Genomic DNA, 144,179 nt, shown 5'->3' on the forward strand with positions numbered 1-144,179 from the left:
GCGGGCAGATCACTTGAGGCCAGCAGTTAAAGACCAGCCTGGGCAACATGGTGAAACCCTGTCTCTACTAAAAATACAAAAATTAGCCAGGCGTGGTGGCACGTGCCTGTAATCCCAGCTACTCGGGAGGCTGAAGCAGAAGAATCTCTTGAACACGGGAGGCAGAGGTGGTAGTGAGCGGAGATCATGCCACTGCACTCCAGCCTGGGGGACAGAGTGAGACTCTGTCTCAAAATAAAAAACAAAATACAGCTTTCCAGAAAAAAAAAGCCTTAAAAACAAAACACCCCTGCCCTCCAAATCTCTTGCCTGAGTCACTACATTCCTTCAAAGATAAATGACCTGTTCTTTGCCTTCTCCTAAACATACGATCATGTCTGACAGGGTTAATGATTATACTTCTGCAATCTATAACCAGATATACTTATCCCTAAACTTTGATATGATTTTACACATACTAAATCTTCAACTACATATAACCTAAACTAAAATACCCTGTTACAGCAGCCTCACAAGATTACTCCTGGGCTACAGGCCTCAGTCTATAGTCCTCAGTAAGGCTTCTAAATAAAACTAATTTTAATTATTTAAAAACTTAATATTTTTTCTTTAGTCAACATACCAGTCCTTACATTAATCCTACAGGGTAGGTATTATCTTAGTTTCACAGGTGAGGAGACTAAGCTTCAGGAAAAAGGATCTGCCTTAATAATAGACCAGGCCGGGCGCGATGGCTCACGCCTGTAATCCTAGCACTTTGGGAAGCCGAGGCGGGCGGATTGCCTGAGCTCAGGAGTTCGAGACCAGCCTGGGCAACGCGGTGAAACCCCGACCCTACTAAAAATAAATACAAAAAATGAGCTGGGCGTGGCAGCCTACGCCTGTAGTCCTGTAGTCCCAGCTACTCGGGAGGCTAAGACAGAATTGCTTGAACCCGGGAGGTGGAGGTTGCAGTGAGCCGAGACTGCACCACGCACTCCAGCCTGGGCGACAGATCGAGACTCCGTCTCCCCACCTCCCCAAAAAAGAGAAAAAAAAAAAACACTGAGTGTTGAGCTCCGGCGTTGCTTGGTTTCAAAACCCATTCCTGTAACCTCGTTTATTTATTCACAGCCTCGTTTTCTTAAACTTAACAGCATGCTACTTCCCCAGGTTTAACCACCATTTGTTTTATTCATTTATTTACCCAATAGGTAGATATTGAGTCCTTACTATGTCAGCTAATAAAACCCACCACGTGCTATGCAGTAGATTAAAAAACGAGGATGTACTGGCAAATAAGGGCAGACAGGATCTATTCTAGATCCAGGAGCCCTCTAGGCCACGCTATTCCGAAACACACACGAAAACTGCTCTGAACGCATACCACCAGTAAAACGATTCCATGGCCATCGGTAACAAGGAGTCGAGATCAGGAGGTCGCTGGCCGCCCAGATGCGTCGCTCACCACCGGCCGGCCGCCAGACCCTCGGCTTCCGATCCAGAAACCGTATTTTGTTCCTACACCCAGACCGCAAGAAGCCTCAGCCCTCGGGGACAGACCAAAGGCCAGGGTTGTACCTGGCTCAGAACCAGGCTCCAAGCGGCACGGGACGCTCCTTCTGCACTCTGACCGCGTGAGTGCAATTGGAGATCCTGGACTCAAGATGTTTTCAGTAGGAACGATTCCAGCCAGCGCTAACACCGGCCGGTCTGCAGCGTGGACGCCAAAACAGGCACCACGTGGTTCTGGCGCCGGGGCGGGGCCAGAGACGCCGGAAGTGGCCGCGCGCTCCACGGGCCCACCGGGCGGCGCGCTTTCAGACCATGGCGACCCAGACGAAGCGCCCACGGGTGAGTGGCGGGTGCGGGGTCCAGCCTTCTCCTTCGCGCCTCACCCCTCCTCCGCCCGCAGGGCCATGCGCCTGCGCCCCCTCCGCTCCCTCCCGCGGGTCCCGCGCCCCTCTCCGCTCGTCCCCACCTCCACCCAAAGCCCGTTCTGCGCGCGCGCGTCGCGGTCTCCTGCCGTTCCCAGCGGGCTCTCTGGGGCCGGGCTTGGTCACTGCGCGCACTTATCTCAGGTGGCGGGGCCTGTGGACGGCGGCGACCCGGATGCTGTGGTCGGTTTCCTGAACTGGTGCCGGCGGGTGGGGCTGGAGCTGAGTCCCAAGGTGAGCGAGCGAGCCGGCGGGCGGAGGACCCGCGGCGGGGCGCGGGCTGCCCTGACCAGCCCTCCTCCGGCTCAGGTGGCGGTCAGCCGGCAGGGCACGGTGGCCGGCTACGGCATGGTGGCCCGGGAGAGCGTGCAGGCCGGAGAGCTGCTGTTCGTGGTACCGCGGGCCGCGCTCCTGTCGCAGTACACCTGCTCCATTGGCGGCCTGCTGGAGCGAGGTGGGCACGGCGGCGGGCTAGGGCTCTGGGGCTGGGCGGGGCGGGCCGGCGAGGCCGCGCCGGGGCGCTCACACCTGTGTCTCCCTCAGAGCGAGGCGCGCTGCAGAGCCAGTCGGGCTGGGTGCCACTGCTGCTGGCGCTCCTCCACGAGCTGCAGGCCCCGGCCTCACGCTGGAGGCCGTACTTTGCGCTCTGGCCCGAGCTGGGCCGCTTGGAGCACCCGATGTTCTGGTGAGAACTTTGGGAGGGGTTGGGGAACGCCTGCACCGTAGCCTGCTGCAGGAAGTTTCCCCGCCACCCGCCCCTGCACCAGTCCTGCCCAGTAAAGTGTGTGAAGGGATGAAGGGAACCTGGGTGTGGGTGTCCCTGCAGGCCAGAGGAGCAGCGCCGGTGCCTGCTGCAGGGCACAGGCGTACCTGAGGCCGTGGAGAAGGATTTGGCCAACATCCGCAGCGAGTACCACTCCATCGTGCTGCCCTTCATGGAAGCCCACCCCGATCTCTTCAGCCTCAGGGTTCGCTCCCTAGAACTCTACCATCAGCTCGTGGCCCTTGTGATGGCCTATAGGTCAGTGGGTGGGGCCTCTGAGGACGGAACCCTTTTCTTTAGAACTGTAGAGAGGGACAAAAGGGGAAAAACAATGAAATCCACCCCCAATCCCTTACCCAAGACAGGACCTTAGCCAGGTTCTGTCAATGGCAGCTTTCAGGAACCACTGGAAGAGGAGGAGGATGAAAAGGAGCCCAACTCCCCAGTGATGGTGCCTGCTGCAGACATACTAAACCACTTAGCCAATCACAATGCCAATTTAGAATATTCTGCGGTGAGTGGAGTTCTTATTGGTGCACTAAGCATGATTCAAGCCATTGTGTCTTAGGCTCCATTCTCTTACTAATGCTACAAAATGAGTAGGTGAAATCAGCTCCTCCTGTATGTACTTTTAGTGTGCTTATTACTGTAGAATCATTTGAATGCAAAACATTTTAAAGTCCTCAAAGTAAGTTGGGGTTAACTCTCTGATAAACTATACTACCATCATTTATTTAGTGCTAGAGATTGGGTGGTCTGCATAGCCATGCTTCATTCCCTGCTGGCTGATCACATCAGTGAGCCCAGACTGTGTGTGGCTCTGTGGATAGCAGCCTGCAACAGTGATAGTCTCCGTGTTTTGTAGGGATGAGGACATTCACAGGCCAGAGGTCTAAGATGATCCTAGAACTGGTATAAAGCTGTGTTTTTACCAGCTCTGTTCTATACGGAAAGTTGCCTGAAAAGATGACACATTTATAGGATCGAAAATTAGTTAAGTATGGTTATTTCTTAATCCTTGCCTCCATTTTCCTTTCCCACTTTGATATGCGAAAGTTTCATTCCCCCGCCCCACCCCGCGCCCAGAAGGAGTCTCGCTGTGTCACCCAGGCTGGAGTGCAGTGGCGTGATCTCAGCTCACTACAACTTCCGCCTCCCGGGTTCAAGCAATTCTCCCTGCTTCAACCTCCCAAGTAGCTGGGATTACAGGCTCCCGCCACCATGCCCGGCTAATTTTTGTATTTTTTAGTAGTGACAGTGTTTCGCCATGTTGGCCAGGCTGGTCTTGGAACTCCTGACCTCAGGTGATCCACCCACCTTGGCCTCCCAAAGTGCTGGGATTACAGGTGTGAGCCACCGCACCCGGCCAAAAATTTCATTTTTAAAGCTAGCAACTTTTTAAGTGCTGAAGAGGACTGTGCAGAAATCCACCCACTTAAACATGAAGCTGGCCTTTGAAAGTTAGCCTAACCCTTTTTTGTTTCACAGTTCAGGGTCTAACAGGAACTAAAGGTAGAACTTTGGTAGCTAACAGCATCAGTTCCATGGCTGAACTACACCTGCTAAAGGCTCTTAAGTGGAAGTAATCTTCATGGGGCTGGCCCGTGAAAGGCATGGCCCCAGCTTCTCCCTTTCACCTCAGAATTGTCTTCGGATGGTAGCCACTCAGCCCATTCCTAAAGGCCATGAGATTTTCAACACTTATGGGCAAATGGCTAACTGGCAACTGATTCATATGTACGGTTTTGTTGAACCATATCCTGACAACACAGATGACACAGCTGACATTCAGATGGTGACAGTTCGTGAGGCAGCATTACAGGGTGAGTGTATTGTTAACTCAATATTTGACACTGATGGTGTGTCTATACCCACACCTCAGGTTAAACAGCTTTGCTAAATAGCAGTTGACTTTGTAGACTGGGTGGCAGACTAAAGAAAAAATGAGCCATTGGGTGTACTGAGCCTTTCACATTGCTATTTCATCTACAGGAACAAAAACTGAAGCTGAAAGGCTCCTAGCGTATGAGCGCTGGGATTTCCTATGCAAACTGGAGATGGTAGGGGAAGAAGGTGCCTTTGTGATAGGGAGGGAGGAGGTGCTAACTGAAGAGGAGCTGATCACCACACTAAAGGTAAAGGGCTGAAAATGGCCATTTAATGCTGATAATCTAAGTATTTAAAGCAAAACAGCTAGAAGATGAAATGTGGGGTTTTTAATAAATGCTAAGATGGGTTTAATCTCCTGAATCATTTTGGAAGTACAAAAGTAGTACATCCTAATTAAAGGGCTCTGTGGTTGTTTCTAGGTACTGTGCATGCCTGCTGAGGAGTTCAGAGAGCTTAAAGACCAGGATGGAGGGGGAGATAATAAAAGGGAAGAGGGCAGCCTGACGATCACAAATATTCCCAAGCTCAAAGCATCGTGGAGACAGCTGCTACGAAACAGTGTTCTATTGACCTTACAGACCTATGCCACAGACTTAAAAACTGACCAAGATTTACTCAGTAATAAGGAAGTCTATGCCCAACTCAGCTGGAGGGAACAGCAAGCCTTACAGGTTCGCTATGGTCAGAAGATGATCTTACATCAGTTGTTGGAACTGACACAAGTTGGCAGTTTCCCTGTTCCCTGAAGGAACAGCAATAAGAACTTTTATTCTAAGCTAGTACTCATTGATGTTTGAAAAAGGGAAAATTTGGATCTTTTTCTTATTAAACACCAAGAGGAAAAGTAGCAAACGTGGTGTGCTAGGATAAACTGAGGTAAGGGTGATGTGTTTTAGGATTGAGAACAGCAGACTTGGGAATCACTGCTAATTGTTAAAGCATGTTACAGCTATTTTGTTCTGTTTTAACCAAAGCCAGTGGAAATACGGTAGTAATAGGTCGTCCAGTTGTGTTTCAGCATTTCATAATAGACTTTGGAGGTAGACCCTGGTTTAAATCTAAGTCTAGTTTGAGGAAATCACTTAACCTTTATTTAAAAGACTGGATTTAATAAGCTGTGTAACTGGCACTCAATGATCAGTTACCCGAAGTTCACTCTAGATGGCACAAACCACCCCTCAGGGAATAAATCCTAAGACATCACTCATGGAGGACTTCAATTATTTAATTTTGAACTATTTTGTCCTCTCTGGCTGTAAAACTTGACAGTCATGAAAGGTAAGGCAAATTTTAAGTGGGTTAAGTTTTAAAATACACATTACTCATTTTCTTTAAAAAGAAAAAATACCGAAATACCTGGGGGGTATTAAAACTGGGCATTTTAAATTCTGTTTAACCAGAGAAACCTGCTCCAGCAATTTTCCAGTGTTGAAATAGGAAGAAAAATAGTTTCCTTAAACATGCCAGCTTAGTTAGTGGGAATGACCTATCATTCAGCAAGTAGTTGATGGTCCCCCATGGCCCCAAGGTCTGCAAGGCTGGACTGTCCACTTTTCCTCCTCACCACCAGCACTGGCTGCTGCTACTGAGAAAGGCACAGTGGACTCGTGTGTGTCATGACTTTAATGGTTAGCTACAGTATGCATACACATACAAGAAGTAGGGGAGCTGAAGCCCGGGAAAAGGCTACAAAATACAGCACAGGGACCAATACATTTGCTAAACGTTCAAAACCCTTATAAAAGGGGCTGTATTGGTCCTTTCGACTTTGTCATTATTCAGCTTAGCCTGTATGGCCATTCATTGGGGTAATGGGGAGAACAATTAATGAGATTTGGTTCCCTTTCCTATATTCCCACTGTTTTTAAGTTTCAGAAGAGGGATGTAGGGGGTGGGCTTTAGGCCTGGTCTAGTTTCCCTTTATTATAAAGAGCTGACCCCCATCTCACGCGGCTGAGGTGTGTAATCCCCAAAATAAGTAAGATGGTACAAATGCAGTCAGCTTTGGAATGAGTTTGGGTAGAGAAAAACAGAAACTCATGGGATTCCAATTGTGAGCCCTTCCCATGTTCCCAGACATATCAAATTCTAGCACATCCACATTTTTAATAACTTAGTGATTTTTAAGGTCCCCTGTCCACATTAAAAAAATAAGTTACATAATATTCAAACTGGCATTTGCTATTCTTTGGGACACCAGGAATGTCAGAGGACATGGAGCTATGCCCTCAGACAAGTGCATGGCATCAGCTGCCTCTTTATTACAAGGTACCAGTTTATGTACTTGCCTTGGACACAGCTTGCACAAAGCCAAGAAGTTCCAGACAAAGGTTTTCTCTTTCATGTATTTACACAAGTTCAAAATGATATTCACAGCATCTTCTAAATTTTGGCCAAGAGTCAAAAAAATGCATTTAAACTTTGGAACGTGCCCACATAAGACAGGAGGCTGATCCCAACAGTAGTTGGGGCAGATACCCGCAAACCAAAGGGCTGGGAAAGTCAGGAAGAGCTGAAAGGATTCTTCAGTTTGTGAACTCGGTGCAGTGAGACCTCTAGGCTGACACACGTACAACGGAGATGCAGTTTCATCTAACTGGCACCTGTCCCTTCCATTACTTGCTGGGCCTGCTTCTGTCCCATGCAGCACTGTGCGACCGACTGGAATAACCTGAAGGATGAAGACAGTTACAAATCTGTGATTAAAGAGTAGGCCTAACAATACCCTGCATCTCATTCAACTACTAATCACTGACCCAACCTAGAGACAAATAAGGTTTTCAGTCTCCAGTCTCATTCCTAGACAATTAAAAATTACTTTGAACTCACTTTTCGATTTCTGGGGCACAGTGTACAAATTCATGGTTCCAGAACTTAAACGCTGGGTTTTTAATCAGCTCAATGAAGGTAATAAGAAGACCCCAAGGATGTGGCCTATTTACAATCAACCGTTCCAAGAGAACTCTGGGAAAGGGGAGAAAAGAGCTAGTTAATGCAGAGAAGAATACAAATTCATGATGATTCTTCCATTACCCTTTTTTCTAACTTCTCCCTGATTATTAAACCACAGGCAAAAGTTTTCACCTTTAGTAGTAAAGACAGGTGGATTAATCAATATACTCCAAATGGCATGGGATGGAATACCTGGGTTTGAACCTTGCTCTTAGCCCTAGAAGACTAAGTATTAATGTCAAGTGCAGATAATGGTATCTACCTCAGAACTGTTCAGAATAAGGGGTGATGGGGGAGAGGAAGCCACATAAAGCCCAGAGTACATGGCACACGAAGTTAGTACAAAAAGTAATTTCCAGAATAAGCTCCCAGGCCAGGCATAGTGGCTCATGCCTGTAATCCCAGCACTTTGGGAGGCTGAGGCAGGTGGATCATCTGAGGTCAGGAGTTCAAGACCAACCTGGCCAACATAGTGAAACCACGTCTCTGCTACAAATACAAAAATTAGGCATGGTGGCACATGCCTGTAATCCCAGCAGTCGGAGGCTGAGGCAGGAGAATCACTTGAACCTGGTAGGTGGGAAGTTGTGGTGGGCCGAGATCATGCCACTATACTCCAGCCTAGGCGACAGAGACTCTGTCTCAAATAAATAAGCAAGCAAGCAAGCTCTCAATGAAAAGTAAGGAAATAGAAAATAATAATTCTAACACTGCAGGCTGGACGCGGTGGCTCACGCCTGTAATCCCAGCACTCTGGGAGGCTGAGACGGGTGGATCACAAGGTCAGGAATTCAAGACCAGCCTGGCCAAGATGGTGAAACCCCGTCTCTACTAAAAATGCAACAAATTAACCAGGCGTGGTGGCAGGTGCCTATAATCCCAGCTACTCAGGAGGCTGAGGCAGAGAATTGCTTGAACCCAGGAGGAAGAGGTTGTAGAGAGCCGACATTGAGGCACTGCACTCCAGCCTGGGCGACAAAGCGAGACTGTCTCAAAAGAATTCTAACATTGCTAGTGCATGTGTAAATTGGTAAAATTTTTCTGAATGCCAGTATTGGCTTTTATATCCTTTCACATACCAACTGTACATGAAGCATAACAAAGATTACAAGCCCAAGGAGACTTACTGCAGCTTTATATAAACAAAATGGATCATCATCATCTAAGCATCCAATAAGATATTAAATTTTAGTACACAAAGGAATACCATATTTAGCATCATAGGTATTAGGCAAATGAGCAAGTTTTAAGAGTCTAGTCCAATTTTTAAAGTGTGTGTGTGTGTGTGTGTATATATATATCACAATCTCTCTAATGCTATATATAGTCTAGGCAATCCGGCAACAGATTCCTAACTATTGTTATTTCCTGTTATTGCTACTGCTTTCAACCCAGAGGTAATGAGGAAAAGTCCAAGGTCCTTAACACAGTCTTCCATAGGCATGCATGATTTAGGACTGGTTATCACCACCAACTCAGAGAAACTCCTGACCTTTAATCAAAATGTGCCTTGTGGTGTAAACTACTTTTCATTTAAGCCATGATTACGATTTATAATTCTCTACTTGTGATACATGTTCATCAGAATGAGTATTAGGAGGGCAGCAACCATCCCCATTTTGCTCACAATTGTATCCCACACTTAACACATTATTGGACATGTAAAAGATTTTCACTGAAGGCCAGGTGCAGTGGCTCACACCTGTAATGCCAGCATTTTGGGAGGCTGAGGTGGGCGGATCACTTGAGGTCAGAAGTTCAAGACCAGCCTGGCCAACATGGTGAAACCCCGTCTCTACTAAAATACAAAAATTAGCTGGGCATGGTGGCGGGTGCCTGGAATCCCAGCTACTTGAGAGGCTAAGGCACGAGAAAGGTTGAACCTGGGAGGTGGAGGTTGCATTGAGCCAAGATCGCACCATTGCATTCCAGACTCAGTGACAGAGCAACACTCCATCTCCCAAAAAAACAAAAACACCCAAACCAACCAAACAATAGATTTTCACTGAACACTGAAAGCATAGAGAATTTAAAAAAAAAAAAAAGAATTTAAGATGAAAGGAAGAAAACCCTTTTGAAGCATTTAAAAAATAAGCTGCTTTCTTACCTTGTGATCTGTTCTTGGATGGCTTCCGTATTGGCCTCTGCAAAAAGGTACAGCATGGTGCAACTGAAGTAGTGAGTGTGGCTATTTGGGTACCGGAGCTGATTTGCAATTGCATTCAAAAAGAGATAGCGACCTAGAAATTAAGAAACCTTGACTTAGGACTTAGTCTGAAAGGCCAACATGGGAAAACAGTTCTAACTGGCTAGGGTTTGGGTTTCTGACAGAGGCTTTCAAATTAATCTTTGGTTTAAAGCAGTGGTTCTCGGGACCCCGAAGAGTTCTCATTTCTGTGAGTTTTATTTCAGTATTTTCCACATTAGAAATTAGGTTTTTTTAAATATTCATTTTTAAAAACAGACCCACTATATGCTAATATAAGTAACATGAACTATTTTCTGGTGACACTCATCACTACGTTTTTCTACATTTTGCAGATCTCTAAGTCTTGCTTAATAAAAGACAACTGGATTTTCATTTCTGCTTCTGTGTTCAACTTGTTACAGTATATTTCATGTAACCTCTGAGAAATTCAACTGTACACATGACAGAATAGACCCAAAAATGTAAATGTTGTTTTATGATGAAAACAGTTTTGGGCCGGGCGGGGTGGCTCACGCCTGTAATCCCAGCACTTTGGGAGGCTGAGCCAAGTGGATCACTTGAGATGAGGGGCTCAAGAACAGCCTGACCAACATGGTGAAACCCCATCTCTACTAAAAATACAGAAAATAAGCTGGGCGTGATGGCACGTGCCTGTAATCCCAGCTCCTCGGGGCTGAGGCAGGAGAATCGCTTGAACCCAGGAGGCGGAAGTTGTGGTGAGCCGATATTTAGCCACTGCCTTCCAGCCTGGGTAACACAGCAAGACTCTATTGCTTTAAAAAACGGTTTTTGACCTCACAGCCCTCCTAAAAAGGTCTTGACACCCTAAGGGTACCCAGCACATTTTGAGAACCATTAATCTAAACTACATCGGAGTAAGTATTATCTTAATTTGGTTTGGTTGTCTGCCTCTGCTTGACATTACTCGTGTTTGTGAGTCTATCACAGTGACACGTTTCTCTAAAGGCTTCCGTCCTTTCATTGCCGAGCTCTGGACGTGATGGTATTCAATTTTGTTATATCTTGAGTGAAGCTGTCTTAAATCCATCCCACATACAGGCATGCAGCATATATGCAACAATAATGTATCTCTCAAGAATCAATAAGCAAAGTTAAAGAGTAGTGTCCCCCTAAAATATATGTATGCAAAAACTGGACAGGACTGCACAACTAGTTAGCACCTAACTGGGGTCTCTATTATATAAGATACACATAGAGGACCAAAAGAAATGTAGCCTCAAGCGGAAAAGCTGCAACCTGCAACAGGAGTTATACTGTGAGCTTTTTGCAGAACAGGAGAGTCCTATTTATTAATCTTTATACATGAACATTTAACAAGATACCTGCCAAACAGGCACCAATAAAAATGCTATTATATAAGGCAGCCTAACAAAACAATGTAACAAGAGCCTATGTTTAAAGGGACTTTAAGTTTATTTTCACACTGAAAAACTTCAGTCACATACACCAAAACTGATACTGCATGATTCTGGATAATTCTTTCCTTTATGCTTTTTTGTATTTTCTGCACTGAGCAGATAATGTCCAATTAAAGATAAAATAATCAGCCAGACCTGTAAATAAATATACTGACAGAACATTCCTTCAACTATTGTGGCTTGAAGGATTTTTACATTTTTGTGATCAGACTGTAGCAAAAAGCACAGAGAACTCTACTCTGAAAACTGGCAGGCTTCACTCACCCTCAGTGTCCAAGTCCACAGCCAAATTCTGGAAGATATCCATGTGTGCTGAGTGAGTGATGGTGCTCATTGAAGGCGTGCTGCCCTTGTTGTGGATGTGTGCAATGGCCTGAGTCCCGACATAGAGCACCAGTGCATTGATAAGCTGGAGGTTGTAGCGATTCCCAGGTTCATTGGATACCTTAAAATGAGCAAAACAGAACTCTTTATGCTTACTCCTGCAGAGGACCAATTCTAGCACCAGTATTTCTAAACCCTTCTTACACCTTCATGGAAAGGCTGAACATTCACGGTGATTCACTTGCTCGAATTTTTGAGATTATTTAACAAATACACAGATGCTCCAAAGGTGGTTGTATCAGTAAGAGAAATGTGATTTCCCTCAGAAAGCCAAAGCTTCTATCACTGTACTCAAGGCACAACTCTAAAGTTTATAAAATCAAAATATGCACTGTGTCAATTAAAGATTTGGAGAGAAAGTTGTAGTTGCATGGCATATACAGATTGTAAATATATATCTTTCCAAATACCCTACAGAGAAATGTAAATCAGCATCCACATATTCAGAAAAACCCTGGAAGTACCAACAGCTAATGACTGTCAGTGGTCTACTCTTATAGGGCTGTCTCGTCCAAAGCTGTAGCAAAATATCACTGATGAAATGAACTAGTAAAATACATAAATCCAGTTAACCTCACCCAACTGATGGAAATGACAATAAAAGACTAACTCCCAAATGGACCACACACAGAACCATACGTAGAAAGTGCTTTCTATGGAAGACATAGCTGAGTTTTAAGCCAAACCAATTAACCTGTAGGTTGCTGCGCAGATCAGACAGAAAAGTGACTGGTGATCGAGTTTTAAGATAGGAATCCAAATCCTTTTTGAACTGAGGTGGCATTACTCCAGTGAAATTGGTGAGAATCCGGGGAGCAATGTTAATTTCACTCAACATGTCCACCTGCCACAGATAAAATGCAAGAATCACAAGCAGAGTCATTTTTATTAGTAAATTACATCTATGCTAAAAAGTGATGGGACTGTTTTTCTAAAACTAGATACACTATAAATGCCTTGAAGGGCACAGCTGCCACATTTTATTACTTTAATCAGTCTTTCTTTCTTTAGAAGAATCTTGGTACAAAATGATAAAAATTTCTCACTCCATAATGTTTTTCCTTTCCAGAAGCAAGATACCTTTTGGGCAAAGGTCTAATTTGCACAACTGACTGACTTTTCCTGGACTTGGATTTCAAAATAATAATCCAGAATAACATTCCTCACTCACCAAGAGTCTTTGAAAAGAAGCCCCAGCAAGACAAGACATCACACTTACTCCTTTTTAAAAAAAAAAAAAAAAAAATGAAGCCGGGCGTGGTGGCTTACGCCTGTAATCCCAGCACTTTGGGAGGCTGAGGCGGGTGGATCACCTGAGGTTCAGAGTTCGAGACCACCCTGACCAACATGGAGAAACCCCGTCTCTACTAAAAATACAAAATTAGCTGGGTGTGGTGCCTGTAATCCCAGCTGCTCGGGAGGCTGAGGCAGGAGAATCGCTTGAACCCAGGAGGCAGAGGTTGCAGTGAGCCGGAGATCGTGCCATTGCACTCCAGCCTGGGCAACGAGCGAAACTCTGTCTCAAAACAAAAACAAACAAACAAATGCATGTGACAGAGTAGAGACTACATTTAAACTATAGCTGGGCTCTTCTAGTGGTGTGCACCTCTAGTCCCAGCTACTCTGGAGGCTGAGGCAGGAGGACAGCTTGAGCATAGGAGCCTGAGGCTGAAGTGCACTATGTTCGCACCTGTGAATAGTCACTGCCCTTCAGTCTGGGCAACACAGTGAGAACCCCCTCTCTTAAACAAACTAACTATAGTAGCCATGTCAGGGTGTTGAGATTTTAAGTGGTCCTCTCTCTCCTTTATTCCAATGACTTAAAAAAATACAGTGGGTTCTCCATACCCTTAGGTTCCATATCCAATTAACCTCAAATAGAAAATATGGAGGATGAAGGTAGAGGCAGATGATGGGGTCAATAAAAAATAATACAACAATAAAGGCCGGGTGTGGTGGCTCATGCCTGTAATCCCAGCACTCTGGGAGGTCAGAGCAGGCAGATCATGAGGGCAGGAGTTTGAGACCAGCCTAGCCAACTAGTGAAACCCCGTACTACTAAAACTACAAAAAAAATTAGCCAGGCATGGTGGCGGGCACCTATAGTACCAGCTGCTTGGGAGGCTGAGGCAGGAAAATCACTGGACCCAAGGAGGCAGAGGTTGCAGTGAGCCGAGATTGCGCCACTGCACTTCAGCCTGGGCAAAAGAGCAAGACTCCGTCTCAAAATAAATAAATAAATAAATAAATAATAAAATAATACAATTAAAAAACACAAATTTTAGTAAGTTACTAATATAGTTTAAAATAGTTATTTCCATAATAGCATTACACTACATTAGGTATCATAAGCAATACAGATGTCATTTAAGGGGATACGCAAAGGTTATATGCCACACTTTACATACGAGACTTAAGCTTACTTAAAATTCGATGTCCCAGTGGGTCCTAGAACCAATCCTCCAAGAACAGCAAGGGACCAAGGAACAACTCGCACAAACACACAGATACACAAAACTGTGAAATATGGAGACTATGGCAGGGCGTGGTGGCTCACGCCTGTAATCCCAGCATTTTAGGAGGCCAAGGCAGGCAGATCACTTGAGGTCAGGAGCTTGAAACCAACCTGGCTAACAAGGCGAAACCCCATATCTACTAAACACATACAAAAATTAGCCAGGTGTGGTGGCGCAATCCCAGCTACTTGGGAGGCTGAGGCGGGAGAATAGCTTGAACCAGCGAAGGGGAGGTTGCAGTGAGCCAAGATTGCACCACTGCACTCCAGCCTGGGTCACAGAGTAAGACTGCCTCAAAAACAGAAAAAGATTACAAAGGTCTGTTTGTTCTGCAATTCTTTGCCATGGGGGGCACACCCAGCAAATGACTGCCCAAACACCTAAGCTGGGGTTCTGTAAATAGAGCTAAATTTAATATCAAAATTTTTTTTTTTTGAGACGGAGTCTCGCTCTGTCGCCCAGGCTGGAGTGCAGTGGCCGGATCTCAGCTCATTGCAAGCTCCGCCTCCTGGGTTTACGCCATTCTCCTGCCTCAGCCTCCCGAGTAGCTAGGACTACAGGCGCCCGCCACCTCGCCCGGCTAGTTTTTTGTATTTTTTTAGTAGAGACGGGGTTTCACCGTGTTAGCCAGGATGGTCTCGATCTCCTGACCTCGTGATCCGCCCGTCTCGGCCTCCCAAAGTGCTGGGATTACAGGCTTGAGCCACCGCGCCCGGCCGATTAATATCAAAATTAATATGAAAACTAGCAACTAGAAAAAGACTGTGAATCAACCTTCACCAGCAACAGCAATAGCAACAATATCATACCCTGTATCAGGCTTAATAACATGATTATTTCCTTTAAAGAGTACCCTTAACAGTATGCATGTTATGTGGGTAGGGAAGTGCGGAACAGTCTACTTATCAGAGAAAGGACTGAAATACTAAGACACAAGTTTTCCTTTAACTAGTTAGAACCTTACCTTTAGATTAGGAGTGAATGGGTCGGGGAGCCTCATGTTTCGTGGAAAGGCACTCAGGATCAAATTTCTTAACTGGATACAATTAGGTGGGATCACATCACAGAACCCATAATGGTAATCACAAAGGAACTCTGGGAAATCATGCAAAAGAACCAGCAGCACTCTTAAAGTGCCCTATTTTTAAAAAACAAGAAAAATATTTCCACACTAAGTAAGGAAAATGGAGTAACATTTTCCTATTACAACGTTAAGCTCCCCCCCACCCCCACAAAAAGAATAAAGTATACTTTAGTAACATTTCTTAAAAAGTTTTAGGCTTTAATTAACATTATCACAGACAATTTATCAAATATTTCCATTTACGTATGACGAAAAACTAGGCATCAGGAGTTTACAGGCTGAAATGAATATGCTAGAAGAGGAGGCTGGACAAAAAACAAAGATAACAATGATGTAATAAGCATCTTCAGAAGCTTCAAAAAAAAAAAAAAAAAAAAAAAAGAACTAACGAAAATCAAAGCAGAGTAAAAGCGTATAATAAATTTTTTAAAGTACCAAAAGGGAGAAAATCAAAGCCCAAGATAGTTATTAGAAAAAATAAATTGATAAACCCTAACCAAGACTGACAGAGAAAACACAAAAATTAATGTGAGAAGTGACACATTACAGATCCTACAGTCATAAAAAATAGTTTCAGAACATTAAATGATTTTATGCTCATAAATCTGACAATTCAGATAGGTGGAAAATAGAACACCTTAGCATGTTGAGACACGCAAAGATTTCCTACACAAGTCACAAAAAGCAACTTTTAATAAAAGTTTAAAAATCTGCAATTTTGACTACAATAAATTTTAAAGCTTCCGATCCTCAAAAGACACCTACCCTTTAAGGGAGTAAAAGGGCAAGCTGTGAGAATGGGAGATGTCTGAATATACAGTAACAAAGGGCTTGCATTTAAAACATATAAAGAATTATTTAATAAATAAAAATACAAACAAGAGCCAAGACTGGAAGAGGAGCACCACAAAAAGGTGATATCCATGGCTGATCTACACATGAAAACCTCATTAAGAAATCATCAAGGAGGCTGGGTGCAGTGGCTCAGGCCTGTAATCCCAGCACTTCAGGAGGCTGAGGCGGACCGATCACTTAAGGTCAGGAGTTTGAGACGAGCATAGCCAACGTGATGAGACCCCATGTCTACTAAAAATACAAAAAATTAGCCAAGCGTGGTGGCACATGCCTGTAGTCTCCGCTACTAGGGAGGCTGAGGAACAAGAATCACTTGAACCTGGGAGGCGGAGGTTGCAGTAAGCTGAGATCACGCCACTGCACTCCAGCCTGGGTTTCGGAGTAAGACTGTCTCCCCCCCCAAAAAAAGGAGATAAATCACCAAGGAAATTAAATCCACAATGAGATCTCACAATACAACTGCCAAAATGGCTAAAATGAAAAACAGACAATACCAGATATGGCAAGATGTGGGAAAAAGAGTAACTCCTCTGTGCTGTTTAAAAGTGTAAACTGATACAAACACTTTGTAAAACTGTAGTATCTTCTAAAGTTGAACATACAAACACTGTACAATCTGGGTGCTGATTATGCAAGTACACTTGGTTTTTACACTTTTCTGAATGTATGTCTTGCCTTAAAGGCTTAATAAAAATAAGGCCTCAGATTCCTAAAGTGTATTTTTAAGATCTCAGTTATTTTAATTTGTAATAAATACAAGTTAATTACCTTGTAGAGGATTTGCATAGGTTTGGTGAGTTCCACATTTCTAAGGAAAGGCGCTAAATATTTGAATAAATCAATCAGTAGCTGTGCATACATAGGCCACCCCTGAAAGAAAGAAATGTATGAGTCATAATTATACTCAGCTGTTTTTCAGCCACTACAAGTTGCCCAAGCAGCTACACTGACTTAACTTCTTAACTTAACAGAGGAAGTATCTCTACTAAAGATCAGCATTAAAGGCCAGGCACAATGGCTCACGCCTGTAATCCCAGCATTCTGGGAGGCTGAGTGCCGCTGGATCACCTGAAGTCAGGAGTTCGCGACCAGCCTGGCCAACATGTTGAAACCCTGTCTCTACTAAAAATACAAAAAATTAGCCAGGCGTGGTGCTGGTCACCTGTAATCCCAGCTACTCCAGAGGCTAAGGCATGAGAATTACTTCAACCTGGGAGGCAGAGGTTGCAGTGAGCCGAGGTCGCGGCACTGCACTCCAGCCTGGACAACAAGAGCAAAACTCCGTCTCAAAAAAAAAGAAAAGAAAAAAGACTGGCATTAAAAAGATTAAAAAGGACCAAGTTATTACAGAGATAGTGGGAAATAATATTTGAAACAAACTGGCTCCAGAGATTTCAAGACATAATGGTCCCTGTGTACCTGCAGCAAAATTTAAAAATTTAAAGAGGAAACTTCTGATAGAACACAAAACAGTCAACTGCAGAAACTGACAACTAGAAATGTGTTTTCTTAATTCCTTATTAAGTCTCGGCCATTTCTTTTCCCTCTTTCAACTCCTCAACTCTTTGCAAATAACCTTGTTGAGTCCACAACATGAATTCTCTATTTTCAGCCAAAGTCGGCCTGCTCACCCTCCCCCAACTATACCAATTATGTTCAATTAATTCCTGGATAATTGTATTTAATATGTTGTGTTTCTGTCTCCTAGAATACCCTTCTCCACCAAACAAAACCAACTTCATTTAAGAGCTATTTCACCTTCTTTGTCAAGTTCACTCCATTACATAGCAGTCACATTTCTTCTGATCTGAGGGGCCAAAAAATGGTACTTTCTGCAGTACTCATTTGCCAATTTAATTCCAAGATGGGAGGAAAAGAACTTCTCATGTTAACTGTGTTGTATTACCAATTAGATAAAGAACTTTTAAATAGAACTGGATCATAATCCTTCAAAATAACATAGCCCAGTAGTCCTCAACCTTAGTTTGAGAGCCTTCCACATTTAAAGTGAGAGTCTAAAATCAACAAGCTCCAGAGCCCTATTACCCAGAGATTTATTCAGATATTTATGAGGGCACACATGGATTTCAACTTTAAAAACAACACCCCTACCACCCCAAAAAACCCCTTAACTGACAAATATGTAAAATAAATCATTCCTGTGTATAAAGAAGCAAAACATTTTAAAAGAAAGGAAAAAACAATTTTAAAAAACTTGAGAGACTGACACAGGGGGCCCACAACCTTGAAGCAGCAACACCTAATCACTGAAGAATGGCTTTCAGGCAGAGACAGTCAAGTACTTGACTTGAGTGAACACTTAATAGAATTCCCAACTAAGTTTGGAAGAAGTACAATTACTACTAAATGACTAACAGAAATCTATAGGCAATGCTAATAAATAAGCCCAGGTAGTCATAGTCTTCATGTACAGGAGATAAACTGCAGCCACACCTTCTGCTGTGGCGTATGTGCCAGCATTCTTGCAATAAATATCCGATGAGAAATCAGTTCAAGCCAGGCATATACAAAGCCAGGAGCTTTGGTAGGCCTCAAGATGTGGAATGTATTGCTGAAAGAAGAAAAACCTTAGTCAGAAGCGCAGTCCAACTTAAATACAGTGAACAGCACATGAATGTAGGCTCAAAATGCTCAAGGGTTCTACTCCCCAAATTTTACTACATTAATCCAGCAAACCTTAACACAAAATTTCAAACGCAATTCTCACCAGAAAGCTGTAAGTGTCTGGAAATTAATGGTTTCCAACACATGCTCAGGTGCATTGAGTTCCAAGAGAAGCATGATAAAAATTCGATGGTAGGGAAGCTGCTGAAATTCACTCTGACGAACATCATGATCCTGAAGGAGAACTCCCACTACTATACCAAGGACCTATATAAAACACAAATTAGAGCTTGTAAATCATTCGGATAATTCACTTACCACTTTGATGTCATGCTTTTTAAACTCTGCATTCTTAAACCCAACATTAAAAGAAAGCATATATACAATTTGAATACAAAATTACATGCTGGCAACCGATGGGGCCATAAATTGGTCTGACTCCACCTTCAGTGTTTCTTTGAATTTCAACATCCTTGGACCACACCTGAATATTCTCTACAAACGCCCAATGGTTTTTCTTCAGCTCTAGAAATCAGCAAGGCCCCCTTACATTTCACCATGTTAAACACAATATAACAATCTAATTTGTCTGGTCTGACATGAAGTTGACATGTGGCAATGATTTACACTTATCTTGGCATTTAGTAGGCAGGGGCCAGGAAAGCTGTTAGGCTGCAGAGATCTCATTCCACTTGACTTGCCCACTGAACAGTGAGGGGCTTGAAGAACACATCTCTAATTTCCCAAATCCAAAATCAAAATCCATTTTTACACGTATTTTTGCACTGCTTTAATATTCAGATTTCCAAGAACTCCACTGTGTAAATAAGCCAATGGCTAATGTCACTCACGTACTTGAGTTGCCAATCTATCAGCAGGGGAAACTTCTAGCCACCCACTCACAGTGATTCTGTGTATGGGGCAAATTCATACTGTAGTCACTACCAAGCATTAACATACTGAAATACATTATGATCTCTTTTTGTGTTTCTATTAAGGCACTATATTCTGTTTCTAAGACAGAGCGGATATGTTTACATATTATCTACAAATTTAATTTCAGGACAGAAAAGAGGAGTTAACAAAATGTTTTGGGGAAGGGTTGGCCTCAATAGGGTTAAGAACCACTGATGTGGCCAGGCATGGTGGCTCATGCCTGTAATCCCAGCACTTTGGGAAGCTGAGGTAGGCAGATCACTTGAGGGACTCAAATAGGGTTAAGAACCACTGATGTGACCCGGCTCGGTGGTTCACACCTGTAATCCCAGCACTTTGGGAGGCCGAGGCTGGCAGATCACGAGGTCGGGAGATCAAGATCATCCTGGCTAACACGGTGAAACCCTGTCTCTACTAAAAATACAGAAAATTAGCAGGGCGCAGTGGTGGACGCCTGTAATCCCAGCTGCACGGGAGGCTGAGGCAGGAGAATGGTGTGAACCTGGGAGGCAGAGTTTGCAGTGAGCCGAGATTGCGCCACTGCACTGCAACCTGGGTGACAGAATGAGACTCCGTCTCAAAAAACATAAAACAAACAAAACAAAAAATACAAAAAAATTAGCCGGGCATGGTAGTGAGTGCCTGTAGTCTCAGCTACTCACGAGGCTGAGGCAGGAGAATGGTGTAGAGAGGAGGTAGATACAAATCTAGGAGGCAGAGTTTGCAGTGAGCCAAGATCGCACCACTGCACTCCAGCCTGGGCGACAGAGTGAGACTCCGTCTCAAAAAAAAAGAAAAAAAGAAACCACTGATGTGGCCGGGCATGGTGGTTCATCCCCATAATCCTAGCACTCTGGGAAGCCAAGGCAGGTGGATCACTCGAGGCCAAGAGTTTGAGACCCGCTTGGGCAACATGGTGAGACCCTGTCTCTACTAAAAATAGAAAAGCTCCAGGCATCGTGGCTCATGCCTGTATTCCCAGCTACTTGGGAGGCACTCCAGCCTGGGTGACAGAGTGAGACTCTTTTTAAAAAAAAAAAAAAAAAAAAAATCCCACTGATGTAGACCAAGACTAAGGCAAGAAAGGGTTTCAGACCTTGTTCAGCAGATTAATCTTTGTGACAGTGTTGGTGGCCTCCCCTGAGTGTTTCACGAGCAGTGCAATGAGTCGAACAAAGGCATCCAGGTTGTGATAGCACTTGGCTCGGATCATGGTGGGATTAGCAGCAGGATTGTGCTGCTGCTCAGCCTGAGCACGGTAACTGATTTCAACACACATTTCAGTACACAGACGAAAGAACCTTGTTATGAGATCATCAGTCTTCAGTATTCCTTGCTGGTGCATCTACCACAGGAACAAAAAATAAAGACACAATGAGATAACACACACAAATAAACTTGATATACCTTTAATTTTCATGCTTAAGAGATATTCTCATTTGTTCCTACTGTCATATTTCTAATTCTTACATTGTAATAAATGTATTATCAGAATTATTTTCCCATTAAGGTGCCATGACACAATTCCTCCAGTTTTAAGTTTAATGTAGAACAGGGAAGATGGAAACTGACAGATTATCATGGCAATTTTGAACAGTATGTCCCCACCAAATAATGTGGAAAATTAACCATGCAAATAAAACCAACTGTTCGTAACTTTAAGTCACATTAAGACATTGTGGACTCCAAAGAGGAGACTAAATTGCATGTATTTTACTTTCTCACAGAATTTAAGGTAATTTACTTCTCAAGGATTTGAAGATAATTTCCTCAAACTGACTTAATAACAAAGCTTTTAAAACTCCAACAAGCTACCCCCAGAAAAATCAATAATTTGTACAATAGGTAAGTACCAAATGGAAATACACACAAATCTGATCTAGGTATTTTAATGTAATAAAATGTTATACTAAGTTAAAATAATGTGGGAAACACAAGTTTATTTAAAAGAAAGGAAAAATTAGAAACTATATGACATATGAACTAGAAGTGAAGCACAGCGGGAATGTTATTTGGCTAGTTCCCCTCACTCCTTTAAAACAAACAAACAAAAAAGACAACAGTGAAATATGCATTAAGGCTACAGAGGAAGAACAGGTCAGTACTTACTAAACAGAGAAACCAAGTTCAGAAAAAAAAACTTCAAGGTTACCTTGAAATTTCTGAAACAACTGTCCCTGATAAGCAATAAAGACAACTGAATTGGTTAGACTATGATAATACTGCACCCTACTAGGACAGAATGCCAGCATGGCAAAGGGACTTTGTCTACATTGGTATCTGTAAAACTAAAAGTGACTGAGGAATAAGGACAGAGTACTATGGTCAAGTAGGAGCACAAGAAGGAAAGAATTTTCAGAAGGACACAAAACAGCACAGAAAAGTATAATACACTATCGTTTTCAAGAGAAAGATGAAATGAGAGCAAATAAGCCAGCAGGAAGGGCTGAGACAGGTGCCACATCCATACCCATGAAATAGTAATGATCGGAAAGACCAATGGATTCCAATTTTTTCCATTCAAATTACAAATCAGACTATAAACATGCAGTAATAATTTTTCAGTAGGGTATGCTTTGTAATTCCCTGGATTCTTTTAGGGGAGAAGTATACTCAGTATGATTTACTAAGTAACATTCATTTTGAAAAGTAAACCTAGGCCGGGCGCGGTGGCTCAAGCCTGTAATCCCAGCACTTTGGGAGGCCGAGACGGGCGGATCACGAGGTCAGGAGATCGAGACCATCCTGGCTAACACGGTGAAACCCCGTCTCTGCTAAAAAATACAAAAAAATAGCCGGGCGCGGTGGCGGGCGCCTGTAGTCCCAACTACTCGGGAGGCTGAGGCAGGAGAATGGCATGAACCCGGGAGGCGGAGCTTGCAGTGAGCTGAGATCCGGCCACTGCACTCCAGCCTGGGCGGCAGAGCCAGACTCTGTCTCAAAAAAAAAAAAAAAAAAAGAAAAGAAAAGAAAAGTAAACCTAATTTCAAATAACTTCTAGAACTGAAGTCAGCTCTTCCACATTCAATTGTCATTAATTTGAAAAGAGACCTAATTTGTAATCTTTCTTTAGCAATATACCTAAAAGTTTTGGGTCCAGTCTGAAGAAATATAATGGTCAATCTGCAGAAATAAGCAGACAACTCACCCTGAAAAAGAATTACAACAGTTCTAATAAAGGAAATTCCAAGGTCAATTCAGGAAAAGTACCACTCTTGCCAAGTTATATTATAATTAGGACACATGAACTTATTGTGTGATTCCCTCACAGTCACTGAAAGCAACCAGTGACGATCAAAAACAGAATGCTAAAGGGTACTATGGCTTGGTTCTGACATTTTTCCTGTTCATCCTATTCACAGACATTCCTGCCAAATCTGATTTTCAGCTAGGAGCTTTGTTCCTAACACTTTTAAGTCAAAGTCCAATTTGTATCAAATCTAATGAAAATACTGAAAATTATTTTCCAAAGGAACATGTCACTAATTTAGGTAGATATTTTCCAAAGGAACATGTCTAATTTAGGTAGATATTTAAATTAGAAAATACAATAAAACATTCTACCATTTAAGTAAGCATTTTTGTCATTTTTTTTAATGTGGGCTATTGTGAGAATTTCACATATTTATTAGCCCACAGTCCCATCAGTGCTAGTAAATACACTTTGTAGTTTCATTATTCATTATCTGACCCATTGTACTTTGTAGCTGTGACAACTGAAATGGAATACAGAATCAATGGTGAGAGGGAATGTTGCCTTTATTGCTTAGTGATCAACCATGAGAAAACAGGCTGTAATTTAACCATACAATGATGACTGGGTTTGCATGAGTATGGAGGTAACTGTCTGACCACAGGTACGTAATACTGAGCTTTAATATTGGAGGCATCACACCCTACTTATGTTGAATAAAAAGCACCTTTCTTTCCAAAAGCTCTACCTGTCCAACAAACGCAGAGAAAGCTTTGGTGCTGTCGCGGCCAGCTGCTGCTGAATGGTAGAGATTCACCCATTCCCTCAGAAGATACTCTGCCTTCTCCCTCAGGCCTGGAGGGTCATCATACTCTGAGGCTTGAGAGATCCCAGAATGCATCATAAAGTTTGGGCCTCCGTGAGCACGATCAATCATTGCTTCATAGTTGGATCGCACTACTTCCATCAGCTGGGGCAATCTAGTACAATAAATCCAGGGTGAAAATCAGTCTACCCATAGCTGTGATTTTACAGACATACAGATGTACAGTTTACTTATTTAACAGCAACCACAAGAGTGGTGGTTTACCACTTTGCTTTACCACTTCCACACTGAAACAAAACTATCCTTAGTCTCTTATCCGCTTGCTCATGAGCACGTAACATGCAAACGACTGCCCTCAGTTAAGCTACTTCTTGCCCAAAAAACGTGTTCATTTAAATGAAGCTGATGTTCAGAGTCAGCAAATATTCACTGCTTGCCTAGTATGTACCACGCTTTCTTTACGTTACTTCTCTTGATTTCCAATAGTTCTTTGAGAAATTATTCCCATTTTCTATAAAGAATAGTTTTAAGGAGGGTGAGTCAATTTGCCTAAAATCAGAAATCTTTTAAGTGGCATGACCAGGGCTTAAACACAGGACTCTGACACTAAGTCTGGTACCGTATGTACTGCTCTGTGCCAAGAAGACTTCGCAGTCAATTAAGCGTTCATACTTCAAGTGACAATATTAGCCCTTACCAAAGCTACCCACCCATATGTGGTTGGTAAAACAGTTTTAACAAGTAATGTTAGTAAGTCTGCACATTCATCCCTAAAGATATTAGGAGACTACTAAATGCACAGGGATCTCAAAGTGTTTAATCCTCACCCTTCTGGAGCATTGCCTCTGGAATGAGCGTTAATCCTCATGAGGGTTTCAATGGTGTGGAACAGATCTGCCTCAGTAACATGAGCAACACTCCTTTCATCCACCAGCAGGATTTTTACCAATTGCATAGCGAATGCCACAGCCATGTAGTTTAAGCCATTCTCCATTGACTGGCAACACAGAAAACACAACGTAAGAGGGAAAACACTTAAGAGCAAACATACGGCCGGGCGCGGTGGCTCAAGCCTGTAATCCCAGCACTTTGGGAGGCCGAGGCGGGTGGATCACGAGGTCAGGAGATCGAGACTATCCTGGCTAACATGGTGAAACCCCGTCTCTACTAAAAATACAAAAAACTAGCAGGGCGTGGTGGCGGGCGCCTGTAGTCCCAGCTACTTGGGAGGCTGAGGCGGGAGAATGGCGTGAACCCAGGAGATGGAGCTTGCAGTGAGCCGAGATCAGGCCACTGCACTCCAGCCTGGGAGACACAGCAAGACTCCGTCTCAAAAAAAAAAAAAAAAAAAAAAAAAGAGCAAACATACTTCCCTGAGTCCTTTTGTCCTTGCAAGTAAATTCCTTCCATACCTGCGCTAGGTGAAGATCATACTGCTGCATATTAACCAAATGATTACGAATTAGCAGCTCCACAGCCTCCACATTATATTTATATTCATCCCGACATTCAATTAGGCACCTAGAAAAAATTCAGTATCTTTACTCATATAGGCTTAACCATACTGTATGTGCCCATTGTACTCAATGGAAATGTGCTCCAAATTAAGAATGCCTTGAGATTCAACTGTAAATCAGTGTCCAAATTGAAAAACAGCCAGTAATGAAATAGAACAGATAGCCCAGGCTTTGCTTTCAAAACCTAGGATACAGAGGATTCCATTTAAGACATTAAAATACTTATACATGAATACCACTTCTGAGAAATCACTGAAACCTTTTAAAACAATGACCTACAATTTATTGCCCAAAATAAGGTACTAGTTTTCTATATCCAACATGGGGAGAAGGTAGAGACCAGATGGAAAACAACTACTTAACAATTCTCACCTCTCAGAAGTAGGAAGTCCAAGTGTCCCATCTACCTACTAGAAAAAAGGGAAACCCCTGGACATAAACAGTACTATCTATGTCAAAAGGCAGTCGCGATCCAATACTCACTACTTTTCGAAGATGGCTACTGACCTTGTGATCTGTTTGTTGCACCATGGGGACCCATATGCCCGGCCATCCTGCAGAGCTTTTAGTACCAAGAGGTGGCATTCCCTGTAGCGCAGCAGCAGGTCAGCATCAGCACCACTTGTGGCATCTAGTAAGCCCTCTACAGCCTATAGGAGAAAGAAAGTGTTCAGACCCATGGAAAATATGGTGCTTGGCCCAACTATCATAGCCAGAAACCAAATCTCAATGCCAAGTACCAAATACCTTCCAAAGCCTCCCTGTCCTTTCCACTCTCCAAACATCCCCTTCAGTTGCCTATCACACACACTCTAAATTCTATCTGGTTTAAGTTCATTCTGTGCTCTTCATTGTCATAAAAGGCTTTGCTGTAGTTAAAACCCAGGGCTCCCTACCTACCCTGATCCAAATTCTTGGATCAACTTGTCCCTCAAAATCTAAAGGGCAGCTGGGCTCAGTGGCTCATGCCTATAATGCCAATGCTTTGGGAGGCTCAGGAGGGAAGGCCACTTGAGCCCAGGAGATTGAGAACAACCTGGGCAACAAAGCAAGACCCGTCTCTACAAAAAAAATTAAAAATTAACTTGGCTTGGCAGTGCGCACCTGTAATCCCAGCTACTCGAGACAGTAAAGTGGGAGGCTCACTTGAGTCCATGATCACGTCACTGCACTCAAGCCTGGGTGACAGAGAGAGACCCTGTCTCTTAAACACACACACACACACACACATACACACAACTGAAGGGCTTTTAAAGTTTCTTCAAATCATATCTCAGGAATATCTTTAAGAAAAAAATAAAGATTTCCAATTTTACCATTCAAAACTTCTATGACTACATTCTACATTGGGAAAAAAAAATCACCTACTTATAGAACTTGATTTATATTATGAAATCTTAAGCTTAACTGTATAAATATGTAGATGGTGGCGGAGGTCAATAAATGTTTACACACCTAGCATTTTCTAAAAGTAATAGCTTAAGAACCAACCTTTTGGAGCAATCCAAGAGCAGCTATGGCATCCCGAGAGTTTCGAGATAAAACTACAACCTCCAAGAGACTTCGAAGAGCCTGAGCTTGAGGGTTCATGGCCAAAGTTGGTGGGATGGCATGTAGATGCTGTTCCAGTTCTGTAATACACTTATCATAAATCTGAGCTACATCATCTGTTGCCCAAGCTTGCTGTTTTAGAGAAGGAAACAACCAACAAGAGACAAAAGAATGTTAAGGTTTTTTATTGACACATGTATCAAATAGAGGTCTATTAGTATGTTTACTCCCTTTTTCTTATTTTTACATTCAAACATGGAGGGCCTCTTCTTTTCCTTCTTCCTGAGCTATTCAGAATTAATACTATCAAGTGGGGCAGTACAAGGTGGCACAAAGGAAGAGGTGTTTCATTTGAGAGAGGAAAACCTGGCAGACAGCAGCATAATCAAGTGATAAAAGAGAGCATTAGTAATAATGGGACAGACTGAGGGCAGCACCACTTGCACCATCTACTAAGCCCTCTACATCCTAAGAAAGTGTTTCAAACCATGAAAAGTATAGTACTCAGTCCAGCTGTCAAAGCCTGATAGGACAGAATAAGAATACAGCATTACTTCTGAGCTATTCCTATTTTTTAAAATGCATTATCTGAATCTAGCCATGAGAATACACTGGACAAATAAATCAAGCCATTTAGAAAATAATTAGCCTGGCCGGGCGCGGTGGCTCAAGCCTGTAATCCCAGCACTTTGGGAGGCCGAGACGGGCGGATCACAAGGTCAGGAGATCGAGACCATCCTGGCTAACATGGCGAAACCCCGTCTCTACTAAAAAATGCAAAAAACGGTGGCTCAAGCCTGTAATCCCAGCACTTTGGGAGGCCGAGACGGGTGGATCACGAGGTCAGGAGATCGAGACCATCCTGGTTAACACGGTGAAACCCCGTCTCTACTAAAAAATACAAAAAACTAGCCGGGCAAGGTGGCGGGCGCCTGTAGTCCCAGCTACTCGGGAGGCTGAGGCAGGAGAATGGCGTGAACCCGGGAGGCGGAGCTTGCAGTGAGCCGAGATCCGGCCACTGTACTCCAGCCTGGGCGGCAGAGCGAGACTCCGTCTCAAAAAAAAAAAAAAAAGCAAAAAAAGCAAAAAAAACTAGCCGGGCGGGTTGGCGGGCGCCTGTAGTCCCAGCTACTCGGGAGGCTGAGGTAGGAGAATGGCGTAAACCTGGGAGGCGGAGCTTGCAGTGAGCTGAGATACGGCCACTGCACCCCAGCCTGGGCGACAGAGCAAGACTCCGTCTCAAAAAAAAAAAAAGAAAAGAAAAAAAGAAAATAATTAGCCTATAATCTTCAGAAGTGTTATGGTCATGAAAGATAAGGAAAAACTGAGTTACCTATACCAGCTAGAACTGAGGGAGACTTTAAAAATATGACAACTGAAGAAATGTGTGATTCTAAAACAGGTCTTTTACTAAACATTATTGGGATACTTGGTGAAACTTGAATGAGGTCTATGAATTACATGGAGTAAGGTATTAGTATTCATTTCTGACCTTAATGGTTGTGCTGTGGTCACATAGGAAAAAGGTTTTTTTATAAGAAATACAAACCAAAGGATTCAGGAGTGATAGGGCTATCAGGTCAGCAACTTACTCTCAACTGGTTCAGCTGGAAAATGTTTTTCCCTATATTTCCAAGTTTTCTGTAAACACCTTTGAAAATTTTAGAAAATTCTTTTATTTAAAAAATGGGAAGTCTGGGCATAATGGCTCAGGCCTGTAATCTTAGCACTTTACGAGGCTGAGATGGGCAATCACTTGAGGTCAGGAATTTGAGTCTAGCCTGTGTAACATGGCAAAACCCCATCTTTATAAAAAATACAAAAATTAGCTCAGCAAGGTGGTGCACGCCTGTAGTCCTAGCTCCTCAAGAGGCTGAGGTGGGAGGATCGCTTGAGCCTGGGAGGTGGAGGTTGCAATGAGCTGAGATTGCGCCACTGCACTCCAGCCTGGGTGACAGAGAAAGACCTTGTCTCAAAAAAATAAATAATAAAATTTAAATATAAAAACCCAAAAGTTATTATGTTACCATGCAAATTCCTCTAATTAGGCCAAACCTTAAAGATAAATCACCCACACCCACGTCAATTTTTTCTTTAATCCCCTGTATGTCATACTTAATTGGACACAAAGAATACCTACAACTCAAAAACTATAGGTTCCCCTGTAAATTATTCTCCCAGGAAGCAAGTCAAAAACATATATTAAATGTCAAAAACATTTAAATTAATTGGCAAAACACTCAATTTAATCTAAAACACATTTACCTTCATGGGCTGGGCTAAAAATCCTGTGGGCTGACTTAAGTCATTTGTAGGCAAGAAGCCAGGAACATTGCGTGCAAACTCTTCGTAAACAGCCAACTGCTTTGGATCCACACCACCAACCTTGAAAGAAGAAAATCTATTTTGACAGAATTCACTCAATAATCAAAATAAACTGTTCTGAAAGTGGAAAGTCTGCATGTGAGTAAGCTCAGGGACACAAGAGTCATTACAACATGTGACAGTATGATTAAGCATACATGCACACTAACAAATGCAGTTCAGAAGAGGGCTTCTCATTTCCCTGAATCCTGCTAAGAGTCACCTCATTTATAAATTAACTGAAAGTTTCTCTTGGAAAGTGCCTCACATGGGACGATGCCAGTGCAATTCTCCCTTGGAGTTGGTAAGTATTATCAGATTTATCACTGTCTCACTGGGAACAATAAGCAACCATTAATGTGAGAAGCCCAAGGTGGGAAACATGAAAACTAGTTAAGGCACATGAACTCCTTACAGTAGTAGCATTTCAACAACTTTGGAGGAGCAAGGGAATTTAGAGCTATTTCCATACCTGCTCCACAGGCAGCCATTAAGTGAAATGCTAACAAGTTAAGATGTTTTCTCATAAACAACATTTAACCCTGCTGTCCTAGTCCCAGTAAGGAGTTCAATCAACAAGAACATTAAAAATAAAACAAAGACAGAATGGGGAGAGACACGGCCCCAATTCTCACTTTCAGCCTGATTTGCTCTGGCATCCGTTCGGCTTGATATGTTAAAACAACAGGATCACAGTATCTGCGTCCTTCTTGCCTAGCATGTTTTCTCAGCTCAAATTCCTGCAAACAAAAAAAGTCACTGAGGTTCTTGTTATAAGGCACTTCCCTAAATTAAGAAATAAAATCTTAAAAGGCAAATTCTAAACACTTACAGTTGCTAATCTCTTGTCCATCTCAGGGCCTGCTTTTTCTACTGCAGTCTTCTGAATAAAACAGCAAGCCAACTCACAATTGTCCTGAGCTAACTGAGCAGCTGCCTGATCCATCATTTCCCTTTGTTGTGGGGAAGCAGTCTATTAATGGAGGTGGGGGAGTGGGGGGAATAGAAAAAAAAAGACTTGAAAGTTAATGTGGACAGACAGGATAGTAGAAAATGCAGTGCATTTGGCAAATGCATTTTAAGTTCTGACTCTACTTATGAATCAATCAGCTGTGATCTTGAAATAGTCTTAACAGCTTTCTCACTTTTAAGACAAAAATATCCTAGACACCTTATCAGTTTATGGTGAACATGTCTTAAAATCAGTAAAGCAGGCCAGACATGGTGGCTCACACCTGTAATCCCAGTACTTTGGGAGGCCGAGGCAGGTAGACCACTTGAGGCCAGGAGTTCGAGACCAGCCTAGCCAACATGGTGAAAGCACTTCTCTACTAAAAAAATACATAAATTAGCTGGGCGTGGTAGCACATGTCTGTAATCCCAGTTACTTGGGAGGCTGAAGCATGAGAATCAGTTGAACCTCAGAGGTGGAGGATGCAGTGAGCCAAGACTGCACCACTGCATTCTAGCCTAAGCTACAGAGTGAGACCCTGTCTCATGAAACAAACATTAAAAAAAAAAGGCAAAAACCCCAAAAAAAATCAGTAAGCAGTAAACAAATTACTAATCATGATACCTGAATAACCATGATATCTGAGACTCAAAACTAGTAAGTGAATTATCTGAAAAGTGTGTGCACATGCAACATCACTTTAAGTCATTTTGTATCAGCCTTCTCAAACAGCTTTCATCCTTCCTGATTAACAGAAATGAGTATTGTTAGATTTCACATTTCCTTTTTAAATCTTAATTTATTTAAACCAATAAATATATGGGTATCTACTATCTGTCAAACATTGTGTTGAGGATACAACAGCAAAAAAAGAAAAAAAAAAGCACAGCCATGATGCTTTGCCTCACAGAATTACAATCCAAAATGATGGAAGTTATCAAACAAATATAGTGATTATTAACAATAAGTGGTAATGCCCAGTGCCATATACAGGCAAAGAAAAAACTTATTACAGACAAGTAGTAATATGTTTTGTACCTATATCAACGAAATAGCCAACTTACACGAAGGGCTGAGGCAAAACTGTTTTTTAGGTTGGTAGATATGCTCATGAGCAAAGGTTCCCTGCATGTAATCATTGCCATTCCAGCTGTCAAGTTACGCATCATGTGATGAGCTGCTATTCGCATTCGAGATTCCTCCGAATCCAGAGCAAAATCCTTCCTGACTATTTGCTCACAAGTAGTCATGGCAATCTTAATTGATCGATCAACCACAGGATGGACCAGCTCCTGGACAGCCCGTTCAATTGCCTGACGCACACACTGCTTCAACTGCGGATGGGCCTGAAACAAGGGAATCTGGGGGGTTGGGGAGGACAAAGTCAACACCTTGTTTAAATAAGACAATCCAATTCCTACTGGCAAACACACTCATGATTTTGTAAATCAAGGTTAACCAAAAACTACCAGTTTCTACTTAAAAGTTAACCAATGGAAAATTTGGGTAACAGAAAACTGGGCTCCACACAGGGAAAAGTATTCGGTATACCCTATGATACGCAATAATATATATATGTCTTTTTTTAAAATCCAAGTTTAATGGACAAGCTGTTCATTATAATAATGCATTAACTACTTAAAGACACACTGCTGGCTTATTTAAAATTTGTGGCTCAAGTGCTCTTAAAAGAAAGCAACTTCTCTATTAGCTTGAAAAATGTAAAAAGAATCAAATTTACAGAAAAAAGACTTCCCACAAAAACTATTAATATTAAAATTAATTCATCAGAATAGTGAGCATTTTACAGTACCCACTGAAATGTTTGGCTTCACTTGAAAGGCTGTTTCTAATCTTTTATTGTAGGCATAAATTATGCCCCAAAACTTACTTGGTCCCTTTAACTTGTTGAATTAAAACAATAAAATAAACTAGCATATAACAGTGTTCAGAACACTGAGAGTATTCTAAAGATGAATCATAATTTTGGATCTAGGTGTCTCACTGCCTCTCACTCCGCCCCTCTAAAACTAAGTAGCATGTCTATTGGCGGGGGGGTGGACAAAAGGTTAAAATTTCTCTGATACCCTTTCAATTCCTTTTAATAAAAAGCTCAATGTATTAATGTTACTCCTGTATTTGTGAACATTTTCAGTTTCTAAAAAGTAAGGACAACGAAAACTCCACTCACCTGATTCTGGATTATATATTCTGTTAAGTAGAATAAAAGACTAAAGATAATAATACAATTTCCCCTTGAATGTACAAAGCAAATACTAAGTATAGGAAAAAGGATTGATGAGCGGTCATCTTACATGACCATATTATATCAGACCTCCTTCCGGAACCCAGGCCACAACAACATAACTCAAAGTACTAAGTCCTACTTCGAGATCTTAGCCTACAAATTTTATACACATGCACGATCAGCTCATTTCCAGCCATCAGCTGGAAGAAATGGCTTACTGCAGAAGGCTAAAGTGACAAGATAAAGAAAATAAAAAGCTATGGTATACATTAAGCATCTTTTACTCTGTGTAAGGAATTCCTGGAGATTGTGATTTTATTGACAGCTAAATTTTAGTATCATGGGTTTGGATATGAGGAACCAATATAACCAACATCTAGTCACTCTATTTCTTAAGGGAAGAAGAAAAATCCCAACTGAACTACACAGCAGTTCTAGATCTCCATCCTCTCTGACAAACTCTACAACCTAGGAATCCAGAGGGAAGGGCAAAGAGCTGAAGAAAAGGTGACCACAAACAAAGTTTACTTTATCACAAACTAGAAGCTGGGAGAATGAAGCAGTGTTTACTTACTGTTGGATTTAGAGTAATGTGTGGTGCCAGGCCCGCAAGGGAATAGACATTGATGTCATGGTAGCTGTACTGTGGCTGTGGTGGAACCGTGGCTGTACAAGTGGTGTTGGTAGCTGGTGTAGTAGAAGTTGCTAAATGTAAAGTAATAAAAAGAGATTTTAAAAGTACATTTGTTGACTTTACTATAAAATTAGCTTAATATTAAGTGGTCATTATCTAATTAAACTAATTGGGGGAGGAGGGAAGGATGTAGCAGGTCTTATTTTTCCCACCCTGAAAGGGAAATTCTGTTATAACAGAGATATACACCAAGCACGTTAAAAGTATGTCAGTGGCAGTGCCCCACAGCACAGAAATCAACTGAGCAGCCATGCCACATTCTCAGGCCCAAGTCCTACAAACTCAGTCTATATTAAGATGTCTGTTTTCAACCTAGCCTGTTTCTTGGTTTATCTGGGGATTCTCAGCTGCTGAGGACTGAGAAAGAAAAGCTCAATTTATTCTAACCACAACTCCCAATCATCCAACACTCCTGCACCCTTCTCTCATCTTCTTCATGTAGATAAAACAGTCCAATTCCCTTGGCAGATTGAGCAGGTGTAGCCATACCCAGATTTGAGGGGTTAACAGGCCATCATAGTATGCAGTTATTTCCGGAACTTCACACAACAGAGATAACCAGCCTAGCTAGGATATGAGAGGCAACTGATTAAATCACATTTAGTTAATAATATGCATGAACTGCCAGGATAGAATCTAAGATGGTAACACAAGGCGTAGTCATTACTTTTGCTTGATAATTAGAAGGCTCACCAAAATGCATACAAAGTTTCACCACTACATTATGTGGGAAATTATAGTTTGCTATAGACGTGGACATGTACCATTTAAGAGAATATCCTGGCTAACAGAAGCCTTCCTTGACTACTTAGCACACTTACTTGTGGTTGTGATGGGAGGGAGTTCTTCTGGCTGCTTGACATCTTTCTTTGGAGCAGAGAGTTGCTCATCTAAATTCTTCAGGCGATCTTTATCCTTTAGGAGGTTTCCAGGTTTTAGCTCATTGATGTCTAATGCAAGGTTCTTGCAGAGAACCTCAATTTCAAACTTCAAGTTTAACTGCATAGTTCCAGAGTTGGATTAGAATTTTTAAAAGAAAATTTTAGTTTTATTCATAATATATGCTACGTTCAGTTACTATAGTACTTCCCCCAAAATACCCTGCCTTCACTGCAAGTTTTAATAATGTGAAGGCAAAGAATGTTCCAGAGGACAAGGAAGCAGTAAATTACCTTTAAGTCATGCTCCTGATGTAGCTCAGCTAATACATTCATAATTGCCATTGTCCAAGGGTTTGGTGGCCTAAAAACCTAAAGAAGAGCTATTATGTTAAGCTGGCCCAAAAGGTGCCCTTTAATTTGGATTATTTAAAACAATTTCAACACAACATAAGTGGGGGGGGGGGGGGTGTAAAACAAATAAAAAACAAAAAACAAGGATAAAAAAAACAAAACAAAAATAAACACTTATACCTGTGTAGCCATAACAAAACCCCTAGCCTTCTCACCTATATCACATTTCAAAAACAAAACAAAACAAAACACCAAAAACCAAAGCCAACCATCACAATCTTTCCTCTTTTACCCAGCCTCTCAAATTGGAAATCCAAGTGCCATAAAGGAAAACAGACTTAACTAGCTTTACCTCACAAGAACTAAGAATATAATCTCTTGATCTCATGCTAAAACAAAGCAATGCTTAGGAATTAGCCATAAATAAAATATTAAAATCTACTCACCACACTACGAATGCTAGATTCTAAGACTTTGGCAACAAAGGGCACCACGTAGAGCAATTCTTGTTGTCCTTTAACATAAGCCTCTAGCAGCAATGATTTCACATCCAAGTCCTAGAATAAGAAAAATACTTTCAAAAGCTGGGAATATACCCCCCCAAAATGGTATAACATAACCAAAGAAAAGTATTTTGCCAAGCTTATCCCCAAAACAGGAATCAACATAATGTCTAGTCCTTGTCTTACAAAAAGGGGTTAACAACTCAAAACATGGGCCAAGGTCTTATAAAACCCCAATAATCATCAAATAGCTCCAAACAGCCAATACTTGTAATCATAATGTGCTGAAGATTCTCAATTTTTACACATTTAGCTGAAACTCACAGTGTGTAAGATGGGTTTGTTTTTAGCTAATGTGATCATTCCTAGCCAATGTCCCAAGTTCTTCAGCAAAGAACGATCTGAGAAATTGGCCGCAGCTTTATCTGAGGTCAGGAGCACCTGAAATAGTGTAAGATTAAGAAAGATATGAGAATGAGCTTATGAAAGAAAACTCAACTAAGTATTTGAGAATTCCATTATCCTAAAGACAAGTCATCATTTCTAACAACAGGCCCCAAAGTAGAATTACTCTGTATATCATTATCAGTATCATTTTGCTGTGTTCATGATTCAACAGTGCCATTTTTACCTTTAAGAAGTCTTTACATTTTTTTTCAAAATAGGTACAAACACATTGTACAAAATTCAAAAGGAACACAAACTTATGTGTCAGCTATCCTCCCCTAGAAAAGTATTTTCAACTCTGAAAACCTTAGCTAGGTTTAAAGCAGAGACCTAACTACAAAGCTATTTTGAAGTGCTAACTTAATTTAAATGAGGATGATAGCCATGCTTAAGTCCTTAAAGGAAGCAAGTACACAAAGGAATATAATCAAATTACCCTCCTATTGCAATCCTCAGTATATCCAGGCATTAACAAATCTCTGCAGTCAACTAAGATAACTTTCTGAGATAGAGTATAATACTGTTTATATACTTCTTTTCAAATTTCTAAAAAACCCAAACCATTTAATTGATTCTCCAGTTACTGTTTTTCTAAGGGGGACAGAATTAACATAGGAGAGTGTTTTGGCTGCAGGTATGCACACATGTATATACCCATCTACTCTGTGGTACCTCTTGATTTAGGGTTATATTTAAACTTCTGTTTAAAAACCAAGGTCTTGAAACTTTGCTGTGGAGTATGTGAAAACTTTTATGTATCCCAACCGCCTTGCTATCAGATAATAAAAACGAAATAGAGCCATGTTCCTTAACTCCATACAGCAACAGCAGAATGGCACAAGTCAGCTGTGCAACAGAGAGCCAGGAATTCTTTTGCACTACAGCGTAACCAAGAATGGGGAATATTTCCATCCACAGGTTTAAATATAGTGCTGGTTCCTAAACCAATGACCTAAGTTATTGAGCAAAGAATGACCATAGCTGTATGCTTGTATGCTGGTTCTAGAAGTTTTTCCTCCTAAGAAATAAATGATGGTTTAGAAATTAAAATACTTGAATTTTGTTGAATAAGCCTCGGCTCAGTAGAGATTGATCTTAAACTGCACAGAATCCTAGATAACAGCTATTCCACAAACAGATTTGAGTATAAAGATATCTGGCACTTGAAGACCACAAGATACAAATGAAAACATTCAGGACAGTATTGTTTATAATAGTTGAAGTGATTAACAACACAAATGCCCAGCAGCAATACAAATCCATACAATGGTTTTCCACAAGACTATATTTTCTGTTTTTTAAAAAAGAGGACTGGCCAGACACAGTGGCTCATGCCTGTAATCCCAGCGCTTTGGGAGGCTGAGGAGGGTGGAACACCTGAGGTCAGGAGTTCGGGACCAGCCTGGCCAATATGGTGAAACCCCGTCTCTACTAAAAATACAAAAATTAACTGGACGTGGTGGTACACCTGTAATCCCAGCTACTCGGGAGGCTGAGGTAAGAGAATAGCTTGAACCTGGGAGGTGGAGGCTGCAGTGAGCCGAGATCGCACCACTGCACTCCAGCCTAGACAACAGAGTGAGACCACGCCTCAAAAAAATTAAAAAGAAAAAAAACAAAGGACTACAGCAAAGAGCATTATCACGAATAATATCCAGGGGAGAAAAAAAAGCAAGCGAAAAAAAAGTGAAAAGGATGTACAGAGGGTGACACCATACAGAATATGCTAACCAATACTATGCTGTTTATGCATAACAATGGTAAAGTTCTAAAATCATGTATGGAATGACAAAAACAATTTATAATAGTGGTTACTTTCAAAGAAAATGCACAGGGTATGCCTATAAGTTTAAGTTCTTCATAAAATTTAGTTCCATGTAAGAAACAAAATCTACAGCAATTTCCAGAGGTACATAAAATTGACAATATATATCAAAAAATATCAAAAATCCTACCTATATAATCAAATATTTCTAAATTCAAAGCAATAATTAAAGAAAATACAAGAACCAACTCTTACTTTAATGTTTCTGTAGGTCTCATTCAGAACCATCTTGTTAAATTCAGGATTCTTCAGCGTGTCAAGGAAGTTTGAATACAGGCTATGAAAGTTTGGCTCAATACTGACTCTCTTCATAACCAGATACTGTGAAACCCAAGGCATAAATTCTTCTTTCACGGTTTCCTTCAGCTCTTCAACCTAGCCAGTCAATACGACATGGGAAGCACAGAATTACACTATGATAAAATAACATTTGGTTTCTATGAACCATACTATACAGCACTCTCTACAGCACTAACTATAATGGGTCCTTGCAAAACTAACTAGATACTAAAGCATGACTTTCCTTCACACCAGATAGATGCTATGAAGAAGAGTATGCTCAATTCCATAGTCAATCACAACTCAACCCATAGGTGATTGGGACTGAAACATTTATGGTCATTTTCAGCTTTAAAATCATAAAACATGTAGTCCCCTATCTCCACCTGAATTACTAATCTACAAGCTGCCATTAACAGATCCACAGTGTAACCAAGAATGGGGAAAATTCCAGAACCATGTTTTCCTAAATTTCCATCTACAGGAATCTTTAGCTAACTCTGGTGTTTCCAAGTACAGATGACCCTTGAACAAGGATATGAATGACACAGAGTAAAATTAAATGTATATTTTCTTCTATTAATACCTCCACTACCTCAGAGACACCAAGACTTCCTCTTCTCCTCCTCATGAAGATAAAGACCTGTATGATGATCATTTCCACTTAACAGATAGTAAATATATCTTTTCTTCCTTATAATTTTCCTTCATAATATTTTTTTCCAGTTTATTTTATTCTAAGAATACAGTATTATATGCATATAAGATATGTGTTAATCAACTATTTGTGTTATCACAGTAAGGCTTCTGGTCAACAGTAGGCTGTTAATAGTTAAGCTCTGGGGGAATAAAAAGTTATACCAGGATTTGGCTACATAGAGGATTGGCAACCCTAACCCCCATGTTGCTCAAGGGTCAACTATACTGTCTTACCATGTAATCTGAGGAGGCAAGTGGCATTCTTTATGCTTTTCACAAAGTCGGCCTCAGTTATTAGGTTGTAATAAATACTCTGAATAGTCTCTGGGAGAAAATGAGTTTTGACTAATGACTAGTACAAATGAAACTTTCTATCACCATGAGAACATTAAGCTTATTTCAAAAAGCTGCAAAACAAAACCTTAAAAATTGGTACTATTTAATGTTTACCAAAACCACTAGGTTAAATACACATATTCCCTTTGAGTTTATTACCTCTACCTTTAAAATGAGTATGTAAAAGGGTCAACAATATATCCTTTAGTCCATTAAGGAAAAGAGAAGGAATTTATAAACTATGACAGCATGCTCACCTTTTGTGTCATATTTGACTGTGAGAGATTATTGAAAATAAAAGCAATTTTCTCCTGGATATTTTCCGGGGGCTCCACAATTCTCTCAGTTTGATCTGTGGCTACAAGCAACGTATCTATATTTGTAGTATTAATAGAAGGCTAAAAAAAAAAAATAAAGTACATAAAGCAAATAAGTTGAAGTACTTCTCTGAAAAAAGTACAATAATGTATACAGACTTAGTGTTAAAAAATACACATGGTATGATTGTATATTAGAAACGTGGGCAAGAATAGTGAACTATTAATAATGTTTGCCTCTGGGAAATATAAGGATGGGAGATACAAAGGAAGAAATGTTGGTCTTTTATATCTTTTTTGGTAGGCATGTTATGATAAAATTCTAATACATGTTCACTAGTGATATAATCATAAATCCTAGAAGAGAAAAAAGACAGATTTACTTACTGGCACATCTTTCTTAAAGCTGACTCCAGTTGGCCTGGTGACTGTAACCGTTTTAGCAACAGTGGTGGTTGTTGAGGTGGTAACCATAGTGCTAACTTGACCAGCAAGAGGAGCTTTTGCTGGAACCTGGGCCTGAGCCTGGGCCTGAGCCAGTGCAATACTTCCAGGGGTTGTGATAGAGCCTTGCATTTTCACAGGAGGATCTCTAGACTGCTGTCCATACTCAATATACTAAAAGGGTAGGGAGAGGAAAAACAGTTAACCTTAATTGCTAAGTCTGGATTATATGTCCCTCTTTTCTGAGAGGGTAAAAAACATGCATGAATGCTTTTTTGGTTCATCTAGCTCCATACTCTTTGCCCCATACCCTGGCACTAGTACGTAAGTAGATTCCATGAACTCCTTCAGCGATAAAATCTTAGTATTTATGAGAGAACTACAGCAAAACAACTTCTAAAGCAGCAGCCCCAGATACTGCATATAAATGCCTTTAAACTCCTTAAAAAATGCAAACTTTAAAAGTCTTAATAATTCATACAGTAAACTCATCTCTTTTCTAATTAGGCAGCAATGAGAAACCAAAGGTCTTAAAAAACAAAAACCGTGGTAGTATGAGTTATTATCTCAATAAAGCTATTACAAAAAAATACAGAGCCCATCCCCACACAATTTAGAGTGCTGACATAAGGATCCTGAAGCTATTTCAACAGTCCTTACCTAGCAGAACTAAACCTACCAATTATGTATACAACAGTTTTCTTTTTAGAGGGACATTTCTAAAGTAGGAAAGAGTCTCAGAAGAAAGTATAGCCCTTTATGCTGACAAAGTACAGAAAGTGATGCTCTCTCTCTCTCCTCTCTCTCTGGCTATCTTGCTACATACAGTGGGTGCTAGGGACTAGTTTTGAGTGATCGCTCTCCTGCTAACTCACTCTTTCTCCAAGTCTTTCAAGCTCCATATTCCTGTCTCTTAATTTGTCTCAGTCCACTCACTTGAATGAATATACTCCACATTCCCAGAGATTAAGTCATTACAATAACCCTGCCCTCCTAATAAATCTAGAAGGATGAGGTAGGGAGCACTGAACTAAATTAAAATACAGAATATCAAGTAGGTTCAAATTCTGATCATCCTGATTTCTTAAAATAAGATCTTATAAAGTTGTCTACTGCATGTTAAAAATAGTCAATTAACCAACTTCCCTGTTCTATGTAAACTGATGTTGACCAAAACCAAGACAAAGGTATAGATAATGCTTACCAATTAACCTAAAATCAGTCACTGCAACAAGCTTCTCAAATTTCAGTAAAAATAACGATCATATAAAATGGTTTTTAAAATGTATATTCCCTAGGTCTATTTTCCCAGGGACTGACTCCTTTTAAATAAGCATCTCAGGCGGGTGCGGTGGTTTACACCTGTAATCCCAGCACTCTGCAGGGCGGAGGTGGGCAGATCACCTGAGGTCAGGAGTTCAAGACCAGCCTGGTCAACAGGGTGAAACTTCGTCTCTACAAAAAGACAAAAATTAGCCGGGCATGATGGCAGGCGCCTGTAATCGCAGCTACTCAGGAAGCTGAGATGGGAGAATCACTTGAACCCGGGAGGAAGATGTTGCAGTGAGCCAAGATTGTCTCACTCCAGCCTGGGCGACAGAGCAAGATTCCATCTCAAAACAAAAACAAAAACAAAACAAAAACCACACCTCAAAGGAATCTAAGGAAGTGTTAAGAAGCCTTTATTTTTAATAAACATGATCTAAGTCTTATGCGTAACAGCTTTGGCTCATATTAACTCATAAAAATTTCACATTTTTACACACAAGATTCCCACTCCAATCCCCTTTTAGAATGAGGCAGGGTGTCTGTACTTTACCTAAGATAAAGATTCTCTTAGTAGAACTGTTTATTCTTCAACTCCATTATCAGGTTAAAAGAATGAGTAAAAAGTTTTTGAAGTAAGCCTGCTACTTAGAAAAGATAATCCAAGAATGATTATTTTTTCATGTTCTCTTGTAAGGCCACAAAATGAACAACCTCAACTAATACGTATACCTATGTCATGCCAATTATTAAGAAATCTTAATGCCACTACCATCAAGTCTACAAAAAAAGCCAAAATATTAAACCCTCCAAATACTACACAGCTATTTGGGTTTTAGGTACAGAGGGCACTTACCTCCTGTAAATGATGTGGAAATTGCATAAAGTGACTGATAGAAGCCAAATGCTGACAATACTGGGGATAGTCCTTCAATCTGCCAACAAAATCATTCTGCCATCATTTCGTGTCAGAACAGAAGCAGCACTAACAAAATGTTTTTGTCCAAATGCTAATCTAGGTCATTTTCTCCATCTTACCTATGAATAACTTATTTGAAGAAAATGTCAAAGGGAAGAAAACAAAAGTAGAAGGAGAAAATACTGATGATTTTCACTGGATTTACATCAGAAAAGACACTACCTTTGATTTTTAAAGGCTATATTTTACTTAAAAATAGATTAAAATGAGCCACTTATCTGGAAACAATTCAAATTTTCACCTACATACGAATGGAAAAATAATTTGTAGTCAACTCATATAGAATACTACACAAAGACTACTGAAACATGTAGTAACATAAATCTCAAAAAACTACATATTTCTATGACTCCGTGTAAATGACATTCTAGAAAAACTTTAGAGATTATCAGAGATTGCGAGTCAGGGAAGGGGACTAACTACAAAGGGGAACAAGGAAACCTCTTGGGAGATGATGAAAATATTCTGCATCAGCCGGGCATGCTGATTTATGCCTATAATCCCATCACTTTGGGAGGCCGCGGCAGGACAATCACTTGAATTCAGGAGTTCCAAAATATTCTGTATCTTGATTGTGGTGGGAGTTACAGAACTACATAAATTTGCCAAAATTCAAAGAACTATACACCTAAAAGGGAAGACTTCTACTGTACAAAGTATACCTCATAAATATCCAACCAAAAACCTCTGCTCTCATTTTAGTTTTCCTACCACTTATTTTTAAAAAGAGAAGCTTTAGCCAGGCCCAGTGGCTCACACCTACAATCCCAGCACTCTGGGAGGCCGAGGCAGATGGATCACCTGACATCAGGAGTTCAAGCCTGGCCAACATGATGGAACCCTGTCTCTACTAAAAATACAAAAATTAGCTGGGTGCAGTGGCACGCGTCTCTAATCCCAGCTACTCGGGAGGTTGAGGCAGGAGAATCGCTTGAACTCCGGAGGTAGAGGTTGCAGTGAGCCCAGATCGCACCACTGCACTCCAGCCTGGGCAACAGAGCAAGACCCCATGTCAAATAAAAAAAAAAAAAAAAAGCTTCAGGCCAGGCACAGTGGCTCACACCATAATCCCAGAACTTTCAGAGACCGAGGCGGGAGTTTAAGAACAGATTGAGTAACATGGTGAAACTCTGTCTGTACAAAAAATACAAAAGGCTGGGCATAGTGGTATGCACCTGTGGTCCCAGCTACTCAGGAGGCTGAAGTGAGAGAATCACTTGAGCCCGCGAGGTCAAGGCTGCAGTGAGCCAAGATCGTGCCACTGCACTCCAGCCTGGGTAAGAGTTAAGACCCTGTCTGTGGGGTCAGGGAAGAGACACTTCATAGGAAACCTATCCACTTACCTGTTTTTAAATCTATCTAGTGCAGCAATCCCAAAATAATACATTTTGGATCCAAAAGGCTTGCGTAAGGCTTCAAGAACATATCGTAGAGCCAGACCTAGTGCCATGTAAGTGACCAGTCCTTTCTCAATTATACCACCAAACAGGCAGGCTGTTATATGTAACTCTTTATCAGGATACTGGGGAAAAAAACGATATTCTTCAAACAAGTTCCTTAGCATACAGTTAAACACTTCTCGTTCCCTCTTTATAGTAGAGTCTTTAAATCTCTGCAGCATTTCTAATACCTGGAAAAGCAAGACAAAAAAACAACGCACACATAAAGGAAACAATTACTAAGTGCCTTTCTCAAATATCCTTGACAAAAGACTGTTAAGTAGAATATTTACCAAAAGAGCTTGAGACAAATATTAAGGTTTCAAAACACACATTGCTATATCAGAGCACTTTGAGCTGGATTTCTAAAAACACTGAAAAGGACATTTATTTAAGACTGGCTTAAACAATAAATAATCGGATCATCCTAGACACTCACCTCATCAACAGACATGGTTGGATGTGGTGGATGATTATATATTCGCTGAAAATAGCTGTTTGCTTCATCATCTATCTCTTTACTAAAGTGCTGGTTTGCCTCTGGCCACACCTGAGACAAGTCCGCTGTTGGAAACAAAAAAGGCATCAGTGGGTATTTAAGCCCTTCTTCCACTTCCCCATAAAACACAGACAGCCAGAGACTATTGCAGTTCTAACTTTAAGGGAAATATAAAAAAACTGAAAAGGGTATTAAGTGGTCAAGTTTCAGTATTAACGTGTTCTAGGGTAGACATAAAAGATCCTTAACAAAGTGCCTTCCATAATTCTACATTAGTATTATCTTCATCAGGACTCATTACAACACAAAAGTTAACTTGGTTCAAACTCATAATGCACTTACCCTTAATACAACCTCATTAAGTTAACAAATCTTTATCACTTTATAATAAAAATCACATTTAACATATAATTATCATGCATGTGCATGAAAGACTGATGTAAACACAAAGCATGCTACAAAACATAACATTCAGACAAGACTTTCACACTAACATTATCAAGTCAGCTGGAATACTTTCAAATCTCGTGTCATGACTACACAGTCCCAATGACAAGGACTTCAGTCAATTATACCTATGGATTTATAAAGATGACTTCTATGAATTTAGTTAGGATAAAAAATCACTAAGGAGGTGAAACAAAAATTGGAAACAGAAATCTGAAATTTTCCTTGTCACTCCTGACTTGCTTTAAAAAAAACTCAACACATGTTTAGGTTAAGTACAAGAGTTACATTCATTTATCTACCACATATTAATTTCTCTTTATCTTATCTATTTCTTACTTTTAGGACAAACACCCTCAGGATGCAGCCTCTTACTAACCATGACTTTGTTCTGGGAATCCACAGCAAAAGTGGATTGATATCTCTAACTTTTATTTTAATAATTCAAATTTGTGAATTTATTCCCACTGGTCTAGAAGGCACATCAACATATGGCCCTACTAACACAAATGAGACATACAACTAAACATTTTTATCAGTCACACTTCACAATCACAGACAACACTACCACTTACAAGGTTTCATCTTACTCTGCTGGAATGTAGGCTGATTCAGTCCAGAGGTGCCCAATTTCCTCTGTACAAAAGGGTCGTTATTCACTGCAGGGAGTCCAAGAGCACCAGTTCCTATACCAGTCAGGCTGCCTGTGCCAAGACCACCTACTAGAGAGAACGAAGGCAGCCACAAATCCTATCATTATTCATATTCTTGATTTTATTAACATCTCAGATGTATTAATAAGACTGACTTTTAAAATAGTCATAATAACTCTTACTTTAAAAGTCAGAGCCTTTGTTAATTCCCTTATTACATCTATTCAATTTTACAGAGCCTACAAACTAGGCAGTAACAACAGATAATCCAAATTTCTTCAGCATCTGGAATTATTTATATTCTTGATAATGTGCAAAAAATTAAGTATACATTCTCGAAGCACATACTCCCATACCCAAGGTAGTTAAAATAAGGAGGTGGCTAGCTTTTCTCAATTATTCAAATCAGATAATTTCATGATACCATCTTTTAAAGTTACCATGAGTCTCAAAACTTCTTTATTCCTCTCAACTCTGACAAACGGAATCTTACAGTAATTAGAGCTTTGCTAGGAAGGCCTTAGTAAGTTCAGTAACGTTTATTTAAATGAATTAATCATAAAAGCCAGAAGCACAGAGCAGCAATGTTAACTAGATCAGAGTCAATGATAACACTGAAGTCCTTAGGTTTTAGTGCCCGAACTTACAGTGTCAACATAACAGGTACAGGGGGCTAAGAAGATGTAGGTAACAAACAACCACAACCACCAAAAAAATGTAGCTTTTACTTCAATGTGAAGTTACATGCCACGGTATCTGGGAAAAAAACTGAAAACGTGGCCAGGTGCGGTGGCTCACGTCTGTAATTCCAGCACTTTGGGGGGCCAAGGTGGGTGGATCACCTGAGGTCAGGAATTTGAGACGAGCCTGGCCAACATGGTGAAACCCTGTCTCTACTAAAAATACAAAAAACTAGCAAGCCATGGTGGCCGGTGCCTGTAATCCCAGCTACTCAGGAGGTGAGGCAGGAGAATCGCTTAAACCTGGGAGGCTGAGGTTGCAGTGAGCCGAAATAGCGCCACTGCACTCCAGCCTGGGCAACAAGAGCGAAACCCCGTCCCCCGCAAAAAAAAAAAAAAAACCTTAAAATGTTTTTAGGATGTCCTATCATCTTCAAGGTTGGTGAAATGCAATAAGGCAGGCAGAACATATGCCTGAACCTGATATGTACAATAGTTTCTAACTTTATTATACCAACCTGAATTCATAAAGCTGTTAGTTCTTGATCTAAGCCCTTTAGAAAGTGATTAACATACATGTTACCACTTATATTATCATGTTAACACAAAATCCTTACTAAATAATTCAATTAACTTTACAACTACAAATATCCTAATTCTTTCCTCCAATTAGACTGAATGGAATATAATCTGTTTTTCTTTTCCTAACTTTGGATACTGAAGGAGCTTTCACAATTTCATTTAAACAGCTTTCCTTGTCATAGTGACTCCAAACCCCTTACGAAACAGTAAGGCATAATGAAACTTATGAATAATCCACGCTCTCATTTGCCTCCCCCTTACCTGGAAGCTGTGATGAAAGTCCTCCAATACCACTGAATGCAGTGGTTTGATTGGGGGTTGAAAGGGGTGGAAATGCTTTTGCTGGTGACTGAGGGGTACTGAATGCAGAACCCAAATTTGGAGGAAAACCCTGCATACTCTGGGTGTGAGGGGCAGCTGAACCACCTATACTAAGAGATGTCATTCCAGCAAGAGGGTCAATCTAAAGAAAAACATTATAAAAATGTATTAAACATACTTCGAGGAAAGGCAGACACACATAAAGCAGTCTTTAACAACAGCTCTTCATACTCTTAAAAAGCAAACTATTACACCCACTCAATCACAATGATACTTAAATCCCAGTTATCAAGTCAAGCGTGTCAGTCACTTTTCTTACTGTGTCACATATGGAATAGGTTTAAAGAGTTTGCCTTTGACAAAGTTCAGGTTGAGAATCCCTTATCGAAAATACTTGGGACCAGAAAAGTTTTCAATGTTGGATTTTGGAATATTTGCGCACACATAACCAGGTATCATAACAATCCCATCATGGGGAGGGGACCCATGTCAAAGCATGAAATTCACTTGTTTCACATATACCTATATACACATAACCAGAATGTAATCTTATAAAATATTTTTTTAAGCATTTTGTGCGTGAAACAAAACTATGACTATGTTCTGACTCAACACATAACATCAGATTAGGTATGGAATTTTCTACTTGTGGTGTGTCATGTCAGTGCTCCAAAAGTTTGATTTTGGAGCATTCTAGATTTACAGATTAAGGATGCTCAACCTATAACAGAGCCATAAAAAGGGCTATAAAATCTAATGAACAACACTTAAGATGAACTGCCCTAAACTTTTAGTGGTGACATGGGACAGTTACATTAATAAATCCTCACAAATTCCAATAAGTCACTTTAAAACAATCTCTCAAGCTAAATTTAAGTTTCAACATAAATAGAAATATTAGAAATTAGAAACAAATCTCCCAGTCAAAATAAATTTAGTCAAAATTTGGGGATTTTGGAGGTGGGGGAAGATCAGCTCCAATTTTGAAAACAAAAACAAGGTATGTTATTCACCAAAATATGTATTTTTAAAATATCTAATAACTGCACTTCCAGGCTTAAGTTTGTGGCACTACTTCATACCTTCATGGCTATAGAATGTGACAAGCAAATGCCTTTTATAGGGAAGTAGCCACTGAATCACTAAGTTTTAGCCTCTTTCTTTCCTTAAAACCCAATATGCCATTCAATGCATCTGAAAATAGAAGCGCAATATGTTGCTCCCAGAGAGAAGGGGGTGGTTGATGTCAGGGAGTAACTTAAATGTACCTTGTTTTTAAAAGAGCAGTTCAGTTGAGAGCTGAAGAGCCCCAGTTATAACAAGTCGTTATGCTCTAGCACTGTTGCTTGGCCCGTGAAGCTACAAACAAGACACATCAGGTTCAAAGGCAGTGCTTAGGTCTCAAGAGTCTATGTAATTCATATTTTAAAAAGAAACCCTCTTCATTTACCTAAATAAGTTGTTTGTATATTTCCTCTTAGCGTCACGTTCTATTTGATGATAAAATCTATTCTTAACTACAATGCCTATTTACATATCTCCTTTAAAATAAGTGGATGCTAGACATGCAGTTATCTAAAATGTAACAAATTCAGACAATTTATTAAAGACATAGAAGCTTATTCTATTCCAAATCTATGGCAAATGAAGATGTATCGAATGTAGCACTCATTTACCTGAACAGGAGAAATGGCATCTAAGCTGCTAGCACTAGGAGGACGGCCTTTTGGCATAACTCCAGGTGGTGGTTGTCTGGCCTTATTCATAACATTACTGCAATTGGCTACCATGGTGAGGATAGTTTCCGATAGCTCCTGAGAAACACTCCTAAAATAGAGGGGAAAAAGTAAAAAAAATCAGTTCCTATTCCCCAGAACATGTAAGTAAACCAATCTGATTTTTATTTTTTTTGTTTCTTTTTGAGATGGAGTCTCACTCTGTCACCCAGACTGGAGTGCAGTGGCACGGTATCAGTTCACTGCAACCTCTGCCCCGCAGGGTTCAGGCGATTCTTCTGCCTCAGCCTCCTGAGTACCAATTTGATTTTCTAATAAATAAACTTTGTTGAGGCCGGGCACAGTGGCTCATACCTGTAGTCCCATTGCTTTGAAAGACTGAGGTGGAAGGATTGCTTGAGCCAGGAGTTTGAGGCCAACCTTGGGCAAGATAGCAAGATCCCATGTCTACAAATATTAAATAAGTATTAAAAAGTCGAGGCTGGGCGTAATGGCTCACGCCTGTAATCCCAGCACTTTGGGAGGCCAAGGTGGGCGGTTTGCCTAAGGTCAGGAGTTCAAGACCAGTCTGGCTAACATGGTGAAATCCCATCTCTACTAAAAACACAAAAATTAGCCAGGCATGGTGGTGCACGCCTGTAGTTCCAGCTACTCAGGAGGCTGAGGCAGAAGAATCACTTGAACCTGGGAGGCAGAGACTGCAGTGAACCGAGATCACGCCACTGCACTCCAGCCTGGGTGACAGAGCAAGATTCCGTCTCCAAAACAAAACAAAACAAAAGTGAGCCTGGTCTCGTGGCAAGCGCCTGTACTCCCAGCTACTTGGGAGGCTGAGTTGGGAGGATTGATAGAGTGCAGGAGTTCGAGGCTGCAATGAGCACCACAGCATTTCAGCCTGGGTAAGAGATGAGAAGTAAAGGGAAAGGGGAAAGAAAACTTGCTGGAACATGTAGCCAAATTTCTGCCACATCCTATCCCTCTGCACTTGTCACTCATCACTAGAATTTTCTGAGTGCTGGCTTTCTCTTGAAACTAATTTGCACTTCTGAAATGAACTAGTACACAGTACAACCAAAATATTTTAAAATTCTCCAAGAAACATTCCATAGCTTCAACCACTTTGTCAAAAATTATGCCCAAACCCAAACATATCAAAGCAAACAGGCATGCAATTTTTATACTAGTATATCACAGTCTAAGATAATATATGTACTTATAGACAAAAACACCATGCACAGTCATTACCTTTAACAAGCACATGAAGAAGCGACTGACCTCTAAAACAAATGTCAAGTAGGGTAAATGTTTACTTGACAGTTAAACCAATTTTCCTATCTTAGGTTGCTATCACAGGTTGAGCATCCCAAATCCGAAAATCTGAATCCCAAACACTACAAAATCTAAAACTTTTTGAATGCCAATGTTTAAAGGAAATGCTCATTGGAGCATTTTGGAGTTTGGATTTTTGAACTGAAGGTGTATATTAAGCAAGTATAATGCAAATGGTTAAAAAAAAATTTTTTTAACCCAAAACCCAAAACACTTCTGATCCCAAGCATTTCCAAGAAGGGATACTCAGTCTGTATTGCCTCATACAACCATGGGGTCCTTTGTATTTAGAAGCTCTACTTGGATCATGAGCGGTGGCTCATGCCTATAATCCTAGCACTTTGGGAGGCTAAGGCAGGCGGATCACCTGAGGTCAGAAGCTCGAGACCAGCCTGGCCAACATGGTGAAACTCCATCTCTACTAAAATTACAAAAATCAGCCGGGCGAGTGGCAGGCACCTCTAATCCCAGCTACTCAGGAGACTGAGGCAGGAGAATTGCTTGAACCCGGGAGCCGAGATTGCACTACTATACTCCAGCCTGGGCAACAGAGTGTGAGACTCCATATCAAAAAAAAAAACAGAAGCTCTACATGATAGCTGGGAGGTGGAGGTGGCTTACACCTATAATCCTAGCACTTTGGGAGGAAGGTGGTAGTGGGAGGATCACTTGAGGAAGGAGCGTCAAGACCAGCCTGTGAACACAGCAAGAATTCATCTCTACAAAAAATTTTCAAAATTAGCCAGGTGTGTTGGTACATGACGGTAGTCCTAACCACTTGGGAGGCTGAGGCGGGAGGAGTGCTTGAGCCCAGGATTTCAAGGCTGTAGTGAGCTATGATCACATCAATGCACTCCAGTCTTAGAGAAAGAAGACCCTGTCTCTAAAAAAATTAATTAAAAAAAAAAAAGGGCAAGGCACGGTGGCTCATGCCTGTAATCCCAGCACTTCGGGAGACAGAGATGGGTGGATCACAAGGTCAGGAGTTTGAGACCAGCCGGGCCAACACAGTGAAATCCCTTCTTTACTAAAAATACAAAAAATTAGCCAGGTGTGGTGGCAGGTGCCTGTAATCCCAGCTACTCGGGAGGCTGAAGCAGGAGAATTGCTTGAACCTGGGAGGCGGAGGTTGCAGTGACCCGAGATCACACCACTGCACTCAAGCCTGGGCGACAGTGAGAGACTCTGTCTTAAACAACAAAAAAAAGCAGTAGCAGCTGTACATGAACTTAGTCTTAAATCTTCCCACCTAAATTCAGAATGTTACTAGTGGCATTAAGAAGTAAAAGTGATCACTCAGAAAAGAAAGTGGTTTCACATTTGGAGGAAAAAAAAAAACAAAAAGACTAGGGTGCTAACAGTACTGAATAAGCCTGTATTACATTAAATCGATAAGAGAAAAATCTATGAAAATTTTTACTTGTGCCAGCAAAATAACAATAGTTTGAACATAGAAACAAATGAAATAAACAAGTTGTTTTATGTCCATTGAAGCCAGGAAGAAAAATACAGTCCCGTACCATATAATGACATTTCAGTCAACAAAATGGTATATGGGACCACATATATAATGGTTGTCCCACAAATTCTAATATCATATTTTGCTGTACCTTTTCTGTTTAAATATACAAATACCACTGTGTTATAATTGCCTTCAAATTATTCAGTATAGTAACATCACTGTACAGGTTGGTAGCTTAAGAGGAATAGGCCATACCACATAGGCAAACTGTATACAGTACATTATACCATCTAGGTTTGTTACCAGTATACTATATAATGCTCACACAAAGACAGAATTGCCTAATGACACATATCTCAGAAATGCATTCCTATTGTTACGCTATGCAGACCACAAAAAAGAAAAGGGAGCCTCACACTCCTAAAGGTATTGGTCTACTTATTTACTTTAGAAACAAGTAGAACATTAGTTTCCACAAAAATGCTCAAAATAATTAAAGGTATTTCAAATTTAAGGAAACAAGAGGCCCTCTGAATCTTCACTTACAAATGTATCTGCATTCCAAATACTCCACAACAATTAAAACTTCATAGAGATACCGTATCTCCATGTTGTCCCATATCTCACCATAACAATGGGGACATACTGTATTAGCAAGGCTGTGGGGAAATAGACGCTGTAACACTGCTGGTTTTACAACATAGAAAAATCCCTATGGAGGAAAATTTTGCAATACCTAACACAATCGCACACGAATTTACCTATTATTCTGACACATCCTCTTCTAGTAGTCCAATTACACACTGGTAAAAATGATGGGTGCAAAACACTGCTCACTACAACACTATATGTGATACAAAGAGCGAAAACAAAGTGAATTTTCACCAGTAGGAGACTGGTTGACTAAAGTACAGAATACTCATTCAATGGAGTATTATGCAGCAATTAAAAGAAACAAGGAAGCTCTCTAATTGTATGGAGTGAACTCTAGGATATAAGATCAAGAAGCAAGTTGTATATTATCTCTTCTACAGTGAAGGATAAATATACAAATGAGTATGTGTTTTTAATATAAGATAATGCAAAATAATTAATGACAGTGGCTAACTACAGGAGAAAAGGAGAACAAGGTAGAGGTATCAGAGTTCAAAGTAAGATTTCTCCAAATGTATCTTGCTTTAGAGTTTTGACTTTAAAATCACATCTATGTTTTACCAATCACGAAAACAAAAGCAAGCAAACAAACCATTAGATTAAAAAAAAAACTGTTCCAAAAAGACCAATGCCACGGGTCAGAAAAACAGGCTACAAAGCAGTAGATGGTAATTATATTATACTACATTGAATCCAAATGCCTTCAACTGTGTAAGCCACACTAATATTTTACGTCTTATGGAAAAACAAAAAAAGTAATTCCACCAATTATAAGACACATCACCAATAAGACACATCGTTTCAGAAATTAAAGTAGGAAGAAAAATAAAATGGGCACTTTAGAATAAACTATAGTAAATTAAAATATTCACCTTTATTATTTAGGGATAAATTCTTATTTCTGACACAGTTTCAAACTTAGAAGTGGCAAGAACTGGCCAGGTGCAGTGGATCACCTGTGGTCAGGAGTTCGAGACCAGCCTGACCAACATGCTGAAACCCCCTCTCTACTAAAAATGCAAAAAAATTAATTAGCTGGGCATGGTGGCATGCACCTGTAATCCCAACTACTCAGGGGGCTGAGGCAGGAGAATAGCTTGAACCTGGGAGGTGGATGTTGTAGTGAGCCAAGATGGCACCATTGCACCCCAGCTTGGGCAACAAGAGAAAAACTCCGTCTCAAAAAAAATAAATAAATAATAAAAGAAGTGTCGCCGGGCGCAGTGGCTCAAGCCTGTAATCCCAGCACTTTGGGAGGCCAAGACGGGGGGATCACGAGGTCAGATCGAGACCATCCTGGCGAACACAGTGAAACCCCGTCTCTACTAAAAAGTACAAAAAAAAAAAAACTAGCTAGGCGAGGTGGCGGACGCCTGTAGTCCCAGCTACTCGGGAGGCTGAGGCAGGAGAATGGCGTGAACCCGGGAGGCGGAGCTTGCAGTGAGCTGAGATCCGGCTACTGCACTCCAGCCTGGGCGACAGAGCGAGACTCCGTCTCAAAAAAAAAACAAAAAAAAAACAAAAAAAAGAAGTGGCAAGAAGGCAAGAATATTACAATTAACTCCCACAAATGCTTTTCATGCCAAGGGTATACATTTGCCCTATTAATCTAACCATTCTTTCTATACTTTTTGTCCTGCAGCATTGGTTTGGATATATCATGAATTTATCCCTAAATGCTTCACTACATGTTTTCTTCTTTTTTTGAGACAGGGTCTCACTGTCGCACAGGCAGCAATGCAGTGGTGCAATTACAGTTCACTGTAGCCTCTGCCTCCTGAGTTCAGATGATCCTCCAACCTCAGCCTCCCCAGTTGCTGGGATTCCACACATACAGACCACGCCCAGCTAATTTTTAAATGTTTTTTTCAGAGACGGGGTTTTGCGACGTTGCCCAGGCTGGTCTCAAAATCCTAAGCTCAAGCAATTTGCCCACCTCAGTCTCCTAAAGTGCTGGGGTTACAGGTGTGAGCCACCATTCTCAGCCTTCACTATGTATTTTCTATAAGAAAAACATTTTCCTACATAGCCATGTAAAATCAAACATCAGAAGCTTAACAATGATAAAATAAATAGGCCATGTTCACATTATACCAACTATTCCCACAATGCTCTTCGAAGCTATTTTTCCCTTGGAACAGGATCCATTCCATTGCATTAAGTTGTCACCTCTCTTCAGGTCATTTAATCTTAAAGATTTTCTTAGCCTTTACGTGTCCTTCTTGACTTCATTCTTTTAAGTACAAGTCAGGATCAAGTGTAATGGTTCACACCTGTCATCCCAGCACTTTCAGAGGCAGAGGCAGGTGGATCACTTCAGGTCAGGAGTTCAAGAGCAGCCTGGCCAACATGGCAAAACCCCATCTCTACCAAAAATACAAAAAATTAGCCAGGTGTGGTGGTGTGCGCCTGTAGTCCCAGCTACTCAGGAGGTTGAGGGAATCGCTTGAACCCAGGAAGCAGGGGTTGCAGTGAGCCAAGTTCGCAACTGCATTCCAGCCTGGACAAGAGAGCAAGACCCTGCCTCAAAAAAAAAAGGGGGGGAAAGTACAAGTCAGTTGTTTTGTAGAATGTCCCTTGATTTGTCTGATATTCTAAATTCAAATTAGGTATCACAACCTTACGGCATAAATTACCTTGAATTCTTCTCAGTGCATTCTATGAAACACATGATGTAGGTTTCACATGGTGATCACTTTGATCAACAGATTAACATGGTATCTGACAGGTTTCTCCACTGAAGTTGTTTTCCCCCTTTGTAATTACAATGTAATTTGTGGAGAGATATTTTCAAACTACATAATTATCCTGCTCTTCAAACATATACCCATTACTATTAGCACACATTAACAATTACAACTCCATCATAGTAACTTCTGTATGTATTAGTTGAAATAACTTTCCTTCTCTGGCATTTATTATCATCAGTATAGACTCAGAATACTTTGGATACATTATCTTATTAAATTTTTCAACAAGTACTGCTAAGAGATCAATTAAAGAAATTAATTGAGGCCGGGCGCGGTGGCTCAAGCCTGTAATCCCAGCACTTTGGGAGGCCGAGACGGGCGGATCACGAGGTCAGGAGATCCAGACCATCCTGGCTAACACGGTGAAACCCCGTCTCTACTAAAAAATACAAAAAACTAGTGGGGCGAGGTGGCGAGCACCTGTAGTCCCAGCTACTCGGGAGGCTGAGGCAGGAGAATGGCGGGAACCCGGGAGGCGGAGCTTGCAGTGAGCTGAGATCCGGCCACTGCACTCCAGCCTGGGTGACAGAGCAAGACTCCGTCTCAAAAAAAAAAAAAAAAAAGAAAAAAAAAGAAATTAATTGAAACCCAAAAGTTAGGTAAACTGCCTTCTTACAATAAAAACATTCTGTGCAATTTTAACAAGCAATTAACTCTGCAGAATATTCCACCGCAGATGGATTAAAATGTATAAATGTAAAAGGCTACACTTTAGAACTTGAAACTGCAGAACATTTAGAGCTTATAGAGCAGAGTGCTTTGGAATGAATAATTATTTCTTGTACAAGGCAGTCTTGTGCAATGTGGAATGTTTGTAGACAGTATCATTGGTTTCTTTTATTATTTTATTTCTGAGACAGAGTTTCACTCTTGTTGCCCAGGCAGGAGTGCAATGGCAAGATCTTGGCTCACCCCAACCTCTGCCTCTGCCGGTTGAAGCGATTCTCCTGCCTCAGCCTCCCGAGTAGCTGGGATTTCAGGCATGCACCACACGCCCGGCTAATTTTTAGTAAAGACGGGGTTTCTCCATGTTTATCAGGCTGGTCTTGAGCTCCCAATCTCAGGTGACCCACCCTCAGCCTCCCAAAGTGCTGGGATTACAGGTGTGAGCCACTGCACCCAGCCTAGTATCATTGGTTTCTACTACTAGGTGTTAGAGGCATGTTTCTCTCTAATTATGACAAAAAGACCATCAGGCCAAGCATGGTGGCATGCGTCTATAGGACCACCTATTCACAAGGCTCAGGCAGGAAGACTAAGCCAGGAGTTCAAGGTTGCATTGAGCTATGATTGTGCCTGTTGAACTTCAGGCTGTTCAACAACACAGTAAGACCTCAAGGGGGAAAAAAAAAAAAAGGCTGAGCATAGGGGGCTTATGCCAATAATCCCAGGACTTTAGGATGCAGAGAGGATTGTTTGAGCCTGTGAGTGAGCCATGATCACATCACTACACTCTAGTCTGGGTAACGGAGCGAGACTATTCAAACAACAACAAAAAGAAATAATGCTGGCCGGGTGTGGTGGCTCATACCTGTAATCCCAGCATAGGAAGAGTGCCTCGGCTCAGGAGTTTGAGACCATCCTGGGCAACATGGTGAAGCTCCATTAAAAAAAAAAAAAAAAAAAAAAAAGGCGAGGATGGTGGTATTTGCCTGTAATCCCAGCTAATCGGAGGCAACAGAGCAAGACATCGTCTCAAAAAAAAGAAAAAAAAAAATACATTCTCACAAGGCAAAACGATAGGGTATGGGCTGACTTCCTCTCCTTCATACAAGCAACTAGAAAAGTATCTGAATCAACTTTTTCAGAACTTTGGAAATTAACCAAAGGCTTATAAACAAGTAGGAAACGTTTATTCAAGAGACTATCAAGCTTTCTAGCATATTAATTTACCCTATTATTCCCATCTCCAGCTACACAGCAAGCTTAGAAGCTAACAGCTCTCAATCACAATGAAAACCAGAAGCCTGAGAAGTGAGTCAAAACAGGGTTAAAACATCAAAGTCTCCTTCTCAGTGAACTGTCATGATTTCACCTGTATAGGGAGTCTGTGTGAGAACACCATGACATGGTTGGATTTATTTGATCTAAAAACTGACCCAAACAAAAACCTTTTCTGCATGAGGTGTTTGCAAAAAACATTTGAAAGTAATTGTCTGAAACTGACTGCCTGTCCGAGATGGAAGACTATCACAGTTGGAGCAAACCACAGGCTAACTAAAAATCTGTAAAGAAGGCCAGGCACGGTGGTTCACACCTGTAATCCCACCACTTTGGGAGGTGGGCAAACCATCTGAGGTTGGGAGTTCGAGACCAGCCTGATCAACATAAGAAACCGCCTCTACTAAAAGAAATACAAAATTAGCTGGGCGTAATGGTGCATGCTTGCAATCCTAGCTACTTGGGAGGCTGAGGCAGGAGAACAGCTTGAACCCAGGAGGTGGAGGTTGCAGTGAGCCAAGATTGCACCACACTCCAGCCTGGGCAACAAGAGCAAAACTTCATCTCGGAAAAAAAAAAAAAATCTGTAAAAAACTTTGGGCCGGGTGCGGTGACTCAAGCCTGTAATCCCAGCACTTTGGGAGGCCGAGGCAGGCAGATCACGAGGTCAAGAGATCGAGACCATCCTGGCCAACATGGTGAAACTCTGTCTCTACTAAAAATACAAAAATTAGCCAGGCGTGGTGGTGTGCACCTATAATTCCAGCTACTCGGGAGGCTGAGGCAGGAGAATCGCTTGAACCCGGGAGGTGGAGGTTGTAGTGAGCTGAGATCGTGCCACTGCTCTCTATCCTGGTCAACAGAGTGAGACTCTGTCTCAATTAAAAAAAAAAAAGAAAAAAGAGAGAGAGAGGAAAAAAACTTTGGAAGTAAAGACTAAGGTGGCTGTGAACTGCCTGGCTTAGTGCTGAAAGTCAGCCCCAAAGAACATCTAAGACTCTCCCAGAGTAAAAACTAATTATTGATTCCCAAGATTAGGTTTAAGAAAATCTCTGTCAATCTTAGCTGACAACAAGGCTAACCAAGCAGGAACTTCAGTAGCCAACTATTATAAAGAAGAGAATTAGTTTAGGAAAGTCACTAAACAGAAAAAGGGCAATAACGAACAATACGCTCTGCTGAAGAGGGAAGATCTGATTTCAGGAAATGTCATATTATTTAAAGTTGTCTGTTTTCAACAAAAAAATTACAAGACCTGTAAAGAAACAAAAGGGTGTCCCACACGAAGGGCTGGAAAGCTATCAGCAGAAATGATCCTTGAGGAAGCACAGCTGTTGGCCTTACTAGACACGGAATTCAAATCGGTTACCTTAAATAGGTTCAGAGAACACATTTATTTGCATTTTATTTATTTTATTTATATTTTATTTTATTTATTTTTGAGACAGAGTCTTACTCTGTTGCCCAGGCTGCAGTGCAGTGGCACAAACTTGGCTCACTGCAACCTCCGCCTCCTGGGTTCAACCAATTCTCCTGCCTCAGCCTCCCAAATAGCTGGGACTACAGTTGCCTGTCACTACACCTGGCTAATTTTTGCATTTTTTTTTTTTTTTTTTTTTTGAGACGGAGTCTCGCTCTGTCACCCAGGCTGGAGTGCAGTGGCCGGATCTCAGCTCACTGCAAGCTCCGCCTCCCGGGTTCCCGCCATTCTCCTGCCTCAGCGCCCGCCACCTCGCCCGGCTAGCTTTTTGTATTTTTTTAGTAGAGACAGTGTTTCACCGTGTTAGCCAGGATGGTCTGGATCTCCTGACCTCGTGATCCGCCCGTCTCGGCCTCCCAAAGTGCTGGGATTACAGGCTTGAGCCACCGCGCCCAGCCTAATTTTTGCATTTTTAATGAAGATGGGGTTTTGCCATGTTGGTCAGGCTGGTCTTAAACTCCTGATCTCAGGTGATCCAGCCCTCCCAAAGGGCTGCTGGGATTACAGGCTGAAGCCACGACACCCAGCCACTACTGAACACATTTAAAGGAAAGTATATCAAAAGAACTGAAGGAAAGCATAAGAATATTATCTCAAAAAGCATGTCCATAGAAATTAGCCAAAAAAAAAAAAAGCCAAGAACCAAACAGAAATGTTTTTTCCCGTCAGACACTACACTCTACAACGTACCAAACAGAAAAAGCACAGTAACTGTAATAAAGTTTCACTAACCACCACACATTCAAGCAGACAAAAGAGTTCATTTGAAGATGGATCAATTAAAATTATCTAGCCTGAGAAAATGAAAAAGAAAAAAGAAAAAAAAAAAAACGGGGTGGGAGGGGCTGAGAACTCAAGAGACATGTGGAGCACCACTGAGTGTGCCACCACAAACATAAAGGGAGTACAAAGAGAGAAGAAAAAGGTACGGAAAGATTTGTAGAAATAATGACTGAAAACCCTGTAAGTTTTTTAAAAAACATTAATCTAGACATCCAAGAAATTCATTAAATTCTAAGTAGAATAAACTCAAAGAGATTCACACCTAGAACAACATAATCAAGCTGATGAAAGAAAAAAGACAAGGAGAGTATCTTACCAGCAGCAAGACAGAAGCAACTCATCACATACAATACTCAATAAATTAACAGCTGATGTCTCATCAGAAACCATGGAGGACAGAAAGCAGTGGGGGAGCACATTCAAAATGTTCAAAGAAAAGGAATGCCAACCAGGAATCCTTCATCTGGCAAAGCTATCCCCAAAAATACAGGAGGAATTAGGATATTCCCTAGATAACAAAAAGAGGTAATTCATTGCTAGCAGTCCTGCTGAAACAAGAAAAATTCAAGAATCCTGGCTGAAATGAAAAGACACTGAACACTGACCTGAATCCGTATGAAAAAATACTGGCAAAGATACACAGGTAAATATGAAGGACAGTATGAATCTTCTAATTAAAGAACAACCGGGTTGGGTGCAGTGGCTCATTGCTGTAATCCAAACACTTTGGGAAGCTAAAACGGGAGATCAGTTTGAGCCCAGAGGTTCGAGACCAGACTGGGCAACATACTGAGACCTCAACTTTACAAAAAATAAAAAAATTTATCAGGTGTGGTGGCACATGTTTGTGGTCCCAGCTACCTGGGAGAATTGCTTTGAGTCTGGAGGGCTGAGGCTGCACTGAGCTGTGATCGTGTCCTGTGTGGGCAACAGAATGAAACCCTGCCTCAAAAAAATAACTGCATGAATTATAAACCTTTTGGTGATCATATAATGTATAAAGGTATAATTTGTATGACAATAATGGCAAAAATCAAGGCAAAGGGGACGAAGCCATACTAAAGGAAAATTTTGGATCCTACTGAAACTAAAAGATTGGAATAAGTTAAAATGTTAGTTTTAATACCCAAGGCAGCCACTAAGAAACAAAACAAAAAATAAAGTCAAAGAAACAAAGGAGTTAAGATGGTACGCTACAAAATATTTATTTAACAGTAAGACAGGCAATAATAGAAGAACAGAGGGACAAAGGTGACAAGAGATAGAAAGATTAACAGCAAAAGAGCCCTACATTGTCAATAAATATATTAAATGCAAGACAGGCAGAATGTAGTAAATACACACACAAATTCACACACTCCAACCATACCTTCTCTAAAAGAGACCTGCTTCAGATTAAGACACATATAGCTTGAGGAAAAAGAAAGAAAAAAAAAAAAAAAAAACAAAGATATACCAAGCAAACCACTATAGATAACTATAATGGTTATACTAGTATCACACAAAACAAACGTTTAAGAAAAAAACTGTTAATAGAGACAAAGACATTTTACAATAAGGGTCAATCCATCAGAAATATGTAACCATTAAGGCCGGGCATGGTGGCTGATGACTGTAATCCCATCACTTTGGGAGGCCAAGGCGGGTAGATCACCTGAGGTCAGGAGTTCAAGGGCACACTGGGAAACATGGTGAAACTCCATCTCTACTAAAAGTACAAAAAAAAAAAATTAGCTGGGCATGGTGGCGCACACCTGTAGTCCCAGCTACTCCAGAGGCTGAGGCAGGAGAATCAATGAAACGTAGGAGGAGGAGGTTGCAGTGAGACAAGACAGTGCTACCACACCACAGCCAGGGCGACAGAGCGAGACACAAGACTCCATCTCAAAAATAATAATAAAATAAAGAAGTATGTAACAATTACAAAAACATATACTTAAAAACAAAGCCCCAAACACATGAAGGAAAAACTGACAAAACTGAAGGGAGAAAAAGACGGTCAAAAAAATAACAGGAGGCCGGACACAGTAGCTCACGCCTGTAATCCCAGCACTTTGGGAAGCTGAGGCGAGTGGATCACTTGAAGTCAGGAGTTTGGGAACAGTCAGGCCAATATGTTGAAATCCCATCTCTACTAAAAATTTAAAAATCATCTGGGTGTGGTGGTGAGCACCTGTAATCCCAGCTACTGAGGAGGCTGAGGCACAAGAATCACTTGAACCTAGGAGGCGGAGGTTGCTGTGAACCAAGATCACACCACTGCACTCCAGCCTGGGGGACAGAGCCAGACTCTGTCTCAAAAAAGTAAAAAAATTAAAAAAAAAAAAAAATTGGGCCGGGCATGGTGGCTCACACCTGTAATCCCAGCACTTTGGGACGCCAAGGTGGGCGGATCACCTGAGGTCAGGAGTCCGAGACCTGCCTGACCAATATGGAAAAACCCCGTCCCTACTAAATATACAAAATTAGCTGGGCTTGGTGGCGCATGCCTGTAATCCCAGCTACTCAGGAGGCTGAGGCAGGAGAATTGCTTGAACCCAGGAGGTACAGGTTGCAGTGAGCCGAGATCACACCACTGCACTCCAGCCTGGGCAACAAGAGCAAAACTCCAACTCAAAAAAAAAAAAAAAAATTGAATACTTCTATACTCCACTTTCAGTAACAGATAGATCTACAAAGATAGGCCAGGTGCAGAAGGTCATGCCTATAATTAATTGAAGCACTTTTGGAGGCCAAAGTGGTAGGATGCCTTGAGCCCAGGAGTTCAACACTAGCCTGGGCAAGACAGTGAAATCCTGTCTCTACAAAAAATAAAAAATCAGCTGGGCATGGTGGTGCATACCTGTAATGCCAGCTACTCTGAAGTTTGAGCGGGGGAGGTGGAGGTTGCAGTGAGCCATGATCATGCCACTGTACTCCAGCCTGGGGAACATACACACACACAAAAATTAAGTTAATGCTAGGCGTGGTGGCTCACGCCTGTAATCCCAGCACTTTGGGAGGTCAAGGCGGGCAGATCACTAGAGGTCAGGAGATGAGACCAGCCTGGCCAACATGGTGAAACCTGATCTCTACTAAAAATACAAAAATTAGTTGGGAGAGGTGGTATATCCCTATAGTCCAAGCTATTTGGGAGGCTCAGGCAGGAAAATCACTTAATCCTGCGAGGCAGAAGTTGTAGCGAGCCAAGATCGCACCACTGTACTCCAGCCTGGGCGAGACAGCAAGACTCTGTCTCAAAAAAAAAAAAAAAAATTAAGTTAAATAAATACTTAATAAATTTAACAAAATCAGTGCAAGATGTACACTGAAATGAAAAAATATCATTGAAAAAAATTAAAGAGGCCGGGCGTGGTGGCTCACACATGTAATCCCAGCACTTTGGGAAGCTGAGGCAGATCACCTGACGTCAGGAGTTTGAAACCAGCCTGGCCAACATGGCGAAACCCTGTCTCTACTAAAAATACAAGAACTAGATGCGTGTGGTGGTGCACACTTGTAATCCCAGCTACTCGGCAGGCTGAGGCAGGAGAATCACTTGACCCCGGGAGGCGGAGGTTGCAGTGAGCCGAAATCGCACCAATGCACTCCAGCCCGGGCGACAAGAGTGAAACAACATCTCAAAAAGAAAAAAAAAAAAATTAAAAGACCTAAATAAGTAGAAAACCATCCCAGATTCATGGATTAAAAAGACATTATTATTAAGATGGCAGTACTTACGAAAATGAGCTAAAAATTCAACATAATACTCTCAACATTCCCAGTAGGCTGTTTTGCAAATTTTTTGCAAAAATTGACTAGCTGATCTCCCTTTTTTTTTTTTTTTTTTTTTTTTGATACGGAGTCTCATTCTGTCGCCCAGGCTGGAGTGCAGCGGTGGGATCTCGGCTCACTGCAAGCTCTGCCTCCCGGGTTCACGCCATTCTCCTGCCTCAGTCTCCCCAGAAGTTGGGACAACAGGTGCCTGCCACCACGCGTGGCTAATTTTTTTGTATTTTTAGTAGAGACGGGGTTTCACTGTGTTAGCCAGGATGGTCTTGATCTCCTGATCTCGTGATTCACCCACCTCGGCCTCCCAAAGTGTTGGGATTACAGGCGTGAGCCACCGCACCCAGGCTTGACTAGCTGATTTTAAAATTTCTAGGAAAATTCAAGGAACCCAGAAGAGCTGCAACAATCTTAAAAAAGAACAAACCTGGGAAATTCATAATCCCCAATTTCAAAACTTACTGAAAATCTATTGTGATCAAGACTGTGGAACTGGCCTAAGAGACACAGATCAACAGAATTAAGAAACCAAAAACAGCCCGGGTGTGGTGACTCGCACCTGTAATCCCAGCACTTTTGGAGGCTGAGGCAGGAGGATCACTTGAGCCCAGGAGTTTGAGATCAGCTCGGGCAACATACTGAGACCTCATCTCTAAAAAAAAAAAAAAAAAACAGAAGAAGAAGAAGATGATTTAAACAGCTGAGGGGTGGCATGTGCCTGTGGTCCCAGGTACTTGGGAGGCTGAGGTGGGAGGATCGCTTAATACAGGAGTTTGAGGTTGCAGTGAGCTATGATTGCACCACTGTACTCCAGCCTAGTCGACAGCAAGACCTTGCCACTTAAAAGAGAGAGACCACAAACAAACCCATGCACTACAGGCAATTACTTTGAGATAATTCAAAAGAGAAAGTAGTGGTCTCAACAAATGCTCCTGAAACAACTGGATATTCACATGCAAAAGATGAATTTGGACCTCCATCTCACACCAGATACAAAACCTTAACTCAAATGGATCTAGTATGTATCATAAATAGTATAGGACTTTGGACTTAAAAAACATTGGACCATCTTAAACTGCTGTAACTTTCACTGAACCTCTTCTTCCACAAATCTACAATTATTCATATAATCCAATTCAAAGACAGTCATATTCATCCATGTACTTCTTACCCCGCACAAGCTTGCAGACAGGCCAACATTGTCGCCAGAGTTTCTGGAGGAAGTTGAGCACTTTTGGGCTGGTCTTTTTCTGGGGCAAGGCCACCCAAAATAGAAGGACACCGTCTCTTTAAAAAAGTCATACATGCCTGGATAAAAGGCTCCTGAGGAAGAGAAAAGTCTCTCAGTGTATTTAAAATTTATATTAAATGTTTTTGGATTAAAGATAACTACCAAGCACTATAACTAAAATCCAAAATATATAACATCTGCATTGCCACTGCAAAAAGTTGTTTCTTTTAAATTTTTCTACTTTTAGTTTATTACTGCTGCACAAATTTTGAAACTTGTACTTTAGTCATTTTAGCCACCAAAATTTAAGAGGAAAAATAAATGAACAAATCCTGCTTACCCCATGCTCTCGAATTTTATCTGTGAGCCACTTATCAAGTTTGAGGTATTCACGACGTGAAGCAAGTGCAGCAAGGTCAATAACAAAGGCAAATGGAGTACCATTTAGCAGCATTGACAAGGCCTAAAGGACAAAGCATATTAGAAAATGCAAGTGGAGCAATTAAGAAACTATCTCTGTCCCACATTCTGTTTCTTGCTTTCCACAAAGTTCAAATAAAACACACTGCTAATACTTCCTTGGTCACAATTTAAACAGCTTAGCACAATTCGGTGGTAACATTAGTCTTTTTTTTTTTTTTTTTTTTCATTATTTTCTAAAATAATGATCACATTTTAAAGGTGAATACATGACACTACCTTCCAAACAAACTTTACCGTACTTTTTAAAATAACTAAACCTAGAGCAGAATAAGACTGAAAGCATGAATAATTATCCCTACCCATTTTTCAAAATCTAAACACAGGTTTAAGCACGACTACATCACCAGTACATTAATGCACCTAGTGATTAATAATATAGAGTCCATGCTGTGCATGGTGGCTCACGACTGTAATCCCAGCACTTTGGGAGGCAAGGCGGGTGGATCACCTGAGGTCAGGGGTTCAAGACCAGCCTGGCCAACATGGTGAAACCCTGTCTCTACTAAAAATACAAAAATGGCCGGGCGCGGTGGCTCAAGCCTGTAATCCCAGCACTTTGGGAGGCCGAGACGGGCGGATCACGAGGTCAGGAGATCGAGACCATCCTGGCTAACACCGTGAAACCCTGTCTCTACTAAAAATACAAAAAACTAGCCGGGCGAGGTGGCGGGCGCCTGTAGTCCCAGCTACTCCGGAGGCTGAGGCAGGAGAATGGCCTAAACCCGGGAGGCGGAGCTTGCAGTGAGCTGAGATCCGGCCACTGCACTCCAGCCCGGGCTATAGAGCAAGACTCCGTCTCAAAAAAAAAAAAAAAAAAAAAAAAAATACAAAAATTAGCCAGGCATGGTGGCAGGCGCCTGTAGTCACAGCTACTCGGGAGGCTGAGGCAGAAGAATCACTTGAACCTGGGAGGCAGAGGTTGCAGTGAGCCAAGAGGCGCCACGACACTCCAGTCTGGGTGACTAAGTTTCCATCTCAAAAAAAAAAAAAAAAGGCACAGAGTAATTCATCAAAAGATCCTGTTGATTCTCAGACAGTTGCTTAAGGGGAAAAACATGCCTAGTTTCTCCAAAAACTGCATCTAACATAACGTATGAGAAAAGCTAATTTTTCACTATAAAACAGCTTTACAATATATGGAAGATCAATCAAAAACACTTTTATCTACCTAAAGTCACTCTCCTTCCTATCCTTTTCAAGAAACCTCTAAATCTCAACTCATTCTAGGAGTTAGTTACATGTGAATTATTCCTAGAGCATCTTTGTTACATAAGCATTTACTTTTTTTCCTTTTTTTCTTCTTTTTTTTGAGATGAAGTCTTGCTCTGTCGCCCAGGCTGGAGTGCAGTGGCGCAATCTTGGCTCACCACAACCTACACCTCCCAGATTCAAGCGATTCTCCTGCCTCAGCCTCCCGAGTAGCTGGGATTACAGGCGTGCACCACCACGCCCGGCTAATTTTTCTGTTTTTAGTAGAGATGATGTTTCACCAAGTTTTGGTAAGGCTGGTCTCGAACTCCTGACCTCGTGGATCCGCCCACCTCGGCCTCCCAAAGTGCTGGGATTACAGGATTGAGCTGCCGCGCCCAGCCTTTATTTCTCATTAGTAAATAAATTGGTGTCACTCTGTCCTGCTGAACTCACCTTCAAGTCCTGGGCCACATCAAGTATTCGAGACAATTTGGCCTGATCATACTGCTCCCCTCTCATGTACCATTCTGCCATTGCATGCATGATAAGTTGGCGAATTGAGGGAGACTGTCCCTAAGAAGGGGAAGAAAGATTAAATAGATATACCGCTAAACACTGTGATAGATATTATTACAAATGCCCGGTTAATTTTACTAGAACTTGTATAAAAATCAGGTATACCTGTGCTGACATTACGTTCAGGCCTCAAACTATGCAATTACCATGATATTCTTTATGGTAAAGCCAAGTTACCTCTACATATTCCAAATAAAGCCTGTTCCTAAACTTCGGTCATACAGTCATTCATCAAACTTATCTGTCCTATATTAAGTCTGCCTATCATTTTCAAAAATAAAATGTGAACTAGATTATGTGAACATGAGGTTACATAAAGTTTACATAATTACTTAAAATGCAAATTACTGATATATGAATAAAAACAAAACAGTTTGAGGTAACTATTTCTCATGTTGCACAGTATAGTGTTGGATGTATCACTACTTCTGGGAATGGCACCGGTACACACATTCTAAATCTTATTTCCACAAACAAGAATCTTTGATTTTTTTTTATTCCATTTCTTTTTTTTTACTGGCAGGTAGACTGGTTTTCAGAAATAACCATGAATGATGCAAATAGCTGGAACTCAGTGAGTATTTATCATAGAAGCAACAGCAAGATCATTACTATTGCTATGTCCAAGTAATATCCCAGTTAATTGTCCTAGAGTGGCAGATGGTCTGCTAGAACAAGTATTCAATCACAAGTGAGGAGATGCAGCTTGTTTACCAGCCCTTTCTACCTCACAGCTTTGGTGAGAAAGGAATGAAGACCATCTGGACTGCAAATGCTTGGTTAAATGTTTATCATGCATTTTGTAAACTGTTAAGTCTACAATGTTAATTGAGTCTCTAGGAAAGGAGGAGAAACTAACTGAATGACCTAGAACTAAGGCTATCATTTTTCACTTACAATAAAGAGCCTTATTTCATTAATTTGTAAAAAGCACTTGTATATAATATAAACTATTACAAGAATGGGTAAAGGATAAAAAGTAACTAAAAAGGACACCTGAGGTAAAGGCAAAGAAAAATTTTTTTTTCTACATGTATCATACAATGTAGGATATTAGCTTGGGAAACTTGGCAAGACTCTGTCTCTACAAAAATCCAAAAAATTAACTGGGTATGGTGGCATGTGCCTGTGGTCCCATCTACTCGGGATGGCTGAGGCAGGATGACTGACTGAGCCCAGGAGGTTGAGGCTGCAGTGAGACATGGTTGCACCACTGCACTCCAGCCTAAGTGACAGGGCAAGATCCTCTCTCCAAAAAAAAAAAAAAAAAACGTGGGGGAGAGAAAAAAATCAGTGGACAAAAGAATACTTACTTGCCAAACACATTCTACAAAATTAGAGGTGAAAAGCACAGGGGCTTGAAAGGCATTTCAGCACAAACTGAAATAAAATGTAAATGTTGGATTTAGATAAATTAGAAAAGAATGCTAATTAAATTGATCTGTGATATTCTTTCATTTCCCGTGAAAATACGACATCAGTACCTTCTGCCTCCATGATAGATGTTTAAGTTCCTTAGTATAAAAAGAAAAGGGATGCCCCAGCAATACAGACCTTTCTTAATACTGAAATTATTAAATATTGGCCGGGTGTGGTGGCTCATGCCTGTAATCCCAGCACTTTGGGAGGCCGAGGTGGATGGATCATTTGAGGTCAGGAGTTCGAGACTATCCTGGCCAACATGGTGAAATCCCGCTTCTACCAAAAATACAAAAATTAGCCAGGCAAGGTGGTGCATGCCTGTAATCCCAGCTCCTCAGGAGGCTGAGGCAGGAGAATCACTTGAACCCAAGAGATGGAGGTTGCAGTGAGCCAGACTGCACTCCCGCCTGGGCGACAGAGCAAGACACCATCTCAAAAAAAAAAAAAAAGGGGGGGGGGGGAAAGAAAATAAAATCATTAAATATTATTTTGCCTCCTTGCTTTTCGGATCTTATATTTTATTCCTCACATGATTCTAACAGATAAAACAAGTTTTATGACAGTATGACTTCTAAAGTCATAATAATTCAGAGATGTAAAAAAAAAAAAGTTCTCTGCTTGAGCTTCCTCAACACTCTGAAAGTCAATTATTCAGATGAAAAAATGGTAGGCACAAGGTCACATCTTACCTGCCCATGCCATGCATAGTGCAAAATAATAGCTGAGTTAGGATGGTTTCCAAGGAAAATTGGCATCAGAGTGGAGATAAGTTCATGGCGCAAGGTATGCCAAGAGGTGTTAATTTGTAGTAAGGCCAATACCAGCATGTCTGGACAGTGTTTGATAGGGAAGCTGAAGAGCTGTTTGACTTGCTCATACTGCCCAACCTCTGCAAGCCTCAGCAGAGATTCAATCAAATCCAAGCTCTTCCTAACGAGAAAGGAAGAAACATGCTTTATCAATGAACATCCAAGTATACAGATTAATTTTCAAAATAAGTGATAACAGCTTGTAAGCACAAAACCAAGTTGGTGTCATGTTTTAATATTAGAAGTTTGAAGTCCACAGCACTCTCTTAAGAATTATTTTTGCCCCAAGAGGTTGAATCTGGTTGACTTTAACTGAGCCTGAAGATCTAACTCTATCCTCAGCCCATGAAAAACAAGGGGATAGAGAATGAAGTAAATACCACAAGAAAACAAGTAAGAAAATAACATGGGGTAGACTAGAGAACAAATGCTATATTTCTCTATCAAATCAATGGCAAAAAATAAATTTAAAAGAGAGAATAAAGATAGATTTACAGAATAAAAGAAACTATGGACCGTGTCTGGATTCTCAATCACAGAAAGATTAAAAGACATTTTTGAGCCAATTGAAGAACTTAAATGTAAATAACTAGGTATATTAAGGAACTGTTATTTGTTAAAGTGATAATGGTATTTAAGTTTTATAAAAATGGAAAGAGGCCTTTATCTGTTCAAATAAAATGAAGAAGAAATACTACTATATACATCAGACTCATAAGGAAAAAAATAAGCAAGCTTACAAATCTAATGTTGGCTACCACCTAAGAAAAGGACACACCACCACCAAAAAAAGTAAAGACAATTATTTGATCAATAACAGAAACGTGGCCGGGCGCGGTGGCTCAAGCCTGTAATCCCAGCACTCTGGGAGGCCGAGGCGAGCGGATCACGAGGTCAGGAGATCGAGACCATCCTGGCTAACACCGTGAAACCCCGTCTCTACTAAAAAAAATACAAAAAACTAGCCGGGCGAGGTGGCGGGCGCCTGTAGTCCCAGCTATTCGGGAGGCTGAGGCAGGAGAATGGCGTAAACCCGGGAGGCAGAGCTTGCAGTGAGCTGAGATCCGGCCACTGCACTCCAGCCCGGGCGACAGAGCGAGACTCCGTCTCCAAAAAAAAAAAAAAAAAAAAAAACAGAAACGTGTTCTGGGAGGGTATAGATAGAAAAAAATTGAAGATACATTATGAACTAGATCCCGTTGGGGAAAAATTCAGGCCACGCTCTCTCCCTGTAGCCCTGTGTACTTCAACAATGATGAAAGTACTTGTACCATTCTTTCTTCACACATTCGCAGAGAGGAATGATGGGACAGAGTTCCAAGAGAAACCTGATCTAGACACTGGGCCGGACTAAGATTCTACCTCGAATATTTGAAACTAGAACTCAGAGAAACTAGATACTTTAGCTGAAAAGTATTAGATTCGGCCAGGTGCAGTAGCTCAAGCCTGCAATCCCAGCACTTTGAGAGACCGAGGCGGATGGATCACTTGACGTCAGGAGTTTAAGACCAGCCTGGCCAACATGGTAAAACTCCATCTCTAATAAAAATATAAAACTAGGCCAGGCGGGGTGGCTCACGCCTATAATCCCAGCACTTTGGGAGGCTAAGGTGGGCGGATCACAAGATCAGATCGTGAGCATCCTGGCTAACACGGTGAAACCCCGTCTCTACTAAAAATACAAAAAAATTAGCCAGGCATGGTGGCGGACGCCTGTAGTCCCAGCTACTCGGAAGGGTGAGGCAGGAGAATGGTGTGAACCTGGGAGACGGAGCTTGCAATGAGCCGAGATTGCGCCACAGCACTCCAGCCTGGGCAACAGAGCGAGACACCATCTCAATAAAAAAATATATATATATATGCCGGGTGTGGTGGCTCATGCCTATAATCCCAGCACTTTGGGAGGCTGAGGCGGGCGGATCATGAGGTCAGGAGATCGAGACCATCCTGGCTAACACTGTGAAACCCTGCCTCTATTAAAAATACAAAAAATTATCCGGGCGTGGTGGCCGGTGTCTGTAGTCCCAGCTACTCAGGAGGCTGAGGCAGGAGAATGGTGTGAACCTGGGAGGCGGGGCTTGCAGTGAGCCAAGATGGCGCCACTGCACTCCAGCCTGGGCGACAGAGCAAGACTCCGTCTCAAAAAAAAAAAAAAAATACATATATATATATATATAAAAATATATATATATATATAAACTTAGCCGAGGACGGTGGTGAGCATCTGTAATCCTAGCTACTCAGGAGGCTGAGGCAGAAGAATCGCTTAAATCCAGGAGGTGGAGGTTGCAGTGAGCTGAGATTGTGCCACTGCACTCCAGCCTGGGCAACAGAGTGAGACTCCATCCCAAAAATATAAAATAAATAAGAAAAGAAAAGAAAACTATTATATTTGACAGGTTGGGCACCTTGAGCAACTTACAAATAAAAAAAAAGGCATAAGCTCTACAGAGAAGAAATCTCAACATTAAGGGAGAAAGGAGGAAGTACAAACCTCTTTCCAACATTTGATACTTTCAGATTTGATGCTTTTAAAAGAACACCTAAGGACAGACCCTACAAGATATAACTAACGATAGGGACTGAAAAATAAGTTATCCAACAATCCCCTCTATAAATACTTAAGTAGGGTCACTAAAACTACTGCTTCATTTAAACCTGTTAACTATGTATTTGGCTTACTATTAACTTTATATTTCACAAAAGAAGAAGTAATCCTTTAAATGAAAGCTGAATCAAAGTGTTTACCACGTGGCAATTTCTCGATTGTCATCCTCTGGTGGTGCTTTCAGAATATCAGTGGCAACAGTATGACAGGGATAGTCAGCAAAACAGAAGATCTCTGGATTTATAAGGGAATGTTGAATGAAGGAGAGCTGCAATGAAAGAAAATGCTTACCACCATAAATGACTGTGAATGCTATAAAATCTGAAATGTTTTCATTAGGTTATTGTCAATCTTAAGGTTATTAGCATGGCAATTTCCCTTTTAAAATCTTAATTATGGCCAGGCATGGTGGCTCATGCCTGTAATCCCAGCACTTTGGGAGGCCGAGGCGGGCGGATCACGAGGTCAGGAGATCGAGACCATCCTGGCTAACATGGTAAAACCCTGTCTCTACTAAAAATACAAAAAAAAAAAAAAATAGTCAGGCGTGGTGGCGGGCGCCTGTAGTCCCAGCTACTCGGGAGGCTGAGGCAGGAGAACGGCGTGAACCCGGGAGGCGGAGCTTGCAGTGAGCTTGTAGTGAGATTGCACCACTGCACTCCAGCCTGGGCAACAGAGCGAGACTCCGCCTCAAAAAAAAAAAAAATTCTTAATTACCTGCCCTTTGAAAACCACACACAATTCAGACACATGAAAGGTGCACAATGAAACCCTGTGTGGATTCTCAATCATAACTGTTAAAAGACTTTTTTGAGCCAATTAGGGAAACTTAATGTTGCCTTGGAAACGAACACATCATTAAACTATTGGGAAAACACCTTGACAGTTACAGCTTAAAGGAGTCTGACTAGTACTAAAACTATGATAATATTCCTTCAATACTTATGAGAGTCCTTGCTTTTCTGTGCTATGTATAACATATTCTACTTTACAAGAATATTTCAATCAATGGGTAGATGGCACTACATATAGAATAAGTCATGTTTTATCCCCCCTTCTATAGCTAAATACCACTCACTCACTCACCTGGCCTTCAGCATGTTTCCAAGGTCTATATATGAGGTCTACTGGGAACACTTCCATACCCAAACCCCTCTGAATGCCATAAACCACATTATGAAGTCCTTTACTGTCACGAATTTGAAATCCAGGATGGTCCAGTTCATAAGTTACTTCCTTGAAATTCAAACTCGGATTCTAAAAAAGACCAAAGCAGTTTAAAATGTAATGAATGTGTGTATATTTTGATACATTGTCCAAAAGGCCATATTAAATCTGAAATTCAATTTAGATGTTCTACTTACAAAATTTTAAACGTGAATTTTAAGAAACCCATTCTTTTTTTTCTTTTTTGAAACAGAGTCTCACTCTGTCACTCAGGTTGGACTGCAGTGGCATGATCTCAGCTCACTGCAACTTCTGCCTCCTGGGTTCGATAGATTCTCGTGCCTCAGCCTCCAAAGTAGCTGGGATTACAGAAGTACACCAACATGCCCAGGTAATTTTTTTTAATTTTAGTAGAGACAAGTTTTCGCCATGCTGGCCAGGATGGTATCAAACTCTTGGCCTCATGTGATCCACCTGCCTCGGCCTCCAAAGTGCTGGGATTACAGGAGTGAGCCACCACACCCGGCTTATTACACACACTACCTCTTAATATCTAAAAGTTCCATTCTAGGGTCACGTGCAGTGGCTTATGCCTATAATCACAGCACTTTGGAAGGAGGGCGGATTGCCTGAGGTCAGGAGTTTGAGACCAGCCTGGCCAACATAATGAAACCCTGTCTCTACTAAAAATACAAAAAAAAAAAAAAAAAAAAGTAGCCAAGCATGGTGGCACATGCCTATAGACCCAGCTACTTGGGAGGCTGAGGCAAGAGAAATGCTTGAACCCAGGAGGCAGAGGATGCAGTGAGCCATGATAATGCCACTGCACTTCAGCCTGGCCAACAGAGTGAGACTTCATCTAAAAAAGAAAACAAAAACAGAAGTTCCATTCTAGGCCAGGCACAATGGCTCACGCTTGTAATCCCAACCCTTTGCTCCCAAAAGTGGGAGGATCACTAACTAGAGCCCAGGAGTTAAAGTCCAATATGGGCAACATAGCAAAAGCAAAAATAAATACAGTTCAATTCCTTTATGTCTTATTTAAGCCCTTCAATATTTCAATAGAGGTACTTTGTTTATTTTTCATTCAGTTTACAACCAAAGTAGAAGCGGCAAGATAAATGATTTTCGTTATTCTTATTCACCATAGACAAAGAGTAATTTAGCAGTAGCACCCCAAGTTACAAGGTAACAACCCTAATGAAAAAATTTAAATTTGATTATGTACTGTCTCCAGTACACAATTAACTTGGACACTTTATTACTTTTTGAGTTAACAAAGGTGGAAAATTCTTAAAAATTTGCTTTCTTTGGACTATATCATCCAAATACCACAAATCAAAAACCATCATCACATATACTCACCAGTTCTTTAAGAACATCAATCAAGACTTCTACATTCCACGTGTGTGCCTGTGCTCCATCACTTTTATCTTTCCCATCACTCCAGATCCCACTGCCTGGAGCAGAAATACTCTGTAGAAGTAAAACTTGAATTAAACAAACCCAACTACTCCATATGTTCACTTCTGGTCGACACAGCAATCAATCATATTGTAATTTAATAAAAAAAATAAAGAGGACAGGACATTAACTCACTTGGTAAAATAGCTGAATTCAACACACCTGTAATGGAATGCCATCTGTTAATCCTGAATGAGTTCGAGCCATCATTCCCAAAACCCTTGCAACCTGGGCAGCTGTGACCTCCCGAACACCAAACTGCATGATTATATTGCGACATTCTTCAATACTGAAACAGAAATGTAACTTCAGAAAAATGCTACCAGCCTCAACATCAAAATTGAGAAATTCTGGCATTAAATGAACCTTGTTTGAAATCCTTAGTTTTACTAAATAAAACAGGCAGAGCAGTAAGTGTCATTTCTTGTTATATTTATACAGTTAGGAATGTAAAAACCATCTACTTCGGTAAGAAAATGGCAAAAGTCATTATTCTAAGTAACTAGGGAATGGAAAACCAAATATTGTATGTTCTCACTTGTTAGATGGGAGATAAGCTATGAGGATGCAAAGGCGTAAGAATGATATAATGCAGCGGGCTTCTGAATCCCCAGCCATGGACCATTATCAGTCTGCGGCCTGTTAGGAACCATCCACACAGCAGGAAGTGAGCAAGTATTTCCACTTGGGCTCCACCTCTTGTGGAGTACAAGAGTACTGGAGTACTGTGGCACGATCTTGGCTCACTGCAACCTTCACTTCCCAAGTTTAAATCATCCTCCTGCCTCAGCCTCCCAAGTAGCTGGGATTACAAGCACGCACCACCACACCTGGCTAATTTTTGTATTTTTAGTGGAGACGGGGTTTCACCACGTTGGCCAGACTGATCTCAAACTTCTGGCCTCAAGTGATCCACCCGCCTCGGCCTCCCAAAGTGCCCGGATTACAGGCATGAGCCACAATGCCCAGCCTGAAAATTTTTTTAAAAGGCAAACGATTTTTAAAACTCAGTGTAAGAGCCGGATGTGGTGGCTCACGCCTGCAATCCCAGCACTTTGGGAGGCTGAGGCGGGCAGATCACAAGGTCAGACCAAGACCATCCTGGCTAACACAGGGAAACCCCATCTCTACTAAAAATACAAAAAATTATCTGGGCATGGTGGCACGCACCTGTAGTCCCGGCTGCTCGGGAGGCTGAGGCAGGAAAATCACTTGAACCCGGGAGACGGAGGTTGCAGTAAGCTGAGATTGTGCCACTGCACTCCAGCCTGGGCAACAGAGCAAGACTTCATCTCAAAAAAAAAAAAAAAATCAGTGGAAGAAAATAAGACTCATGAGTGATGCTCTCTTTCACAATGACAAAATTATCCTCAATCTTCTTTAAGATTTTAACATCCAAAGTGAGTTTGATTATTCTGATATGTACAAAACCTTGAACATCCATCCTAACTTTTTTTTTTTTTGAGATGAAGTCTCACCCTGTTGCCCAGGCTGGGTGCAGTGGCACAATCTTGGCTCACTGCAATCTCCGCCTCCTGGGTTCAAGCGATTCTCCTGCCTCAGCCTCCTGAGTAGCTCGGATTATAGGCGCGTGCCACCATGCCCAGCTAATTTTTGTATTTTTAGTATCAACAGGGTTTTTACCATGTTGGTCGGGCTGGTCTTGAACCCCGACCTCATGTGATCCGCCCACCTCGGCCTCCCTAAGTGCTGGGACTACAGGATATGAGCCACCGTGCCCGGTCTGCATCCTAACATTTCACTATGCATCTTATTCAGTTTGATTAACAAAAGTTATATGCCAGGCACAAGTACAACACTCACAAATGCACTATTTCAAACCTAAGTGAGAATGTGGTTTGTCTGAAGGTTTTTAAAACATAAGGATTTTTAAGTCAAAGCAAAGCACATTAACATCCTTAATAATTTGCTTTTAGAAAAATATTAATAATCCAGTATATCACAGTCTTAAGTGCTACTAACAACGCGAAATAATATCCTTTGATGCCCTAAGCAAGTGAGAAAAATACGCAAGAGACAGGGTATAAAAGAGGCAGAAAAGGAAGGAAGCCACAGATGAAGGCAGAATGAAGAAATTAGAGGGGTGGGGGTCAGAGAGGAGAAAATTAGTCACATTAAGTGTAAAGCGATACAAGTTCCATAAATACTAACTTGCTTCAATGCTCTCTCTTCCTTCCAAAAGCTAAAATATGCCTATCGTGGCAACTAGCCTAGAAACCACTGACTCCTAATTTTGAGAAACTGGAGAGGGGAAGGAGATAAACATTTAACACCCAGCATGTTTACAGCTGTCACACATACTAGTTTGTGGAAGATTAAAATTTAGAAGCATGCCTCTTGAGAGGAAAAGATGATTAAGGAATTTTAGAGACTTTTTTTAAACAATTACATCATACATGTTTTGCACAAGAATAATCAGAAACAACATGTTTTACTACCAACCTTGCACAAAAGCCATAGCCTACTTCTTGCATGAAATCAGCCAAAGAGCTCTCCATCATGGTTTTAGCTACCCCTCCGGAATCAGGCAGGATCCTGTCCATTAGAATGTCCCGTTTTTCAGGGTATAAAAGTGGTGCGAGCACCACAGGACAGCGTTCTTGGGGAAAATCTGAGGGAAGAAAAAGGTTACAACTGCTATATTAATTAAAAACAAACAATCCTCTTTTGCTCTATCCAAAATCCCCTCAAACCCAATTCTCTCACAAGTTCATATCAAAGGCAAGCTTATTTCATTTTTTCCAGCCTATTAGCCCAAGTTATGACTTTAACATCAATTTCAAAATTTGAATACTTTTATATCACAAAAAATGCTCATCAGTGTACCTTTAACATTTGATATTGGGATTCCATCTATTGACCAACTCATACCCTAAATATTACTTTAAATTTTCACAACAGGGCTATCACTTCCCATGCAGAGAAAGCAAACAATCAGAATATCAGTCTATTTATTTCACTGGCAAGTGGAGTTTCCCACTAGTGAGAATGTTAATGTACATTAAACTATATAAACATTAGGAAGTAAATAAAAATAACCATGAGAATGGATGTTAATCCACTACCAGATTTGTTTTAAAAAGAATTCTTAATCTTTCTCAAACATGAAAGCTCAGAGGCAACAAAATAACTAGAATTTATCTTAACTTTACAATGCCAATATCCAAGGAGGTGAAGTGAGCATATCGAAAGTGACCAATTTTTTAAGCTAAAAACAACATGTAAGGCAGGGCGCGGTGGCTCAAGCCTGTAATCCCAGCACTTTGGGAGGCCGAGGCGGGCGGATCACAAGGTCAGGAGATCGAGACCATCCTGGCTAACACGGTGAAACCCCGTCTCTACTAAAAATACAAAAAACTAGCCGGGCGAGGTGGCAGGCGCCTGTAGTCCCAGCTACTCGGGAGGCTGAGGCAGGAGAATGGCATAAACCCAGGAGGCGGAGCTTGCAGTAAGCCGAGATCGCGCCACTGCACTCCAGCCTGGGGGACAGAACAAGACTCCATCTCAAAAAAAAAAAAAAAAAAAAAAAAAAAACAGCATGTAAGGCTAGGCATGGTGTCATGCTCTCCTGAGCTTCCCAAAGTGCTGGGATTACTGGCCTGAGCCACTGTGCCCAGCTGATGTTGTCTCTTTTTTAAAAAGAGAAAGAAAGAGGGGGAGGGGGAGAAGGGAGGGGAAGGGGAGAAGGGAGGGGAAGGGGAGAGGGAGAGGGGAGAAGAGAAAAGAGAGGAGAGAAAAGAGAAGAGAAAAAAATGCTTTTGTGATGTGTCTGTGGTCATCCAAGAAAACCATCCACTGTAGGCTACAAAGACTCCCTTACCTCTGCGCAGCGTCTTAAGAAAAGCGTCTATCTGTTCTTGTCCAACTCCAAAGGCTCCCTTCTGCCCAAAGAGGAGATGGGAGAGGAGGAGGTGTAGGACCTCTATTGCTATATCTTGGAAGCCACCTTCTTGATTTCCACTGACGTCTGCGTCAATGTAAGAACGCAGAAGATCTGGAAGCTTCTGTTTGATAAACTGGGCAGCTAGAAGTCAGGTAAACCAAAAAACCACAAGTTATTTTTGCACCACAATGGGTTAAAAAGTCACATACCATCAAAATGCAGATAATCACCCTTCTCATTCACCAGCTCACCCATCTCTCTAATGCTTTCTCTAGCTGACAAGTATAAAGAAAGTAATGGCCAGGGACCGGCTGTGGTGAGGGGAAAATGGGAGAGTTGTTGATAGGCATAGTTCTGTTTGGCAAGATAACGTTCTAGAGATCTGTTACACAACCTAAATACAATTATCATTATGGAAATTTACACTTAATTATGAGGGGGCCGGGTGCGGTGGCTCACACCTGTAATCCCAGCACTTTGGGAGGCCGAGGTGGGCAGATCACAAGGTCAGGAGATCGAGACCACCCTGGCTAACATAGTGAAACCCCGTCTCCACTAAAAAATACCAAAAAATTAGCTGGGCATGGTGGCGGGCGCCTGTAGTCCTAGCTACTCAGGAGACTGAGGCAGAAGAATGGTGAGAACCTAGGAGGCGGAACTTCCAGTGAGCCGAGATCACGCCACTGCACTACAGCCTGGGTGACAGAGAGAACGAGACTCCGTCTCAAAAAAAAAAAATTCTGTTATGAGGTAACATTTATATTACATGTTTTTTACCATAGAGAGAAATTAATTTCAGATTATCTTAGTAAGTCTAAACCACAGAGGCTCATGATTAAAAACCCATGTATTTTAAAGTCTCACTTCATGATATTTTTGGAAAAGTAACTCACCGAAACCTCTAAGATCTGAGCTGGAAGAATTCAACAGGGCAAGGCCAAAAATTACCTGAAACAAGAAGGGTTAGATTAACCAAAGAGTCAAATGGCTGTTTCTAATTCTAATTCTGTCTACGTCTCTTTTCTTAACTCACTCACCTCTTGTACTTTGCTTAATTTGAGCACTTTACTCAGCTGGGCAAATAAGTGGGGTGCAGGTTTTAAACTCTGAAACAAACCAAATTTTAGTTTAAAATAAGAACTTGTTTTTTCAAAAAATTTTTAACAACCTGTTTGCTCAAGGATGGCACTACATAGGAGTTGCTTAATTCTGTAGTGTTGCTAGAAACATCACACTATGTCCTAAAACTATGACAAACTTAAGTCTTCACATGATCTGGTTTTAGTAAGATTCTATTTATTATTAAATGAACTGTCTTAATTTTGTTACAAAGCTATGAAAGACATCCCAAAATAACCTGAAATTTTTATATTAAGACATCACATTAACAGATCAAGGCTTAGGGCCTTTTTAGAAAGCCTGAGATCACATTCTTAAAGATAATAGTAATACCAACCTTCTGATAGTGCAATGGATTATCAATGGCATAGGACAGCGTCGAGATAAAATTTGGCTTTGTAATCAGCAACGCACACTCCTGAATCAGAAACTGAGTCTTTAAAAATAAAAAATGACTTTCATTAGCACTAAACGTCATCTAAGAACAAACAGAAGCTGAGGTACTCAGAACACTAAACTGTGATCTAACACTATATACTGTTATATCTTATCAAAATCAGCTCTTTAAAAATCTCGCCAGGCGCAGTGGTTGATGCCCATAATCCCAGCGCTTTGAGAAGCTAAAGCAGGTGGATCACCTGAGGCCAGGAATTCAAGACCTGCCTGGCCAACATGGTAAAACCCTGTCTCTACTAAAAATACAAAAATTAGCCAGGAGTGGTGCCAGGCACCTATAATCTCAGCTACTTGGGAGGCTGAGGCAGGAGAATCGCTTGAATCCAGGAGGCAGAAGTTGCAGTGAGCCATGATTGTGCCACCACACTCCAGCCTGGGTGACGAGAGACTCTGTCTCAACAACACCCAAGGTAAAAGGAACCAGGAAATAATAAAAAAATAAAAATAAAAATAAGGCCGGGCGCGGTGGCTCAAGCCTGTAATCCCAGCACTTTGGGAGGCCGAGATGGGCGGATCACGAGGTCAGGAGATCAAGACCATCCTGGCTAACACGGTGAAACCCCGTCTCTACTAAAAAAATACAAAAAAACTAGCCGGGCGAGGTGGCGGCGCCTGTAGTCCCAGCTACTCCGGAGGCTGAGGCAGGAGAATGGCGTGAACCGGGGAGGCGGAGCTTGCAGTGAGCTGAGATCCGGCCACTGCACTCCAGCCCGGGCGACAGAGCGAGACTCTGTCTCAAAAAAAAAAAAAAAAAAAAAAAAGGTTATAAAAATAGAGGTTTTTTAAAAAACTCATTACACTACTCAAAGTCTATTACCAGCAAAACTTCCAGAAAAGAAGAGCTCATTGATAAGATTACTGTAAGAAACAGTATAATGACAAACTCTTGCTAGATGGGAAATAAAGCTACAGATTCAATCCAGGACATGAGATCCCCTCTGCCTTACTAACTTTTCAGGCAGGGAACCCCCACATTCCTGCTTCCTTCAGGCAAGTCTGATTCGTACCTCTCAAAATCTGAACTAGGTACCTGTTATAGTCTACAGGCAGGCAGAAGAAGGGACGCACAGAAAAAAAAAGAAAAATCTAACACCTTTTCACCTTCCAGCTACAATTACTTCTGGATGCTATTTTGTATGTGTCATATGCTACATACACTATGCCCAAAATTCATTTAACAATTACAGCTAAGTGGACATGAACTTTGTAAGCCCCAAATACCTGATGGAAATCTTTGCCACTGCTTTTACCATCGCCACTGAAATCCACATGCGAAAATAGGCAGCGTAATAAATGCCTGTCTGCCTCAGGACCGTGCCGATTCACAATCTAAAATGACCAAACATAGTATGTTTAAGAGAGGATTTAAAAAGAAAAAAAAGTTTCAAAAAAGAAAATCAACCTCCAAGGCAAAATTCCAATTTACATTAATTACTCATTTTTGAAGTTAAAGGAATTATTGATGGAAGTGCCCATAAGTTATAATTTTTTTTTTTTTTTTTAGAGAGGGTCCGTATTGCCCAGACTGATATCGAATTCCTGGACTCACAGAATCTCCTTGCCTCACCCTTCTGAGTAGCTAGGATCACAGGCATACACCACTGCTTCCACCTGTAATTCAATATTTTTCTTTTTTTTTTTTTTTTTTTTTTTTTTTTGAGACGGAGTCTCGCTCTGTCGCCCAGGCTGGAGTGCAGTGGCGCAATCTCGGCTCACTCCAAGCTCCGCCTCCCGGGTTCACGCCATTCTCCTGCCTCAGCCTCCCGAGTAGCTGGGACTACAGGCGCCCGCCCCTGCGCCCGGCTAATTTTTTCTATCTTTAGTAGAGACGGGGTTTCACCATGGTCTCGATCTCCTGACCTTGTGATCCGCCCACCTCGGCCTCCCAAAGTGCTGGGATTACAGGCGTGAGCCACCACGCCCGGCCAATTCAATATTTTTCAAATGTTTCCTGTGCCGGGCGCAGTGGCTCACGCCTATAATCCCAGCACTTTGGGAGGCCAAGGCAGGTGGGTTACCTGAGGTCAGGCGTTCAAGACCAGCCTGGTCAACATGGGGAAACCCCGTCTCTACTAAATACACAAAAATTAGCCAAGCATGGTGGTGGGTGCCTGTAATCCCAGTTACTTGCAAGGCTGAGGCAGGAGAATCACTTGAACCCGGGAGGCAGAGGTTGCAGCGAGCCGAGATCGTGCCATTGTAGTCTAGCCTGGCCAACAAGAGTGAAACTTCATCTCAAAAAAAAAAAAAAAAAGTTTCCTATAGTCAGTCACTGGCAGGAAGAAGAGTAGAAAAACTACAGTAATTTTACCATGCAACTCTGTACTTTGCTCAACATCTACACCAAAAACACCAAGTAGCATTGATCAAATGTGTAACAAAGATTTTTTTTTAAGACAACAATTTTACATAACACAAATTCTCTCTGCTAACACAACTGTAACGCTACACGGCACAGCCTTAAATGAAGCTGCCACCAGATCAGACTTCAGTGATTTAGATGCTGCCCTAGAGCTCAATTAGTTTCCTGCTCTTCCTCAAATTTACCCATGTTTGTTGGTATTTGTTATTCTCTCTAAATGAAAAACTCCAGATAGCTATCATGGTTTGTTCTTTCACTTCATTTAGGTTTCTACTCTAAAGCCACCTTATCAGTGAGGTCTTATTACCATTCCTAAAATAGCAATATGACCTGCCCCAGCATCACTCCTTATTCTGCTTTACTTTTTCTCCATAGCAATTACTACTACCTGCTAATTTACTGAAATTTTCTGTAGCTGTGTTCACTTCTGCACATCTAGTCTAGAAAAGACTTGAGCACAGTATATGTGCAGAGTAATCATGTTTACTAAGAGCCACATACTACCTACACGTTGGGCTAGATATTGCACTGAGCTTTCCTGGCTTAATCTTCAACAACTGCTAACATTTACCACCCTCTATCCCCACGGATAACGGGTTGACACAGTTAAAACAGACTCCTTGAGCCAAAAATCCAAGACTATGAGCTGAAGAATCTGGATTTATAGTCCAACTTCAAAGGCTATGATCTTCCCACTATATCACGATAACAACATGAAAGCTGGCTAAGTTCTTAGCTTATTTCAGTTTCCCGTCTCCTCATTCAGAAAATATGGAAGTTAAGAAAGACCATCTCTACCAAAAAAAATAGCTAGGCATGGTGATGTACACCTATAATTTCCAGCTACTTGAGAGGCTGAGGTACGAGAATTGCTTGAACCTGGGAGGCAGAGGTTGCAGTAAGCAGAGACTGCGCCACTGCACTCCAGCCTGGATGAGGGAGTGAAACTCTGTCTCCAAAAAATAAAAAAAAGAGAATAGAAGCCGGGCGCAGTGGCTTACACCCGTAATCCAAACACCTTGGGAGGCTGAGGCTGGAGGATCACATGAACCCAGGAGTTCAAGGTTACAGTGAGCTATGATGGTGCCACTGTGCTCCCACCTTGGGGGACAAAGCAGTACCCTGTCTCAATAAAAAATAAAACAAAAGGACAGGCAAGGTGGCTCATACCCGTAATCCCAGCACTTTGGGAGGCCGAGGCGGGCAGATCACAAGGTCAGGAGAACGAGACCATCCTGGGTAACACAGTGAAACCCCGTCTCTACTAAAAAATACAAAAAAATTGGCCGGGCGCGGTGACTCAAGCCTGTAATCCCAGCACTTTGGGAGGCCGAGACGGGCGGATCACAAGGTCAGGAGATCGAGACCATCCTGGCCAACACAATGAAACCCCGTCTCTACTAAAAATACAAAAAAATTAGCCAGGCGAGGTGGCGGGCGCCTGTAGTCCCAGCTACTCGGGAGGCTGAGGGAGGAGAATGGCGTAAACCCGGGAGGCGGAGCTTGCAGTGAGCCGAGATAGCGCCACTGCACTCCAGCCTGGGCGACAGAGCGAGACTCCGTCTCAAAAAATAAAAAAAAATTTAAAAAAATAAAAAATTAGCCAGGTGTGATGGCAGGCACCTGTAGTCCTAGCTACCAGGGAGGTTGAGGTGGGAGAATGGCTTGAACCCAGGAGGCAGAGTTTGCAGTGAGCCCAGATCGTGCCACTGCACTCCAGCCTGGGTAACAGAGCGAGACTCCGTCTCAAAACAAACAAACAAACAAACAAAAAATAAATAAAGAAAGAACAGAATTAACTATGATCCAATTAACCAGATCTCTCACCCTTGAAAAAATACGATAATCTGGTTCAACCTACATTTGTTGAGTATATGCTACACACTATTCTAGCTGTAAACACAGCAGCAGAGGAGACTAATAGGATCCAAATTCTCACTAAGCCAATTTTTGTGGGAGAAGTACAGGCAAAAAATTTCTGACAACATTATCTGTTACAAAAAGAAAATAAAACAGAGCTTGCTAATATTGATGCAGGGGGTTATCTCAGAGACCTTCTAAGGTGAGACCTGTGAGCTGAAACAACCATAGATACGGGTGAAGAAAAAACAATCCAGGGAGAAGCAAAAACCTAGAGTGCAAAAGCACAGAAACAGAAAAGAACTCTGAAGATAAGAAAAAAGTTCAGACGGAATCAGGGGGCCAGATCATGGTTAATGAATACACTGACTTGTCTGAGACTGTGTTATCAACCTAAAAAATAGAAGGCACATTTCATCACACTGTCAATGGCCAAAGAATAAAAAAGTTTCAAGCTTTTGCTTCACTAGGATCAGCAAAGATTTACTAAAATCCCGTTATCCTTACATTTGTTTCTTGCTTAATTTTTTTCCCATGTGAATTATACAATAAAAACCTGGAATGAATATTTTTAAGAGGCAGAATACGTTTTCAAAGTTAACTACGCACCGGGCGCAGTGGCTCACGCCTGTACTCCCAGCACTTTGTGGGGCCAAGGTGGGCGGATCACCTGAGGTCAAGAGTTCGAGACCAGCCTGACCAACATGGTGAAACCCCATCTCTACTAAAAATACAAAAATTAGCCGGACGTGGTGGCGTGCTCTCCTAATCCCAGCTACTCAGGAGGCTGCGGTTGGAGAATCGCTTGAACCGAGGAGCCGGAGTTTGCAGTAAGCCGAGATCGCGCCATTGCACTCCAGCTTGGGCAACAAGAGCGAAACCCGTTTCAAAAAAAAAGTTAACTATGGAGATACTCCATTATTTGTGTGGCACATATGTTTGATACACTCTAAGTCTTAATCCTCCCTCATGTGTCTTCTTTAGGTCAAATAGTGTCTACCATTCAATATGATTTTTTTCAACCATTCCATATAATTTTCTAAATCTCTGACATCATAGACTTATTTGCTAATATCCCTCTTAATATGTGGCTCCTAGATCACAATATGTTTTACTACAGTCATAAATCGAAACATTATAGAAATACTGCAAAAAGCCTTTGATATACTTAATTTTTCATATAGCCTAAGATTTTGCTACCAGATTGTAAGGTGTTTAATACAGTTTTTTAATTATTTTACTAGTCCCCCCTTACCAACTGGTAGAATGGTTTCTATTTTAAGCAAAACTGTGTAGGGCTTAATTTCAGAGGAATTAAGGGGACTGAGGCAGGCGGGTCACCTGAGGTTGGGAGTTCAAGACCAGCCTGATCAACACGGAAAAACCCCGTCTCTACTAAAAATACAAAATTAGCTGGGCGTGGTGGCGCATGCCTGTAATCTCAGCAACTCTGGAGGCTGAGGCAGGAGAATCACTTGAACCCAGGAGGCGGAGGTTGCAGTGAGTGGAGATCACGCCATTGCACTCCAGCCTGGGCAACAAGAGTGAAACTCTCATCTCAAACCAAAATCAAAAAAACAAAAAAAGAAACGCAGACACAGAAGGCCACATATAGTACGATTCCATTTATATGAAATGTTCAGAATATGCAAATCCATCAAGGCAGAAATAGAATAGTGGTCACTAAGGGCTAGACGGAGGAGGAAAAGAATAATGAGTGCAAATTAACCCAGGTATTTCTTTCTGAGGTAATGAAAATGTTCTGAAATTAGATAGTGGTTATGGTTGCACCACTTTGTGAATCTAAAAAACTACCAAATTATGTATTTTAAAAGGGTGAATCTGGCCAGGCGTGGTGGCTCATGTCTTTAATCCCAGCGCTTTGGGAGGCCGAGGCAGGTGGATCACATGAGGCCAGAAGTTTTGAGACCAACCTGGCCTACACGGTGAAACCCCATCTCTACTACAAACAAAAATAAGCCGATGTGGTGGTGCACACCTGTAATCCCAGCTACTGCGGAGCGAGAGGCTTGGAAATCACTTGAACCCGGGAGGCGGAGATTGCAGTCAGCTGAGATTATACCACTGCACTCCAGCCTGGGAAACAGACCAATACTGTCTCATTTAAAAAAAAAAAAACAGGCTGGGCATGGTGGCTCATGCCTGTAAGCCCAGCACTCTGGGAGGCCAAGGTGGGTGGATCACCTGAGGTCAGGAGTTTGAGACCAGCCTGGCCAACATGGTGAAACCCCGTCTCTGCTAAAAACACAAAAAAATTTAGCCAGGCATTGTGGTGGATGCCTGTAATTCCAGCTACTCGGGAAGTTGAGGCAGGAGATTGTCTTGAACCCAGGAGGTGAAGGTTGCAGTGAGCCAAGATCGCACCATTGCACTCCAGCCTGGGAAGCAAAGTGAAACTCCATCTCAAAAAAAAAGAAAAGAAAAAGAAAAAGAAAAGAAAGCTGGGCACAGTGGCTCACGCCTGTAATCCCAGCATCCCAGCACTTTGGGAGGCTGAGGCAGGTGGATCACAAGGTAAGGAGTTCAAGAGCAGCCTGGCCAAGAGATGGTGAAAACTCCATCTGTACTAAAAATACAAAAAAATTACTTGGGCATGGTAGTGGGTGCCTGTAAGCTACTCAGGAGGCTGAGGCGGAGAATTGCTTTAACCCGAGAGGTGGAGGTTGCAGTGAGTGGAGATCGCGCCACTGCACTCTAGCCTAGGAGACAGAGCGAGACTCCGTCAAAAACAAAAAAAAAAGGAATTTTTACAACCTGTGGATATTTCAATTTTTTAAAATGTGAAAAATAAAGGAACCAATAAAGAAAAAAAAGAGGAAGCAGACCAAAACAAGTCCAATCACATTTTATAATTTGTTTTAGAGATGCAAGTCACAGCATTTTATTCAAGTTAATCTGTTTCATTCAATAATCTACCATATTGTTCCCTGCACCACTATTACTGTCAGTATTCTTCTTCGGAGATGACCAGGTTTTTAAAAATCTGGCTTGAATTTCCATAATGCCTAACTCTATGATCAAAAAAATTTTGTGGCCGGGCGCGGTGGCTCAAGCCTGTAATCCCAGCACTTTGGGAGGCCGAGACGGGTGGATCACGAGGTCAGGAGATCGAGACTATCCTGGCTAACACGGTGAAACACCGTCCCTACTAAAAAATACAAAAAACTAGCCGGGCGAGGTGGCGGGCGCCTGTAGTCCCAGCTACTCGGGAGGCTGAGGCAGGAGAATGGCGTGAACCCGGGAGGCGGAGCTTGCAGTGAGCTGAGATTCGGCCACTGCACTCCAGCCTGGGCGACAGAGCGAGACTCCATCTCAAAAAAAAAAAAAAAAAAAAAAAAAAATTTGTTTTCCATCTCAAAAAAAAAAAGAAAACTCCATCTCAATTTAAAAAAAAAAAAAATCCTTACCAAAAAGCAACCCCTTAATCACAAGATAGAGGAAAAGATTAAAATATATTTGCAGAAATTTATCTTCCCTAGAAACAATTCATAGTCCACAACCTCTCAGAGTTGTGCTTTACTTGGGGACTTTATTTTGGGGAGGGGGTTCTCATAAATGTTTGCTTAATAAAAATAACCTGCCCCACTGTATCATGGAAGGGAAATGAGGACTAGTCCCCAGAGAACAAGCAGGCCGTCCTCCAGGGAAGGGGTCCTAATGGCTCCTAGGGGTGACAGAGTCAGTGATCCTGCCTCTCCAACCAGTCACCAGTAATAAAGTATAACCAGGTGAACGGGAGAGGCCGTAACTAGCCAGATAACCCACGGGCCAGAATCTCTAAAACAGGAATGCTTTTGTGTTTGAGTAAGAAAGAGGTGGAAAGAGATACTTTTGAAGAAAGTTACGGAGAATAGAAAAGTATGAAAAGCATAAAGGTTTTTCACCACAGAATCCACAGAAAGGTATCAAAGGCAGTCTTGTACTTTTCTTTTGAGATGAAGGTACCCCAAATGGGTTGTGCAATTTTCACATAAAAACTGGAATGATGGCCGGGCGCGGTGGCTCAAGCCTGTAATCCCAGCACTTTGGGAGGCCGAGACGGGCGGATCACGAGGTCAGGAGATCGAGACCATCCTGGCTGACACGGTGAAACCCCATCTCTACTAAAAAATACGAAAACTTAGCCGGGCGAGGTGGCGGGCGCCTGTAGTCCCAGCTACTCGGGAGGCTGAGGCAGGAGAATGGCGTAAACCCGGGAGGTGGAGCTTGCAGTGAGCTGAGATCCGGCCACTGCACTCCAGCCTGGGCGACAGAGTGAGACTCCGTCTCAAAAAAAAAAAAAAAAAAAAACACAAAACAAAACCAAAAAAAAAAAAAAACTGGAATGATACTGAACAAGTGAAATTGAAATCAGTTTCCCTCCTTTGTTCAATGAACACTGATACAGCACCTGTGTGCAAGGCAGTGGGACAAGTGCTGAAGGGAAAAGTAAAGCTGTCTAAGATGTGGCCCTTAGCTGAAGGAGCAATCTAGCAGTGCCATCAGACCCCTGCACACTACAGAGCATGGTGTCAGGGGCCAAGTGGCGGGAAGGACCACTTCCAGCTGCAGCATCCAGGATGGCACTCTGCAGTCCTTCCCTCTAGGTTCTCAGCATGTGCTCCATGCCTGTGTGACCACTCAGCCTGCCACGTTCTGGGAACTTGCTCATCTTCCTTATCTTTCTCTATAGCATGAGAAATGTAAGTTTGAAAGGATAAAATCCTACCTCACAGGTACCTAATAAAAGTGTATGGAATTGATGTACTGTGGAAGTGTCACTTTATCTTGTTCCAGCAAGGTAGAAAAATAATTGGGAAAAGAGAGGTAAATAGTGGTGGTGAGGGCAAGGTATTCTCATCAGAAGGTGGGGGCAAAGGTATACATACTAAAAAGTCCATTTACGGCTGGGCGCGGTGGCTCACACCCGTAATTCAGCACTTTGGAAGGCCAAGGCAGGTGGATCACGAGGTCAGATCGAGACCATCCTGGCTAACACGGTGAAACCCCGTCTCTACTAAAAATACAAAAAAATTAGCCGGGTGTGGTGGCAGGCACCTGTAGTCCCAGCTACTTGGCAGGCTGAGGCAGGAGAATGGCATGAACCCAGGAGGCGGAGCTTGAAGTGAGCCAAGATCACACCACTGCACTCCAGCCTGGTCGACAAAGCGAGACTCCGTCCCAAAAAAAAAGAAAGTCAATTTAACATGTGGCTTACCCCAGAGGACACAAGGGTCCTGATAATCAAGAACCATAAGAAGGTAACTGGAAGTCCTCTTGCCAAATAGGACTGAACAGCTAAAATCTTTTTCTATTTCTTTTTTAACAACTGGTCAGGCCGGGCGCGGTGGCTCAAGCCTGTAATCCCAGCACTTTGGGAGGCCGAGACGGGCGGATCACGAGGTCAGGAGATCGAGACCATCCTGGCTGACATGGTGAAACCCCGTCTCTACTAAAAAATACAAAAAACTAGCCGGGCGAGGTGGCGGGCGCCTGTAATCCCAGCTACTCGGGAGGCTGAGGCCGGAGAATGGCGTGAACCTGGGAGGCGGAGCTTGCAGTGAGCTGAGATCCGGCCACTGCACTCCAGCCTGGGTGGCAGAGCGAGACTCCGTCTCAAAAAAAAAAAAAAAAACAAACAAAAAAAAAAAAAAAAACAACTGGTCTATTCAAGCTCAACCAGGGCATTTAAAAAGAAAAAGATTAAAAAAAGGACTAACTAGCTTAAATAGCTTTGAAGGACAATTTCTAGAAAGTACAAAGATTGGCCGGGCACGATGGCTCATGCCTGTAATCACAGCACTTTGGGAGGCCGAGGCGGGCAAATGGCCTGAGGTCAGGAGTTCGAGACCAGTGTGGCCAACATGGTGAAACTCCCTCTCTACTAAAAATACAAAAAATTAGCTGGTTGTGGTGGCGGAAGCCTGTAATCCCAGCTACTCGGGAGGCTGAAATAGGAAGATTGCTCAAACCCAGGAGAACGAGGCTGCAGTGAGCACCACTGTACTCCAGCCTGAGCGACAGAGTAAAACTGTCTCAAAAAAAAAAAAAAAATAGAAAGATCACTGGATAAACACTTCACCACCCTCCCCAACACACAAAAAATGTTGAGAATAAATGTAAAAGCGTAAAGAAAACTTTCAGCTATCTTGAGGTTCGTTTTTGGCACTTTGATCTGTAAGCAATCAAACATGGAGAAACGCTATCTCAAAGAGGAAAGTCTGTAGGAACCATACAAGGACTCTCCCACATGACTCAGCCAGGCAAGCCAATACCTACTGCACGGGAGGGTGTGATGGTGGCCCACCAAGTACTGAGTGAAGGAGCCCAGGGGCCCAAGGCTCTGATAAAGGATACTCCAAGGCCAAAAGACAACTTATGTGAAGCAGTCCAGCCCCAGGACTGTGATCAGCAAGGGCAAGGGTCTGGCTGGACAGAAGTAGGTGGCAGCTGCACTGCTGGCTTCCGACTTCACTATCATGAAAATCCCAGACGTGAAGTTGGTTGGGGACCATCCCCAATCCTGTTTAAGAAAAGCCTGGGAGCCAGGCGCAAGACCTCACGCCTATAATCCCAGCACCTTGGGAGGCCAAGGCGGGCAGATCACCTGAGGTCAGGAGTTTCAGATCAGCCTGGCCAACATGGTGACACCCCGTCTCTACTAAAAATATAAAAATCTGCCAGGCGTGGTGGCTCACACCTGTAATCCTAGCACTTTGGGAGGCCAAGGCAGGCAGATCACCTGAGGTCAGGAGTTCAAGACCAGCCTAGCCAACATGGTGAAACCTCATCTCTACTAAAATACAAAAATTAGCCAGGCATGATGGTGCATGCCTATAATCCCAGCTACTCGGAAGGTTAAGACAGAAGAATCGCTTGAACTTGGGAGATGGTGGTTGCAGTGAGCTAAGATCGCACCATTGCACTCCTGGGAAGCTGAATAAGACTACGTCTCAAAAAAAAAAAAAAAAAAAAATTAGCTGGGTGTGGTGGCGGGCGCCTGTAGTCCCAGCTACTCAGGAGGCTGAGGCATGAGAATCGCTTGAACCCAGGAGGAGGAGGTTGCAGTAAGCCGAGATCACTTCTCTGCACTCCTGCCTGAGCGAAAGAGCTCAGGCTCCTCTGGGAGGCGGAGGTCGTGGTAAGCCGAAATTGCGCCACTGCACACTAGCCTGGGCAACTCTATCTCAAAAACAAAAAAAAGTAAAGAAAGGAAAACCCTAGCTAGCAGGTTTCTCTGGGCCCTGAGCACCAGCCCAAAGACAGGTCAGACCTATTTTATAATTTCCATGGAAAATAAAAAGCTGTGAAAAATCTTTTTTAAAAAAAACATTGGGCTGGGCGTGGTGGCTCATGCCTGTAATCCCAGAATAAGGCCGAGGCGGATCACTTGAGGTTGGGAGTTCGAGACCAGACTGACCAACATGGTGAAACCCCGTCTCTACTAAATACAGCCAGGCGTGGTGGCACATGCCTGTAATCCCAGCTACTCGGGAGGCTGAGGCAGGAGAACTGCTTGAAGCCGGGAGGCAGAGGATGCAGTGAGCCAAGATCATGCCACTGCACTCCAGCTTTGGTGACAGAGTAAGACTGTCTCCAAAAAAAAAAAAGACTGGGCTAAGAGCTGTTTTACAGATGATGACAGAAATCACTTGAAATAAGGGGCAAAAGTTTGTTACCTTTCATGCAACATGCCCACATAAATGTGTGGTTTTCTTTCCACTGTCTATTCATTCCTTCAATGGCATTTGTTTTCTGGCTAGTTTACTTACATGCTGTATTTCCTGCTGGCTGGCTCGGTAATTTTTCTTGGTTAAATTGTCCACCAGGTAGCTGATTTGAGACAAGGCCAGCGAGAGCGAGTCAAGATTCATTGCTGGTTGGGGCGGAAGCAGGCGGCCGAGCCCGGCGCAAAATCACCATTATTCCCCTTTAGTCACCTCAGAGGCAGGTTAATGCTTTCTTTGTAATTAGGCTATATCTGGTATCTGTATAATATCTTCAGTTCTTCTTTACCAGGAGTCTTACTCTGTTCTGAAACATGGCACCTGTTTAAAAAAAAAACACACACACACAAATCCAGATTTTTAAATTAAAGGAAAAAGGAGGCTGGTCCAAGTGCAGTGATGTTTACAACTAACTGATCACAACTAGTTGCAGATTTCTTTGTTCCTTGCCATTCCCACTGCTTCACTCGACTAGCCATAAAAAAAAATAATAATTGGAAGAGAATAGGGTTAAACTACCATCACCTCTGTGTTAGTACCTAAAATGTTACTAAGGACTTTAAAAAGACAATAAAGTAGCTCAACCACTGTTGATAAGAGATGCCAAGTTTCTCAATTAGGCAGGGCAGGTATAAAAATAAAATACGTGGCTGGGTGCGGTGGCTCATGTCTGTAATCCCAGCACTTTGCGAGGCCAAGGCGGACAGATCACAAGGGCAGGAGTTCAAGACTAGCCCGGCCAACATGGTGAAACCCGTCTCTCCTAAAAATACAAAAATTAGCCAGGTATGCTGGCGCATGCCTGTAATCCCAGCTACCCAGGAGGCTGAGGCAGGATTGCTTGAACCTGGGAGGCGGAGGGTGCAGTCAGCTGAGATTGCGCCATTGCACTTCAGCTTTGGGCGAGAGCAAGACTCCATCTGGGGGGAAAAAATATGCCTGTAATCCCAGCACTTTGGCAGGCCAAGGTGTGTGGATTGCCTGAGATCAGTAGTTTGTGACCAGTCTGGCCAACATGGTGAAACCCCGTCTCTACTAAGAATACAAAAAAATTTGGCCAGGCATGGTGGTGTGTGCCTGTAATCCCAGCTACTCAAGAGGCTGAGGCAGAGGAATTGCTTGAACCAGGGAGGTGGAGATTGCGGTGAGCCAAGATTATGCCACTGCACTCCAGCCTAGGTGAGAGAGCAGGACTCCGTCTCAAAAAAAGAAAATACTCAACCAAAGAGTTTCACTTTAGTAAGACAACTTGTAACACTTAAAATTTCTATTTTACCTATTTCAAAATAATTTCTACTATACCCTTTGGAAGCAGCAAGTGGAAACTTACTTGAAACTAAGGTTTGTGGAAAGAACATTCACCTCTCATTTTCAGACTCTCTTTCCATGGTATCTGCGACCTATTTATAAGACACTATGTATTCACTTTATTCTTTACGTTACTGCTTCAGAATCAGGTAGTTTGGTCTTATACCTTAGGTATTTGAATGGCTGTACAAGTAATGACTCCAGAAGCCAAATTGCGTCCTGCATTGTTGAAACTGTTCACTGGGAGAATTCAGAAAGGGAAGCCCAAAGTAGCAGTACAGCTAAAATGACAGGATGATTATCAGTTTAACTCCAGCCATCTACTGAATGACAACTATTCTCTATAAAAAGACAAATGTGGCTGTGCAGTGGCTCACACCAAAGTGTTTTAATCCCAACACTCTGGGAGGTTGAGGTGGGAGGTGGAAGGATTGCTTGAAGCCAGGAGTTTGAGAAAAGCCTGAACACCATAGTGAGAGCGCATCTCTATTTGTTGTTGTTGTTGTTTGAGACAGAGTTTCGCTCTTGTTGCCGAGGGTGGAGTTCAATGGCGCAGTCTCAGCTCACTGTAACCTCGGCCTCCTGGGTTCAACTGATCCTCCTGTCTCAGCCTCCCGAGTAGCTGGAATCACAGGCAACAGCCACCATGCCCAGCTAATTTTGTGTATTTTTAGTAAAGAAGGGGTTTCAGCACGTTGGCCAGGCTGGTCTTGAACTCCTGACCTCATGCGATCCATCTGCTTCGGCCTTCCAAAACGCTGGGACTACAGGCATGAGTCATGGAGCCCGCATCCTGGCTAGTTTTTGTATTTTTAGTAGAGACAGGGTTTCGCCATGATGTCCAGGCTGGTCTTTAACTCCTGACCTCATGATCCGCCCTCCTCGGCCTCCCAAAGTGCTGGGATTACAGGTGTGAGCCACCGTGCCCAGCTACAACACCCATTTTTTAAGGAATTCACCAAGAACCACTGAAACACAAAAATCTCTGAAGGAAAGGAGCTGAGCTTATCCACAGCTTTGTGTTCTGAAGTCCACTTGCAGTTTCATTACAATCGAAACTCACCATGTAAGATGCAGTAAACTCAGGAAGATTACAGCCCCTTTAAGAGGCCATTTAAAACCTTTATCTCTAACAGTTTCTTAATGTATAAAGGTTACATAGTTTTATCAAGACAAAGCAAAGGTAACAGTTTAATGTATAAAGGCTACATAGTTTTATCTAGACAAATCAAAGGTTCTACATATGCTACTGCTCCATACCCACCTAAAACAAACAAACAAACAAACAAAAAGGCTTGTGCACTGTGGCTAACACCTGTAATCCCAGCACTTTGGGAGGCTGAGGCAAGAGGATCACTTGAGCCCAGGAGTTTGAGACCAGCCTGGGCAACAGGGCGAGACCCTGTCTATTTAAAAAAAAAAAAAAAAAAGAAGAAGTGAAATACTTTTAACAATAAAAAGATGATGGATAAACTTATTTTGTTCCTAATACGGCATTTCACTGGTCTCTCTAGTCTACTCTGATGACTTTTGGCTTCACAATATTGGAGTCCTTGAACTTTTCTTCTCTAGATTAACTTTCTTAGTAATCTACTTCAGTCTTTTTTTTTTTTTTTTTTTTAAAGACCGTTTCGCTCCTGTTGCCCTGGCTGGAGTGAAACGGCACAATCTCAGCTTTCGCTCTTGCCCAGGCTGGAGTGCAATGGCGCAATCTCAGCTCACTGCAACCTCCACCTCCCGGGTTCACACAATTCTCCTGCCTCAGCCTCCTGAGTAGTTGGGATTACTGGCATGCGCCATCACGACTGGCTAATTGTGTTTTTTTTTTTTTAGTAGAGACGGGGTTTCTCCATGATGGTCAGGCTGGTCTCGAACTCCCGACCTCAGGTGATCCGCCCATCTCGGCCTCCCAAAGTGTTGGGATTATAGGCGTGAGCCACTGAATCCGGCCTACTGCAGTCTTATGGCTTAAAAAATCATCTATAGGCCGGGCGTGGTGGCGCAAGCCTATAATCCCAGCTACTCGGGAGGCTGAGACAGGAGAACTGCCTGAACCTGGGAGGCGGAGGTTGCAGTAAGCCGAGATCATGCCACCGCACTCCAGCCTGGTCAACAGAGCAAGACTCTGTCTCCAAAAAAAAAAAAAAAAAAAAAAATCTATAAATTAGCCAGATGTGATGGTGCACATCTATAATCCCAGCTACCCAGGAGGTTGAGGCAGGAGAATCACTTAAACCTAGGAGGTGGAGGCTGTAGTGAGCCGACACTGTGCCACTGCACTCCAGCCTGGGCAACAGAGCGAGACTCTGTCTCAAAAAATAAAATAAAAGAATACATTAAAAAAAATTTTTAAGAAAAAATCATCTATATCGATAACTCAAAAGTTCTATCTTCAGCCCAAACCTCTCTCATAGTGTCCAAATTTGTATAATATAATCTCTACTTCACATCTCAAACATATCGTGTTCAAAAAAAAGCTCCTTGTCTTCCCCCCACTTAATGATGTCACACCCTGCAAAGCACTCTCCATCTCAGTTGGTGCTAATTTCACCCTTAAACTTACTCAGGTCAAAATCTTAAGAGTCCTCCTACTCCCTGTAGCCAATCTGACAGGAAATTCTTTTGGCTCTGCCTATAAAATACAACCAGAATCCAACCATTGCTCACAATATCCAAGCTATGATAAAGACCATCAATCTCTCACCTGGATTACTATGACAGCCCTCTAACTTGGTCTCCCTGCTACACTTGCTTCCTATGGTCTATTCTCAACACAATGTCCTGAGAAAAATAATTTTCAAACAAAAAACTCAAAATCGGCCAGGCGCAGTGGCTCACACTTGTGATCCCAGCACTTTGGAAGGCTGAGGCGGGCAGATCACAAGGTCAGGAGATCAAGACCATCCTGGCTAACACGTTGAAACCTCGTCTCTACTGAAAACACAAAAAAGTAGGCCGGGCGCGGTGGCTCACGCCTGTAATCCCAGCACTTTGGGAGGCCGAGGCGGGCGGATCACAAGGTCAGGAGATCGAGACCACGGTGAAACCCCGCCTCTACTAAAAATACAAAAAATTAGCCGGGCGCGGTTGTGGGCGCCTGTAGTCCCAACTACTCGGGAGGCTGAGGCAGGAGAATGGCGTGAACCCGGGAGGCGGAGCTTGCAGTGAGCCGAGATCGCGCCACTGCACTCTAGCCTGGGCGACAGAGCGAGACTCCGTCTCAAAAAAAAAAAAAAAAAAAAATTAGCCGGGCATGGTGGCGGGTGCCTGTAGTCCCAGCTACTTGGGAGGTTGAGGCAGAATGGTGTGAACCTGGGAAGTGGAGTTTGCAGTGAGCCAAGAGTGCGCCACTGCACTCCAGCCTGGGCGACAGAGTGAAACTCCGTCCCAAAACAAAAAACAAAAAACTCAAAACCCAGGCATGGTGGCTCACACTTGCAGTCCTAGCTACTTGTGATGCTGAGGCAGGACTGCTTGAACGCAGGAGTTCAACACTGCAGTTAGCTATGATCACATCACGTGCATTCCAGCCTGGGATAACATACCTAGACCCTACCTCTACAATTTAAAAGTGTATGTGTGTGTGTCTAGAACTCAGATGTGTCACCCTGTCCTCAAAACCCTCCACTGACTCAAAGAATGGAAAGAAGCCGAAGTCTTTAAAATGTCCAATGAATAAACAGTGGTTAGGTTAACCACTGTTAATGTTAACCTAACCACTGTTACTCTTCTGGCTTCCTCTTATACTCTTCTTCCCCTACTCAGTTCTGTCTGGCCACAGTGGCCTCCTTGTTGCTTCTCAGGTACACTCTCACCTTAATGCCTCTGCACCAAACTGATACGTCAGTCTGGAATGCCCTTCTTGTGGATAGCAATATGGCTAACTACCTCTCTTTAAGTCTTTACTCAAACATCACCTTCTCAGTGAAGACCACTCTGACTATCCTATGCAAAATTGTAATCCCCACACCCCTGCCCCATGCATTTTTCCACATATCAACTAACATGTATCATATTTATATTTTTCTTGTGTCCTCATATTAGGATATAAGTTACATACAACGATAGTAATTATTTACTCTGTGCCAATTTATTATACATACTTCATGTCCCATAGTAAGAACTCACTAAATATTTGTTCAATGAATAAGATATAAATTGAAGCTTAGGATTTTTTAACCTGTATTTTAACTCTACCAAAAAAACACGAAAATCCACTGAAATACTGCTAGTCATATACAACAATTACATGAGAATAGACAATAAGTGATTTAGCCTTAGTAGCATATACTACTACAAAGGTGTAAACAGCCTTCCAATAAACCTCTAGCATTATGTGTATACAGAGTTAGGTCACATGTCATTATTTATAGGCCATTTTTAAATACTGTAACAAAAAGCTATAGTCACTTTCCAACAAGTTCATCACAAAAATATTTATTTAGAGAGTTAATTATTTTAAGATCATTAAAATTGAGATTCCAAGATATTCATTCACTATAAGGGATTTGTAGTGCAGGATCATTCTATTTGTGTACTATTGGCTCTTTACATGCCAGGGACTCAGATAGTTTTAATGATTAACTTCATATCCAGGCCAAAGCCTTAAAAAAAACACTCCAAAAGGCCGGGCGTGGTGGCTCATGCCTGTAATCCCAGCACTTTGGAAGGCCAAGGAGGGCGAATGACCTGAGGTCAGGAGTTGGAGACCAGCCTGACTAACATGGAGAAACCCCATCTCTGCTTAAAAAAAAAAAAAAACACAAAATTAGCCACGCGTGGTGGCATATGCCTGTAATCCCAGCATCCCAGCTACTTGGGAGGCTGCGGCAGAAGAATCGCTTGAACCCTGGAGGTGGAGGTTGCGGTGGGCCAAGATCGTGCCATTGCACTCCAGCCTGGGCAACAAGAGCGAAACTCCATCTCAAAAAAACACCACCACCACCACCACTCCAAAAATGGCTACCATTTCAACAAATCTCCTAATCTTCATCATTAAAAACACATATTGCTGGGTGTGGTGGCTCACACCTACAATCCCAGCACTTTGGGAGGCTGAGGCGGGTGGATCACCTGAGGTCAGGAGTTCGAGACCAGCCTGGCCAACATGGTGAAACCCCATCTCTACTAAAAATACAAAAATTGGCCGAGTGTGGTGGTGCGCACTTGTAATCCCAGCTACTCAGGAGGCTGAGGCAGGAGAATCCCTTGAACGAACCCGGGAGGCGGAGGCTAAAGTGAGCCGAGATCACGCCACCACTGCACTCCAGCCTAGGCAACAAAGCAAGACTCTGTCTCAAAAAAAATAAAATAAAATAAAAACACATATATACATCCTTCCAAAACTCCAGAGGACTTGTCATTATCATACCACTGATATTTCAACATGGGAAACAACTATAATTCTAAGGAAAATAAGGTAACAGCAGCAATCGTACAATAAAAATGCTAAATCCTTTCCAAGCAATAAATTATCTATTTTTCTTTTGAGACAGGGTCTCTGTCACCCAGGCTGGAGGGCAGTGGCACAATCACGGCTTACCGCAGCCTCCCTGGCTCAGGTGATCCTCCCACCTCAGCTTCCTGAGTAGGCAGGACTACAAGCACCTGCCACCACACGGCTAATTTTCGTATTTTTTGTAGAGATGGGGTTTTGCCATGTTTCGCAGGCTGGTCTTAAACTCTGGGGCTCAGCGATCCCTCTGCCTAGGACTCCCAAAGTGCTAGGATTACAGGCATGAGCCACCGCACCCAGTCAAATTACCTTGTTTCCTTAAGTCTTCTCACAGCACTTCTCAATTAAACAATGTACAGTGCAAATAAAAGGTCACTGACATTTGACAATAATATACTACAAGTCAACTGCTACCTGAACAATGATATCAAAAAATTTACCAACTATATGCTTACGATAATATAAAGTAACCAAGCACGGTGGTTCAACACCTGTAATCCTAGCACTTTGGGAGGCCAAGGCAGGAGGATCACTTGAGCTCAAGAGTTCAAGACATGTCTGAGCAACATAGTGAGACAGTGTCTCTATAATTAAAATATAAGAAATAAAAAGTAAAATAATAGCTGGGTGAGATGGCACACACTGGTACTCCCTGCTACTCAGAAAGCTCAAGCAAAAAGATTGCCTGAGCCCAGGAGTTTGAGGCCAGTCTGGGCAATACAGTGAGACCCCATCCCTTAAAAAACAAAAAATAAGTAAAACAGCAACTGAGGGGAACAAAGATTGTACAAGGCCATTCTCAGTACTTTTCCTAATACTAAAATACTATAAATCACCCAAATATAAATGAGTGTAAAGATTATCTTCAGGCCAGGTGCACTGGCTCATGCCTGTAATCCCACCACTTTGGGAGGCTGAGACGGGAAGATCACCTGAGGTCAGGAGTTCAAGATCAGCCTGGCCAACAAGGCAAAACCCTGTCTCTACTAAACACACAAAAATTAGCCAGGCGTGGTGACAGGCACCTGTAATCCCAGCTACCAGAGAGGCTGAGGCAGGGAGAATCGCTTGAACATGGGAGGCGGAGGTTGCAGTGAGCTGAGATCACGCCATTGCACTCTAGCCTGGACAACAGAGCAAGACACAGTCTCAAAAAAAAAAAAAAAAGATTATATTCATACATGCAATGGGACACCCACCCAATATGCTTAATGTCCAATTCAAATATAGTTTTACCATACATAAACCACTACCTACTGCAGAGCTGGGGGGAAAAAGGATTATAAAATGGCATTCACATTTTCACTAGAGAACACTATACAATATTACTAATTGTCTATTGAACATTCAAGCTAAAAAGAACCAAGAGCAGCTGAGGTACATAGTTTGCTAAATGTCAACAAAAAAGTATACTCATGACACTAAGTCGCTAAGTGAAAAGCTGCAGAACTCTTAAATAGCATGATCCCAAATAAGGTCTCGATTAACAGTAGTTACATAGAAGCTTTCACTTAAAATCCCACTAAAAAAAGGTCCAGAAATCTACACACCTCCAAAAGTATAACACATGGATGGTATTATTTACTGTAGCAGTATCTGTCAGAGCATGAAAGATGGCTGGCGAGGACTAGGTGACTGGTGAATAAACATCCTGGACAGTGTATATAGTCATGTGTCTTTGTTTAAGCACTTGTATATACACTAACTTTTGTTTGTATACATGCACACATATATATAGTTGCCTTTTTGTGAAAATAATAAACTACAAGCCTATGAAAATGGCTATCTGAGCTGGGCAAGGTGGCTCACGGCTGCAATCCCAGCACTTCAGGAGGCCAAGGCAGGCAATCGCCTAAGGTCAAAAGTTTGAGACCAGCCTGGCCAACATGCAGAAACCCCATCACTACTAAAAATACAAAATTAGCTGGGCGTGGTGGCACATGCCTGTAATCCCAGCTACTTAGGAGACTGAGGCAGGAGAATCGCTTGAACCCAGGGGGTGGAGGTTGCAGTGAGTGGAGATCATGCCATTGTACTCCAGCCTGGGGAACAAGAGCGAAACTCCATCTCAAAGAGGAAAGAGGAAAGAAGAAAGAGGAAGGGAAAGGAAAGGAAAGGAGAAAGGAAAGGAAAGCAAAGCAAAGGGGCTATCTAAAAGGGAATGGGTGAGAAAAAAGGAGAAGAGACAGAAGTCAGAACAAAAATTCACTGATTATATCTTTTATTTTTGGTTTTGATTTATTTCTGAGCCATGTAAATATAATGCATGATTGAAAATTTTAAGAAAAGGCCAGGCGCGGTGGCTCACGCCTATAATCCCAGCACTTTGGGAGGGTGAGGTTGGAGGATTACCTGAGGCCAGGAGTTCAAGACCAACCTGGCCAACATGGTGAAACCCTGTCTCTACTAAAAAATACAAAAAAATTAGCCAGGTGTGGTAGCAGGCGCCTGTAGTCCCAGCTACTCGGGAGGCTAAGGCATGAGAATCGCTTGAACCCGGGCCATGGAGGTTGCAATGAGCTGAGATTATGCCATTTCACTCCAGCCAGGGTGACAGAGAGACTGTCTCAATTTAAAAAAGAAAAAGAAAATTTAAAGAAAAATAAACTAAAACAAATAAACCTGAGTATCCAATCTGTATTACAAAACACAGTGAACCAGGCACGGTGGCTCACAATGTAATCCCAGTACCATGAGAGACCAAAGCAGGCAGATAACTTGAGGTCATGAATTCAAGACCACCCTGGCCAACATGGTGAAACCCTGCCTCTACTAAAAATACAAAAAATTAGCCGGGCATAGTGTCACGTGCCTATAATACCAGCTACTCGGGAGGCTGAAAATTGTTGAGCCTGGGAGGTTGAGGTTGCAGTGAGCCAAGATCGCATCACTGCACTCCAGTCTGGGTGATGCAATGAGACTCTGTCTCAAAAAACAATAAAATAAAATAAGAACTAAAAATAGAACTATCATTTGATCCAGCAATCCCACTACTGGGTATCTGTCCAGAGGAAAATAAGTTATTATACAAAAAAGATACTTGCACACACGTTTATAGCAGCACAATTCGCAACTGCAAAACATGGAACCAATCCAAATGCCCATCCATCAACGAGTGGATAAACAAACTGTGGTATACATATACACACACAACGAAGTAGTACTCAGCCATAAAAAGGAATGAATTAATGGCATTCGCAGCGACCTGGATGAGACTGGAGACTATTATTCTAAGCGAAGTAACTCAGGAATGGAAAACCAAACATCATATGTTCTCACTTGTAAGTTGGAGCTAAGCTATGAGGATGCAAAAGCATAAGAATGACACAATAGACCTTGGGGATTCAGGGGGAAAGTGTGGGAAGGGGATGAGGAATAAAAGACTACAAAGTGGGTACAGTATACACTGCTCAGGTGATGGGTTCACCAAATTCTCACAAATCACCACTAAAGAACTTACTCGCCGGGTGCAGTGGCTCACGCCTGTAATCCCAGCACTTGAGGAGGCCAAAGCAGGTGGATCATGAGGTCAGGAGTTCGAGACCAGCCTGACCAACATGGTGACAAACTCCATCTCTACTAAAAACACAAAAATTAGTCAGGTGTGGTGGCACACACCTATAATCCCAGCTACTTGGGAGGCTGAGGCAGGAGAATCGCTTGAACCTGGGACGGGGAGGTTGCAGTGAGCCAAGATCTTGCCACTGCATTCCAGCCTGGATGACAGAGAGAGAGACTCTGTCTCCAAAAAAAACAAAAAAAAAACAAAAAAAAACTTACTCATGTAACCCACACCACCTGTCCCCCAATAACCTATGGAAATAAAAATTTTGGAGGGGTGGGATAGAGTTTCGAGCTTGTCACCCAGGCTGAAGTGCAATGGCGTGATCATGGCTCATGCAGCCTTGCTCTCTTAGGCTCAAGTGATCCTCCCACCTTAGCCTCCCAAGTAGCTGGGACTACAGGTACATGCCACCATGCCTGGCTACTTATTTTATTTTTTTGCAGACACGGGGTCTCACTTTGTTGCCCAGGCTGGTCTGGAACTCCTGAACTCAAGTAATCCTCCTACCTCAGCCACCCAAAGTGTTGGGATTATAGGCATGAACTATTTGGCCAGAAAACATTTTTAACTGGAAAACTGTACTATTCCCATTCCTTCTTTTATCATGAAGGAATATCCTTCTGGGATCACTTAGGGTGAGATATAAATAAAATATATATATATATTATAATACATTAACATATTACTAATAAACATACAAATACATCATTATCTACTAAAGTGAGCATTCCTAACAACTCAAACATTTGAGCCCTAACTATACACCATGTACTCACTTTAGGTATTATAGAATACACGAAAGAAAACATTGACCAAGAGTCTTAATGTAATAAATACAGACTTTACTATAATGCTATTCAACTAAGGCAGCTATGTATAAGAACTGGAAAGGGGGAGAGAGGGCAATATTTAAAATGCTGATTCCTGGTTGGGCAAGGTGGGCAAGGAGGCTCACGCCTGTAATTCCAACACTTCAGGAGGCTGAGACAGGTGAATCACTTTAAGTCAGGAGTTCAAGACCGGCCTTGCCAACATGGCAAAACCCCATCTCTACTAAAAATACAAAAAACTAGCCAGGCATGGTGGTACACACCTGTAATCCCAGGTACCCAGGAGGTGGGGGGTTGCAGTGAGATGAGATCGCACCAATGCACTCCAGCCTGTGCGACAGAGCAAGACTCTGCCTCAATAAAGAAATAAATAGGCGAGGCGTGGTGGCTCATGCCTGCAATCACACCACTTTGGGAGGCCGAGGTAGGTGGATCACTTGAGGTCAGGAGATTGAGATCATCCTTGCTAACATGGTGAAATTCTGTCTCTGCTGAAAATATGAAAAATTAGCCAGGCATGGTGGCAGGCGCCTGTTATCCCAGCTACTTGGGAGGCTGAGGCAGGAGAATCGCTTAAACCCGGGAGGCGGAGGTTGCAGTGAGCCAAGATCGCACCACTGCACTCCAGCCTGTGCAACAGAGCGAGTCTCGGTCTCTAAATAAATAAATAAAATGCTGACTCCTAAGCACCACCCAAGACCAAGAGAGTCAACACTGCTGGAGAAAGGGAGTACAGGCTGTTTTAAACTCCCCAGTCAGGCTGAGCATGATGACTCACGCCTATAATCCTACGGCTTTGGGAGGCCGAGGTGGGTGAATTGCCTGAGCTCAGGAGTTTGAGATCAGCCTGGGCAATACAGTGAAACCCAGTCTCTACTAAAATACAAAAAGTTAGCAGGGCGTGACAGCGTACACCTGTAGTCCCAGCTACTAGGGAGGCTGAGGCAGGAGAACTGCTTGAACCCGGGAGGCAGAGGTTACACTGAGCCAAGATCACACCACTGTACTCCAGCCTGGGCGACAGAGCGAGACTCCATCTCCAAAAATAAATAAATAAAATAAATAAACTCCCCAGTCAATTCCTGAGAACCACTGACCTAAGGAGCAGTGTCAGGTTCTTCCTTGCTAACAGGTTTTAGAAATATTTAAGAAGCCGGGCGTGGTGGCTCACACCTGTAATCCCAGCACTTTGGGAGGCCAAGGCGGGCAGATCAGAAGGTCAGGAGATTCAGACCATGGTGAAACCCTGTCTCTACTAAAAATACAAAAAATTAGCCAGGCACAGTGGTAGGCACCTGTAGTCCCAGCTACTCGGGAGGCTGAGGCAGGAGAAATGCATGAACCTGGGAGGTGGAGCTTGCAGTTAGTCGAGATCACACCACCATACTCTAGCCTGGGTGACAGAGGAGCCTCCATCTCGGAGGGGGGAAAAAAAAAAAGAAACATTTAAGAAAAGGATACTGTAGTTTGATGCAATCTCTTCTTTGGGGACAAGGAATGCCCCTCACACCTCCTTTTTCTCCCCTTAACTCCCTCCAACTGAACCAAAGACATCTATTTGTTTGTTTTTTCCTTTAACAGAGGTGGTCTTGCTCTGTTATCCAGGCTGGAGTCTAGTGGTGTGACCACACCTCACTGCCAACCTCAAACTTCTAGACTCAAGTGATCCTCCCACCTGAACCTCCCAAGTAGCCGGACCTACAAGAACATGCCACCATGCCACGCTGCAAAGACATCGATCTAAAGGCAGTTTGGTTTCCCACAGCACTGATGCCAGCAATGTTCTACTACCTATCTTGCTCTACATTTAAATATCAGGCACTTTAAAAAGACAAGTAGGCAAGACCCAAGGCTGCCAACTTCCAATACTAATAAAAAATACAGAATACTTACACCAACTAAGTTTGACCTTGAAAATTCGTGACTTCCAAAGAAGCATTCTGACCTAAAATAGGTCAATCTGAGCCTTGTCTTTTTTTCACTCTCCTTCTGCAATTATGAAAATGTTCTACATCGGACAGGCACGGTAGCTCACGCCTGTAATCCCAGCACCTTGGGAAGCCAAGGAGGATGAATCACCTGAGGTCACCAGTTCAAGACCAGCCTGGCCAATATGGCGAAACCCCATCTCTACTAAAAGTACAAAAATTGGCCAGGCGTGGTGGCACGCACCTGTAATCCCAGCTACTCAGGAGGCTAAGGCAGGAGAATAGCTTGAACCCAGGAGGTGGAGGTTGCAGTGAGCCGAGATCGTGCCACTGCACTCCAGACCAGGCGACAAGAGCAAAACTTCTATGGAAGGCTGATTATACACTTACTGATATTAACTACTTCTCCAAGAGGCAAAGATTCTAGATTTATGAGGCAGTTCCAAAAGGTTGGTTCACTTATTAAAATCTTAGTTATAACTACTGTGTACATAATAGGATAACTTATGCAAGTATAATAAATACTAAGTAGAATTGGTCTAAGCACTTTACGTGTTTATTTAATCCTCACAACTCAAGGGTGATATTACCCAAACTTTACAGATAAAGAATAGTTTAACTTTCAGATAATAAGTAGTATAATTTTGAAGATATTGAGCAGTAGAGGTTAAGTTTTTTGTTTGTTTGTTTTTGTTTTTGAGACTCGCTGTGTCGCCCAGGCTGGAGTGCAGTGGCATGATCTTGGCTCACTGCAACCTCCCCCCCTCCCAGGTTCCCACGATTCTCCTGCCTCAGCCTCCTAAGTAACTGGGATTACAGGCGCGCACCAACATGCCCGGCTAATTTTTTTTTTATTTTCAGTAGAGATGGGGTTTCACCATGTTGGCCACGCTGGTCTTGAACTCCTGACCTCATGATCTGCCCACCTCAGGCTCCCAAAGTGCTGGGACTGCAGGCTTGAGCCACCACATCTGGCCTAGAGCTAAGTTTAAAAAAAAAAAAAAAAAAAAAACCAGCAAAAATCCTCGTATTATAGTTTCAAAATCAATTTGTACAAGTCTAAATAATTGTTTTAATACCAATTCCTGCTATCAGTAAGCATCTCCACCCTCACAGAAGAGCTTTCAGCCCCTAAACCATCTGTATTATACTTCTGCACTGAATACTTAGGAGTCACCTTTTAATTCATTACTTTTTCTCCAGGCAATGACCAACTCTTTAAAAACTATCAACTGAAAGCCTAAATATACATCAAAAGGGCGCTGATTAAGTAAATCATAAAATGGCATACTATGTAATAACTAAAAAAGGGATCCAGCCGGGCACGGTGGCTCACGCCTGTAATCCCAGCACTTTGGGAGGCCGAGGTGGGTGGATCACGAGGTCAGGCGATCGAGACCATCCTGGCTAACGCGGTGAAACCCCATCTCTACTAAAAATACAAAAAAAATTAGCCGGGCCTGGTGGCAGGCGCCTGTAGTCCCAGCTACTCAGGAGGCTGAGGCAGAACAATGGCCTGAACCCAGGAGGCAGAGCTTGTAGTGAGCCCAGATTGCAGCACTGCACTCCAGCCTGGGCGAAAAAGCGAGACTCTGTATCAAAAAAAAAAAAAAGAGAGCGACCCATAAATAATAGAAATTATCTATTGAGGGGGAAAAAAACGGTCACGTAACAGTGGTCTATTTAGATTATGTTCTTATATACACAAAGTATCTAATAAGAATAACTTTTGAAAAGTTACATAAAATAGTTGAGAAAGGAATTGAATTTTTTTTTCCAAAGTAGAAAATTAACTCTCAAAACCAAAAAATATTACATCAGAAGCTTTGCATATTCCAAGACTCTCTATGCAAAATCCCAACCTATGGAAGCCATTCACCTCACTCACTGTAGAAAAGAGGTAACACAGATGGCCTGAGCCTGCTGTCCTTAGAAAGGCTTGCATAGTTGGCCCTTGACTGGTCTCTGATAACTTTCAGAAGAGTTCCCAGTGGCCTGAGCTGGGCTCACTGTGGCCTCTACCTGCCAGGCTCAAGTGATCTCCTGCCTCAGCTTCCAGAGTAGCTGGGACCACAGGCGTAAGCCACTACATCTGACTAATTTTTTGTATTTTTACTAGAGACAGGGTTTCACCATGTTGGCCTGGCTGGCCTTGAACGCCTGGCCTCAAATGATCTGCCTGCCACGGTCTCCTAAAGTGTTGGTCAGCCACAGCAGCGGGCCTGTATCCTTTGCTATTAAAAAAAAAAAAATCATGGTCCTGGCTGTCTGTCCTCCTAGTGAATTACCAAACCTGCAGGTGGACTTGGGGACTGCTCCCAACACTCTCGCCCAGCTAGTGGCAGAGATGAAATATCTTCTGGAGGTAAATGGGACCCAAATTGTGGATTTCCTGTCTAGCACATGGAGCATCCATTTAAGAATTTTGAATCTTATCACGAAAATGATCTGGGAAGCTATTTCTATTGGTTTGGGTCTGTTTTAGTTAACAGGGTGATGCAGAGATGGACTAGATGCTCACCAAACTGTTTCCTCTTCCTGGCTAAAAAATTAGAATACATTTCTCAGCTTCTCTTGTATTGGTTTGGCTGCAAGACTTAGTTCCTAACCCACAAAGTATACACCAAATACGGTATGTGGCACTTTCAGACCTAGCTCATAAAACCTCACTCATGATTCTCTCATTTTTCACTATCTGCTCGATGAATAAGCCCCAAGACCTAGAGGAGGAGGATGTCACGATATGACAGATGAAGGCAGAGTTCTTGAGTTATTGCACAGGATCCTCAATGAAACATCCTCAATGAAATTTGCACAAACATCCTCAATGAAAATTATTTGAGGAAGAAATACATTTTTACTCTGTTAAGCCGCCGTTATCTTGGATATGTTTTAGGCCTGTTTTGCCTAATAACAGACAAAATGGTCAAATGAACATTTTTTAGAAGTTACTCTTGATGAGAAATACCAAGAAAGGAAAGATAAGGTCACAGGAAAGCCATGAACATGGAAGGAAAAGAGAAGCTAATGTACTCAAGAAACAGCAGGCCAGACACAGTAGCTCACATCTCTAATCCCAGCGCTTTGGGAGGCCAAGAAGGGAGGACGGCTTGGGGCCAGGAGTTCAAGACCAGCCTAGGCAACATAGAATAACCCCATCTCTACTTTTTTTTTTTTTTTTTTAATTAGCAGGGTGCAGTGGCAAATGCCTGTAGCCCTAGCTACTAAAGAGGCTAAAGGGGGAGGACTGTTTGAGCCCAAGTGTCCGAGCTTGCAGTGAGCTATGATCAGGCCACTGTCCTCCAGCCTGGATGACAGAGCAAGACACTGACTACCAAAAAAATAAAAAATAAGAAATTGCAAGGACTCTTGTTTTTTTTGCTTGTTTTTTTTAGAGTCTTGCTCTGTTGCCCAGGCTGGAGTGCAGTGGCATGATGTTCAGCTCACTGCAACCTCGCCTCCTGTGTTCAAGCAATTCTCTGCCTCAGCCTCCCAAGTAACTGGGATTATAGGCACCTGCCACCACTCCCGGCTAATTTTTATATTTTTAGTGGAGACAGGGTTTCAACATCTTGGCCAGGTTGGTCTTGAACTCCTGACCTAGTGATCCGCCCGCCTCGGCCTCCCAAAGTACTGGGATTACAGGCGTGACCAACCGCGCCTAGCCGAGTTTTGCATTTTCATAGTGAGGCAATGAAAAATTCAAATCTTGTTTCCAGTCCTCCAAAAAATTGCTGGGGAAAAAACCTTATTTGCTTTGGTCACAACTAAGAAAACTCTATCCAAATAAAAGGTTGGGGGTAAAGATCGATCTCCCTAATCAATTCAAGGAATTGCCAAGATGTAAATAGTTAACTCTGTAGACTACTAGAGTTAGTCATGATATTCTAAAATCCAATGCACAAATGAAACTAAAATCCTGACCTACATAATGAACCACCAATGATAGATCTATCTTTTCCTCTCAAATGTTACTTGCTCATTCAAGCAGTACTAAAAAAAGAAAAACCAAAGAGTATTGATTTCCAAGAATGCTATATTCTATCAATTTACCCACTGTAATAAATGAAGCACTATTCAATTACAGTTCAACTGTATGTATGCACTGGGGAAAGGGAGACTCCTTACTCACTATGAGACAGAAAACTTAAAAAGGCAGTGTAGGGTGCACATAAGTGAAACTGGACAAGAATGGCAAAAAATCAATTTTGCTTAAGGAAATTAGGGACTTATAGATAGTACATCTGAGTTTGGACTAGAATGATAAAGTTTTGGTAGAGATGACATTCCAGATGTAAAAAGACAAAGAGGCTGGGTGCAGTGGCTCACACCTGTAATCCCAACACTTTGGGAGGCCGAGGTAGGCAGATGACCTGAGGTCAGGGGTTCAGGACCAGCCTGGTCAAGATGATGAAACCAAAAATTAGCCAGGTGTGGCATGGCAGGCGCCTGTTATCCCAGCTACTCGGCAGGGGATAAGGCAGAAGAATCATTTGAACCCGGAAGGAGGTGGTTGTATGGCAGTGAACCAAGATCACAACACTACATTCCAGCCTGGGTGACGCAGCAAAGACTTCGTCTCATTTAAAGAAAAAAAAAAAAAAGGACAAAGATTTTTGGGGGACCACTGCTTAACAGTCTTTTCGCTATAACACAACACAGTAGTACCACAGGGAAGGAGGAATCAACACTTATAACTTCAGATGAAGGTATTAGAATGACTTCTGAACAAAGAAAGGATATTTTCAAAGTAATAATTTAGGTGGAATCTTGGCAGAAATATAAAAAATTAACTGCATTCCTAGAATCTTTTACAATCAGACTATCCACATATTATTTTTGAAATAAACCCAAAAACCAATGATAAAGAAACTACAACGGAGATTAGTTAGAAAGTTATTTCAAGGCCGGGCGCGGTGGCTCAAGCCTGTAATCCCAGCACTTTGGGAGGCCGAGGCGGGCGGATCACGAGGTCAGGAGATCGAGACCATCCTGGCTAACACAATGAAACCCCGTCTCCACTAAAAATACAAAAAAATTAGCCGGGCGTGGTGGCGGCGCCTGTAGTCCCAGCTACTCGGGAGGCTGAGGCAGGAGAATGGCGGGAACCCGGGAGGCGGAGCTTGCAGTGAGCCGAGATCCGGCCACTGTACTCCAGCCTGGGCGACAGAGCGAGACTCCGCCTCAAAAAAAAAAAAAAAGAAAGTTATTTCAAAAAAGACAAAAGAGCCTGAAACTAGACAAAAGGATAACTTTTTTTTTTTGAGACAGAGTCTGTCACCCAGGCTGGAGTGCAATAACGGCCCACTGCAGCCTCGACGCCCCCAGGCTCAGGTGATCCTCCCACCTCAGGTTTTGTATTTTTAGAAGAGATGGGGTTTCCCATCTCTAGGGTGGTTTGTCCAGGGTGGTCTGAAACTCCTGGGCTTAAGTGATTTGTACACCTCTGCCTCCCAAAAGTGTTAGTGTTGCAGGTGTGAGCCACTGCGCTGGCCCAGCTAACTATTCTTTGTTTTTGTTTTTGTTTTTGTTTGAGACGGAGTCTCACGCTGTTGCCCAGGCTGGAGTGCAGTGGCGCGATCTCGGCTCACTGTAAGCTCCGCCTCCTGGGTTCACGCCATTCTCCTGCCTCAGCCTCCTGAGTAGCTAGGACTACAGGCCCCCGCCACCGCGCCCGGCTAATTTTTTTGTATTTTTAGTAGAGACGGGGTTTCACTGTGGTCTCGATCTCCTGACCTTGTGATCCGCCCGCCTCGGCCTCCCAAAGTGCTGGGATTACAGGCTTGAGCCACCGCGCCCGGCCTTTTGTTTTTTTTTTTAAGACAGTTTCGCTCTTGTTGCCCTGGCTGGAGTGCAATGGCGCAATCTCAGCTCACTGCAACCTCCATCTCCCAAGTTCAAGCAATTCTCCTGCCTCAGCCTCCCAAGTAGCTGGGACAACAGGCACGCACCACCATGCTCGACTAATTTTTTGTATTTAGTAGAGATGGGGTTTCACCATGTTGGTCAGGCTCATCTCGAACTCCTGACCTCAGGTGATCCACCCGTCTTGGCCTCCCAAAGTGCTGGGATTACAGGCGTGAGCCACTGCGCCCAGCCTGTTTTGTTGTTTTTTTTTTTGAGACAGAGTTTTGCTGTTGTTGCCTAGGCTGGAGTGCAATGGCTCGATCTCGGCTCATCACAACCTCTACCTCAGCCTCCTGAGTAGCTGGGATTACAGGCATGCGCCACCACGCCCAGCTAATTTTGTATTTTTAGTAGAGACGGGGTTTCTCCATGTTGGTCAGGCTGGTCTCAAAATACTGACCTCAGGTGATCTGCCCGCCTCAGCCTCCCAAAGTGTTAGGATTACAGGTGTGAGCCACCACGCCTGGCAACTATTCGTTAGCAAAACCAGGCCCTATATTTTGTCCAAATCCAGCCTATACAACACCAAGAGTGAATTCCAATGTAAACTAGAGACTTTGGATGATAATGATGTATCAGTGTAGGTTCATCAATTATAAGAAATGTATCACTCTAGTCGGGGGGGGGGTGTTGATAATGAGGAAGGCAAAGCATGTATTGGGGCAGGAGATAATATGGGAAACCTCCGTACTTTCTGATCATTTTTACTGTGAACCCAAAACTGCTCTATAAAATAAAATAATCCAATTAAGAAAAAAAACCCAAAACCTAGAAGCTATAAATCTAAGGGAGCAAATGTTTAATTATCTGACTGGGAAACCGCCGCGTTCTGAATATAAAGCTTAAGAATATTAGAGGCTTGGCCGGGCGCGGTGGCTCAAGCCTGTAATCCCAGCACTTTGGGAGGCCGAGACGGGCGGATCACGAGGTCAGGAGATCAAGACCATCCTGGCTAACACAGTGAAACCCCGTCTCTACTAAAAATACAAAAACTTAGCCGGGCGAGATGGCAGGCGCCTGTAGTCCCAGCTACTCGGGAGGCTGAGGCAGGAGAATGGCGTGAACCCGGGAGGCGGAGCTTGCAGTGAGCTGAGATGCGACCACTGCACTCCAGCCTGGGTGACAGAGCAAGACTCCGTCTCAAAAAAAAAAAAAAAAAAAAAAGAATATTAGAGGCTGGGCGCAGTGGCTCACGCCTGTAATCCCAGCACTTTGGGAGGCCAAGGCAGGCGGATCATCTAAGGTCAGGAGTTCGAGACCAGGCTGACCAATATGGCAAAACCATGTCTCTACCAAAAATACAAAAATTAGCTGGGTGTAGTGGTGGGCACCCATAATCCCACCTACTCAGAAGGCTGAGGCAAAAGAATCGCTTGAACCTGGGAGCAGGAGGTTGCAGTGAGCCGAGATCGTGCCACTGCACTCCAGCCTGGGGAATAGAGCAAGACTCTGCCTCCAAGAAAAGAAAAGAAAAGAAAATACTTTAATCCCACTTTTATATTTCAAATAATTAGTTCAACATTACTGTAATATTGTGAGATATACATTTGGTCTTCATCCCATTTCCTGGCATACAACTTCTAAGATCCTTAGAATGGTAAATTTCTTTTTGTATGCTGAGTTGACTGATAGCTTGGCAACTTCTAAGTAGTTTTTGCATGGGTGCTGGTCACCTGAAAGACCAAGGCAAGATTAGAGGGTTAGGACTTTTAGCCCCACCTCCTCCAAACTCCAGGGAGGGGAAACGTGCTAAAGATTAAGATGACCACCAAAGGCCAATGATTTAATCAATTGTGCCTATGTAATGAAGCCTCCATAAAAGTCCATAAATGACTGGGTTCAGAGAGCTTCCAGATAGTTGAGGCATAGTGTAGCCAGGGGAGGGCATGGAAGCTCCACAGCTCTTACTTCTCCTATGCACCTCCTCATCCATATCCTTTATAATAAACCCAAACCTACGTGTTGGCCAGGTACAGTGCTGGCTCACGTCTGTAATCCTAGCACTTTGGGAGGCTGAGGTGGGTCAATCACTTGAGGTCAAGAATTCGAGACCAGCCTGGCAAACATGATGAAACCCCGTCTCTATCAAAAATATAAAAAATTAGCCAGGTGTGGTGGCGCATGCCCATAATCCCAGCTACTTGGAAGGCCGAGGCAGGAGAACTGCTTGAACCAGAGTGGCAGAGGTTGCAGTGAGCCTAGATCGTGCCACTGCACTCCAGCCTGGGTGACAGAGCCAAGACTCCGGCTCAAAAAAAAAAAAAAAAAAAAAAACCTAAGTATTTCCCAGAGTTCTAAATTATATAAGCCACTCTAGCAAGTTAATTGAACAAAAGAAGGAGTACTTAGGAACTCAATTTACAGTCAGTTGGTCAGAAACACAGGTAAAACAACCTGGGGCTTGAGATTAGCATTGGAAGTGGGGGGCTGTCTATGGGACTTGAGCCTTCAACCTGTGGGATCTGATGCTCTCTTCAGGTACACCATGTCAGAATCATACTGAATTAGAGGATACCCATGTGGTGTCCATTGCTGAATAGCTTGTTTGATGTGCAGGGGAAAACCCCACGCATCTGGTGTTGTGAGAATATACTGGAAGAAAAAGTTTATATCTATATTCTCAGAATCAACAAAAAATTATCCTACACGGTTGAACATCGTATTCAACATTTTAGGAATTTCCCTGTAACAACTGTAACACAATTAAGCAACAGGTATCCTGGAGGTTAATGCTGTGTTTTCCAGAATTAAAGACATAAATGCATTTCTTTTTTTTTTTTTTTTTTTTTTTTTTTGAGACGGAGTCTCGCTCTGTCGCCCAGGCTGGAGTGCAGTGGCGCGATCTCGGCTCACTGCAAGCTCCGCCTCCCGGGTTCCCGCCATTCTCCTGCCTCAGCCTCCCGAGTAGCTGGGACTACAGGGGCCCACAACCGCGCCCGGCTAATTTTTTGTATTTTTAGTAGAGACGGGGTTTCACCGTGGTCTCGATCTCCTGACCTTGTGATCCGCCCGCCTCGGCCTCCCAAAGTGCTGGGATTACAGGCGTGAGCCACTGCGCCCGGCCAAAAAGTTTATATCTATATTCTCAGAATCAACAAAAAATTATCCTACACGGTTGAACATCGTATTCAACATTTTAGGAATTTCCCTGTAACAACTGTAAGACAATTAAGCAACAGGTATCCTGGAGGTTAATGCTGTGTTTTCCAGAATTAAAGACATAAATGCATTTCTTAAATATATGCACTACATTCCTTTAAATCACTGCCAGGTGTGGTGGCTAATGCCTGTAATCCCAGCACTTTGGGAGGCCGAGGTGAGTGGATCACAATGTCAGGAGTTTGAGACCAGCCTGACCAACGTGGTGAACCACATCTCTACCAAAAATACAAAAATTACCGGGCCATGGCAAGGCACAGTGGCTCAAGCCTGTAATCCCAGCACTTTGGGAGGCCGAGACAGGCGGATCATGAGGTCAGGAGATCGAGAGCATCCTGGCTAACATCGTGAAACCCCGTCTCTACTAAAAAATGCAAAAAACTAGCTGGGCGAGGTGGCGGGCGCCTGTAGTCCCAGCTACTCGGGAGGCTGAGGCAGGAGAACGGCGCAAACCCGGGAGGCGGAGCTTGCAGTGAGCTGAGATCCAGCCACTGCACTCCAGCCTGGGCGACAGAGCAAGACTCCGTCTCAAAAAAAAAAAAAAAAAAAAAATTACCTGGCCGTGATGGCACACGCCTATAATCCCAGCTACTCAGGAGGCTGAGGGAGGAGAATCACTTGAACCCGGGAGGCAGAGGTTGCAGTGAGCCAAGATCACACCACTGCAGTCCAGCCTGGGCAACAGACCGAGACTCCACATTAACACACAAACAAAAAACTCAACAAAGGGCTTCATATTAAGTCTACACCTCTAATTACTGCCTTCTCAAACTATGCTTTCCAGTCAACAATGCTTTATTTGGTTTGCTACATTCTTGCAAATTTGAGTGAAAAGTACACTTAAAAAAAAAAAAGTATCATAGGCCAGCATGGTGGCTCACATCTGTAATCACAGCACTCTGGGAGGTCTTGGTGGACATATCGCTTGAGGCCAGGAGTTTCAGACTCGCCTGGAAAACACGGTGAAACCTCATCTCTAACAAAAAAAATACAAAAATTAGGCCAGGCGCGGTGGCTCACACCTGTAATCCCAGAATTTTGGGAAGCTGAGGCAAGTAGATCACTTGAGGTCAGGAGTTCAGCCAACATGGTAAAACCCCATCTCTACTAAAACTACAGGCCAGTGCAGTGGCTCACGCCTGTAATCCCAGCACTTTGGGAGGCTGAGGCAGGTGGATCACCTGAGGTCAGGAGTTTGAGACCACCCTGACTAACATGGTGAAACCCTGTCTCTACTAAATACAAAAAATTAGCCGGGCACGGTGGCGTGCGCCTGTAATCCCAGCTACTCGGGAGGCTGAGGCAGGAGAATTGCTTGAAAACAGGAGCCAGAGGTTGCATTGAGCAGAAATCACACCACTGAACTCCAGCCTGGGCAACAAGAGCAAAACCCTGTTTTAAAAAAACATATATATATAATTAGCCAGGCATGATGGTGCGCACCTGTAATCCCAGCTACTTGGGAAGCTGAGGCAGGAGAATCACTTGAACCCGGGAGGCAGAAGATGCAGCAAGCCAAGACCGCACCACTGCACTCCAGCCTGGGGGAGAAGAGCAAAACACTATCTCAAAAAAAAAAGAAAAAAATTTTTGACACGTGTAGTAGCATGCACCTGTAGTCCCAGCTACTCAGGGGCTGAGGTGGGAGAATCACCTGAGACCAGAATACCAAGGCTGCAGTGGGCAGTGATTGTGCCGCTGCACTCCAGCCTAGGCATTGAAGTGAAATCCTGTCTCAGAAAAAAAAAAAAACTATTGTATACACTGGGGGGCAGGTTTTGAGCCCCTTTTAACTTTCAAAGATTCATCTTTAAAATTGTGAGCAAACAGAAAAGGAATTGCTAGATTCTTCTATATATAGAGTCACTCAATGGGATGCCATTTTGAAACTTCACAGCAGGAAGTTTAGTTTGGTCAGAGGGTCATTAAAGAAATGTCTCAGTTAATATATACGGCTTGAAAGTCTTTTTTTTAATAAAAGTATATACCAAGTTCATGCTGGGCGCTATGGCTCACGCCTGTAATCCCAGCACTTTGGGGGACCAAGGCAGGTGGATCCCCTGAGGTCAGGAGTTCGAGATCAGCCTGGCCAACACGTTGAAATCTCTTCTCTACTAAAAATACAAAAACTAGCTGGCCGTGGTGATGGGTGCCTGTAATCCAGCTACTCAGGAGGCCAAAACAGGAGAATTGCTTGAACCTGGGAGGTGAGGGTTGCAATGAACAAAGATCCCACATTGCACTCCAGCCTGGACAACAGAGCGAGACTGCGTCTCAAAAAAAAAAAAAGATATACCAAGTTCATAAAATACAGCATTTCAAAATGGCAGACTACTCTTTTTGTTAATCTGGGACAAAATATTCATAATAAATATTTTGCAAAAACTTAATTTTTTTTTTTTTTTTTTTTTTGAGACAGTGTCTAGCTCTGTTGCCCAGGCTGGAGTGCAGTGGCCGGATCTCAGCTCACCGCAAGCCCCGCCTCCCGGGTTCACGCCATTCTCCTGCCTCAGCCTCCCGAGTAGCTGGGAGTACAGGCGCCCGCCACCTCGCCCGGCTAATTTTTTTTGTATTTTAGTAGAGACGGGGTTTCACCGTGTTAGCCAGGATGGTCTCGATCTCCTGAACTCGTGATCCGCCCGTCTCGGCCTCCCAAAGTGCTGGGATTACAGGCTTGAGCCACCGCGCCCGGCCGCAAAAACTTAATTTTTTAAAATTTAATTTTCTTTTTTGTAAAGAAAGGGTCTCACTATATTGCCCAGGCTGGTCTCTAACTCCTAGTCTCAAGCATCCTCCTCCCTCATCCTCCCAAAAAGCTAGGATACAGGCTTGAGCCACTTGCCTGGGCCAAAAAAATTAGTCTCAAAATATGACAGCATTCAATCAGAATTATTGTGGACAAATTCCACTCTCTGGCATTGGGTATCGAAGACCTGTTACTTCATAGAAAGAAATAATTAAGTTCATAAATTTAAACTGATTAAAAAGAAAGCTTCTTGGTTGGGCGCAGTGGCTCGTATCTGTAATCCCAGCACTTTGGGAGGGTGAGGCGGGCGGTTCACGAGGTTAAGAGTTCGAGACCATCCTGGCCAACATGGTGAAACCCCATCTCTATTAAAATACAAAAATCAGCTGGGCATGGTGGCGGGCGCCAGTAGTCCCAGCTACTCAGGGGGCCAAGTCAGGAGAATTGCTTGAACCCTGGAGGCAGAGGTTGCAGTGAACCGAGATTGCGCACCACTGCACTCCAGCCTAGCGACAGAGCGAGGCTCCATCTTAAAAAAAAAGTTTATCATAAACAGATCAGAATCTATCCAAAAACATACTCAGAAAAAGTAAAATGCAACATAATTTGAAATCAGACTTTAAAGCATGTTTTGAAAAGATGGCAAGCATTTCCATTTGTTTTCATAGTTTTTTTTAATGACTTGACTCCAAATAAGGATGTCTTATTACTTAGCTTGACAACATTTATATATATATATATTTTTTTTTTTTTTTTTGAGACGGAGTCTCGCTCTGTCGCCCAGGCTGGAGTGCAGTGGCCGGATCTCAGCTCACTGCAAGCTCCGCTTCCCGGGTTCCCGCCATTCTCCTGCCTCAGCCTCCCGAGTAGCTGGGACCACAGGCGCCGCCACCTCGCCCGGCTAATTTTTTGTGTTTTTAGTAGAGACGGGGTTTCGCCGTGTTAGCCAGGATGGTCTCGATCTCCTGACCTTGTGATCCGCCCGTCTCGGCCTCCCAAAGTGCTGGGATTACAGGCTTGAGCCACCGCGCCCGGCCGACAACATTTATATTAAAGAGACTAGGATCTAAACCCCCAGGAGAAATTTAGAAACCAGAAAAAAAGAAAATGAACCCAGGGTGGTAAGCTGGGAACCAAAAAGAACGTATTTCAATTCTTTTCCACCATAATGCCACAAAACTGTACCTTAAAACTTCTAAGATTACAATCTTAGGTAAGAAAAGGAAATATTTTCAGTTACAAATAGACACGTCTTTGTGCCTTGATTCTAGACTTTTTTTTTTTTTTTTTTTGAGACAAAGTCTCCCTGTCCCCCAGGCTGGAGTGCAGTGGCTCTGTCTCGGCTCACTGCAACCTCCACCTCCCGGGTTCAAGCGATTCTCCCGCCTCAGCCTCCCAAGTAGCTGGGATTACAGGCACCTGCCACCACACCTGACTAATTTTTGTATTTCTAGTAGAGACGAGGTTTCACCATGTTGGCCAGGCTGGTCTCGAACTCCTGACCTCTGGTGATTCACCCACCTCGGCCTCCATAAGTACTGGGACTACAGGCGTGAACCATCGCACCCAGTCGATTCTAGACTTGTTTCCACTATGACTTGGGGGACTCACACTTGTTGAAAAGGGATCAACTGCCCAAACTAGTTTTATCAACATGCTACCATTTCACTGAAAACACAGCTAGTCACCTAAAACCATGTATCATCAATGCACGTTCTCCTTAGACAAGGTAACAATTTGCAGTGTCCTAAGACATAATTATTTAAACTGTTACCACATGTCTTCTTAATAGCTAAAATACTCTGCTGCCAATCTCTAAAAGGGTAGGAATGCCAACCTGGACCACAGACCACTTAAGTATTAAACCCACGTACCCATACAAAAAAATTGTTCTTAATCTGTTTCATCTTCTTCCTAATATTTTACTTGCCCTCCCTCTTTGTTTTAATACATATATTCCCTATTCCTATCAAGGAGGCTGTCATAAGGAAAACTTTCGGCATTTTTTCAAACAGTATAATTATATTCACTCAATTATTGACTTTAAAAAAAACCCAAGTAGTCACAGGCGATCGAATTGTAGAGAAATCGGCAGGGTAGGTTAAGCATTGTTGCTCAGTTTTCAGGAAGAAAACAGACCTTAATTGATTAGAGTCCTAAGAAATGGGACATTTGATTGAAGTAACTTCATGGGAAAAGTTTGTCATAAAGTTTATTTTAAATACAACATTTTCAAACACACAGATGTCAAGCATTCTTTTTTAATCTACAAAGCTTACTCCTCGTGGAGTTAGTATCGGTGAGCCCTCTTGGGTAAATTCTGCAGAGGAGGTGGTACTGAAGAAGTATTATTTGTGTTTGGCCTTAAGTACCTCTACAAGATCTGCAGTGGATCTCATCAGCCTTGAGGCCTACAAGTGTTCAGCTCACTAGCAGGACACTTGTCCTGGGTGAGCAGGGCCGCCACTACTGCAGACACCGGACCGAGTAGGTGGGGGCCGACTTCAAAGAAAGTGTGAGCGCCCAGGCGCGCGAGTGGAACAAAACCTGTAGCAAGTAATAAGGAAGTGCTCGCTCCCGCCCGCCCTTCCCATCCGGGGACACCCGAAACCTGGGGGGCTTTGACAACGTGCTGGGGGCGTCAGAGGGGGAGAGTGGCAGCTCCGAGTACACGGAGAAGAACTGGAAACGTGCAAAAACTCCAAACACGGTGCCCCTCGCCCGAAGCGCTAGGCCTCGGGAGCCGATGCCCACTGCAACCATCCGGGAGCAGAGACAGACAGAGGAGTTGAGGAGCTCGTGGAGGTCTCAGGAGGGTGCAACCCGCGCGAAGCCAGGCCCAGCGACACGAACTGCCGCCACTGCCGCCCCCTGAGCCTCCAGGCCCGGGACAGAGACCACCCCGGGTCTCACCCCGAGCTCTGCTCTCCGCTCCCTGGAGCCTTCTGGCTGGCCTCTAATTTTCAGAGCGCGAAGCCTCCGAGAGCCGTGCGGAGAAGAGTCCGCCCTCTCCCGCCTCGTCCCAATTCCCCGTCCCGGCTGCCTCTCACTCCCTGGAGCTCCGGGAAACGCTTCCAGTGGCCCCAGGTCCACCCCTATTCCTCTTCCCACCGAAACTCGCGTTCCCAAGCTGTCACCGCCACCCTACCGTAGCCCCTGACGCCAGCCCGCCTCACCTCAGGCGGCTCCGGCAGCGCTGGACACAGGAAACTCCTGGGTCCCCGACTCCGGCTCTCCTCGACCCCCTCTTCGGTTAACTCCGCTTGTTTCTCTACAAAATGGCGCCGGAGGTCGCGCGCTCACGTCGCGGCCTTTCCCCTCCCCGTTCCCATTTCATCATTCGCTGCCCGCCCGAGGAGGGATGGCCCCAGTGCCAGCCAATGGCCGCGCCCCGCCTGTGGCTTCTAGCCAATCACCGACAGGTGCCCGCGGATTTAAACCAATCACACTCTATCACTTGCAGAAGTCGAGGGAGAAACCAGGCTCCTGCTAGCAACTACCAATCCGGACTCTTACTTCGCGGACTTTGGCCAATTGCCGCTCACCAGGCCCAGTGCACCAGAGTCAGAGCCCTCGCGCCTGCGCTCGAGGCGAGGGCCAATAAGGAGACGCTGGTAACTTCGATTTGGGGCTTCACGTACTTCCCACCTGCCCTCGAGGGCTGCAACCAGTGGGGCTTGGCATTGCCTTTGAGGAACAATAAATTATGGAAGGGGTCCATAACGCCTCGCCACCCTGCGCGGGAACTACTTTGAGTTACAGTGAAACAGCCTTCCTCCACTTTCCTTCCTCTTTCGAAATGTCACGATCCAGCAGACTTCGGGGATTCCCAACCGAAACATTCCCCTCCCCTAGTGTCCCTTTGGCGGGGAACGCCAGCCAGAAAGCAAGCCAGGTTGCGACTAGAGTTGGGGCGCTTTGCATCCTGGGATGTGTAGTCGCGCTCCCCTACCCCGTTCCCATCTCAGAAGTAATGCGACTTCTTCCGTCACTGGCTGCGACGTAGAAGGAGCAGTGCATGCTGGGGGATGTAGTCACCCAGGTGGCCACCTTGTCCTCGCTTGCTTCGCGTTGGTCAAGGGAACTTTGTTTTAGTTCTGCCTATTGAAGAAAGGACACCTTCCAGAGACGCCTTCCAGAGACGTAGGAGACGCAAGTTCTCTTACTGGCTTAAGTCCTAGAAGCCTTCTAAGAAAGGATACCCATGTCCTTCGCTCTCAAGAGAAAAAGCATAGAGACATATTTTGCTTTGGTTTGTTTCTTATCTATGATAGTTGGTAAGATTTTATACTCACCTGTACCCCAAAGAGAAAGGATTGGGAAGGAAGTGTTGACTGGTTAGCTGTATTACCTTTTGAAATTAAGTCCGGGCACGGTGGCTCACGCTTGTAATCCCAGCACTTTGGGAGGCTGAGGCGGGTGGATCACGAGGTCAGGAGATCGAGACCATCCTGGCTAACAACGGTGAAACCCCATCTCTACTAAAATGCAAAAAAAAAAATAGCCGGGCGTGGTGGCTCAGGCCTGTAATCCCAGCTACTTAGGAGGCGACGCAGGAGAATCGCTTGAACCCGGGAGGCGTGGCTTGCAATGAGCAGAGATCGCGCCACTGCACTCCAGCCTGAGCAACAGAACGAGACTCTATCTCAAAAAAAAAAAAAAAAAAAGGCCAAGCGCGGTAGCTCGCGCCTGTAATCCCAGCACTTTGGGAGGCCGGGCGTAGTGGCGGGCGCCTGTAGTCCCAGCTACTCGGGAGGCTGAGGCAGGAGAATGGTGTGAACCCTGGAGGGGGAGGTTGCAGTGAGCCGAGATTGTGCCACTGCACTTCAGCCTGGGCGACTGAGCAAGACTCCATCTCCAGAAAAAAAAAAAGAAAGAAAGAAAAAGAAATTCAGACCTATCCCTCTGCTCACCCCTGTCCTCAGGCTAGGCTCAGTAGGTGGTCTCCTGGCCATCTGTCTCATATTACCTCTGGTGCCCAAAAAAAGACTTCAAAAAAATTATGGTAAGAAACACATGAAATTTACCATCTTAATCATTTTTAAGTGTAGAATACGGTAGTATTAACTATATGCATATTGTTGTACAACAGATCTCTAGAACTTTTTCATCTTGCAGAACTGAAACTGTATCTGTTGTTTAACACCTTCCATTTCCCCCTCCCCCTAGTCCCTGGCAATCACCATTCTTCTTTATGTTTCTGAGTTTGATTACTTTAGATACCTCATATAAGTGAAATCATGCAGTATTTGTTTTTTTGTGACTGGCCTATTTAACTGAACATAATGTCCTAAAAATACATCTTTTCTTTTTTTTTTTTTTTTTTTTTTTTTTTTTTTTTTTTTTTTTTTGAGATGGAGTTTTGCTCTTGTTGCCCAGGCTGGAGTGCATGGTGCAATCTCAGCTCACTGCAACCTCCGCCTCCCTGGTTCAAGTGAGACTCTGCCTTAGCCTCCCAAGTAGCTGAGATTGCAGGCACGTGCCACCACACCCAGCTAGTTTTTGTACTTTTAGTAGAGACGGGGTTTCACCATCTTGGTCAGGCTGGTCTTGAACTCCTGACCTCAGGTAATCCACCTCAGCCTCCCAAAGTGCTGGGATTACAGGCATGAGCCACCAAGCCCAGCCTAAAAATACTTTTCGACATGTACCTTTCCTTAGTTGGAGGCCAGGTCTTTCAGCATACATTTACTGAGTCCCTCGTGTTTTCAAGCAACCGTGCAAGAGCCAGAACTGTGCAAGAGCCAGGGACCCCACCTATAGTAAGAAAAAGGATCGCTTCAGTCTTGTTCATAGCTGTATTCTCAGCACCTAGCATTGTGCCTGGCACATGGTAGGCATATGTGCAAATAAGCCTTGCAGGGTACTAAAGGGAGAAATCGACTTACAACATTGTATTCTTAGAAGTAAAAGGTCCCCTAAACAGAACAAGGACGAGGAATAAGGCCCTTCCCTGCCCTGTTGCTAGTAAAAGTTGCCAAAACCCCTATGTATAGCAGCATTTTGGCCGAGTTTATCAAAAGTGAAAACGCCAACCCCACTGACCCAATAATTCCATGTCTAAGAATTTACTCCACAGATGAACATTGCAAATGTGTGTAGAATGCATACACATACACATGGAAGCATTGTTTATGGGGACCCAAAAGATTGGAAACAATAATAAACTGATTACTAAAATGTATGGTACTTTGGGCCAGACCCCGTCTCTACTAAAAATACAAAAATTAGCCAGGTGTGGTGGCAGGCACCCGTAATCCCAGCTAGTCGGGAGCTGTGGCAAGAGAATCGCTTGAACCCGAGAGACAGAAGCTGCAATGAGCCGAGATCGCACCACTACACTCAAGGCTGGGTGACAGAGTGAGACTGTGACTCAAAAATAAATAAATAAATATCGTACTTTTTTATGGAATATTATGAATTTTTTTTTTTTTTTTTTTTTTTTTTTTTTTTTTTTTTGAGACGGAGTCTCGCTCTGCCGCCCAGGCTGGAGTGCAGTGGCCGGATCTCAGCTCACTGCAAGCTCCGCCTCCCAGGTTCACGCCATTCTCCTGCCTCAGCCGCCCAAGTAGCTGGGACTACAGGCGCCCGCCACCTCGACCGGCTAGTTTTTTGTATTTTTTAGTAGAGACGGGGTTTCACTGTGTTAGCCAGGATGGTCTCGATCTCCTGACCTCGTGATCCGCCCGTCTCGGCCTCCCAAAGTGCTGGGATTACAGGCTTGAGCCACCGCGCCCGGCCGAATTTTTTTTTTTTTTAACTGAGTCTCTGTCACTCAGGCTGGAGTACAGTGGCGCCATCTTGGCTCACTGCAAGCTCCGCCTCCCAGGTTCACGCGGTTCTCCTGCCTCAGCCTCCCGAGTACCTGGGACTACAGGCGCCTGCCACCATGCCCGGCTAATTTTTGTATTTTTAGTAGAGACGGGGTTTCACCTTGTTAGCCAGAGTGGTATCGATCTTCTGACCTCGTGATCCACCCACCTCAGCCTCGCAAAGTGCTGGGATTACAGGCATGAGCCATCGCACCCGGCTTTTTTGTTTTTGTTTTTGTTTAAATGAGGTAAGTCGGCTGGGCACTGTGGCTCACACTTGTAATCCCAGCACTTTGGGAGACCGAAGCGGGTGGATCGCCTGAGGTCCGGAGTTTGAGATCAGCCTGGCCAGCATGGTGAAACCACATCTCTAATAAAAATACAAAAATTAGCCAGGCGTGGTGGCGGGCACCTATAATCCCAGCTAGTCAGGAAGCTGAGGCAGGAGAATCACTTGAACCTGGGAGGCGGAGGTTGCAGTGAGCCAAGATTGTGCCATTGCACTCCAGCCTAGGCAACAGAGAAAGATTCAAAAAAATAATAATTAAAAAATGAGGTAAGTCTGTATTTGCTTATATGGAATGGTTCTAAGATTTATTGCTAAATTAGAAAGTTAGATGCAGGAAAGAAAAAATATATAATCATTATGTTATCATTTGTGTGGAAGAAAATAACTGTCTATATTTCTATATAACTAAATGCATCAAAACATTTGAAAAGATATACTCCTCCCCCCACCCCAACTAACACTAATGGTTGTCTGTAGGGAGAGAAGTGGGAATGAGGAACGGTAAAAGGAAACTGTGCTTTTTATTCTATAGATGACTGTACTTTTTTTTTTTCTTTTCTTTTTTTGCCTAGGCTGGAGTGCAATGACATGGTCTTGACTCACTGCAACCTCTGCCTCCCAGGTACAAGGGATTCTCCTGCTTCAGCCTCCCAATCAGCTGGGATTACAGGCACCTGCCACCATGCCCAGCTAATTTTTTGTATTTTTAGTAGAGACAGGGTTTCAGCATGTTGGCCAGGCTGGTCTCGAATGCCAGACCTTAGGAGATCCACCCACCTCAGACTCCCAAAGTGCTGGGATTACAGGCGTGAGCCACTGCACCTGGCCACTATTTGAACTTTTTACAAAGAGTATGTATTTATGTTTTATTTGTATAATTTTAAATACTTTTTTAAATGAATTAAAAACTTTTTTTTGTAGAGATGGGATCTCACTCAGTCTGGTCTCCAACTCCTGGCCTCAAGTGATTCCCCACACGTAGGCCTCCCAAAGGGCTGGAGTTGCAGGTTTGAACCACCACACCCCACTTTAAGATTTTTTTTTTTTTTTTTTTTTGAGAGGGAGTCTCACTCTGTCACCCAGGCTGGAGTGCAGTGGCGCAATCTCAGCTCACTGCAAGCTCTGCCTCACAGGTTCACACCATTCTCCTGCCTCAGCCTCCTGAGTAGCTGGGACTACAGGCGCCCGCCACCACACCTGGCTAATTTTTTGTATTTTTAGTAGAGACGGGGTTTCACCATGTTAGCCAGCATGGTCTCGATCTCCTGACCTCATGATCCACCCGCCTCAGCCTCCCAAAGTGCTGGGATTACAGGCATGCGCCACTGTGCCCAGCCAAAATTTTTTTTTTTTTTTTTTTTTTTTTTGAGACGGAGTCTCGCTCTGTCGCCCGGGCTGGAGTGCAGTGGCCGGATCTCAGCTCACTGCAAGCTCCGCCTCCCGGGTTCACGCCATTCTCCTGCCTCAGCCTCCCGAGTAGCTGGGACCACAGGCGCCGCCACCTCGCCCGGCTAATTTTTTGTGTTTTTAGTAGAGACGGGGTTTCGCCGGGTTAGCCAGGATGGTCTCGGCCTCCCAAAGTGCTGGGATTACAGGCTTGAGCCACCGCGCCCGGCCAAAATTTTTTTTTTTTAAGAGACAGAAGGTGAGGCCGGGCGCGGTGGCTCAAGCCTGTAATCCCAGCACTTTGGGAGGCCGAGACGGGCGGATCACGAGGTCAGGAAATCGAGACCATCCTGGCTAACACGGTGAAACCCCGTCTCTACTAAAAAATACAAAAAACTAGCCGGGCGCGGTGGCGGGCGCCTGTAGTCCCAGCTACTTCGGAGGCTGAGGCAGGAGAATGGCGTGAACCCGGGAGGCGGAGCTTGCAGTGAGCTGAGATCCGGCCACTGCACTCCAGCCTGGGCAGCGGAGCGAGACTCCGTCTCAAAAAAAAAACAAACAAACAAACAAAAAAGAGACAGAAGGTGATACCCATAGAGGTCAGCTATCTAAGGTCAACTCTGTAATTCTACAGCTAGTTCTGGTCTCAAACATAGATCTCCAAAAATAAAGATAAGGTAAAATACAGGTGAAATGCCTTTTTCTACTTCAGCCTATCTTTGCCAGGAAAATGGTTTGCTGCTTTCAACTGAGACTGCACCAGCAGACCCTTGTGCTCACTGCCAACCCCTCCCCTGGAGTTACAACACCACTTCTAGGATTTGACTGGTCATGGAGCCTGAGCTAAGTACCTGCAAGATTTGCACAATGGCCTAGAGATCAAAGTCCTTCAACCGTCTGTCAGAATCCTAGGTGGCTTACATCCTTACTAAATAGCTGAAAGACTCACAGGAAATTTACAAACTGGAAGGGGTACTGTAGATCACGTGATACACCTTTGCATTTTTATCAAAAGACATAACTGGAAATCAAGCCCAGACCAACTTTTTTTTTTTTTTTTTTTTTTTTTTTTTTTGAGGCAGAGTCTCGCTCTGTAGCCCAGGCTGAAGTGCAGCGGCCGGGTCTCGGCTCACTGCAAGCTCCGCCTCCCGAGTTCAGGCCATTCTCCTGCCTCAGCCTCCCGAGTAGCTGGGGCTACAGGCGCCCGCCGCCACACCCGGTTAATTTTTTTGTATTTTTAGTAGAGACGGGGTTTCACCGTGTTAGCCAGGATGGTCTCGATCTCCTGACCTTGTGATCCGCCCGCCTCAGCCTCCCAAAGTGCTAGGATTACAGGCGTGACCCACCGCTCCCGGTCCAGACCAACCATTTTACTAGACACCTTCACAAAGGATTAACTGAATCACCTTATAACTCAGCAACACACTGTATTTAGAAACAGGATATTTTAGGGCCGGGCGCGGTGGCTCACGCCTGTAATCCCAGCACTTTGGGAGGCCGAGGAGGGAGGATCACAAGGTCAGGAGATCAAGACCATCCTGGCTAACACGGTGAAACCCCGTCTCTACTAAATACAAAAAAAAAAAAAACTAGCCGCACGAGGTGGCGGGCGCCTGTAGTCCCAGGTACTCGGGAGGCTGAGGCAGGAGAATGGCGTGAACCCAGGAGGCGGAGCTTGCAGTGAGCTGAGATCCGGCCACTGCACTCCAGCCTGGGCGACAGAGCGAGACTCCGTATCAAAAAAAGAAATAAACAGGATATTTTAGCTAGCCGTTAATTACTTTCCTGGCCTCTTTCCTTCATCTTCTTCCAGTCTTTCACTTCTCCCCAAGTAACTGCATCCCAGGCTCTGGAAGAATTTACAAAACTCTCGCCGGGTGTGGTGGTTCATGCCTATAATCCCAGCACTTTGAGAGGCCGGGGTGGGCCGATCATGAGGTCAAGAGATCGAGACCATCCTGGTCAACATGGTGAAACCCCGTCTCCACTAAAATACAAAAACTTAGCTGGACATGGTGGCGCATGCCTGTGGTCCCAGCTACTCGGGAGGCTGAGGCAGGGGGGAGTTGCTTGAACCCAGAAGGCAGAGTTGCAGTGAGCCAAGATCACGCCACTGCACTCCAGCCTGGCTAGAGAGGAGACTCTGGTTTTAGGAAACTTTTCATTGTTTCCCAAAATAGCCCAGAGAGAGAAATGTAAATGCTGAAAACAAAAGTCTTGTTTAATTAGGTTAGGGAGGGGAACAAAAAATACTTAGAAGACAAAGAATTTTGAGGCTTTGAGATCTGTGCAAATTATATTATAGTATGTTTCAAAGTGCTTGGAAGAAAGGTGAATGGAAATACAAGGCCTTTGGGCATAGTGGCTTACGCCTGTAATCCCAGCACTTTGGGAGGCCAAGGTGGGAGGACTACTTGAGCCCAGGAGTTAAAGACCAGCCTGGGAAACACAGCAAGACCCTGATTCTACAAAAAAGAAAAAGAAAAATTCGCCAGGTATGGTGCTGCATACCTGTAGTTGCAGCTACTTAGGAGGCTGAGGTGGGAGGATCCCCTGAGGCCAGAAGGTCAAGGCTGCAGTGAGCCATGATTGTACCAGTACACTCCAGTCTCGGCAACAGACTGATACCTTGTCTCAAAAAATAAAGAAATACATAAAAAAGAATGCAAGAAATACAAGGCCTTATTATTTCATGTTCCTGTTTTTCAGTCTCATTTTTCAGGTTAGTCAGTAACTTCAATTTACAGTAGTTTTAACTACCTTAGGATTCTCTCTCTTATCCAGAGCTCCCCATTGACAGCCTAACTCTAAATCCAGCCCATTACCACTGCCTTGCCTCAATCCCTCTGATTCCCTGGGCGCTGAAGCTTTAGTAGGACATTTGTAGCTCTACCCTGGATGTCCAGGGAGGCACACTGCAAAAAGCCCACTGAGAAATTCAGAAACCTGCAGCCATAAAAAGGAAATGAGACCATGTCCTTTGCAGGGACATGGGTGAAACTGGAAGCCATCATCCTCAGCAAACTAACACAGGAACAGAAAACTGAACACCATATGTTCTCACTCATAAGCAGGAGTTGAACAATGAGAACACATGGGCACAGGGAGGGGAACATGACACATGGGGGCCAGTCAGAGGGTGAGGGGCAAGGAGAAGGAGAGCATTAGGACAAATAGCTAATATAAGCAGGGCTTAAAACCGAGATGATGGGTTGATAGGTGCAGCAAACCACCATGGCACATATATACCTGTGTAACAAACCTACACATTTTGCACTTGTATCCCAGAACTTAAAGTACAATAAAAAATATAATATATATATATTTTAAAAAGTAAAAGCCTGGCTGGGCATGGAGTAGGAGTTACAGGGGAAGAGTGGAGGGGAGGGTTACATTCTAGCAAAGAGCTAGGCCTTCCAGAGATGATACAGCATCTTTGGGCATCTGTGAGGAGCTAAAAGACCAGGAAGGTTGGAACCCAGAGTGGTAGCCAGAAGCCCATCTAGGGCTGCTGTGGTCAGCCCTTTATCCTAAGAGCTCTGGGAAGCCTTTGAAGGGTTGGGTGGAGCAGCGGACAGGCTTATATTTGCATTTTTTTTAAGGTCACATTGGCTGTGAAGTGGAGGAAGGGCTGGGAAACTAACCAGGAAGCTGATCTTAGAGTCCAGGGGAGATAGTGCAGTGGGAATGGGGAGAACTGGGACCACAACAGATATGGGAAGTGAAATTGTCGGACTTTGGTAATTGATAGAGTGTGAAAGGTAAGAGAAAATAAATGAAGGGGCTGGGCGCGGTGGCTCATGCCTGTAATCCCAGCATTTTGGGAGGCTGAGGTGGGCAGATCAGCTGAGGTCAGGAGTTTGAGACTAGCCTGGCCAACATGATAAAACCCTAACTCTACAAAAATACAAAAATTAAGCAGGCGTGGTGGTGCGTACCTGTAGTCCCAGCTACTAGAGAGGCTGAGGCGGGAGGATCGCTTGAATCCGGGAGGTGGAGGTTGCAGTGACCCGAGATCGCGCCCCTGCACACTACACTCCAGCGTGGGCGACAGAGCAAGACTGTCTCAAAAAAAAAAAAAAAAATTGTCTGCTACTAGGTGCCTTTCTCCCTATGAGACTAGGAGACTGGGGAAGTTTGGGAGAAGAGATGGTGAGTTTAGTGCAGGTGTTGAAAGTAGTTATGATTCAACCCAAGTGGAGATGTCCTGTGACCTCCAAGGAGCTAACACTCGGGAAGACTCTGGAAACAGAGCATGCAGTTACTGACAGGCCCAGGCTGGTAGAGCTGCCGCCCAGTGGGAGCTTGCAGAGAGCAGAAGCCAGGACCTGAAAAGAATCCTGCTGGAGCTCAAGGTTAAGTGTGGAAGAGCCTCCCGCAAAGAAGGCGTGAAAGAGCAGCCCAGCCCAAGAGGCCTGAGGGCTACTGGAGGCCAAGAGAACTGAGAGGCTCAGTGTTTTTGAGCAGTCAAGCAAGGAGGGAATTGACAAGGTCCTTGGGCTGTGTGACAGCTCAGCTTGGCCATGGTGACCTTAGCGAGAGTCCTTTCTGTGGAATGAGGGGAGACCAAAGCCAGATGGAAGTGGCCTGTGAGTCTGGGAAAGGGGAGGAGAGCTATAGCTGGAGGAGAGGGTTCTATTTTTGTTTTTTAGATGATGAGATTGGCACACATTTAAATGCTAATGAAGCTCTTTTGGAAAGTTATCTCTTGTCTGTGATCTGGGTGGAGCCCAGCTTTAGATAGTTGAAAGGACAAGATCTCCTTTTGGATACCAATGAAAAGGAAGAAATGCTTGAACTTTGATCATCTTCCCAGCTCTCCTCCACTTGATTCTTCCCTGAGGCAGAAGGCTTCCAGGATGGCTGCCTTTTGGAGCAGCACTAGGACTCTTCCCCAGGCTGCCGACTTCTGGAAGAATGAAGGACTACTCCACCTCCACCCCCAATCCCCACCAAACCCCCCCAACTAGAATCCACTCTTCCCCTCCCCTGGGGCAGAGGGTCTCCACAAACCTCTCCCCAGTCAGATGACTTTGCGTTTGTCACATGGGGCACGGAGGTTGTGCTGCAGCAGCTTCCGGTAGAAAGGGGACATGTCCGCATAGTACTGCAGGGAGAAGCAGCTGAGGATGGCTGTGTCTACTCTGGGTCTCAGGGAAACTGAGAACTGGGATTCCCGGGGGCCCTGGTCAACCCCGCCTCCCAACCAGCACAAAGTTGCTGCTAGACATGGGCACACTCACACTCCTCCCAGGATGACAACTCTCACCCACACCCTCTTCCTGGACCCTGGGACTCCCCCAACCTTCACCCCTGAATCCTCTCCAACTGCCACATAGCACTCTCCCTTCTTAACCCAAAACTATCGGAGACAGGTCTCAATCAGTTTAGAAAGTTTATTTTGCCAAGGTTAACCCATGACACAGCCTCAGGAGATCCTGACAACACGTGTCCAAGGTGGCTGGGGCGCAGCTTGGTTTCATACATTTTAGGGAGACATAAGGCATCAATCAGTATGTGTAAGATGTACTTTGGTTCCATCTGGAAAGGTTGCGACAGCTCAAAGTGGGGGCTTCTGCATCAGGGTCATCTGTAGATAAGAGACAAAAGGTTGCATTTCTTTGAGTCTCAGATTAGCATTTTACTAAACATACAATTTACATGTGAGAGGGGGGTAGAGGAATGGTCACTTATGCCTTAGTCCAGCTCAGTGAATCTGCATTTTTACATAAACAATAGGGGAGAGGGGGCAATCAGATATGGATTTGTCTCAGGTGAGCAGAGGGATGACTTTGAATTCTGTCCTTTGTCCCTCACCTGTGAAGATAAGCTATCAATTTACATTGCCAGGGTGAAATTCAACAGGGTAAGGACCTTGAGGCCCACAAGGAATTTTTGTGTTGGTGCACATCTGTAGTCCCAGCTACTCAGGAGGCTGAGGTGGGAGGATGACTTGAGCCTAGGCAGTCGAGGCTGCAGTGGACATATCTTTGTAGCTATCTTATTGAGGAATAGAATGGAAGGCAGGTTTGCCTGACACAGTTCCCAGCTTGACTTTTCCCTTTGGCTTAGTGATTTGAGGATTTTGAGATTTTATTTTCCTTTCACACCCTCACTTATTTCTTCTTTCAACAAATAACTGAGTGCTTACGTGCCCTAGCTCTCCCTCAAGAAAGCCCCTTAATCCTTTGAGGCCACAGCCCAGCTGTCATGCCTCTACCATTGGCTGACCAGATCTTAGACTCAACTGCATGGTTTCCAGGCAGGGAGGGAGTCAGGAAAACAGAGAGCCTTTCAGCCACATCCCTGACATCCATATGGCAGTGGTATTAATGCATTCGGGTACCCCAGGGATGGGACCATTAGGAGACTGGAGGAAGAGAGTGCAGTAGGGGTTTATAGAATTCAAAGCCAGAGACACATTATCCCTCCATCCCATTGTTCCATGACCAGGCCCCCCAGACTTGGTGAATCCCATGAAGATGCTCTTTTGGAATCCTGCAAACGTTTTCCAAGTTCTATACCCCTGCTCTGTTTCTGTACTTTTGAAATTGCCTTTGCAAAGATTGTGACAGTGAGAAAAGTCTCACATGGCTGACTCCATCTTGCTTCTAGCCTCACAAGCTGGCTCTCTTCCATTCATTCCTGGGCATAGGCCAAGCTAATCATGGGAGGAATTTAGTTGATAGTTTAATTTAAAAAAAAAATGGAGATGGGGTCTCAGCTAGGTGTGGTGGTTCACGCCTATAATCCCAGCACTTTGGGAGGCTGAGGTGGGCGGGTCACCTGAGGTCAGGAGTTTGAGAACAGCCTATCCAACATGGTGAAACCCTGGCTCTACTAAAAATACAAAAATTAGCTGCGTGTAAGTGGCACATGTCTGTAATCCCAGATACTCGGGAGACTGAGGCAAGAGGATCACTTGAACCAGGGAGGCAGAGGCTGCAGTGAGCCAAGATTGCGCCACTGCACTCCAGCCTGGGCAATGGAGCAAGACTCTGACTCAAAATAAATAAATAAATAAATAAATAAATAAATAAATAAATAAATAAATAAAATAAATAGAAATAAAGAGATGAGGTCTCACTATGTTGACTAGGCTGGTCTCGAACTCCTGGCCTCAAGCGATCCTCCCATCTTGGCCTCGCAAAATGTTAGGATTACAGGCATGAGCCACCATGCCCTGATATTAATAGTTTAATTTGAAAGCAAGGATGATAATAGTCCTCCTTTAAAACTAACCCCCTCTAGGCTGGGCATGGTGGCTCACACCTGTAATCCCAGCACTTTGGGAGGCTGAGGCAGGTGGATCGCCTGAGGTCAGGAGTTCGAGACCAGCTTGGCCAACATGGTGAAACCCCGTCTCTACTAAAAATACAAAAATGAGCTGGGCATGACGGTAGATGCCTGTAATCTAAGCTACTTGGGAGCCAGGGGTTGCAGTGAGCAGAGATCACGCAACTGCACTCCAACCTGGGTGACAGAGTGAAACTCCATCTCAAAAAAAAAAGAAAGAAAAGAAAGAAACTTTTTAAATAAAAAATTAGCAATATGTGGTGGTGCACACCTCTAGTCCCAGCTACTTGGGAGGCTGAGGTAGGAAGATGGTTTGAGGCAGTGAGCTGTGATTATGCCATTGCACTTCAGCCTAGACGACAGAGCAGAACTTTGTCTCAAAAAAAACAAAAAACAAAAAACACACACAAAAAAACACAAAAAGCAAAAAAGGACTAATGAAAGTCCACAAGATTAGGAGTATGGGACGGGCCCGAGTTCTGCTAAATGTAGGCATAGTTTCTATAATCCCTTATGCTCAGCAGTCATGTGGCCAGAGGCCACAGGATTTGTGACTTCCTCTTGCTCCTATAGATAACATTACTTGTGAAATTTAAGATTTGTCTTTTGAGATTTCTTTTTTCTTGAGACGGAGTCTCCCTCTGTCGCCCAGGCTAGAGTGCAGTGGTGCGATCTTGGCTCACTGCAACCTCCACCTCCCAGGTTCAAGAGATTCTCCTGCCTCAGCCTCCTGAGTAGCTGGGATTACAAGAGTGTGCCACCATGCCCGGCTAGTTTTTGTATTTTTAGTAGAGACAGGGTTTCACCATGTTGGTCAGGCTGGTCTCAAACTCCTGACCTCGTGATCCGACCACCTCGGCCTCCCAAAGTGCTGGGATTACAGGCATGAGACATCGTTCTTGGCCCAGATTTTTTTTTCCCCAGATTTTTTGGCAACTGGCTGATCCTGCCCCAACCTGTGACTCATGCCTCAACCAGTCCTGTGGCCCCACCTGGAGGCAGACTCAGTACAGGAGGCCCATTTTCTACACTTCTGTGCTATCTCCAACTGATTCCCTGCCCCCTGCCCACCAACTTGTTCATAAAAAGCCCAGCCTCTGACTTCTCAGAGACACTGATTTGAGTAATAACTCCAACTACTGCACGACCAGCCTTGAGTTAATAAAACTCTCTCCTGCAATATCACAGTCTCAGTGAACTGATTTTGTTTGTGCAACAGGCAGGAAGAACCCATGATGAAGCAATTACACCTTTGCTCATTCCCGTATAGACCAAGTCTTTCTTCCTCTCTAAGTCTCAGAATCTTTCTGTAAAACAGAGGAATTGGCTAGGATGATCTCTAAGTCATTTCCACTTGGAACTGTTCTGAGTCACAGTAGCCCCTGGTCCACACTGTACTCCAAATGAGGGTTCTCAGAGAGAGTAACCCAGGAAAAGTGAGGTGGAAAGAGGAGAGGCAGTAAGGCCCTCTGCATGCCTTCCTTTCTGCCTCCATTGCCATCCAATATTCCTAAGAGGTAGGGCCCAGGGTGTACCTGCCTTGGATAGGGGACCCTGGGGAAGTGCTGCCTATCCCTCATTTCCACCACCTGAGCATCCCACCACCTTGATCCCTTTCAGGTTCAAGACTGTGCTGTCTCCAGTCCAAGACTGTCTCAGCACAGAAAACTGGCCCCAAGGATGCTTCCAGGGAGGCCAGAATGAGGTACCTTGAGTACTACAGTCTGGGCTCAGGAGTCAGACTTCTAATTAGCTGAGCATAGTAGTGTATGCCTGTAGTCCCAGCTACTCGGTAGGCTGGGGCAGAAGGATCCTTTAAGCCCTCGAGTTTTGAGGCTGCAGTGAACTATGATGGCACCACTGCAGTCCAACCTGGGCAACAGAGTGAGATCCTGTCTCTAAAAAAAAGTAAAAATAAAAAAAAAGAGGCTGGGTGCAGCATGCAGTGGGTCATGCCTGTGATCCCAGCACCCAGCATTTTTGGAGGCTGAGGCAGGAAGATTGCTTGAGCTCAGGAATTCCAGACCAGCCTGGGCACCAGAGCGATACTTCGTCTCAAAACAACGACAGCAACAAAATCTTCCTCTACACTAGACATTGGGTATTTTACATACTTTATCTCATTTAACCCTCATGAAGATCCTCTACCCTATGGCTATGTACTGCTGTCATCCCATTTCACAGATGAAGGCACTGAAGCTCAGAGAGGCGGTGTCGTAGTGCATGGTTACCTAGGGTAAAGCTGGAATATGAACCTCAGGAGTCTGACTCCTTTATTATTTATTAATTTATTTTGAATTTTGCTTTTTTAAAGTTGGGGTCTTGCTATGGACCAGGCTGGTCTGGAATTCCTGAGCTTAAGCAATCTTCCTGCCTCAGCCTCCAAAAATGCTGGGTGCTGGGCCAAGATCGTGCCACTGCACTCCAGCCTGGGAGACACAGTGAGACTATGTCTGAAAAAAATAAATAAATAAAATAATAAATAAATAAATAAATAAATAAATAAAGGCTGCTGCAAGAGGAAAAAGACTATAGGAGAACAAGGATGGAATCAGGAATCTCCAAATTAGAGGTAGATTGTAATGGTCCAGGCAAGAGACGATGGTGGACCGGACTAGTTGTAAAGGTAGAGAGAAGCATTATCTATAATAATTATCTCCAGATTATAGGATGCAGCCTCCACCATCCCACATCCCACCTCACCAACCACTTACCCAGGTGACCACATTGAACTGGTATCTTTGGAACAGGTTGCTCATGACAGTGGTGTAATGCCCCTGATGCCTTCCACCAGGGTGAGTAGAGGTGGTAAATGTTGAGGCCAATGCCCTGAATCATGCCATAAGCTTCTAGGACCTGCAGAGAAGAATCAGTCCAAAGTCTTTCTGAGGTTGAGGGTGAAATACAACTTGCTATACTTCCTGGCCAACACCAATTGACATCAAGGTCCTAATCCCTCTGACATCCCACATGATAGAAGCTACCAGCAGAGCATATGGGACCTGAGCTTGTGCCCTGTGGCTTCCTAGAGGGAAGGGCAGTCTTGGAGCTGACTCCAGGAGACACACCCATGCCATACCACAGGGAGCTGGGAGAAGCTGCAGCCCTTTCCCACCCAGGAGAGAGCTACTAAGTATCAACTAGCATCACCAAGGCAGTGGGCTGGATTACGCTGTAGGGGCCAGGGCTCACCATTTTTCTTTTTCTTCTTTTTTTAGAGACAGGGTCTCACTCTGTTGCCCAGGCTGCAGTACAGTTGCACAGTCATAGCTTACTGCCACCTCAAACTCCTGGGCTCAATCGATCCTCCTGCCTCAGCCTCCCAAGCAGCTAGGACTACAGACATGGGCCAACTTGCCCAGCCAATTAAAAAAAATTTTTTTAGAGATAGGATCTTGCTATGTTGCCCAGGCTGGTCTCAAATCCTGGGTTCAAGCGATCTTCCTGCCTCAGCCTCCCAAAGTGCTGGGATTATAGGAACAGGCCAATGTGCCTGGCCCCATGATTTTATTTAATTGGCCTATTTAGGTAGAGCCAAAGACTCTATGGTCCTATCATCTCCCCCATTGTCAGTCTTAATAGGGGTAAAACTATCTCCACTTGGGCATACACAGCAGAAAGTTTGCAAGGCTGCATGGCAACCAAACTTCTTGGCAGAAATCTGACTGTGCCCAGTAAACACTCCTCAAATGCTAATTCTATTTGAAAACCAAATTTTGGTGGCCTGTAATAACTCCCCATGCACAATAATCCTTTGTCAAGGGTCAAATGGAAATCGAAGGCACTTGGAATATTCAGATTCCAGCAATGGATAATCAGAACTTGAGGGCCCAGCAGCAGGCAGGGAGCACAGATGAAATCACTGCTCTAGGGCAGTCTTCTCTAAATTGTCACCATTCCTTGTGAGACCTCCTGCTGCTTTATATTTTTTAATTTTTGTTTTTGTTTTTGTTTTTGAGACAGTCTTGCTCTGTTGCCCAGGCTGGAGTGCAATGGCACAATCTTGGCTCACTGCAACCTCTGCCTCTGGGGTTCAAGCAATTTTCTTGCCTTAGCCTTCGAAGTAGCTGGGATTACAGGCGCATACCACCAAGTCCGGCTAATTTTTGTATTTTCAGTAGAGACGGAGTTTCACCATGTTGACCAGGCTGGTCTTGAATTCCTGGCCTCAGGTGATCCACCTGCCTCAGCCTCCCAAAGTGCTGGAATTACAGGCATGAGCCACTGTGCCAGCCTATTTATTTTTAAATTTACTATTTTTTTTTTTTTGAGACAGAGTCTGGCTCTGTTGCCCAGTCTGGAGTGCAGTGGCATGATCTCTGCTCACTGCAACCTCTGCCTCCCAGGTCCCGGTTCAAGCAATTCTCCTGTAGTCTCCAGAGTAGCTGGGATTACAGGCACGTGCCACCACGCCCAGCTAATTTTTTTTTTTTTTTTTTTTTTTTTGTATTTTTAGTAGAGACAGGGTTTCACCATGTTGGCCAGGCTGGTCTTGAACTCCTGACCTCATTATCTGCCCGCCTTGGCCTCCCACAGTGCTGGGATTACAGGTGTGAGCCACTGCGTCCGGCCTATATTTAATTTTTTTATAGAGACAGAGCCTCACTATGTTGACTAGGTAGTCTGGTCCCACCTCGGCTTCCCAAAGTGTTGGGATTACAGGCATGAGCCACCATGCCTGGCCAGTAAAACAATATTTTATTTTATTTTATTTTATTTACGGATTTTTGCTCTTGTTGCCCAGGCTGGAGTGCAATGGCGTGATCTCGGCTCACTGTAACCTCTGCCTCCTTGGTTCAAGCAATTATTCTGCCTTAGCCTCCTGAGTAGCTGGGATTACAGGCACATGCCACCACGCCCAACTAATTTTTGTATTATTAGTAGAGACGGGGTTGCAACATGTTGACCAGGCTGGTCTTGAACTCCTGACCTCAGGTGATCCACCCGCCTTGGCCTCTCAAAGTGCTGGTATTACAGGCATGAGCCACCATGCCCAGCCCAGGAATTTTTTTTTTTTTTTTCTTTTGAGATGGAGTTTCACTCTTGTTGTCCAGGCTGGAGTGCAATGGTGCAATCTTGGCTCACCACAACCTCCGCCTCCTGGGTTCAAGCAATTCTCCTGCCTCAGCCTCCCGAGTAGCTGGGATTACAGGTGTGTGCCACCACACAAGGCTAATTTTGTATTTTTAGTAGAGACAGGGTTTTACCATGTTGTCCAGGCTGGTTTTGAACTCCTGACCTCAGGTGATCCGCCCGCCTTGGCCTCACAAAGTGCTGGAATTACAGGCGTGAGTCACTGGGCCTGGCCTAGGAGCACAATTTTTTTTTGTTGTTCTTGTTTTTTTTTTTTTTTTTTTTGAGACAGAGTCTCGCTCTGTCACCCAGGCTGGAGTGCAGGGGTACAATCTCGGCTCACTGCAAGCTCGGCCTCCCGGGTTCCCGCTATTCTCCTGCCTCAGCCTCCCGAGTAGCTGGGACTACAGGCGCCCGCCACCATGCCCGGCTAATTTTTTTGTATTTTTAGTAGAGACGGGGTTTCACCCTGTTAGCCAGGATGGTCTCGATCTCCTGACCTTGTGATCTGCCTGCCTCTGTCTCCCAAAGTGCTGGGATTACAGGCGTGAGCCACGGCACCTGGCCGGAACACGATTTTTTAAAACAACACTGTGGGCCCAACCAATCTGCCTGCTTCACAGGGTTGCTGTATGGTGCAAAGGAGGAAATGTCATGCTTTGTAAACTGTGAATTGGAAGAGTGTGTGTGTGTTTGTGTGTGTGTGTTTGTGCATGCGTGTGTGCGCGTGCGTGTACAGCACTAGGCACTGGGGTTCTAAGCTCCTCTTTTTGCTCTTCTGACACCTGAGCAGGAAAGAGACATCCTGGCCAGGTACAATAGCTCATGCCTGTAGTTCCAGCACTTTGGGAGGCCAAAGTGGGAGGATTGCTTGAGCCCAGCAGTTCCAGACCAGCCTGGGCAGCATAGCAGAGAGACCCTGTCTCAGTTTAATTTTTTTTTTTTTTTTTTTTTTTTGAGATGGAGTTTCGCTCTTGTTGCCCAGGCTAGAGTGCAATGGTGCGATCTTGGCTTACCGCAACCTCCGCCTCACAGGTTCAAGGAATTCTCCCGCCTCAGCCTCCCGAGAAGCTGGGATTACAGGCATGTGCCTCCATACCTGGCTAATTTTGTATTTTTAGTAGAGATGGGGTTTCTCCATGTTGGCTAGGCTGGTCTTGAACTCCCGACCTCAGGTAACCCACCCGCCTCAGTCCCCCAAAGTGCTGAGATGACAGGCGTGAGCCACTGCTCCCGGCCGAGACACCCTCATTCTAACCTTCCTCTGATTCTGAGGAGAGGAGGTGACTCACCGCTTTCAGGCCGTGGTTCTCTGTGTTGCTGAAGTTGCAGGTGCCCTCAGAGCAGCAGTAGATGTGAGGAATGGCCAGAGGCTGTGGACAGAGGTCTGGAAAGTCGGACAGTGACAGCAGGGGGCCACTGGACCCACCTCCATTCCCATGGAAGTCACCCCATTTCCTGCCATTTCTAAATTGGTCTGCATGGTGGCATCACCTGTCTCTGACTTAAGGATGGCAGAGAGCCACCTGCCTCACAGGTAGGTGTACCACAAGGTGCCAAAGATAAGGACTGGAAGGAGACAAAACTTACTCTTTGCCAATGAGGCCATTGTAACCAAATTCCGTCAGTGTAATTGGCCTAAAACCAGGAGGGACAAGTAAATGCCTCTACTTGATCATGACAGTGATAATGACACACCTTGACTGAGCACTCGCTGTCTGCCAGACTCTGCCTTGAGTACTTCATTTTAATTGTCTTTTTTATTTACCATAACCCTGTGAAGCAGGTACTACTCTGTGCATTCCCATTTTTTTTTTTGAGACAGAGTCTCACTCCACTGCCTAAGCTGGAGTGCAGTGGCGCGATCTCGGTTCACTGCAACCTCAGCCTCCCAGGTTTAAGCGATTCTCCTGTCTCAGCGTCCCAAGTAGCTGGGATTACAGACATGGGTCACCACGACTGGCTAAGTTTTGTATTTTTACTAGAGACAGGGTTTCACCGTGTTGGCAGGCTGGTCTCGAGCTCCCGGCCTCAGGTGATCCACTCGCCTTGGCCTCCCAAAGTGCTGGGATTACATGCATGAACCACCGTGCCCGGCCTGTGCATTCCCATTTTGCAGACAAGGAAATTGAGGCAAAGGGACAGTAAAGAGCTTGCTCAAGGCCACAGTCAGTCAGAGGCAGTGCCAGGATTCAAACCCAGATTGGTGTGATGTCCAGATCTACACTTGTAGCCACTTGGCTACATTGCCTCCTGCAGGGTTAACACAGAGCCACACTCAGAACCTCAGAGCAGCTGACACCTTTCAGATTGCAGTAGAGGGGGATGAGGATCAAGGTCAGAGATCAGTCACTATCCTCTGAATATATCCCCACTCTTCCCATTGATCTCTATCTCCCATGTTCTCTTTTTTTTTTTTTTTTTTTTTTTTTTTTTGAGACGGAGTCTCGCTCTGTGGCCCAGGCTGGAGTGCAGTGGCGCGATCTCGGCTCACTGCAAGCTCCGCCTCCCGGGTTCACGCCATTCTCCTGCCTCAGCCTCCCGAGTAGCTGGGACTACAGGCGCCCACAACCGCGCCCGGCTAATTTTTTGTATTTTTAGTAGAGACGGGGTTTCACCGTGGTCTCGATCTCCTGACCTTGTGATCCGCCCGCCTCGGCCTCCCAAAGTGCTGGGATTACAGGCGTGAGCCACCGCGCCCGGCCTATCTCCCATGTTCTCATTCTAGTCCATGTGTCGCTGTCATCTCTGCCTGGACCACAGCACGCCCTGATTGGTCTCCATCTTTGTACTCTGCCCTGCTCCTCCATAAACTATCCTTCTGCTAAAATCCTTCTAATAGCTCCCTATATAATCTTTACATGGCTTACAAGGCCCCCACCTACCACAAGAGCCTCTTTCTTACTGTCCATCCCCAACACTGAGGTGGGTCTCATTCGGTCACCCAGGCTGGAGGGCAATGGTGCGATCACTCAGCCTTGACCTCCTCAGGCTCAGGTAATCCTCCCCTTCAGCCTCCCGAGTAGCTTGGACTACAAGTGTGCACCACCACACCTGGCTAATTTTTAAAATTTTTTTTATTTTTTGAGATGGAGTCTCACTCTATCACCAAACTGGAGTGCAGTGGCGGGATCTTGGCTCAGTGCAACCTCCGACTCCCTGGTTCAAGCAATTCTGCTGCCTCATCCTCCCGAGTAGCTGATATTACAGCCACGTGCCACCACGCCCAGCTAATTTTTGTATTTTTAGTAGAGATGGGCTTTCACCATGTTGGCCAGGATGATCTCCATCTCCCGACCTCATGATCCACCTTGACCTCCCAAAGTGCTGGGATTACAGGCGTGAGCCACCGCGCTCAGCCAATTTGTTTGTTTGTTTGTTTGTTTTTGTTTTTTGTTTTTCTTGACAGAGTTTTGCTCTGTCGCCCAGGCTGGAGTGCAGTGTTGTGATCTTGGCTCACTGCAACCTCCACCCGCCCCGGGTTCAAGTGATTCTCCTGCCTCACCCTGTTTAGTAACTGGGATTATAGGTGCCCGCCACCACGCCTGGCTAATTTTTAGTAAAGATGGGATTTCACCATGTTGGTGAGGCTGGTCTCAAACTCCTGACCTCAGGTGATTCACCTGCCTCGGCCTCCCAAAGTGGTAGGATTACAGGCATGAGCCACCACGCCCGGCTAACTTTTTGTATTTTTAGTAGAGACGGACTCTCACTTTGTTGCCCAGTCTGGTCTCTAACTCCTGGGCTCAAGCAATCTGCCCGCCGTGGCCTCCCAAAGTACTGGGATTACAGGCATGAGCCACCATGCCCAGACACACTCCTTTTCTCTCCTCCTGGACCAATCTTCTCTAGCTGTTCCTCATCCTTCAACTCACCTGTTTCCTTCTCAGGAAGGCTTCCAAGGATGCTAAGGAGGCCCTTCACTGCAGTTAGTGTTCTAAACGACCTTTTTGTATGTGTGTGTTTGTGTTCACTGCCTATTTCCTCCCACCTAGAAGGCAGAGATTGTGTCTGTCTTGGTCACTGCCATATTCCCAGTGCCACATCAGTTCCTGGCACAGATGGGGTGCTCAATACATATTTATAGGATCGAGGAAGCCTTGAAGGAAAGGATAAGGAACTCAAGGTTTTGCTGGTGTTAATTCCTGCTCAGCTGAGGCTTGAGGCTTACTTTGAAATTGATGGAAAACAGACCCTTGACAATTTGCACACTCAGGGAGAGCACATACACACCCCTGTCACATTTTCCAAAAACAGCAGTCATGGCTGGCAAAAGTGGAGAACTTTCCAAAGAAGCTCGCCAGTGCCTGGTAGTTGTCGGCAGCCACCTGAACAGAAAGGAAGCAGACTCCCAGCAGCTGGTCACGATGGGAAAGATTCTCAAACAGGCTTCCCTGCTCCAGGCAAGGGATGAGACAGGTCATCTACTCATCTGCATATTTCACTGGTCTCAGTAGAGTTGATCATGACAGCCTGGGCTTCATACCCTTCAAAAGCTTCCTATTATCTTTAACCCTGCTGGGGCTTGAACGACCCTCCATAATTGGACCCTACAGAGCTCCTCAGTTCCTGCCTCTTAAACATCATGCCCCAGCCTTTGCTGTATCAACTTCTTTTTTTTTTTTTTTTGAGACAGAGTCTCGCTCTGTCACCCAGGCTGGAGTGCAGTGGCACAATCTTGGCTCACTGCAACCTCTGCCTCCCAGGTTCAAGCAATTCTCCTGCCTTAGCCTCCCGAGTAGCTGGGACTACAGGTGCCTGCCACCAGCCTGGGCAACAAGAGCGAAACTCCGTCTCAAAAAAAAGAAAATCAACAACCCAAACCTGACTACCCAGCAGAGCACCCTGGCAGGATGCATTTGATAGAGTGGTGTATTCCGTATTCTGGTGGCCACACCTGCAGTGCACACGCCCTGGGCCAGCCCAGATGCTGAGGACGTTCCAGCACTGAGCTCACTTAATTCACCCGAGAAACCTGTCCGATGTTTATTTTTGTTTTCACCATGTAGATGTAGAAATTCGGACTCAGAGAGGTAAAGTGTCTTTCCTGAGGCTTCTTATGCAATGCTTTTAGAGCTCACTGATCAAATGATAATGCATGGGAAGTGTTATACACAGTGCTAAGTGCATACATAGTAAATGCTTGAGAAAGGTAAGTTATGTAAGATCCTACTGACTGGAAATGGTAAAACCAGGATTCATATTCAGACGTATCCAATTCCAGCTCTGCTCTATTTCAATTATCAAGACTGTCCCAGGGCCCAAGACCTGTTCAGTTAAACCTCAGTTAATTTGAACTCAGCTATCCAGAGCTCACAATTAGTTTGATTTTTCCCCCCCTGGGGTTTCAATCCTTAGGACAAAAAAAAAAAGCAAATCCTCAAGACACAAACTAGGATTCAGTACAAGCTCTGGCTTGTACTGAAGTGAAGGTCCCTAAGGAGCTCTAATCAACCTAGAACCAGGAAGTAAGGGCTGGAAGCAAGGCATTCAAACTAGAATTAGTCTATAGGCAAGGCATTCAAACTAGAATTAGTCTATAGGCAAGGCATTCAAACTAGAATTAGTCTATAGGCAAGGCATTCAAACTAGAATTAGTCTATAGGCTGGGCGTGGTAGCTCAAGCCTGTAATCCCAGCACTTTGGGAGGCTTAGATCACTTGAGGGCAGGAGTTCGAGACCAGCCTGGCCAACATGGTGAAACCCCGTCTTTACTAAAAATACAAAAATTAGCCAGACATGGTGATGTGTGCCTGTAATCTCAGCTACTTGGGAGGCTGAGGCACAATAATTGCTTGGACCCATGAGGCGGAGGTTGCAGTGAGTCAAGATCACACACTGCATTCCCCAGCCTGGGAGACAAAGCAAGACTTTGTCTCAAAATAAAAACAAACACAAACTAGAATTAGTCTATGAAGGCAACTTCTCAGGAACATTCTGTGGTTAGTACTCACTCTGGCCCGTTGCCTGCACCCTCTCGGTTCTCAAGGCTAGACAGGGGTGACACGTCATAGGTGCTTAAAAACAACTTTTGCAGGAAAGGAAGCTCTTTACCAGGCCTTAAATCAGCCAAAAAAGATTCGGTTTTATTCATGAGGTTTGCTCAAGAAGAAAGGATTTATTTCTTTTTGTAGAGATGGGTCTCACTGTGTTGTCCAGATAGGCCTCAAACTCCTGGGCTCAAGGGATCCTCCCGCCTCAGCTTCCTAAGTAGCTAGGACTACAGGTGCATTCCACCACACTTGGCTAGAAGAAAGGATTTCTAACACATGTTAAGATTATTTATTTGAAACATCAAGGAATATACAGGTTAGAAGACTAAACCCATATCAATCAGGAATTCAGTTACATACAATGGTCATTAGGTTCTGGTTGTTTGAGGTCCAGCTGTATTAGCGCAGAACTCGGAAGCCTCCTTTATACTCATGGTGCCAGCTTCCCTTATACCAATATCTTGGGTGTGGTTGAAGAGAAGGTAGAGTCAGCTTCTCCCTGGGCTTCTGTTAATCATGAGCAGCCAGACAAGTAAGGAAGATGCTGGGATTTGTGAACTGCTAAAATTTATGGTGAAGCTGAGAGGCTGCATCTGTCTCACCTCACTCCCTGCACAGCCCTTGGCTAGTTTTCCTGGTCAGTCCCATTCCCTTTGTCAGCCTGAGCTTCTGAGCAGAGGCTGATCGGACAGCTGGCTCTGATGCAGACCTCTGCTCAGTTACTGGCATTTCAGTGCCCCAGGGTGAACGCTAGGGTGCAGGCAAGCAAAGGGGTGGGCTGGAATTGGCTGATTTGGTTCAAGGTCAATTGTAGCTCTTTAAAATCCAGATGTTCCCTGGGGGCAGGCAGGACACATACAGGAGAAAAGCTGCCAGGTTGGAACCGTAGTGAACTTGAGGGCAGGGGTCCATCCAACTCTAGCTCATGGTTTCCAAGCAGGAATGAGGACCAGGGTTGCCGGAAATTCCAATTTCTCAGAGAAGCCAGACATTAAGATACTTTATTTTTATTTTTGTTTTTTTTGAAACAGTCTTGCTCTGTTGCCCAGGCTGGAGCACAGTGGCGTGATCTCGGCTCACTGCAACCTCTGCCTCCCAGGCTCAAGAAATGCTTGTGCCTCAGCCTCTCAAGTAGCTGGAATTACAGGCACACGTCACTATGTCTGGCTAATTTTTGTATTTTTAGTAGAGATGGGGTTTCACCACGTTGGCCAGGCTGGTCTTGAACTCCTAGCCTCAAATGATCCACTTGCCTTGGCCTCCCAAAGTGCTGGGATTACAGGCATGAGCCATTGCACCCGGCCCAGCTTTGTTTTTGTTTTTTTTTTTTTTTGGGGGGGGGTTATGGAGTTTCACTCTTGTGCCCAGGCTGGAGTGCAGTGGCACAATCTTGGCTCACTGCAACTTCCACTCCCATGTTCAAGTGATTCTCCTGCTTCAGCCTCCCGAGTAACTGGGATTACAGGCACATGCCACTGTGCCTGGCTAATTTTGTATTTTTAGTAGAGATGGGGTTTCACCATGTTGCCCAGGCTAGTCTTGAACTCCTGACTTCAGGTGATCCACCTGCCTTGGCCTCCCAAAGTGCTGGGATTACAGTCATGAGCCACCCCGCCCAGCCCCAGCTCTTAGTTTTTAAATGTTTCTTCTTCTTCTCCCCTTTCCCTACCTTCCTCTTCCTCCTCTTCTTTCTTTCTCCCTTCTTTCTTTTTTCTTAGTCTTTCTTCTCTTCCAGTTTATTTTTTCCCCCCGAAATATCAGCACACAACAGCTTCTATTTACAACCTCTGGGGAGGAGAAGGCTGAGGACAATTTAATCAGCCAGAGCTGGAAGGAACCACAGAATCTCACCATCTCACAAATGAGGGACCAGTGCAGAGGGTCCTGCCCAAGGTCAGGCAGTGGTCAGTGCTGGAGCCAGCACTGGAAGCCAGGGCCCAGGCTCCATCCAAAAGGAGGATTTCAGTCCCTGAGGCTGAATTAGAGGGTAGAGATTTGCAGCAGAGAGATTGGAATTAGTTGTAAAGAACTTCCCGGCAGCGAAGATGAGGGAACTGGGAGGCAGCGGGAAAAGCCGTGCTCTCCCTCGGGCCGGGCTGGTGCTTTATTTCATGGAGATTGCACCAGTCCCTCAGACTTGGTCACTTGTCTGGTCTGCTGTCTGTCTTCCCATCTGCTGTGTGAAGCATCTACCTCAGTTCTGAGGGTGTGCCTTGTACACACTGAGCGTTTGCTTTGGGGGATCTTGCCCTTTTACTATTTTTACAGTTTGCCCCTGTTTGGCCCTG

At 43.6% G+C, this 144,179-nt stretch overlaps 2 protein-coding genes, 2 long non-coding RNA genes and 2 other non-coding genes across 22 annotated transcripts; 2 read left to right on the forward strand and 4 right to left on the reverse strand.

Moving 5' to 3' along the window:
- Positions 1–1,801: 1,801 nt before the first annotated feature.
- Positions 1,802–6,732, forward strand: SETD6 (SET domain containing 6, protein lysine methyltransferase). Of its 4 annotated transcripts, none has more exons than XM_077986340.1 (9): positions 1,802–1,833; positions 2,061–2,150; positions 2,226–2,370; positions 2,460–2,601; positions 2,743–2,941; positions 3,080–3,193; positions 4,322–4,502; positions 4,672–4,814; positions 4,989–6,732. In XM_077986340.1, exons 1-9 carry the CDS (start codon positions 1,807–1,809, stop codon positions 5,313–5,315), a joined length of 1,368 nt encoding a protein of 455 aa, XP_077842466.1. In that variant the 5' UTR covers positions 1,802–1,806; the 3' UTR covers positions 5,316–6,732. The 4 variants fall into 4 exon arrangements, with proteins under 4 accessions (XP_077842466.1, XP_001102235.2, XP_077842465.1 ...); XM_001102235.5 differs by having other exon boundaries at positions 2,743–2,937; positions 3,073–3,193; XM_077986339.1 differs by having other exon boundaries at positions 2,061–2,370.
- Positions 6,733–6,900: 168 nt separating this feature from the next.
- On the reverse strand, positions 6,901–118,317 carry CNOT1 (CCR4-NOT transcription complex subunit 1). 14 transcript variants are annotated; one of them, XM_077986303.1, is made up of 49 exons: positions 118,219–118,317; positions 90,190–90,465; positions 79,417–79,524; positions 78,077–78,169; positions 77,658–77,726; positions 77,514–77,568; positions 76,558–76,761; positions 75,180–75,348; positions 72,879–73,005; positions 72,618–72,728; positions 71,172–71,342; positions 70,226–70,353; positions 67,358–67,598; positions 65,124–65,243; positions 63,337–63,459; positions 62,937–63,088; positions 47,539–47,689; positions 45,803–46,004; positions 44,217–44,345; positions 43,120–43,244; positions 42,585–42,871; positions 41,119–41,197; positions 38,940–39,170; positions 38,493–38,633; positions 37,117–37,296; positions 34,974–35,090; positions 34,593–34,703; positions 34,087–34,164; positions 33,736–33,913; positions 32,795–32,925; positions 31,037–31,333; positions 29,853–29,993; positions 29,656–29,760; positions 28,922–29,041; positions 26,597–26,788; positions 25,613–25,755; positions 25,001–25,109; positions 24,416–24,585; positions 23,511–23,742; positions 20,666–20,914; positions 18,737–18,900; positions 18,463–18,580; positions 16,777–16,878; positions 15,034–15,207; positions 12,248–12,397; positions 11,434–11,614; positions 9,629–9,761; positions 7,399–7,533; positions 6,901–7,240 (listed from the first exon to the last, which is right to left on the reverse strand). In XM_077986303.1, the coding sequence occupies exons 2-49, from the start codon at positions 90,289–90,291 to the stop codon at positions 7,162–7,164; spliced, it is 7,107 nt and encodes a 2,368-aa protein (XP_077842429.1). In that variant the 5' UTR covers positions 90,292–90,465; positions 118,219–118,317; the 3' UTR covers positions 6,901–7,161. The 14 variants fall into 14 exon arrangements, with proteins under 14 accessions (XP_077842429.1, XP_077842428.1, XP_077842426.1 ...); XM_077986302.1 differs by having other exon boundaries at positions 44,217–44,348; XM_077986300.1 differs by having other exon boundaries at positions 44,202–44,348.
- Positions 35,896–36,030, reverse strand: LOC114674505 (small nucleolar RNA SNORA46). The gene has a single exon (XR_003725658.1). It is a non-coding gene; the product is annotated as a small nucleolar RNA SNORA46 (small nucleolar RNA).
- Positions 47,123–47,258, reverse strand: LOC114674507 (small nucleolar RNA SNORA50). The gene has a single exon (XR_003725660.1). It is a non-coding gene; the product is annotated as a small nucleolar RNA SNORA50 (small nucleolar RNA).
- Positions 85,973–89,406, reverse strand: LOC144338060 (uncharacterized). The gene is made up of 2 exons (XR_013411833.1): positions 88,358–89,406; positions 85,973–86,597 (listed from the first exon to the last, which is right to left on the reverse strand). It is a non-coding gene; the product is annotated as an uncharacterized LOC144338060 (long non-coding RNA).
- LOC144338064 (uncharacterized) lies at positions 93,052–100,353 on the forward strand. Its single transcript, XR_013411837.1, has 2 exons — positions 93,052–93,149; positions 99,254–100,353. It is a non-coding gene; the product is annotated as an uncharacterized LOC144338064 (long non-coding RNA).
- Positions 118,318–144,179: the final 25,862 nt, after the last annotated feature.

This window comes from Macaca mulatta, chromosome 20 (assembly GCF_049350105.2).
Source record: "Macaca mulatta isolate MMU2019108-1 chromosome 20, T2T-MMU8v2.0, whole genome shotgun sequence".
In the NCBI taxonomy this organism is placed as follows: Eukaryota; Metazoa; Chordata; class Mammalia; order Primates; family Cercopithecidae; genus Macaca; species Macaca mulatta.

What these genes read in the sequence shown, in the direction of transcription:
- CNOT1 (XM_015126302.3), bottom strand. Translation starts at nt 90,291, where the DNA reads ATGAATCTTGACTCGCTCTCGCTGGCCTTGTCTCAAATCAGCTACCTG. An exon ending in CTCTTGGATTGCTCCAAAAG is followed by an intron (nt 25,756 to 26,596) that starts GTTGGTTCTTAA and finishes TTTCTCCTATAG; the next exon opens with GCTGTAGAGGGCTTACTAGA. An exon ending in CTATGCAAATCCTCTACAAG is followed by an intron (nt 15,208 to 16,776) that starts GTAATTAACTTG and finishes TTTTAAAAATAG; the next exon opens with GGCACTTTAAGAGTGCTGCT.
- SETD6 (XM_001102146.5), top strand. Translation starts at nt 1,807, where the DNA reads ATGGCGACCCAGACGAAGCGCCCACGG. An exon ending in TGGCGGCCTGCTGGAGCGAG is followed by an intron (nt 2,371 to 2,459) that starts GTGGGCACGGCG and finishes TGTCTCCCTCAG; the next exon opens with AGCGAGGCGCGCTGCAGAGC. An exon ending in GCCCTTGTGATGGCCTATAG is followed by an intron (nt 2,938 to 3,072) that starts GTCAGTGGGTGG and finishes TGTCAATGGCAG; the next exon opens with CTTTCAGGAACCACTGGAAG.